A 119,976-nucleotide genomic window follows, 5' to 3' on the forward strand; every position below is an offset into this window, starting at 1 on the left:
GTTCTACTTCTTTCATTACCTCAAACGTCCAACAACCCACTCTGAAGATAGTGTTTAGTGCTTTCGTTTCCTGACTCAGCTCTCTAGCTCTCTTACTTCTCGAGTTTGGTTTGCCCGCTTGGGTATTGTATGGGTTTGGGCGTAAATTTGAAACTTTTTGGCATGGATTTGGGCGGGACGTAATCCATTTTTTAAAGATGTATTATTTGGGTTTTTAGTATACACCAAATTTAAAACATCATTACAGTTGTATATTGGTTCCCTTTTAGGTATTACAAAAATGTTCCAGTTCATGGATTTTTCTACGATTTGGATAACTATAATGAAATATGATTTTTTCTACATTTCAACAGTTTCAAACAAAAATTTGATATCAATCATATAACAACTTCACACTCAGGCTTCTAATTCAGAATTTAATTTTTCTATCTTCTCAATTTCTTCCTATTCATTTGCTCCAATATACCATCATCATCTCTAAGTCTCTGTTACCTACAAAATCCTCCTCTATAAGGATTGATGGAAGAAGAAGAGAAATTATTAGTTTTGAAATTGCAAATAACAAAGAACATAAAGCAAATAACAAAAATGAAGAAAAATAGCTTATCAAATTTGGTTGGTGATTATGTAGGAACACACACAGTATAGTCTAATGATCTTGTAGGAACACTCATTAGTCCGAATCCGATGAAACACTAATCATATTTTAATACACAATCATCAAATTTTCACTTATTAATTATATAACCAAAACTATATAATTAATAACAGTCTCCATCAATTCCAAACTCTCTTTAATTAAATATAGATACACATATATATTCAATTAATTCAACGGGTTACACCAAATAAATTCGTTAATTTTCAATTCCAATTAATCTAACACCCATAATAATTTAATAATAAATTATTCAAGATAATTAAATTAGAAAATTTACCATAAATTTGTGGGTGTTACATAAAACCAATGGTAAACTAGAGAAAATTGAAAATCATTAAAAATATTGAACTTGATTTTGGGTTGGTTGTTGCAAAAAGTTGAACGTAGAAGAAAATGAAAAATTGTGGGAGGGAGAGTAGACAACTATCAGATGATAATTATAGGGTTATTAGACAACAACCATAAACTTATCGATTTTTAATTTTGCTAGTCTTGCAATTTAGAAAATATAGTAACATCAACCTTCTCATCATAATTTTTTTTTTCCATATTTGCTATATTTAAAAAAGGATGAAATGGTATAATTTAAATTAGGTATATGATGCAATTTCGGTTGATCAAATAAAGGGGAGAAAAGGAAAAGTTAAAAAGTTTCTGAATGTCCCTTTTAACCCCCCCTTGGTATAATTATATCCTCTATAGCTTTATATCCATATTTTTGGTTGTTTTGGTTACCTCTTTTTCTACTTTTGACTCATCAAACCATTAAACTGTGTTGAAACTTATTTCACATTTGACAACATCTTTATGACTATTAACTTTGGATTCCAAAAATCACTAATTATTTTAAATTTATTTCCCTTTTGTTCTCATTAGTATCGCCATCTACCATCAATTGTTGTGAATAGTCGAATACCATGTGGAGTGAAAGTTTCTGTGTTTTTTCCTTCAATCCATCTGAATGCTAAAGAAAAAGAAAAACTTCTCGAGTTTTAAACCCAATCTCCTTTCAAACTATTTTACATTACTTCCATAAATGCTATCAAATTTTCAAATGTTTCAATTTTATTCATTCAATGAAAATACACAAACTGATATGGCAATCACCGACATGTCTAAGATGGAGAGACACACTTTCATATAGAATTATATATTTAAACCAAAATGGGATGTATTGAATATTTATTGGCCGCCCTAATATTGATAAGGTACAATGATTGGCAACTTGGTATTTGGGTTGAAAGAAAGTTATAGCAAGAGGAGTTTCAATGTCCTCATAAACTCATCCATATCCATATGTTTAAATCAAATGGTATGTATTAAATTCATTCATATCCAAATCTTGAGAGAGAGAGAGTGGTAAGATCTGAGGGAATATGGCTGAGTTCTTATGGACTTTTGCTGTGCAAGAAATTTTGAAGAAGGTCCTAACTCTTGTGGCTGAGCAGATCATTCTAGCAAGGGAGGTCAAGGATGTGCTACAACAACTACAAAAAGAGCTAGTTGAGTCTCAAAAAATTGTTAGTGCTATCACTACCCAAAGACAAAATCATTATTCACCAGATAGCTTAGTGACTCAGTGGGTGAATGATCTTCAACTTATTGTTCATGAGGCTGACGACTTGCTGGATTTGTTTGTTTATGAACATCTTCAGCAAAGAGTGAACCCATCAGCTCATGGAAAAATAATAAAAAAGGTACTCTTTATTTCTTACTTCATTCATATATGTTTAGTGTGTAACGACTTATAAATTAGTATATTGAATAAAAATCAACCCATCGAGAGGTTATGGTCTGTGATCTCTTTATCTTGCCTGCTATATTCTTCAAACCCTGAGTTATTGCATATAATTGGGCCCTAGAATAATTTTGAGTTTGGCATATTTATTATTCTTTTGCCAACAGGTACCTCATTTCTTATGCGCTTCGGCAAGGACTAAAAAAATGAAGGAAATTATAGCGTTGTTAAACAAACATTGCACCAAATTACCTCACTTACTTCAACTTGAGCCTACACCCTCAAACATTGCAGAGACTGAAGTTGCGCAAATTCAAGAGACAGTCTCAAAGCCTGAAGATTATGTGGTGGGAAGGAACAGGGAAGTTGAAACCATAGTTGATCGAGTGATTGATGCCAGCAAACAGGAACTCAATTCTATTTTACCCGTTTTTGGAATGGGTGGATTAGGAAAAACCACTTTGGCAAAGTCGGTCTTCAACCATGATAGGATCAAAAATCATTTTGGTATCACTATTTGGATATATGTGTCACAACCTTTTGTCATCAACAACATTTTGCAAGCAATCTTACAAAAGGTGGAGGTTCATTCTAGTGATTGCTCCAACAATAGGGAGGCCTTACTTGAAAAGCTTACAGAAAACATGGGAGAGAAAACATATTTTCTTGTTCTTGACGATGTTTGGAATGAAAACAAAATGTTGTGGGAGAAGTTGAAGGAATGTTTGATGAGTATTACTCATATGTCAGGAAATAGTATTCTTGTCACTACAAGGAGCAGTGGAATTGCAAAAATGATGGAAGAAAATATTGGAAGTCATGAATTAAGAAAATTATCTGATGACCAATGTTGGTCAATATTTAGGAACTTTGCCAATGCCAAGGATGTACCAATGACTTCCAATTTGGAGTTTGTGCAAAAAGAGTTTGATAAAAGAATCGGTGGTCTTCCATTAATCGCTAAAGTTTTGGGAGCAGCAGTTCCATTTTCAGGAGACCATGACCAGTGGGTAGCAAATATAAAAAGCGTTCTAACAACTCCAATAAAAGAGGAAGAGTTTGTTAAATTCACATTGAAGTTAAGCGTTGATCGTCTACCAAATGCTTCAGTAAAGCAGTGTTTTGCTTATTGTTCAAATTTTTCCAAGGGTTGTGAGTTTGACAAAAAGCAAGTGATTCGAATGTGGATGGCACAAGGATTTACTCAACCAGATGAAAGAAACAATGAAACAATGGAAGATACAGGAGAAAGGTACTTTAACATCTTGTTGTCTTTCTGCTTATTTCAAGATGTTGTTAAGAATGAAAGAGGAATAATTGAGAAGGTTCGAATGCATGATCTTATACATGATATTGCTTGTCAAGTTTCAAATGATAAAAAGTTGCGAATAGATCACATCATTTCATCAAATTGGAAAGATTGGACGAAAGATGACAAAATACTTGTGAGCAAGTTACGAACAATAAATTTTTATGATCGTCATCATGTGGTGGTTCAGGATAAGATTGGGGACTTTACTGGTTTGCGTGTTTTGACAATTGAAAATTATATTGTTGAGGAGTTACCAAACTCAATATTCAAGTTGAAGCACTTGAGATATCTAGACATTTCGTATTGTTATTCAATAAAGAAGCTTCCTGAATCTATTGTTCTGCTTTATAATTTGCAAACACTGAGATTTCATCTCTTAAGCAAGGGATTTCTACCAAAAAACGTTGGACAAATGATTAGTTTGAGGCATTTGGAGTTCTCATCTATCGATAAACAAATGTCTCCCTATTTGAGTCAATTGATTCAACTTGAAACATTGCCTAAATTTGCAGTAGGTTTTGAGAAGGGTTGTAAGATTACAGAACTTGGGGTTCTAAGAAACCTGAAAGGGTTGTTGAAGCTTCAACGTTTAGAACATGTTGAAAGTAAAGAAGAAGCCGAAACTGCAAAATTAGTGGAAAAGGAGAATCTAGAAGAAGTACATTTTGTGTGGACAAAGGAAAGGAAGAGAAAAGTAGAGAATAAGAATGATTTGGAAGTGTTGGAAGGACTTCAACCACCCAAAAATGTAGAATATTTGAGAATCAAATACTTTTTAGGTGGGTGTTTACCAAACCAGACGTTTGTTGAGAATTTAGTGAAAATAGAGCTAAGAGATTGTGGAAATTGTGAGAAGCTTCCAAGGCTTGGGCAATTAGGAAATCTAGAGATACTTGATATTTCATGGTTTGAAAGAGTAAAGAGTATAGGGAATGAATTCTATGGAAACAGCTCCAACAACCAAAGGAGTTTATTCCCCAGGTTGAAGGAATTGTATGTTGATGAGATGAGGAGGATAGGAGAATGGGAAGAAGTGGGAAGTAATGTTAAAGCTTTCCCACGTCTTGAACGTTTGTATATTGGTTGTTGTAGAGATTTAGTGAAAATTCCAGATGTTTTTGGGTATTGTGATGAGTATGGTGAGAAGCATCTGGAAGTTGTGGAAATTATTGAACATTTGTGGTTAGACCGACCTTCAAATTTGTGGTCTTTTGTTACAACGCAAGGAGGAGCATTGGCCAATTTGCTATCCAGAAGAACTCGCTCTTTCTTCTATTACCGAAAAGAAAGAAGACAAATGAAAGAAAAAATAAAAGAAAAATTGCGGTTTGCTCTTTATGTGCAGTCTGCTGCGACCCAATTCATCGTCAAAGTCCCAACACCAACACCAACACCAAAGCCTAAAATTCGTTCTTTTTCTCCTTGCTTCTTCTAATGATGTCTTCCGCTACCAACTAATACTATTTTTTCTCCCTAATCATAATTCCTCATCAACTCACATACAAATCACTCAAACTCATTAAAAGAGCCTTTGGGGTAAAGAATGCCTACCAATAATATGGAGTTATGTGTGTTTGAAGCCAACAGTATTATAGTATCCATTATTATTATAGACTCTATTATTATAATTATATGGGTTTTTCACTATTCTTTTTTGTCATTCATATCTATGGTACATGAAATATACATTTTTCTTAAATTAAATTTATTAAATTTTATTAATTAGGATACCTATTTAAATAATTTAGCTTTAATCCTCATATAAATTAATTTCATCATCTGTTTTGGGTGATTGTGTTTGAAATTATGTTACACATACATTCTCCAAATCGACTACTGAGTTATTTAGGTAATAAAACAAGACAAAAAAATGTTATTGTTGAATACGTTCTTAGCCAAATTTAAATAAATTAAGTTAGATAAGCTCCGTAAATAAGTGGGTAGAATACAATGGTAGATACAAAAGTACATAAATTCAAAATAAAGCGAAATCAAAACACAACCACCTATTCAAAAAAGAAAGAAAAAAACTAACTTGTTAAATATTGTTATTTTCTGACTGAACGGTGCAATACTCCAATTTTAGCTTCATGGGTATCGACATCAATTCCTCTATGACAGAAATTCCTCTATGTCATCCTCACTATGGAACATGATTCGCATAAGCTTTACCCTCTCTCAGCTACTTAGTTCAGGGATATCTTGTAGTTGTTTCATGACTTTCCCATGTAGTTCAACCTATATTTCGTGCTTTTCTTTTGGTCAATTTGCAATTGTCTTCAATTGGTCATTTGCAAATTTCATTGCATTCCTAATGACATTTATCATTTCAGATAGTTGGCCACCTCGGTTCCTCTTGCTTCTGCTCAAAGAATTTCTTCCTTCACTTGGTCGACCTACCCGTGTTCACAACATCTTATCCAGTGACATATCCACCTCCTTGACTATATATCATCGAGATCTAGGGTTCATGTGAATCACCAAGGGGAACACCATCAAATTGTTTCGCACATTAAACCCTCAAAGGTCTTTAAACATGCTCTCGTAGCCCGATCTTTGCTGAACACATAAGACAGATCATCATGATATGGAAATGATTGTTTAGGAGGCTTTTGGCAGCACGATGAGTCTGTGCAAACATTTCAATAGATTAGTCGATGATTAGGGTTATAAACATAGAACGTTGTACATAAAATATACATATCTTCACCCAACTGTTGAGCAACTCTTGTTCTGCGATGATACACTGATATTCTTTATTCCATCCAAAGCTACTACACGATGGCCCTCTCATTTCTATGATTTCTTGGTAGGTTTTTTCAGTGATTTCACTTTACAATCTATAATCGGTGATCATTGGATATTAGTGCCCGACAACTTCTTTGTCATCATCCATTATAGTTGTGCTAAGGCACCCAAGTCGAAAGGTCTCATTATCTGATTTCCACCCACTAGATGAAACCAATTCCACCAAGCACTCTACTAGTTTCACTTTTTCCTCTCTAGTTCAAATGTGTTTGTATTCTCTTGAAGAACTTTGCATTCCAGCATATATACATATACAACATAATAAAATGAAACAAGAGGTGTCTAATATCTAATTGTACATAGTCAAATTTAGCATATAGTGAACATAATAACATGATCATACAAGAATTATATTGCATTACTGTTGCAGACATTTCACAAAACATTAACAATTCAAAACAAATGAGAAACTACCTTTATGTGTTTACAATAGTTAAATAAACATAAGGGCACTACTAATTACGAAACTCCCACTCGCTGAACATCTAATGAGTCAATTCATCCCTATATTAACTCCACTTGTTTGAGGTTTCAATGTAATTAATCTTGTCACCTTCGGTTGTAGCGTAGGTTGAATCACCCTCATCCAAATTGTCAAAGATATATTTCAATGCTAATCATCTCTCTATTTATAAGATTGTGTAGAGGACAACAAGCCATTATAGTTCGACATTAGATTCGTACTGGGTAGTATGACTTTCTTCTTAGGATTTTCCATCGATCCTTCAACAACCTAAACATTCTTTCGATGACATTCAGTGCAGAAGAATTTTTCATGTTGAAGAACTCTCGTGATGTTGTTGGTGTATTACATCCTCCACGTCACTTTGAAAGATGATATCATTTTCCTCTATATGGAACCAGGAAACCCTCAACTTTTAGGTACCTAACATCACGTATAAGTAGTAATTATACCCTATTCAAAACTCGACTATTTCAAATCTCATCCTACAAATATAAACAGTATGTAGAGAAAATATTGTTTTACCTCCAAGATTACATCTTGTTCCTTAAATCCCATTGAACAATTGCTTTAAGGTCCAACTTAAAATCAAATCCCTTGCGGGCCAATGAGAGGGTGAGACCCCTTTCAACACCTGAATTCAGTCCTTAAGGAAACAACTCATCTACTAACCTTATAATGGGCATGAGTGAATTTCATCTTACATTATATGTCCCTAGCTATCCATTTGGTCTTACCCTTTAAGTGAAAAACTTATTGGGCCAGCGCTATTGAATTACTCTCACTTATGTAGATCAAAGGATAATACCATGTGAACCAAACAGTACAAGAAATTGGAAGTTTCTCGACACAGGAAAAATCGTATAGAAACATGACGTCGGTAGAAGCCGATGTTTCCCTATGCATCTAGGTGCACGTCGGGGGAAGGTATTTAGATTTTAGGTTTTAGGTTTTAGATTTCAAATTAGTTTTAGTATTTAAATTTTGAATTAGTTGTAGATTTTAGTATTGTATTTGAATTTGAAGTGTTATTAAGATTTTTGAATAGTTTGTAGGTTTTAGGAATTTGAGATTGAAGTGTTGAAGTTGAGATTGAAGTGTTGAATTTGAGATTGAAGTGTTGAAGTTGAGATTGAAGTGGTGAATTTGAGATTGAAGTGTTGAACTTGAGATGGAAGGTATTTCTTTTTTTTTAAAAAAATAGAGGAACTTCTGACGCTATATTGACAGCATCTTCGATGTTCATACAACGTCGGAAGATGTTTAGGAATTCTCAATGCACAACAAGTTGTGCGTCGGGAGTTCCTCTCCCGACACATTTGCCCCGACGCATGTACCGACGCATAAATATGCGTCGAAAAATCCTTTATATATCTTCCAACAATTTTGTTCGTCGAAAAAGTCTTCTTTTCTTGTAGTGAGAGTTCATAGTTAGTTCATGATTAAGATTAAGTTACCTAGACCATCAATAATCGAAATAGTTAGTTTTATAATATCCACAATATTATAATGCAAAAGTGACTATTACATAGGATACCCCCACTTTTATGTCTCCACACGAACGATGCAATATCACATCATTTGTACAAACTAAAAAGTAGACCGCATTCATAGTGTCTCCAGAATAAGGCATCCATAGTGTCCGCATCATTTGATTACTTCTTCTTTTGGATTCTTCCCCACTAACTACTATTTAATAGCAAACTTTTTGTTTTTAGTTATTAAGTTGATGGACACATATACTATATGCTTGATCCCACCTTTTGTTTTTTCTTTTCAAATCCTTCCATATCTCTAAAATCAAACTACCAACAATATTGTTGAATATAAAAAATTGTCATACATTATTGATGTGGAAAGGAGAGAGAACTTGTAGGTATATATAGAGTGAGAACAAATGTAGTTAAGGAAGAAATAAATGATAGTGAATCTAAATGGTCTATAAATAAATGATGTGGGAACTAAATAGTCTAAAAAAATGTTTTTCTTCAACCTAAAACTATTCCACATTAGCCAAATAATGAAATCCTTTTATTTCCTTCTTAACATAAAATTTCACTATTTTCCAGAAAAAAAAACTCTTACAACTTCTCAATGGCAAAAAAAAAAAAAAAAAAAGAAAAGACAATGACATATTGCAACATTTAATATTAGAATTAATTTTTTTCTCCTAAATGTAAAACTCCTCCATTTTCTTAAAAAGAAAAGCTCATTAAAATTCTCCCCTTCACAAGAAATAAACCAAAATTTTCTTTAAAGAAAAAACTTCTCAAGATCACAAGAAATAAATCAAACCTACTAATTATTTAAAAATTGAAATTAATTGAAATAGGCAAAAAGATTTAAAAAAAAAAACATCAATTTTTAATACTCAATTATTTAAATATAAAAACCACAATTAATTGAATACAAATTTACAAATAAAACTAAAAAGGAGAATTGAAAAACAATACTAAATGCGAGAGCATAAGAGAAAAAAGTGTTTCTCTACTGCTAGATTTTTATATATAGTATAGATAAACAGAAGACATTAACATTATTGCACATGACAAAAGTTGGTATACAATGAATGGTTGAAGAGAAAGAAATAATAGACAAGCATTAATAACAATTAATAATAACTCTCTCTCCCTTCATGTCTCTCTTCCTGTGGCTATAAAAAGACTTATGTGATTGAGAGTTTGGCTTTGAGTTCCTTTCTCAAGATCTTTCCAGAAGGTGATTTTGGAATTGTTTTCACAAAATATACTTTGTGCAATCTCTTGTAGAACACAACCTGTTGGTTTTGCATTTAGAAAAAAAAAAAAGACAACCAATGTGAGATAGATATCAATTCAATGCTTCAATTCCCTTTGTACAAACTACTGTTTGAGCTTTTATTGTGATTTAACAATACTTCCATTCACAAAAATCTAAAAGCTGTAGGTCTATTTGATTATGAGATAGACTAAGATTTTATTTTTGGTTTCTAATTTCTAAAATTTAAGAATGTCCCCACCTCTATATTTATATTTTTGTTATCTTTTTCTACTGATATTTTCAAAAATAAGCTTAATTTTAAAATTTAAAAAAAAAAGTTTTAAAAAACTATATAGAATTTGACTAAAAATTCAATTTTTATAAGAAAAAAAATACAAATCCTTATAAAACAACGAGAGAAAATAATCTTAGTGTTTAAAAAACAAAAATAAAATTCTTACAAAATGAGACCTTCATTAAAAAAGAAAAAAAAAACTAGTTTGTGTTTTTAAAATTTAACTAACAATTCATTTGCTTTTCAAGAAATTTTAAAACTGTAATATAAAATTTGAGATCAAAGAAACGTAAATTAAAAAAAAAAAAGTAAAAGTAAAATTGATGCCAAATAGTGTTAAAAACAAAAGTAATTGTGAAACTAAAAAGTAGTTTCTATATATTTAAACAAATAAGCTTAACTTCACTCTAAAGCAAAAAAAAAATTGAATATTTGTGATATAAGTTTTTATTGAGTAATATGTTAGAAAATTAATAAATAGTTCTAACATTTTATCTCTTTCTCAAATTATTATAAACATTTTATCTCTGAATTTTAAACTTGAACTATAATTCTAATTTGGTTATAAGGGAAATTAAATTGATAATACACAAACCTGCTTTGCTATGAATTCTTTTACTGATTCCTCAGAAAGTTCATTATGAGTTGATGGAACTATGAAAGCTACGGGAACTTCACCAGCAACATCGTCGTTTTGCCTAGAATTAAAAATATTTTCAACAATTTTATCGTTTAAAACAATTATTCAAGAACAAAAAAAAAAAAGTTAAGAAAGTTGGAAATTGTGCACTTACGGTACAACAGCAGCATCAACAATAGATGTATGGGTTACGAGAAGGGCCTCTAACTCTGCTGGTGCCACCTAAACAATATCATAATTTTATAAATTTTACGTATAGAACTTCTTTTTTTACAACAACGAAGCAGTATCAACTTTTATAATACTTTGTATTATTCTAACTATTTCCTCCTATCCTTTAATATTAATGTCTATTAGCTAACATGCAAGTCATCAAATAATTTAAATGATTATATTTCACTAATTTTTCCACAGTATCAAAATTAAAATGAAAATTAAACTCATCAATAGTTATTTAAAGTACTTAATTAGAAGTTAACAACAAATACACATGAAAATTTTCAAAATATTCAAATAAATTAAGCTAACATTTTTAAAATATAGAAAGTAAATAAACTTTTTTTTTTTTTTTTGTATGGAGTTAAAAATATAACATTTAGAAAATAATAGAATCAATTGTATTAAGAAACAAAATTTACCCATTCGACTGGACTCATTTGATGAAATTAAGTAAATAAGAACAAAAAATAAGAGTAAAAAATAAAGATTAGAATTAGTAAGGGAATAGAATAGTTTGTACCTGGAAACCTTTAAATTTAATAATCTCTTTGACTCTATCAACTATAAAAATTTCTTCTTCGTCGTCAACGAATCCAATATCACCCGTATGAAGCCAACCCTCCACGTCGACAGTCAATGATGTGGACACCGGGTCATTCAAATAACCTATCATGTATCAGTATCATCACATTCATCTCAGTTTAAGTACTTTGTTCCATTTTCACTATTTTAATGGTTAATACACAAAGTTGTTGTAGACCAATGTAATTCACTCCTACTTTTACTGTAACTTATTCCTAACCCCTAATTACTTCCTAACATGAAACTCATTTAAAAGAATGTAGAGTTTCTTCATTATCATATTTTTATATTTGTAGAATGATTCTTAACCATTATGACATGCGTCCTAACAAATTGTGATGCTACTCTAATAAAGAAACTAAAAACAATTCTCAAAAACCAAAAACTTTGATTCATCCCATAGATAAGTTTGAGGGAGCTGAAGTGGTTTTTTACTTTTATTGGTGCTTATTAATAACAGTGGAACTACTAGCACCAACCTAAAAGAAAACCCAACACAATGTTACTGATGATGGTGAAGGAAAATTTAATTATTTCAAAAGAGACTCAACAACAAACGAAAATTAATATTTATGACCTTCTGAAACCTACTTGCTAAAGTAGTAGATTGACCAAAAAAATTAAGATACTAAATGGAGGTGAATTTAACTATATTATTCAACCAAAGAAAATAAGTTTCAAATTATATTAATAAAATGGGTAGGAAGGATTAGCAAGAATTTGATCGAACAGGATAATTAATTTAGTGAGAAGAAAAGAAAAAAAAAGAACCTTTCATAACTTGGGGACCTCGAACACAAATCTCTCCGGGTTGATTATAAGTAAGTGAGGCACCAGTTATTGGATCAACAACTTTAAGCTCCGAGTTTCTAACAACGCGGCCGCAGGAGCCAGATTTTGTTGGCATCGGTGGCTCCTTTGCAAAAGCCGAGCACATGCTCAGCACTGGACCCGCTTCCGTCATACCATAGCCCTATTTGTTATGCCACGTTCCATTTACATATTAATAACCTCTAAATATCAATTACACACTAAAACCAACTTTAAATTGATGTTAATTGAACATATCACTTTCACTAAAAAAAGGTTTGAGTTTTCAACATCTATCTCTGTCTACCAAAAGTATGATCTATTCTTAATAGATTCAACATCTTCAAACTTTCGTATGATTAAAAATTGCCAGTAATTAATTAGGATGATATTCAGTAATCATATTATATAAGTTAGTTAGTGTTGGAACGAGATAGTATTTAAAAATAAATGAATATAGGATTGGTCAATTCGGTAAAGCGATTCTTTTCTTTTCTTTTCTTACAATTGATTTGTTGCTGACTGTCTAATAGCATTTATATTTATATATGAAATTTGATGGGTTTATTGAATCTCACTAGACATTTCTAAAAGAGAGAGTATGTAAGGTACGTGACAAAGCATTTATTATAAAATTAGATTCGTTGGTAGATAATTTTACCGTTTTTCTTTTATTGCAAGAGATTGCAAAATAGAAGTCTTTTCTTTTTAATTACTCTCACATGCTACATCTATATAACACTCAATAGCCTTTAATTATCCCATACTTTATACTTTATAGTTTATTTCATTACTATATACCTGACCAAAAATGGCTTGAGGAAGCCTTTCCATGAGAGCCTCCTCCAGCTCCTTTCGCAAGGGTGCGGCTCCGGAAAGCACTAATCGAATCGAGCTCAAGTCAAAATCTGCAACCTTCGGGTTCTTTACTAGCGACACCACGAGAGGTGGCACCACCGTTGCCACCGTCACCTTGTGTCTCTCTACTAGTCGTAGCAATGACTCGATCTCGAATTTCTCGATCAAAAGCAACGCTGCCCCTGATCTCATCGATATCAAAACTATGCTACTCAATGAGAATATATGAAACATTGGTAACACGCATAAAACTACGTCGTTTCTTTTTAAATATAGGTTCGGATTTTCTCCATCAACCTGCAGATTTACAACATGAATAAATGATTAAATGTTTTTCAAATATACTATAGTTACCCATTTTCTTTTCATTGTATCATACTGTTTGTGACAACCGATGGTAGATAGTGGATTTTAAAGTATTTATGTTATAATGAAATAGTTTTATTCAATTAGTATAAAAAATGTTAAATTAAATATGGACATTTTCAAATAAATATTATATACAAAGTTTTCACTAAGAACCTGTTGAGCCACACTCGACACCATGTTCTTATGAGTCAAAATCACACCCTTGGGGAGGCCGGTCGTCCCGGAGGAGAACGGCAGAGCAACGGCATCGTTCGTATCAATCTCGACAGACGGAACATCGTTCTCATCGGCGTCGTAAACCATCGAGAAGCTCAGACAATTCTCCGGCGGGGCATCGATGGTGACAATAGTGAGAACATCACCACATGATTCTCGTAACTTATCAACGCATCGGGAGTAAGTAACAACGAACTTAGCACCGGAGGCCTTCAGCTGCCTAGAAATCTCCGCCCCCGTGTAGTAAGGATTGGCGGTGGTAGCGACGGCGCCGAGCATGGAGGAACCCATAAAAGAGAAAATAAATTCAGGAGAATTATGGAGGAGAATCATAATAACATCCCCTCTCTTAACACCAAGTTTGGAGAAAGTGGCGGCGGCTTTGCGGGAAAGGAGGTGGGTTTCGGAGTAGGAATAGGATTTTCCGGTGGAGCCGACGATCAAACATGGGCGGTCGGAAACTTGGGAGAGTTTCTGGAAGGAGTAAGTGTGAAGAGGGAGATGGTCGGGGATAGGAATGTCGGGTAATTTGGATCGGAAAACATGGGTGGGAGGAGTGGAGGGAGGGGGAGAGGAGGAGACATTATTGGGTTGCTGGGGGTCGCAGAGAGGGGCTAGGGATATCATTGTGGTGGAGGAGTGGGCAATGAAAACGTAATGGGGGAGTTTGGTTGTGGAGAGAGAGAAGAAGGAAGGAAGTGAATGATAAATAAGAGGAAAAGAAGGGTAAGGAAAGAAAAAAGGAAAAGGGTAGGTAGAAGAAACGGTGGAGGGAAATCCAAATATTGGTTTTGAAAGGGGTAGCTTTAAAATGAGGTAGGGATCAAATAACATTTGAATTTTTGTTATATATTTTTCTCACTTTCAATTAACTATCTTCCTAATAAATCATAAATATCTTCATTTTCTACTCTTTTTTTTTCTTTTCTTCAACTTAACCTCAAAATTAAAATATTTACTGTTCCTCTAACCTCATCAAACTTAAATTTTTTTAAAAATTTCTACGTTTCTCATTCATTTTCATATTCTTTATTCAACCATTTTTCTTTTTTTTTTTTCCATAGTTTTTTTATATGTAATTTTTTTTTTATTTTTCTCAAATTTGTGATGGGTTGTTTTTCTTTTCTTCCCCTCCTCTTTTTTCTCGAATATTAAACTATACAATCATCTTCCAAATCTAAACAACAATTTTTCAAATATAAATAATTGTGTAACAAATTTAAACAATTTTATATCAATTTTTTTTTAAAAAAAATGATTGAAATTTGACTCCCCAAATTTAAATGATCAAATCTAAACGATCTTGTTTCAAATATAAACGGTAGTGTGCCAAAATCTAAACGATCGTTTTTTAAAATATATTAATAGAGATATTTTTGGTATTTTCCATTATAAGTGTTTGCATTTTCAAAATTGTTTTATCAATTTTATAGTGTGTAAATATTTTGCATTGTTATATTTTATTAAAGAATCCTATATCATATTATGTATATATTTTATAAATAAAAATTAATTTCAAAATTGGTGAGTTCAATTCAAACTTACATGTATCGAAATTGAAAGATTTCGTTGAAATTGTTCGTTTGGAAATTTCCCGAAAAGCTAATCATAGGTTCTTCTCTCCATCGGAACAATAGGGCCGTTATGCTCATTACTAAACTTGTTGAAGAGATGAAATATAACCAAGGTATATCTTTTTGATCAGAGGTTGAATCGATCATCAGAAGAAGAATTAGGCCAAAAATTAGGATACATTCTGGGAAAATAAAACTTCCATAGAAGAGAGATGAGATTTTAGGTTCAAATTATTTGTACTAAAAATATTGATTTTGAACAGTTGAGTTCAAAGTTTTAGAAAATAAAATGAAAATAAAATTCAAAATATAGGAATGAAAATGGTTTTGTTTATAAATAGTTTATTGAAATTAGAGGCCTAATTGTGCCAATAGTAGAAAAAGTAAAAGGTAAAAAAAAGCATAATAGAAAAATAAGCTTTCCTCCTTATAAATTTAATTAAAACATAAAATTTATTGAAAAGTTATATTAAATGATAAAAAATTTCAAAAAAACAAAATATTAATATAATAAAATATCACAATATGTCGTGTTATGACGACAAATTAAAATAAACTACTATACATCTAGATTATGATAAATATAGTTATAGATAGTTGATGATCATGTTAAATGATATTTTAGTTCATTATTCTTCTCCCATTTCGGGTGAGGATCCTTAAAATCATATGCTTCCAAAGCAAAAACTTATAAAATCAATTGAATAGGTATGACAAATCTTTCACTAATGGAATATATAGTACAAGATGCTTTCAATTTAAGATGCAGTTGTTTCACACATTTCTTCTCTCCATTTTTTCTATTTTAAAAGCTAGTTATTACTAATAATTGCAATTAGTGCATCCCTCATAGTTATTATAAGTTGTTATCATCGGTAGTTGTGGTTAGTTGTCAAGTAACTTTCTATTAGCCTGAACTATGAGTGCTTTTGCCTGATTTTCTAAAATTGTGAAAATTGTCGTTAACATTACTATCAACTCTAGTAATTAATAGATGCTACATGTTGTTGTTACTATACATGCTATTGATAGCTTCTAATTTGACAAGTGTGCTATTAATTACTATCATTAACTGCAGCTATCAATGAGAAATTGAAAAACCAACTTCACATTTTTTTATAAAAAAGATTAGCTAGTTGACATTTACTAGTTTTACAAATATTTTATCAGTACGTTATAGGTTTAATTTAGGAAAATTGCATCAGATAACAATTTTTTTATAAAAAAAAACAGCTATACTACCTACTTTTTTACATATTGCAAATATGACAAATAATTAAATATGTCACAGAGCTATCAAACAATTATCATAAGGTTATCAAAAAACTATCCGAAGACTATCACCTTTTAAAATTTGCTACTTTTACAATTTAGAAAATGTAGTGACATGGATCTTGTTGTCACAATTTTTTTTGCTATTTTTCTAAAAAAGTCTTTTAATTTATTTTGGAAAGGGTACTTTTTACTATATGTTAATAATAAATAGTAAAAGAAGTTATTAATATTTTAATTTGAAAATAATACAAACATTTAATTGGAAAGAGTGAGTGTATTAGAGGTTTAAAATTTTCCTTAAAAACCCAATAGGAAGTGATCATGTAAAACTCTTACAACTTCGAGTTGTCCATTCAAAGAGAAAAAGTAGAATATACAAAACCTAACCTTATACTTCAAGCTATCACTTGGTGTGTGTACTTATTTTCAAGAGTTCCTTTAGTTTTTATTTTGTTCCCTAACGAGTTTGTTCTTTTATTTATTACTATCATCTTTTTTTTAAAAAAAAAAATATCAGGTTTGTTTCTTCCAAATTAACTATTACAATGTTCAACACATTGATTATGAAAGATCTCTACAAAAAGAACTTCCAACCACATTCTTAGTCTCACAAAAGACACCAAACACCTAGCTGAGAGCACAAAATAATGATATCCACAAGTCTAACTCTACTAAAAAACGGTGGCACAATATATACCCTGCACCTAGAGTGCAAGGAAGATAATCAAACCCAGACAGCCACAACTTGCAATGCTTCAATAGGTCACACACTATCAAAACACTATATAGAAAGAAGATAATAAAGGATAGAAACTTAGGAGTATAATATAATGTTACAGCTTATAAATTTTGTAAAAAGGAAAAAAGATAAATACCATTTATTGAACATAAGTAAATTTTCATAAATTTGTTTTGGTGTCTAAAATTTGACCAGAAAGTTAGTGTTTTTTTTCCTGATAAAAATGACAATGAAAAAGTGGGAAAGAAGAGAAAAGAAAAGAAGCCCAACTTGAAAGAAGTAAAAAAGAAAAGTTTGTGAATGAATTTAATCAAATAAAATTTAGTGGTACGTAGTTGCACAAAAATGGTTGGTGGTAGTTGAATAGAGAATACATTAATGAAATAACCATTTATTGTTGTTTTGTGCACCAACAACAGTTGGACCCCCTCATTGATAAACACTGCTCCAACTAAAATAAAAGGATACCCCTCTCCCAGGTCGTGGCTCTACAAAAACGTCTGCTATGCCTGGCAACACAAATTTACCCAATCACACACAAAACAAACCAAAATCTAATCATTTTATTAAATAAGGTGTAAAACAGACAATCTAGAATCAGAACTTAACAAACCAGCAAAACGACTTAGAAAATCAAACTAATTCTGTCCTAACGCAGAGTGTTCACCAAGTTCTTTAACCAAAAAAAAAAAGAAAAGAAAAGAAAACATCTGGTAGTCAAATTAGGGAAGCCATAGAAATAGTAGAAGCAAAAAAGTTAGTTCTCATGTGGTAGGTTACAGGTTTTTCCTTGTCGCTAGCTAACTTGCTTTTTTCTTTACCTTTGCTTGAAAAGTTAAATACAGAAAAATAGTGAGTATAAAAATACCCTACAAAGATGCACTACTAGTCTCGCTATGTGAATCGTTGGCTTTATATTAGGAGGTACCCTAGGTCATTTCAGAAGGTATAGTTAGCAGTCAATCAATCATCAATATCAGTTAAATTAATAATTTTACCAAAAAAATTATTGAGTTGGTAAAATTATTAATTTAATTAACAATAGGTTTTCTAACTTACCCAAAGGGATTGAACTAAATTCCAAACTTGACGGAAAGTAAAAAATTGAATCCAAAGGACTCCAATTGCATCTTCGAAGATTGAAGTAACTCATAAATTAATTCAACAAACTAGATCTTAAAATGGCTACTAAATGGGTAACAAAAAATTCATAAAACTACATCTGACTCACCCTTTGATCGAAACAAGATAGGTGAGCAACGTCACGAATGAAGTCACGTTAGACAGGGGGACGCGCAGGTACTAGGCAACGAGGAGGCCAACGTGTATGACTCATACAAAGAGGGTAGCTCGGCTAGGGCTCCTTGCTCGTGTCTAGGGGATGGGGACTTGGCTTCACCCTCATGCACGATGTCAGACGAATGGAGAAGGAGAGACCTATCTCGACTCTGACGAGGAGAATTAAGGCAGACAGCTCGAGCACAACTCAAACGACAGAGGAACGAAGGCTCATGCGGCTTGGCTCGACCTTCACACTCTTGGAGAAGTTGAGAGTCCCACATTGAAAAAACCAAAGGGACTCATGCATACTCCATATAAGATTGATGGGGTATTGCGAGATTGATGGGCACAATTCTTCATGAAAAACATGGACTTACAGAAAATGAAAAACGAAGTAGATTCAAATTATAAAATTACAAATAACCTACTAAGGTAGAATCCCAAACAATATAATTGTGCATGTCGAGTCGACAAGCTCGTGGGTGATTGAGAGGGGATCGACAACCCCTACACAAAAGGGTTCCATGAACACAGACTTATACTTACTACATCTACAACAAAAGTGGTTCTAAATGAGTCTAATTCAAAATAAATGACATGATGATAGTTTTAAAATTGGTATACTTACGACATCTACAATAGTACTCTTTGACAAAATTATGTCACGCATTAACCACATGACATAATAGTCGTATTCTACTACTCCTGGTTGCTTGGGACACTGTGGATGCACTGTCGCCACGTGCCCAAGACGACGTGGAGTGGCTGACGTCCTAAAAAAGAGTTAGTTTTAAAAGAAAATAGGAGTCACCACCAATCTTTTCTACGGTGTGATTGGATACCAAAATAAAGTAAACAATTTTTGAAAAAATGGTCTACGAAAAATAGAGTTGAGTTCGCGAGTCATTTGTGTGTAGGGAATGTATTAGCACCCCACAACACCCATTTAAAAAAATGGTGGCCAAATTTCAAATCTTGAATTGAAAATATTTTTTAATTTATTTTAAAACTAATGTTTTATTTTAGCTCTCATTACTCCAACATTTGAAGCAATAATCTCATAAAATAAGTAAAATAATATTTCATTAATTAGACTATATATTGAAGGAAAATTTATCACTTTAAGAAAATGAGAAATTATTACCATTTCTCAAAATCTATCGTAAGCTATTCTTGGAATAAAGATTTTTTTTTAAAAAAAAAACATCGATTAAATTTATTTTTTCTATGATCACATCTTGGACTTCCAAAGATGTGATCCCTCACCTTAAAAATTCTAGAAAATTGGACTCCCAAATTTCCTAAATTCCACCCTATGATTTTTTGTAGTGAAATAGAAGTGTGTTACTTAAAAAGTTGATTAGGAAAACTTATGAAATATAGATTTATATTTTAATTTTTTTAAAAAAAAGAATTAAAAATGATAGTTTTAAAGTAAAAACTTCTAAAAGGCTAAAAAAAGAAATTTAAGAAAGATTTCAAAATTAGGTTAATAGGAAATAATGGAAATCAAATATATTACCCAACTAATTAAGCAACTAAGATAAGATTTTATTTTTTAGAAAAAAATATTGTGAATCGATCTTGGACTCTCAAAGAATCGATTCCCTCTCCTCAAGAATTTAGAAATAACGGACTTTCAGATATTTCTAATTCCATCGTCGGATTTTTTTTAGAATGATAAAATGTAAAGATAAATACGATGTAAAAAGAAAAAAAAATAAATAATTGATATAAAATCCCATTAAAATATTGGAAAGTGTAAAAAAATATTCATAAATTTAATATTACATGATAATAATTATTATGCACGCAACCAAAAACAAGTGAAAATAAATATATATAAAAAAAAGAAAATAGAAATGATAAACGAAAATAAATAAATAAATAAAAAAAAGGAAAGAAGAAAGAAATAAAAGAAAAAGAAAAAGATTTTATTTCTAAAAAATAGAGGTGTGGCCATACTAATACTAATACTAATAATAATAATAACAACAACAATAATGAGAACAACAACCCTAACCATAACAATAACAATAACAAGAAGAATAACAACAATAATAAGACTAATAATAATAATAATAATAAATATAAAGTAATAGTAATAATAATAAAATAACTAAAAGAGAACAAATAGTAATATGGAAAGAATATCAATGATAAGAAGTATACTAATAGTAAAAAGTGAACAATAATAATATATATATATAATGACATATTGTTCATTCTTTTCGTCTATATTTTTAAGAGAATAAAATAAAGATTAAGATTTTTTTTTAAAATCTTATTAATTAGAATAAAATGGAATTAACTTTTGAACATAAACTAATTCGAAATATTCATTTTAATTTACATATTTTATTTTTTTAATGGTTTGGTAACGAGAGAAAATCGAAAATTTTAAATATAAAAAATCCGAATTGATCAATGGGATTGATCAAGATTTTTGTAAATTAATGAATTAAATCATTAAATTAAATTAATTGAGAAATATAAAATTAGGAAAATTTGGGATTTTTTTTTATAAAAGTAAAATGGTCAACTTTTTTAGGTTTGTACTCAAAACCTAATTTAGTTTAAATAGTTATAACTAAAGAAGGCCTTATAGAATTGAATTTTAAACCCGATAGATTCAAAACTCACTCCAAAATCTCGATGTAACTTTGTAATTTATTTAATCAAAAGTGATTACGTAAACACTTGATAAGGAACTTACTCCGAATAGTCCTGACAAATGATGATTCAGACGAGATTCGGCATTTTTAAACCAGGAAACGCTCGGTTTCCATTTCGGTTGTAGATGTAACCAACCCGCTATTAAAGATATCGCAGAAAGAAATAATAGAAAAAGAGCTCCAGTTGTGCTTTCTCTTATTATACTTTGCTAGAGGGACTTTGCCAAATTGATGATATTTCCAAGAACACATGTTAATTAATGAGAGAAGTTTTGTACATTATTGCCATTGCGCCAAATCCTAAATCCTAATGAGAGTTTGTGAAAGAAAAAACATGAAGCTCCATTTTCTTTCAAGTACAAATCAATTCAAATATATCACCAATTATTAGTAGAATGTGTGTTTGACCATTGTAAGTGGTGTCCCTTATCATCAAACCTATCTGCCTGAGTTCATAAACATAACTTAGAGGGTGTGATCATTTGTTGTTTGTTTAATCATCAACCTACTGTTCTTCTCTGTCTCTATTGAGAAAATTTAGTGGATATTAGTGTCCATGCAATGGAGGATTATAGTCTATCCAATGTTTGGTTCTTCTCATCTTATAATTGCCAGAGAGAGTTTTAAATTATTATAACATATACTTAGTTACAGCTCAAACTATTTGAAAATTTTCAATTTTACGATGTTTATTATTTTTTAATTATTTTAGTAATTAAATTGAATAATTATAATGAGTAACAATTTTAGGAATAATAATCAAAGCATATCACAACATTTTAAAAAATTATAAAAAAAAATAATTTCTATTAGTGATAACGTAACTTTTATTGTCGACAGACTCTTATGGTCGTCTATTAGGGATAGATAACTATTTGTAACATGATCTATCAACGATAGATTTTTATCATTCATAGATTTTAACTAATTTTGCTATATTATTTTTTAAAATGTAGATATATTAACATTGTTACCATTTTGGAGATTCGTCTAATTAGGGAGTTGGAAACTCAGCTACACAAGAATGAATTCACTCTCTTAAAGGCTAATAATTCACTCTCTTAAAGACTGATTCCTGGGGTTGAACAACGTGGCACCACACCCTCTCTTGGCCAGATTGGAGTTCAGTTATAGTTGCACTACAACTTACTTGTTCAATAGAGTGATTAGTGGTACTTAAGGAGTTAGTTGTAATACAGGGATAAAACAGTAATTTTGGCTTAGATGTAATTACGAGCAATTTGTGTAGTGTCATTGAACTGTCAATTGGTTATATTTAATGGACAAAGAAATATATTTACAGCAAGAAAACGACGCATGTTGTTAGTATTTAGTAGAACGACTAATAGTTAATGAATAAAATAAAATTAATTAAGGAGTTTAATCAATTAATCTTGTAACATTGGAGCTTTAATCTATCACTCTATAAGGTCCCTTTGTTAACTAAATAAGGATTTGAATTGTTCAAATTGATTAAAGGAAACAAATTGTGTTTATGATACAATGTATTTGATATATTGTAATATAAAGTTTTTAAGAGAGAAATAAGTATTTGAATATGATTCATAAATAAACTATAAGTAAAAATTAATAAGAATTTGATTTATAAACTATAAGTTAAAATTAATAAGAATTTGATTCATATTCTCACCTTGAGAATAACAAGGAAAACTCCGACAGTGGTGTTTTTTATATTGGGAGGAGATTTAATCTTATTTTGTTTTCTCTGTATTTTGTGATTTTTTCAAATTGAATTCCATTTGTATGACATCCACGTGTTTTCGTTACAGGAATTCTTTTCCTTCATAAAGTCGGTAGACCAACCATTGAGTTGGTATATTATATCAACTCAACTTATCCCATGTTTATAGATTACAAGTTTGCTCCATTAAAGAGCTGATTAATCTCCCTTGTTTTCTTGTCCCCTGTTTATGTTTGGTTATGGTAACTAACACTTGGGATGTAGAGATTGCTTGTGAGCATACCTCAATTGAGAATGATACAGGTATGATTTCTAAACTTTTTTTCTTTACTTTGATCTCTATTTACTTTTTTTTTCTTCTTAATTATTAGTTTCAAAACAATTTCCATTTATTGGGTATTATGTTTTGTTGACATTCTAGTTTAAAATTAGAAAGTAGGTTAGGTTGATTGTAATTGAGGATTTGAGGGACGTGGAGAACAAAGATTTACTATAAATGCCAGTCAACAAAGAGGTGATGGTCGATTAAGTAGAAGAAATTCAATTTGGTCAATCATATGGGGTTTCTATTGTGTTTAATCAAATATGCTTTTCGTTTTGTTTTTTAAACCCAAAATGATTGAGAACTTAGGAGATGATTAGAATGTTTTAATTAATATTTAGATTAATTAGTGATTCATTAGAATTCATAAGTTATTTATACAAAACTATTAAAAATAGTTACAAAATATAGCAAAAATTACATATTCTACATTTATTATTGATAAAACATTAATTTTAAATAGGGTTTCAATGAACGCTTTTCTAACATCACCCGTTTTAATGGCTCGAATTACAGATTCATTTTTTTCTCATTTTAAATAGGACTTCAATGGAATCCTTCCAAACAAGGTTGTGTAAATTAAAGTAAGCTCTTTTTTTTTTTTTTTTTTACTCTATAAAGTAATTATTTACTTACTCAATGGGCCACTGGCTTGAGATAATTCCTCAGAAAATATTTTAGCGATAAAAAAATCAGAAAAAAGAAAAAGAAGGTTTAGTATTTCTTTATGTGACAATTTTGGTTCACTTGAAGAACACAGAACTATATATTATTTCATATCTCTTCAACAATCAGCTATTTTTCTTATACAGTTTAACGATCGACGAGCAAATGACTGTATAACAATAGCATTTGTACATATATTACAATTTACAGACCAAGATGAAAGTAGGAACAAAGAGAAAAAAATATCATTAAAATCATGGTTTACCTAGGGGAGAAAGAAGAATCTTTATGCTATGAAGTTGCAGTTTGGATGGTCCCAGAGCTATTTTCGGGTGTCGTGTTAAGTTTAGATCTGGCATCGTGTATCAGGTTTTGAAGATCTTGTTTCCATGACCATGAGGGGTGATTTAGAGCACGTACTGAGTTCAGGCAAACAAGGAGAGTGCCACCCTCGTGTAGAAGGACCTGCATTTATGAAGTCATGGAAATGACAATCAATTTGGTTAAATGGAATGACATTGCAACTGTGCAGATGGAGAACCATATGGAGAAAAGACTTCAGAAAGCATGAGATTTGTACAACGAAGTTGGAGAGTAGCCACTCCTTGTTGGCCAATATACAGTTTGTGAGATTCATGACTAAAACGTCAAATTTATGCTTATTAACTCCTTACATTATGGTATTAGGATTCACAATTCTACAGACTTAATACCTCTTCGAGGACTCAAGTTCACTAGTTCACTCCTTCCTCTGTGTTTTATGCAACTTGTTTTAGTACAAGTCCAAAGTAGGAAGATTAAACCTTCAACCTCTTGGAAACAAGGTAATGTCAATTACTAGTGAATTAAGTTTGCTTGGATTGTTTTATGGAACTATAAAGTTTATGAACTTTGCTAAGTTTCTATTAGTAACGGAAGGCAGATTACGAATATGGTTAAAAATAATGGTAACATTTAACAGGAGGGTATGGACTTTTTTTCCTTTTGTTCATTTCTACATTTTCCAAATTGTAGGGGCGTTTGAAATTGTGTTAAAAATGTATAGATATCATCAGCCTATTTCACAAACCAAAATGATCTAAATGATCATAATCACGACTAGAAAAATTTTAACAGCTAAAAAACTAAGAACTTGAGGATTTAGATCGGTCTGCCACTCATGAAATCCATGTAAAATTAAATAACTGGTCACTATTTAAGATGGTAGAATAAATCAGTAAGCTGTTAGATACCTAGACTAGTATAGGGTAAGGGCAAAAGGGTAATTAGATTTGTTGGTTATAAATAGGAAGTTGAGGAGGGAAAAAGGGCATGAAGAATTTGGTGAAGAATTAGGGCTGCAACATTCCTTGAAAGAGAGGAAGAGCAAAGGGTTAGGGTTCTTTTACTTTTCTTTTACTGCTTTTATATTGTAATTCTGTTGAAGGTATCAATAAAATAGAAACACTATATCAGTGTTCTATCATAAGCATTTAACTTCATACCGTTAGCCACAAGGGAAGAAACCCCAAAACGGATGGGAGAGACGCTAGAAGGATAGATGTCAAGGCAAGGGTCACGTTTTGCTTGATCTGAAAGGACAATTACGCCATCAAATTCAAAAAGAGAAACAGGAAGCAGAAATCAAATACTAAAACAAAAATTGTGGCAAACAAAGATACCAGTGAAGTGGTCTGACGAGATTTTGCAATGCAAAAAGGTACACCAGAAATACTGTCCTGAAGAAGTAGGACATCTGCGACAGCTGTAGCAGTGGCACTTGCGCGATGAGCAAGAACTATACCCACAGTAGCAGCAGCAAGTGCAGGTGCATCGTTTATCCCTTCGCCTACCATGATCAAGCCACCCCCTAGAATAAAATGAGAGAGAGTGATCATTATTTAACTCCTTGTAAAGGAATCGTGCTGGCCAATCAGTCAATCATTCAGCAGAATGTAAAACTTAGAACTGGAAGAGAAAGTTCGTCAAGGGAAAGCAGTAATAATATTGCTTGTCTAACACCCAAAGAATAATTCCAGCTTTAAAATATCAGACAAATATATTCAATCGAGATGACTAACAACTTAACCTGGTTTATCGTCCTGATATTCAGTGCAGATGTTAGGATGTTAAATAAAGTTAAAATTATTGATATTCAGAGCAGAAATCTCAGAATAGATCAATAATGTCGCACTGATAAACTCTGAAGATCAATAATAAAGCTCATATATTTGGCTATCGGCACATTAACATACAAAAATAGTCCATCCAGCATGCACAGCATCAGGCCTCAATAGTTTATATACTTCACTACTCACTAAGAAAAACAAAAACACTGGCCAGGAAACATAAATTCTGGCAATTTCTTGGTTGGTAAAAATGAATATTACAAAAGAAATCGGATCATATATGGGCAACATATCACTCACACAATCTAACATGAAACAAATGGGTAAACAGAAATCTCATCAAGAATCAACTTGTTTAAATTAACATGGATCATAATTCATAGAAGATTAAGTAGGGAGCATCTTTATCTCGACAGGAAACTAAGATGTGATGAGAATTTAGGAATATAGGCAATTAACATAAAGTACGGTTTACACAGAAGGCAAATAACATGAAATGATGAGTAAGAAGTCTCACCCATTTCCCTTGAAATTTCCTTCACGTGAGCAAGTTTGTCCTCTGGCTTAAGACTGTAGTAAACTTCATTTATGCCCACAGCATTTGCAACTTTCCATGCACTTGAATCATGATCACCTGTTAACATCATAACTCGAAGTTTTCCCAGATGTTGTAGTTCTGCTATTGCATCTATGACTCCAGGTCGAGGTTGATCCTCAAGGTGAATCAGTGTTACCTGCATTGATGAAGTGAAAACTCAACATACTATCCTTAACTGTATCATTGAGATGATAATAAAAGTGCAAGATACGTTCTCAGAGCACAACAAACGTACTGATTAAAAGTCCCATCAATAATATTCAAACAATAACAATAACATGGAAAAGAAGAATCACTCATTCTTGCTTTCCAGTGAGGCTAGTTGCATATCATTTATCCAAATATGAAATTTTCAAAATGTAGTGACGTCAAAATGGACTGCATAAGAAAATACACAGGCATAAAGTTAATGGACGGATTGACCTAGAGGAACAGTAACCAACTAGCCTACTGATACCTAATTATTATAAAATATTTCAATAAATTAGAGATTAACAATAATATTTGTAAAAATTATGCAAATACGACTCGTGTTTGAAAGTATCTCCCCCAAACTTTGCATCATATTTTAAAAATCATCAAAACTTCACACCTTTTGATCAACTGAAAGAGCAGCATGAACAAATTCACTTCCATATGTTGATGCTCTAACAGCGTCCTTGATCATCCTTGATTCATTTTCGGATTTGCAGAAGGAAGTGATGAAATCTACAGAACCAAGAGACGCTTTCCGCAATTTACCTCCAATTCCTGACTGTACGATAGAGTAGAGATTGAATGTAAATAGTCTTCTCCTTCTACCTAATGGCAATTATTGAACTAAAAATTATAAGATTTTAAACTCTAAATAAGTGAAAACAAAAAGTTTTAGTAGCAAAGTTTTTACTGCGATTATTGATTTGTTTAATTGGACATTTGGCAAGGTGTTGAATGATTATTGATTTGAAATATATGAAGTTTCATTGAATCTTCAACACATTTGTAATTGATCAACTTTTATACATGTAAGTGATCTCATGTGCAGAGATAAATCTAGAATTTCGGACGTTCATGTATATACGTTGTTGCTTCGTCTTGCATACAATCTAAAGCGTAAGCATTTCCAAAATATTGTGACTTTTCAAGGGTAAAGTGTGAAAGCTAACTTGAAAGAAATTGACCAGCTATTCTAAAACAAAAGACCATTTCTAATTTGACATTTAAAAGTCACGACATTTCTAGAATTTGAAGCATAGTCAACCCTTCAGAAAGACTGACATCAAGATGCTTGATGAACATTTTTATTCAGAGAAGTAGAATCAGATACCCTATGGCCTGTGACATACGAGTGAAGAAGGTTAAAATAGATGATGATAGAAAAGCTGCAGCAACAAAAGGAACTTTACTCTAGAAATATGAAAAGGAAGGAAACAAGGAAGTATACTGTTGAAAATGCCAAAGATCACTAAAACATCCAGTAACATGAAGCAAACACTACCTTAATGCCATGCAGAGTTGCTATGAGACCTCTTCCAGGGAAATATTCGGTACTTTCAACAGAAATAGAAGGAAGGTCTTTCCCCACACTATGATCTACTACAGCTCTACAACCAAAAACAGAAAACGCAAGAACTACTTAGAATTTGAAAATGAATATTCCAGTCAGACATTAGAAGCAAGTAATCCAGAAAACGGATTTCAGATACTGGCATGAGTTAATTGAAATACATTAACTGCATACTTAAAGAAGAATAAAATGGTGACAACTAATCAGCCTTCTCCCAACATACAGAAAAAATATATGAAACTGAAGCTAGTAACATATTCTATTACCAGTAGTAATTAAAAACTGAGGTTCCATTCAATAAACATTTGGGGCATGTTTGGAGCAAGGGCTATCTAAGACTATAATAACCATCTCCTTGTTAAAATGAATGTTATTTTGTAGTCTCCAATTGACTACAATCAACACTATATCAAAATCCCTATTTGCTACAATCTATACAATTTTACATTCATCATTTTCTATTCTTTGCTACAGAGTTTACTATTTTCTTCTCAAATTAAAATAGTTTATGTCTCAAACACCTACTATTATAACCCAAACTAAAATAATCTATGCAATCCAACTATAATAACTTAAGATTATGATAACCAACTTCTAGCTTCAAACGCCCCATTGGTTTTTGAAAGTTAAGCTTATAAACACTATACCCATTTATTGATTTTTTTTTCGTTATCTTCCTTTTGGAAATGTTTTCACAAACCAAACCAAGTTTTGAAAACCTTGATAAAGAAATTGTAAGAAAGCAAACATAATTTTTAAAAACCAAAAACAAAATAGTTACCAAAGATACCCTTAATAATTCAGTCCCAAGAGATAAAAATAGTTCCTGCTTATTCATACTAAAAATATAATGCTAATCAACGTTTCCCAGCATAAGTAACTGCAGACGTGAGAAAGAGTTAACTTGCTATTTGTGTCCAGGTATGTTATTCTAAATATATAAAGCCTTCTGTCCCAGTTCTCAAACAAGTTATATAATTAAATTGTTATATTCATTCATATAAACAATCTTATGCGCTGAATGAGAATACTCTCACCCAAATTTAACATTGACTATTTAAGCATGCAGTGAAAGATGAACCCTTTTGTTCTGTAGAAAAAATCATTAAGTTGATAAACATCAAATGTTGGGAAGGTAAAATCATGACATATGTGTAAAGAAGCCAAATAAATGGTGGACATGAAATAAACGGTTAAACTTTTTTGGCTGGCAAATGCCAATGCCATGATTTTTTACCAAAATAATAGATTAGTTATATCACACCTTGGCAGAAAAAAAAAAGCCATACGTATATTATACTAGCCAGACAATTCATTTTGACAACCACCTTCCAATTGGGTGAGTAGTACCCTTTTCCATGGCAGCTGCCACTGCAAGGGCTTCTTTCTCGCAGCTTGGTATGCAACAGGAAGCAAACTGTGATTTATCGCCTCCAATCTTATGCCCATAAATAGGTTCTATGGCTTTAAACACAAGTCCTCCTGTAGTCAATGTTCCGGTTTTATCAAATGCAACAGTATGACAAGAAGCCATAGCATCAAGCACGTGTCCACCTTTCAGGAGTATCCCCTGTTCCATCAAGCAAATGCCCATCTTTTCATGCGCAAATAAAAGTATCTTTGTACATGAACAAAATACTTGCCAAATTCAAGCAAAATGTGACCGAACGAAGTAAGCATCCACCGAAGACAATGTGTTCGGTTTAGAATGCAAGTTGATGAGTTCAGAGTTAATTTCTGAGATATCTCTCCCGATATGCGAATGCACCCAACTTTTTATATAAAAAAACTAGAGAAAAAAGAGAAAGCTAAATAGCTACTCAATCATTCAACATATAACAACCAATTTATAATATGGTTTCTATTTCAAATTTGTAAGTCACTTGAATATGTACATATACACACACACACATATTGGTTTAAGGAACACTCTCATATGATAACATGTAACTGGATTGACCAAGACAGCAAAAGTAATCGTATTAACCATGACAGCGAAGCTTAAGTGATAACATGTAAAAAAAAATCAACGTACTTATCATACTTAAAGGGATTCCAAGGAATACTATCTAAATGACATAAAAGGTCGTTGCACAAATATAACTTTCATAAAAAGTAGATTTCATCGTCGATTTCTGTAATAGTGTAATGAACCAATTAGTAAATGTGTTCACCATTCACCAACTTTTGATGCTCATATCAGACACTTAGTACATAACGGTATCACCGAGTAACGATAATAAATACCTTTCTTGCGCAGGAGCTTATCGCAATAGCATATGCCAATGGCGCTGCTGCCAGTGCACATGGTGATGCGGCTACCATAAGCCCGAGTGCTCTATAAACTGATCCTCTGAAACCTAAGATCATACAGGCATCAGAAGTGAAACAGACACCAGAGAGAGAGAGAATAAGACAGGGTGAGCTGAGCTCAACTTTCCAAGGCCAACAAACGTAGGGAGGCATAGAAAAACTCGCTGGTACGTTAAATCGTCAATTAATTTGAGCTGAGCTCAACTTTCAAATATTTCTTATTGGTGATGACTACAGTCTAATTTACTGTCCTCAAGAAGGAAAAAAAATAGGCTGATCTAGTTTGGAAATGCACAAAAGCCTTAATTTTGTCCTAAACTGAAATAGTTTTCTCAAAATAGAAACGTTAAAGTGAAGCACATAGCATAGATTACCTGGTGTGCATATAAATGGCCACTTGAACAATAATGGACCAATGAGGGCAACAGCTACAGATAAAACTACAACAACCTTGCTGTAATTCTCACCAAATTCATCAAGCCACCTCTGTAGCTTTGGTTTATTAAGTTGTGCTTCTTCAGTCAACTGCACAATCCTGCTAAGTGTTGACTCTTCCCATGTTTTTGTAGCCTATACCAAATTCATACTTCACAGATTCAGCAACAACTGATGATTAATCTATGCTTTTATGAGCTCATTAGCAATGGAATAGCAAAAATTAAAGGTAACTCGCGAGGATTTTAATGCCTTAAGACTTTGTTTTATTAATATTTTTTGGGCACCTTAAAACCTTTGTTAACACAGGCAAGAACTAACCATTCTGTGACAAGATTTAGCATTAATTTCCCATGTTGAACTGAGTTTTTATAATGTATAATGACTAGTATCAGATAGCACAAGCTAAAGTAACTACATCTAAGAGGAACAAGTTATCCTAGGCAGAATGTTACCAGGCATTTAAGATGGATGAACTACGCAAAAATAAATCTTGACATACCTTCACTATGATCCTACCGTCCAAGTTTCTTGCTCCACCTGGAACTCTTTCCCCAACCTTAATTTGCAATGGTCTGACTTCTCCTGTCAAGTGCTCGACAGTGATTGTGGCACAGCCTTGATAAACTTCACAATCTACAGGGACAGACTAATGTAAAAGCAGCCCTCATTATGATATACAAATGCATCATCTAGAACCAGTTCAACAGTTTAAACGCGAATAAAAAAAATAAAAATAAAAAAATAAAAAAACAAACAACAACAGCCTTTGTATATGGGAATATCATATCAACCAGAAAAACTTTTAAGACTTAAGAAAGGAGATAATTGTCTTTAATAGTTAGAATTTATTATTTATTATTTTTTTTATGAAAGCTCTTTACTGGATTTTTGTATTGAACTATATGAACTATCCCACTTGATAGTCGAAAAAAGTATTTAGAAGGATTAAAATATTTTCCTTTCAATAAATAATGTAAGTTTGATTAATGACTCCAATTCTTGAACTTAGGTTATGTGAGCTGGAAAACAATTAATGTCATACATCCAAGATGAATTACAACGTCATAATCACATTCCTGGAATAATAAACAAACAAAAAAATATGAACCCTCCAAAAGAACATATTGTCTCTTGAAGTACAAAGACATATAAAAGAAAGGAACTATGTTTCATTATAACTCAAATCAGCTGTTAACTCTCCAAAAGAACATAATCAGGTTTTCACTAAATAGATATGAAAAAATTACAAAATTCCATTGGAAATATTGTGTTGGAATGTGTAGAGTGTAACTAGATTGTACACCAGTTTTAAATAATTCATGACTAACAATTCATTATCATCAATTGTCATTATCAGTCTCAGGATCAAAGTCTGCATTGTCATCTGCCGACCATATTAACATGAGGTGGAAATTTTGTACAACATACCTCACCAGCTCCCACCAAGATATATGAGCCCACTTTAACATCACGCACTGGCACCCTTCTATGCTCCAGATCTGAAGTATCGGGAAGGTTATCATCATTCACATCAAGAACAAGAGCAAAATCTGGATGACTTTCCTTCAACTCTTTAACATCAATCATTGATTGCTTTGTGAAATACTCTTCAGCTGAACTAACAGAAAGAAAATGAGATTCTTCCCAGTAAGGATATAAATTGTCGGCAATTTTGTTTCTTCATAACTGCTTACCGATATGAGCCATATTAAACATCACAAGAAGTAGTCCTCCTTCCAAGGGGTTCCCCATAAATATTGATGCAAAGGCTGCAAGAGCCATTAGTACATGGATGTTTACTTTTCCACCACTAATATCAGTAAGAGCATCAAGAGAAGCAGAGACCTGACACAGTGACATAACAATTCGAATTACTGGCACATTACTGAGTAGTTTTAAAAATTACAATGATGAATACTCAACGGACTGCAAAACACAGTGGCGTATGATTTTAGATTCGATATATTCAAATACTAAATTAGATCACGGTGTCTTAAAATACACTTCCTAAAATAACCATAATTTTGAAGAGGCTGCAAAACAGAGATGAATCGAATAAACGCTACAACTACAAAGAAAAAGAGAATGCTAACGTGTGTTTGTCCACTAAAGAAGCCATAAACCTGATAGTGAGACACAGAAGGGTCAAATTACTCTCGCTACTTGAGATATGGATTTTTTATATTTCCAGAATCCTGAAAGAGGATGTTTCGTCCTACTTACTCAAGACAATGCAGAATAAAGCTGACAAATTAACATTTGATTGAAAATCCATCCTCAAAGTAGTAAAAGGAAAGTTCTTAAATCTCAGAGAAAATTAGATCATCGATTTTCACAAATAGCTAAACAGCAAATAGCTTTAATAAAATGACATACTTTGGAATCAATACTCTACAACTACAGTTATTTAAAACTTGGTTTCAGGAATGAAATAGAGTTTATTATGCTGAAGTATTACCAATCCTAATATTTTAAACAACTAGATTAGAAATAATTTATCCAAGTTACATGAAAATTCTCAAAGTTCACTCTCAAGTTTAGCTATGGACAATTATTATCATTACAAATCCTCAAGTGAGAATGTTATGCAAGGAGTATACAATGACTATGAGAATCCAAACTAAGACCTACACGATCCTCTGTTAGAATATAATAACTCTGGGTAAATAGTAATATGATTCTTTTATATCCAAAGGCGTGATATATTGAACAGCCACCTTGATCATTCTACTACAACTAAGAGAATCCACTGTTGATTTGCATTCAATCAAATTAATGACATTTAAGGTTGAACTATTCGTACCCCGACTAATGGGAAAGCAACAGCAATGAAAACATTCTGTAAAGGCTTCACAGCGGGTTTAGGCACTAAATAAGGAAAAGCAGCCGCAGTCACAAACAAAGCAGCAGAACCGCAACACATATGTAGATGCTCCCTCAAATAATTCGCCAAGTCCGTCCATCTAATAGCTTCGGCAAATCGAACGAACGCCTTCTGAGCCCCAGTCAGCTCCACACCATCACTGTCACCACTGCAATGGTGCTGGCAGCCATGGTGGTGGTGATGATGGCCGTGATGGTGACCGTGTCGGTGACCGGAGGCCTCGGCGGCGCAACGGAAGTGACCGAAGCGAGGATAGGAAAGCTTCTTAAAGCGAGTGGGAAAGCGATTGAGGTGAATTAGAGAAGAAAGCGGCGAGAAGCGAGAAACAGGTCCAACCCTCGATTGAGAGGCGGCGTTGGTGTTGCAGGTGAGTAAAGGGTGAGGAAGTTCGGAGAAGGTAATAGGGACAAAGAGAGTGTCCATAATGGGCAGTGAAATGCTATGAAGAGGTAAGTGGAGCCATAATCTGGGGAGGAAATGGAAGGAATGGATACTGCCGGAATTTCACGGCGGCGTGATTATGTGATCGTTTTGGGTACTGGGGCTTCGTTTGTGAGGTTGAGGATGATCATAGGTTTTGTGAAAACAGCGAAGGATTTTTGTACGGCTCACCCATGTTAGAGGATGTTTACCATTTCTAACTATCTACTAACCTTCTTTTTTTTATATATATATAATTAATACTTTACCCATAATCATCTCATTATCTTCCTCAATTATTAAGGTTAGGAGGAAGGAATGAGAGTAACTTTCATATTTATAAAAATAAATTAACTATCATTTTTTATTTTTTCAATCTATGTTATTATTAATTTTTGTTATATTTGCAATATACTAAATAGAAATGATACGAGCTTAATTTTATTAAAAGATTTTGCTGTCCAATACAAATTTTCTATTGTTTATTAATTTACCTTCTACCTTTTAATATAATAACTATTTATCATAAATAGTACACTAATTATTAATAATCAATAATAAGCAGAATTATAATGCTTCCAATCATCCCATAAAAAGTACGAACTGAAAGACGAAGAAGATAATTTGTCCAGATAATTAGATAACAAATTATATTTTGAAAGATTAATTGCATTACCCCGACTACATTAAGTTAGAAGAAAGGAAAGAGGTACCTTTGATATTTATAAATATAAATTAACATAAATTTTTATTTGTTCAATAATATTTATAATTTTTGTCATATTTGCAATACGCCAGATAGCATCTACATAAATATAAATTAATATGCATATTGCCACGTGAGTACAATGTGATTTACTCATTCGATCCTAACACTACCTACATGCCTACACATCGAGAGGACCACTCGACAACTCTATGATACAAGATCCTTCATGGTTACTAACATTTTGAATTTCCTTTGTTACATATATTAGATTTATTTTAAATTTAATATTAACAAATTTCACATGTGATCATTTTTATAATAATTAAAACTCAACCATTTAACTAGACCAAGATTTACAAATGTATGTTAATAATTAGAGAGAACAATTCTACTAAAGATAACCCAATAATTGACAATCCAAAAATTTTGAGTTAGAACATATTTCTTTGTTCAACATCTCCACCACAAAAAAAAATCTAAGTAACCATATACATATATCAGTAGGCTAATCACAGTAATTTAGATGAAGGTTGAGTGACGGATCATGCTCTCTTTAAAACATTTATGTTTCACGGCTCTCTACTCGAAATAAAAACACTTACATATTGCCACGTCAACTATATATAGGGGTGAGTTTTTGTAACGTCTTAATGGTCATAATAGCATCAACGCGTGAGATCTTTAGCGTCTCAACGGTCAAGTCAAGAACATATCACTTTAACAGTTAGTCATGTCAAAGCAACACATTCTAAAACATAGGTACCTCTCTAAAATATGGGTACCCTCCATCATTTATAGTTTATTTCATACATGTATATAATGTAGAATAATTGTATACTTTCAATTCATCATTTATAATTTATTTAATACATGTATATAATGTAGATAACAACTTTCAACCCTTTTTGGATACACAAGTAATTATACTTTATTGGATCTCACCCAAAGCTACAACAACATGCTATATAATTTGGGTTTCTAATGCATACTCCATCTTTAAAGTTTCTTTGACGACATAATTGTTCACATTTCTCCATATCGGGCGTGCTCAGTTTGGAACAAGATAGATCACAAGTTAATGGAACGAGATCTCCCAACTTCCCTTCCATACCAACGTCATATTCTAAAAACAATAGACAAACAATGGTTAATTTTTAGTTGTATTACACACTATTAGAACAAGAGAAAATACGAGTACAAAACTTTAAAATCCGTATGAAATTAAATGACTTTCTAAAAACTTTAAATATTGTGGAGAGAGAAGAGTTTACGAGCGTGAGTTAGAAGCAAAAGCATGGCCATTGTAGCAAGAAAAATCCACACAAACTTATGCATATTACTCATCTTTTCAAAAACAATATATTTTCTTATACGGTGTGATTTGATTGGATTCGTTTTTATAGAAGAATGCAATTCATGTATACTAACTTTGCATTAATTTATTTTAGTTTGTACATGAATGTTATAGAGTATATTTTAACGTACTTTTACTTTTATGTTTTGAAGATATTTAATACTCCTTTTATTGCATGTAACTGTCATCAATCTATTTGTAACTGGAAAAAGAAAACTGATGTTTATCTTTGAATTAAAGAAGTAAAAGAAAAGTAATATGATATTATATTGTTGGGAAATTATCATTTCTGATTTCTCAAATGCTGAAATTCATTGGTTCAATGTTTACATATATGTGATTTAGAGAACAAGAAAAACAAGTAATGAAAGTTAAAAATAACTCCAATGGCAGTTTGACAAAACGCTTCCGTTCTCTTCCTTTTGTATATTTGACCAATAATTAATAGAGAAAATTTATATCCGAGTTTTAATTAAGAATAGTTATGTTTTTAAATGATATATTTTTAGTTTTTAAATTTGTAAGAATGTACATGGTTGGTTTTTAAGTTTCAAAATACTTTTTGGCTATTGAGTCGTAAGAATAGGTTTAAAATGCCATCCAATTAATTTATTATTATTATGACATCTTAATTTAATTTTACAAACAATTTGTAATCTCCTTTATGCAATTTTAAATGTCATAAAATTATTTAAAATAATAAAAAAAATCATTGCAAAGACCTTCTGAACATATATGGTAGTTGAAAAGAAGATGTGATGAATGAGAGCAGTTGATAGGGTAATGTTGTGATGCTTTGCCTTAGATTGGGAATGTTACAGATTCTATCCAATAATAGTATCACAACTGCATGCTCATTTATTTTCTTCATTTCTTAAAGTGAAGGGTATAAAGTCCCTAGAATTTGAAAAAGAAAGGCTATCAAATTAGTTTCTTGGGTTATTAAAAAACAATCAAAAAGAGCTTCTTAGGCTTTTGATTTGGTTGTTTATTGTACGTTAAGCGGCATTTGGCCTAATGACTGTACTCAATAAGTTTGAGATTAATATACGTTGGTGTTTTAACTGTAAATTGAATCGTAAGATAGAGTTGAAAGTAAGATAGAAGTTGTTTAGTAAATGTGTATGAAAAAGCAAAGATAGAAAAGGAAGATTATATTGAGTTTGTTTGGAAAATGTGAAAAGGATAATTAATGAGAAGAGAGAAGATGAAGTAACTCTGAAATGAGTTGTTTGATGCATGGACTCAGGACAGAAAGAGTTATGGACTTTTGGTGTGCGTACGTATGATTCTCTTATGTGTCAATTGTTTTAGTTGTATGTAGCCTTGTTGTGGTCAATTAATAACTTCTCTTACAGTGGATGCATTTTCGGTGGGGTACAATTTCACACAGTGGAAGTGTCAACAACAATTTCTACAGTATTTTAGATGAAGTGTTGTACGTTCAATATTCACTGGGACGATGTGCTTGGCTATTTAAGTGTAGATGGTTTGACATAGACAGCAACAAAAACCATAAGACACACGTAGAAGTACTAGGCTACAAATCAATCAACACGTTCCTTTTTTGTTCTTTGAGGAATTGGTGATTTACCTCGAGGACCCAAAGAATGGTACCAATTGAAAAGTTGTTCAAGTGGTCCAAAATAAACGTATATGTGACGTGCTAGAAGTGAAAGATATTGAGAATGAGCAACTTAATGTATTGGAAATTGTTGTCTGACATCGTGTGGACAAACACAATAAGGATGACACTCCATGCAGGGATAAAGTTGATCCTATAGTGGTGGAAAGATCGGATGTGCGTCATGTCGCTGACGACTTCATAGGCAACGATGATGAACAACTATCATCACCTCAAAGCGGATCAAGCAACAATGAATAATAATATCTTCTTCATGTATACAAATTAGTTATTCTTTTATACATTTAATTAGAGATACTCACATTTGTTTAACGTATGTTGGTTTTTATGTCTATAGGAATTATGTCATTTCCTAGCGGTTTTCATGAGACATATATGTACTTGAAGTTGAACGACCCGTTTAATAACGCAGGAGGATTGCCTTCGATGGGTGACACTTTAGGCTATTCTCATTACATAAACACTTGAATCGATAATTAAGTTTTTGTTTTTTATAGTGTTCTTTTTCATAGATGCCCCTCAACCCACTCCCACTCTGAGGAGACGTTAGCACTCCCAAAACTTAAAGTTGGATAGGTATGTATAGTCAAACAAAAAGATCCCTATATCAATCGCGTGCCCCAAGAGGGGACATTCCTATCTTACTATATGTCGTTCGGTTCAGCTGCATCATCAGTGTGTTAACGTAATTTTTTTATTCTATACCAATAGTCTCGTATCCCAAGCCCAAGTCACACAATTTTTGTTTGGCTTCGTAAAATGAACTAGGGTTATTGGTACCACACATCGAAAAAACACGTTTTATTATCTCTAACATTATGTTGAAGGACTTGTTACTCCAACCGTTCAGAACCTTTACATGCATCATCTTAACCAAAAAATTCAAGGAGGAAAATTTAGAACAACCGGGGTATAGCTCACTACATGCTTCATTCAATAAATCCCGAAATATGTTTGTTGTCTCTTATTCTATATTTACTCCATTATTAAACGACACTTCATTATCCAAACTTTTCTCCATTTCTTCTACGTGTTCAATTGGAGCTTAGAGATCATGAAGCATATCCAACATTTCATTTTCTTCAGGAAAAGGGTTACTACTGCTAGTTCCTTCATCAAAAGGATTACTATTGCTAGTTCCTTCATCAAATATTCTTTGTATACACCTCTATGCAAGTTCACGGGCTTTCCATGATACATTCAGTCTGTATGGGGAGGGGGATATTCCAATGGTTAATAGATGTCACTTCACACCCTATAATGAGTCCCAATTTGAGTTCATTAACCTCTTGCATGGACACCTTGTTCGTCTATAATCATTGACATGATACTTCGCAAACTCTAAAAGTTGGGATACTCCATTTCTATACTCAACCTAAAACTTATTTCTAAGTTTTATCCAACCCTTGTCTATTGTTAAAATAGCCCTAAAACATAAATATGTTTGGTTAGTCTTATATCTCTCCTCTCAAATGCTTTAACTTACTCAATTAATACACTATATATATGTCCAATCCACCAACGTTCACTAAAGTTAAGTTTAAAATTACTTAACACTATCAACATACCTAATAGTTCTAACATATTTAATTAAAGTCTACCTAAGAACCCCCGACACTACTAACAAATTAGAAACTAATTTTGACATAAAAAGCTACACTACCATAACTGTAGGATAGCCATAAAACAAATCAACCACAAATTACTAATTTTTCTTTACAAGCTATCTAACATTTCCAAATATTTAAATTGAAATTAAAATTTCATATTCAATTTGAATTTGAATTCAAATTCAAATTCAATTTAAATTAAATATCAAATTCAATCTCAAATTCAAATTTAATAAACACTCCCCTCAATTCGATATAACCCCACAAATTTCAACACATTCAAATTATTTATCAATCGTCTCAAATTCAATAACATTCAATAATACTCAACGTGAATCTTAAGTCCTAAAATCAATTCAAATTTAATATTAAAATATAAAACTAATACAAAATATAAATCCTAAAACTATTTTAAAACTTAAATTCTAAAACAAATCATAAAAGTAATTAAATTACCTAAACCAAAACTAAAACATATTTTTTCAAGAACATACAATTTTCTAATTTCAAAACGAAAAAAAAAAAAAAAACTTTCATTGGAACAGTGGCAGCCAAATAGGAATATGAGGAAGGATTGTGGGCGGCAGACAACTCTAACGGCTACGACGACAGACTGAGAATGGCAAACGACGGATGGCGAGGGCTCTCTCTCTAACTCCCTCGACCTCTTCCTCTTTTCTTTTGTTTGTGTTCTCTGTTTTGTGAACACATATTCTAAAATGAATAAAGGACTTCTTGATGCATTTCAAAGATGTCGGGAAAGCACACTATCCCCAACGTCTTAAAGTAAAATGTGGGGATAGTTCCAACTCATGTCAATGTTTCACTAATGGCGTTGACATTGGTTCGAGCTTTCCCAACGTTTCTACATGACATCGAGGAAATTCAAACAATTTACTTAATTATTTAATTCTATCCGACGTAGTCAATATAAACGTTCACATTGGTTGGAGTTTCCCCAATGTTCGTACATGATATAGAGAAAATTTAAATAATTTAGTTAATTATTTAATTTTTCCCGTTATAGCCAATGTAGATGTCGGGAAAAGTTAAACAATTAAATTAATTATTTTCACTTTTCCTAATGAAGCTTGCCTAGACGTCCGACGAAGTTAAATCATTAAATAATCTTTTTACTTTCACCAATGTTTTTTCCCATGGCATAGGCCAAACACAAAAATCAAATTTAAAAAATCAAATTGGTGGATTAGTCCCGACGTTAAAATCAAGAAGTCGAGATTTCCCCTATACTGACGGTACTTTTCAAGCGTCGGGAATAGTAGGACATCCTCGATGTACTAATTCTCGACGTACATGTCGGCATCCAAAATCCTCCGATTTCTTGTAGTGTCGCTTGGACATATAAAAGAAGTTGCTTCCAAAGGGGAGTTTATCAGGTGTGTTGGTCCTACCTTCTTTATTTATTTTTGTTCGATTGGATTGTTTTGATTCTTCTATTATCTTGGATGTTCGATTTGGATTGGTCCTATCTTTCGGGTTGTTGGTTTTGGTCTTTCATTATGTTCAGGTTAGGCTTTCGCTTGTGTGGAGAAAGTTAGCGCAATTTGCAGAAACTGAAGGTCCTGTCATACAGATGTTGGTGAAGTTGGAAATTATAGTGAGTGTATCTCCCATGATATCAATACTCTACAACTATCGTTGAAGAGGTTTTTGTTGAGAGTAGTCATAGATGATCAAGTGGGAGCTTGGAAGTTTTCTTGCCCGGTGACTTCAAATTCAGGGGAGGTTTTCTCTCAATATAATGTTATAAATGTGGCAATTATATTATAGTGATCTTTCTCTTCTCACTTATGTATTAGTATATCAGTATATCACTATGTATAGCATGTTGAGTATTTGTGGTGATGCTAATACACTGTAGGCCATTATTTTGTAATAATGAATTATTTCACGTGGCAATATATGATTTCTTACTATGGGTCAAGGACCTCTAGATGCAGATGCTATGTCATCGAATCTTGGTTACCAATTCCTAGTGTTCTGAATATTGCTTTTACTATTTGTTACTTTAATTGTTCATTTTATTAACCAAAGTGTTATCTTAAGTTGTGAAGTTAATCTATAGTTTGTTTTTCACTTCGAATCAAATTTACAATTTAACTTTAAAAAATTATTTTCAATTTACAAATAAATGAGTTTGCTTTTCATTTTTTACTCTTACCTTAGCCGAAATCAATATATCAAAATACATACTTTTATATAATAACCTATCTATAAAATTTCAATTGAATTTCTTAATTGAGAATTTTAAGTATTATACATCAAGAAGTAAAAGTTACCTTTAAATTAATATTAGTGCAGATTTTGTATATATATGGTAAAACAAATTATCCATAAAACTTTACCTTCATGAATTTTTATAGAAAGATAATGTCATTACACATGATCATGATCATCATTAGTGTTCATTTATTTATGATTTCTCCAATTATTGAGTAGAGAAAAGGGTTATATTTCAGCCCCTTTTTTTCTATTAACATAGTTAATAAGGGTACGAAGAAAATTGTGTGGGGTTTTTATAATTCTAAGAGTTACAACAGCATAATATTTTTTTACTAGCTAAATCTTGAACGCAACTTCCACTCCCAAATTTTCTTTGAACGCAAGAACTTTGGCATTCTTTATTTTGAGAACTACTGGTATTTTGGCAAGTTGAGTTGCAAACTAATGGTAGAGAGTGTGCTACCTTCACTTCCACATCTACATGAAATAATTCAAATAAAAGTTAGTTTTCCATATTGATTGAGACATGAAACTCTTTATGAAAAAATTTATTTAATTTCCATTTCTTTTTTATTTGTACCAAAAAAAATTCTCTAAGAAATATGGAGTAATAGAGAAAAGAAGAACTTCTTACCAGAGTAAACACAAACGGAAAGCACAACCATTGTAGTGAGAAAGATCCAGAAAAACTTTTGTGCATTCATCTTTTCATAAGCCATATCGTTTTCTTGCAATATGATATTAGTTTTTGATTTAAACTCACTCTTATATAGTAGTTCTGTATTAAATTTTGGTTCATGAATATTCTTAGATTATCGATATTAAAAGCATAAATACATAACAAATTAATATTTATTTCCTTTTGTACAAATACATGCATATTTTCTTAGATAGGAAAGGCTTCCAAGCATGCATATTAGAGCAATAATTTCACACGTTAGATAAGATGCATGCATTATGGTCCAACCGTAAACCAAGTTTTCACCTACGTTGTTGGGAGGGATGGACCTCATTTTTCAAGTCCTGAAATCAACACTTTAACAAAACTACACCATACTATCATAGATTTACATATAGAAAAATAATAGCAAATGACACCATTACGTTTATGAAATAAATTTAAAAAATAGAACAAAGATAAAATATTTACAAAATAGCAAATGTTAATCTATCAACTAGTAAGATAATTTCTTAAATGTTAAATTTGACGTTTAATGACTATCGTTAATAGAATTTATTGTTGCTAATGGCTATTGAACGATAACATTGTACACTTCTCAAATTTAATTAAAGCTATCAATGATGATATGATAACTATTAGTAATTACTTCTAATTTTGAGAAACCGAAAAGAAGCCTAAGCTGGGTATTGGGTGCATTTCATTACAACACTATGAAACCCTCTTTTAATTGTTTGAAAAATGTCTAAGATGACAAAAACATTTAGAAAAAGACAGCCCATGATATCTCTTTTTTGCATATTGCGAATATGATAAATATGACATGTAATTAATGATATCAGTCAGCTATCAGAGGGCTATTGGAGGGTTATCAAAGGGCTATCATAGGGTTATCAAAGGGCTATCATAGGGTTATCAAGGGCTATTAGAGGATTATCGACTTTAAATTTTTCTACTTTTGCAATTTAGAATAGGTAGTGAAACATCCTATTATCATAATTTTTTTTGCTGTTTAATTCTTTTCAAACGCCTCTTTTTTATTTTTCCAAAAAAATCCATTTGTTTCAATTTTATGATGGTTTTCTTCTTATTCCTGGATGGTTAACTTGATATATATGTTGTTGCAAACGTAAACTTTGAATGGCAAAACAGACACAACTCTTGTATTGTTTGCGCATTATCATTTTCATGCTAATTAAAGACCCTTTTTATCCATATGTCGACAAGATTGACCAATAATGATGGTAACACTAAATTGGATACCAAGAGCAAGAGTAATAATTGTTCTAGTGTGAACGAAAATGATGTCGTAGGACATCTTCGATGTACTAATTCTCGACGTCCATGTCGGCATCGAAAATTCTCCGATTTCTTGTAGTGTTGCTTTGACATATAAAGGAAGTTGCTTCCAAGGGGGAGTTTATCAGGTGTGTGTTGGTCCTACCTTCTTGATTTATTTTTGTTGGATTGGATTGTTTTGATTCTTCTATTATCTTGGCTCTTCGATTTGTATTGGTCCTATCTTTCGGGTTGTTGGTTTTGGTCATTCATTCTGTTCAGGTTGGGCTTTCGCTTGTGTGGAGAAAGTTAATTAGCGCGATTTCGAGAAACTGAAGGTCGTGTCATAGAGACGTTTGTGAAGTTGGAGATTACAGTGAGTGTATCTCCCATGATATCAATACTCTACAACTATGGTTGAAGAGGTTTTTGTTGAGAGTAGTCATAGATGATCAAGTGGGAGCTTGGAAGTATTCTTGCCCGGTGACTTCAAATTCAGGGGAGGTTTTCTCTCAATATAATGTTACAAATTTGGCAATTATATTATAGTGATCTTTCTTCACACTTATGTATTAGTTATAAGTATATCACTATCTATAGCATGTTGAGTGTTTGTGATGATGCTAATACACTGTAGGCCATTATTTTGTAATAATGAATTATTTCACGTGGCAATATATGATTTCTTACTATGGGTCAAGGACCTCCAGATGCAGATGCTATGTCATCGAACCTTGGTTACCAATTCCTAGTGTTCTGAATATTGCTTTTACTATTTGTTACTTTAATTGTTCATTTTATTAACCAAAGTGTTATCTTAAGTTGTGAAGTTAATCTATAGTTTGTTTTTCACTTCGAATCAAATTTACAATTTAACTTTAAAAAATTATTTTCAATTTACAAATAAATGAGTTTGCTTTTCATTTTTTACTCTTACCTTAGCCGAAATCAATATATCAAAATACATACTTTTATATAATAACCTATCTATAAAATTTCAATTGAATTTCTTAATTGAGAATTTTAAGTATTATACATCAAGCAGTAAAAGTTACATTTAAATTAATATTAGTGCAGATTTTGTATATATATGGTAAAACAAATTATCCATAAAACTTTACCTTCGTGAATTTTTATAGAAAGATAATGTCATTACACATGATCATGATCATCATTAGTGTTCATTTATTTATGATTTCTCCAATTATTGAGTAGAGAAAAGGGTTATATTTCAGCCCCTTTTTTTCTATTAACATAGTTAATAAGGGTACGAAGAAAATTGTGTGGGGTTTTTATAATTCTAAGAGTTACAACAGCATAATATTTTTTTACTAGCTAAATCTTGAACGCAACTTCCACTCCCAAATTTTCTTTGAACGCAAGAACTTTGGCATTCTTTATTTTGAGAACTACTGGTATTTTGGCAAGTTGAGTTGCAAACTAATGGTAGAGAGTGTGCTACCTTCACTTCCACATCTACATGAAATAATTCAAATAAAAGTTAGTTTTCCATATTGATTGAGACATGAAACTCTTTATGAAAAAATTTATTTAATTTCCATTTCTTTTTTATTTGTACCAAAAAAAATTCTCTAAGAAATATGGAGTAATAGAGAAAAGAAGAACTTCTTACCAGAGTAAACACAAACGGAAAGCACAACCATTGTAGTGAGAAAGATCCAGAAAAACTTTTGTGCATTCATCTTTTCATAAGCCATATCGTTTTCTTGCAATATGATATTAGTTTTTGATTTAAACTCACTCTTATATAGTAGTTCTGTATTAAATTTTGGTTCATGAATATTCTTAGATTATCGATATTAAAAGCATAAATACATAACAAATTAATATTTATTTCCTTTTGTACAAATACATGCATATTTTCTTAGATAGGAAAGGCTTCCAAGCATGCATATTAGAGCAATAATTTCACACGTTAGATAAGATGCATGCATTATGGTCCAACCGTAAACCAAGTTTTCACCTACGTTGTTGGGAGGGATGGACCTCATTTTTCAAGTCCTGAAATCAACACTTTAACAAAACTACACCATACTATCATAGATTTACATATAGAAAAATAATAGCAAATGACACCATTACGTTTATGAAATAAATTTAAAAAATAGAACAAAGATAAAATATTTACAAAATAGCAAATGTTAATCTATCAACTAGTAAGATAATTTCTTAAATGTTAAATTTGACGTTTAATGACTATCGTTAATAGAATTTATTGTTGCTAATGGCTATTGAACGATAACATTGTACACTTCTCAAATTTAATTAAAGCTATCAATGATGATATGATAACTATTAGTAATTACTTCTAATTTTGAGAAACCGAAAAGAAGCCTAAGCTGGGTATTGGGTGCATTTCATTACAACACTATGAAACCCTCTTTTAATTGTTTGAAAAATGTCTAAGATGACAAAAACATTTAGAAAAAGACAGCCCATGATATCTCTTTTTTGCATATTGCGAATATGATAAATATGACATGTAATTAATGATATCAGTCAGCTATCAGAGGGCTATTGGAGGGTTATCAAAGGGCTATCATAGGGTTATCAAAGGGCTATCATAGGGTTATCAAGGGCTATTAGAGGATTATCGACTTTAAATTTTTCTACTTTTGCAATTTAGAATAGGTAGTGAAACATCCTATTATCATAATTTTTTTTGCTGTTTAATTCTTTTCAAACGCCTCTTTTTTATTTTTCCAAAAAAATCCATTTGTTTCAATTTTATGATGGTTTTCTTCTTATTCCTGGATGGTTAACTTGATATATATGTTGTTGCAAACGTAAACTTTGAATGGCAAAACAGACACAACTCTTGTATTGTTTGCGCATTATCATTTTCATGCTAATTAAAGACCCTTTTTATCCATATGTCGACAAGATTGACCAATAATGATGGTAACACTAAATTGGATACCAAGAGCAAGAGTAATAATTGTTCTAGTGTGAACGAAAATGATGTCGTAGGACATCTTCGATGTACTAATTCTCGACGTCCATGTCGGCATCGAAAATTCTCCGATTTCTTGTAGTGTTGCTTTGACATATAAAGGAAGTTGCTTCCAAGGGGGAGTTTATCAGGTGTGTGTTGGTCCTACCTTCTTGATTTATTTTTGTTGGATTGGATTGTTTTGATTCTTCTATTATCTTGGCTCTTCGATTTGTATTGGTCCTATCTTTCGGGTTGTTGGTTTTGGTCATTCATTCTGTTCAGGTTGGGCTTTCGCTTGTGTGGAGAAAGTTAATTAGCGCGATTTCGAGAAACTGAAGGTCGTGTCATAGAGACGTTTGTGAAGTTGGAGATTACAGTGAGTGTATCTCCCATGATATCAATACTCTACAACTATGGTTGAAGAGGTTTTTGTTGAGAGTAGTCATAGATGATCAAGTGGGAGCTTGGAAGTATTCTTGCCCGGTGACTTCAAATTCAGGGGAGGTTTTCTCTCAATATAATGTTACAAATTTGGCAATTATATTATAGTGATCTTTCTTCACACTTATGTATTAGTTATAAGTATATCACTATCTATAGCATGTTGAGTGTTTGTGATGATGCTAATACACTGTAGGCCATTATTTTGTAATAATGAATTATTTCACGTGGCAATATATGATTTCTTACTATGGGTCAAGGACCTCCAGATGCAGATGCTATGTCATCGAACCTTGGTTACCAATTCCTAGTGTTCTGAATATTGCTTTTACTATTTGTTACTTTAATTGTTCATTTTATTAACCAAAGTGTTATCTTAAGTTGTGAAGTTAATCTATAGTTTGTTTTTCACTTCGAATCAAATTTACAATTTAACTTTAAAAAATTATTTTCAATTTACAAATAAATGAGTTTGCTTTTCATTTTTTACTCTTACCTTAGCCGAAATCAATATATCAAAATACATACTTTTATATAATAACCTATCTATAAAATTTCAATTGAATTTCTTAATTGAGAATTTTAAGTATTATACATCAAGCAGTAAAAGTTACATTTAAATTAATATTAGTGCAGATTTTGTATATATATGGTAAAACAAATTATCCATAAAACTTTACCTTCGTGAATTTTTATAGAAAGATAATGTCATTACACATGATCATGATCATCATTAGTGTTCATTTATTTATGATTTCTCCAATTATTGAGTAGAGAAAAGGGTTATATTTCAGCCCCTTTTTTTCTATTAACATAGTTAATAAGGGTACGAAGAAAATTGTGTGGGGTTTTTATAATTCTAAGAGTTACAACAGCATAATATTTTTTTACTAGCTAAATCTTGAACGCAACTTCCACTCCCAAATTTTCTTTGAACGCAAGAACTTTGGCATTCTTTATTTTGAGAACTACTGGTATTTTGGCAAGTTGAGTTGCAAACTAATGGTAGAGAGTGTGCTACCTTCACTTCCACATCTACATGAAATAATTCAAATAAAAGTTAGTTTTCCATATTGATTGAGACATGAAACTCTTTATGAAAAAATTTATTTAATTTCCATTTCTTTTTTATTTGTACCAAAAAAAATTCTCTAAGAAATATGGAGTAATAGAGAAAAGAAGAACTTCTTACCAGAGTAAACACAAACGGAAAGCACAACCATTGTAGTGAGAAAGATCCAGAAAAACTTTTGTGCATTCATCTTTTCATAAGCCATATCGTTTTCTTGCAATATGATATTAGTTTTTGATTTAAACTCACTCTTATATAGTAGTTCTGTATTAAATTTTGGTTCATGAATATTCTTAGATTATCGATATTAAAAGCATAAATACATAACAAATTAATATTTATTTCCTTTTGTACAAATACATGCATATTTTCTTAGATAGGAAAGGCTTCCAAGCATGCATATTAGAGCAATAATTTCACACGTTAGATAAGATGCATGCATTATGGTCCAACCGTAAACCAAGTTTTCACCTACGTTGTTGGGAGGGATGGACCTCATTTTTCAAGTCCTGAAATCAACACTTTAACAAAGCTACACCATACTATCAGAGATTTACATATAGAAAAATAATAGCAAATGACACCGTTTGTGAAATAAATTAAAAATATAGAACAAAGATAAAATATTTACAAAATAGCAAATGTTAATCTATCAACTAGTAAGATAATTTCTTAAATGTTAAATTTGACGTTTAATGACTATCGTTAATGCTGCTAATGGCTATTAAATGATAACATTGTACACTTCTCAAATTTAATTAAAGCTATCAATGATGATATGATAACTATTAGTAATTACTTCTAATTTTGAGAAACCGAAAAGAAGCCTAAGCTATTCGGTGCATTTCACTACAACACTATGAAACCCTTTTTTAATTGTTTGAAAAATGTCTAAGATGACAAAAACATTTAGAAAAAGACAGCCCATGATATCTTTTTTTTGCATATTGCGAATATGATAAATATGACAAGTAATTAATGATATCAGTCAGCTATCAGAAGGTTATTGGAGGGTTATCAAAGGGCTATCAGAGGGTTATCAAGGGTTAAAGGGCTATCAGAGGGTTATCAAAGGCTATTAGAGGATTATCGACTTTTTAATTTTCTACTTTTGCAATTTAGAATATGTAGTGAAACATCCTATTATCATAATTTTTTTTGCTCTTTAATTCTTTTCAAACGCCTCTTTTTTATTTATTCAAAAAAAGCCATTTGTTTCAATTTTATGATGGTTTTCTTCTCTTTCCTGGATGATTAACTTGATATGTTGTCGCAAACGTAAACTTCGAATGGCAAACCAGACACAGCTCTTCTATTGTTTGCGCATTATCCTTTTCATGTTAATTAAAGACCATTTTTATCCATATGACGACAAGATTGACCAATAATGATGGTAACACTAAATTGGATACCAAGAGCAAGAGTAATAATTGTTCTGGTGTGAACGAGAATGATGTCGTAGGACATCTTCGATGTACTAATTCTCGATGTCCATGTCCGCATCGAAAATTCTCCGATTTCTTGTAGTGTTGCTTTGACATATAAATGAAGTTGCTTCCAAGGGGGAGTTTATCATGTGTGTGTTGGTCCTACCTTCTTGATTTATTTTTGTTGGATTGGATTGTTTTGATTCTTCTATTATCTTGGCTGTTAGATTTGTATTGGTCCAATCTTTCGGGTTGTTGGTTTTGGTTTTTCATTTTGTTCAGGTTGGGCTTTTGCTTATGTGGAGAAAGTTAGCGCAATTTAGAGAAACTGAAGGTTGTATCATAGAGACGTTGGTGAAGTTGGAGATTACAGCGAGTGTATCTCCCATGATATCAATACTCTACAACTATGGTTGAAGAGGTTTTTTTTAGAATAGTCATAGATGATCAAGTGGGAGCTTGGAAGTATTCTTGCCAGGTGATTTCAAATTCAGGGGAGGTTTTCTCTCAATATAATGTTATAAATGTGGCAATTATATTATAGTGATTTTTCTTCTCACTTATGTATCAGTATATCAGTATATCACTATGTATAGCATGTTGAGTATTTGTGATGATGCTAATACACTGTCGGCCATTATTTTGTAATAATGAATTATTTCACGTGGCAATATATGATTTCTTACTATGGGTCAAGGACCTCCAGATGCAGATGCTATGTCATCGAACTTGGGTTACCAATTCCTAGTGTTCTGAATATTTCTTTTAATTTATAGTTCGTTTTTCACTTCGAATCAAATTTACAATTTAACTTTAAAAAATTATTTTCAATTTACAAATAAATGAGTTTGCTTTTCATTTTTTACCCTTACATTAGCAGAAATCAATATATCAAAATACATATTTTTTATATAATAACCTATCTATAAAATTTCTTAATTGAGAATTTTAAATATTATACATCAACCAATAAAACTTACCTTGAAATTAATATTAGTGCAGATTTTGTATATATATGGTAAAACAAATTATCCATAAAACTTTACCATCATCAATTTTTATAGAAAGATAATGTCATTACTAATTATCATCATTAGTGTTCATTTATTTATGATTTCTCCGTTTATTGAGTAGAGAAAAGGGTTATATTTCAACTCTTTTTTCTATTAACATAGTTAATAAGGCTAAGAGGAAAAATGTGTGGGGGTTTTCATAATTCTAAGAGTTACAACAACATAATATTTTTTTACTGGCTAAATCTTGAACGCAACTTCCACTCCCAAATTTTCTTTGAACGCAAGAACTTTGGCATTCTTGATTTTGAGAATTACTGGTGTTTGAGCAAGTTGAGCTGCAAACTAATGGTAGAGAGTGTGCTACCTTCACTTCCACATCTACATGAAATAATTCAAATAAAAGTTAGTTTTCCATATTGTTTGAGACATGAAACTCTTTATGAAAAATTTTATTTAATTTCCATTTCTTTTTTATTTGTACCAAAAAAAATTCTCTAAGAAATATGGAGTAATAGAGAAAAGAAGCACTTTTTACCAGAGTAAACACAAACGGAAAGCACAACCATTGTAGTGAGAAAGATCCAGAAAAACTTTTGTGCATTCATCTTTTCAAAAGCCATATCGTTTTCTTGCAATATGATATTAGTTTTTGATTTAAACTCCCTCTTATATAGTAGTTTTGTATTAAATTTTGGTTCATGAATATTCTTAGATTATGGATATTAAAAGCATAAATACATTACAAATTAATATTTATTTCCTTTTGTACAAATACATGCATATTTTCTTAGATAGGAAAGACATCCAAGCATGCATATTACAACAATAATTTCACACGTTAGATAAGATGCATGCATTATAGTCCAACCATAAATCAAGTTTTCACCTACATTTTTGGGAGCGAGGACCTCATTTTTCAAGTCCTCAAATCAACACTTTAACAAAGCTACACCATACTTCCTAGATTTACATATAGAAAAATTATAGCAAATGACACCATTTATGAAATAAATTAAAAATATAGGACAAAGATAAAATATTTATAAAATAGCAAATGTTAATATATCAAGTAGTAAGATAATTTCTTAAATATTAAATTTGAGACTATCGTTAATAGAATTTATTACTGTTAATTGCTATTAAATGAGAACATTGTACATTTCTCAAATTTAATTAAAGCTATCAATGATGATATGATAACTACTAGTAATGACTTCTAATTTTAAGAAACCGAAAACAAGCGTAGGATGTGGATTTTTTTGTCTTTTATCATAATCTTCTTTTTTGTTATATATGCAATTATTTTATTCTTGTGCCGTACATATTTTACTTGTAATTTGCCATTTTAAGAACCTTCAATTTTTACTATTAACAAAAACTTTAAGATTTCATATTTGGTAATAAAATTTAAATATAATTATTAAATAATTAAGTAATTACTTGTGAGATTATTTTAGAGTCCAAATTCCAACGAATTTTCCTTCTAATACTATATAGTCAACACAATTGATCCATTCTTGGATCGATTATTATAAACTTCATTTGATCGTAAAAAAGTTCATGCTTTTATGACCAAATTACTCCCATGATTGATACAAAAGGAAGAAATAAATCCAACCATAATGAAATACAAACCAAGAAGAGAATCAACAAAAACTTGGACATGTCATTACCATATCTAATTATTCCCGTTATAAAATTAAATTATTGTCCCTATTGAGAAAAAAAAAAAAAAAACTAAAAGCATTTTCATTCTTAAGAAAAAGAAACAATCACTTCTCATAAAATAATACTTGCAACTTTTTTGCTCTTCTATATATTACAACCCAAGTGGAATTTATTCTAAAACATGGATGTTTTCTATCTGTTTTCTAATTAATCATCCACCACTTAAAAGAGAATATAAAGCAAAATTGACTGAAAAGGAAAACTTAAATTGGTGACAGCCCCTAATTGATTCTAATCAGACAATTGAAAGGAAATACGATCAAATTGCCATCATTATTTAGGTTAGGTTTTAAGTACTAAAAAAATTGAAGACAAATTTTAAAAAGAAAAATTGCATCAAATGATAAAAATATTTAGAAAAACAATACATGGCACTAATTATTTTTTGCATATTGTGAATATGACAAAATTAAGATATGTTATCATACAGTAATCATAGAGCAATCAGACGGTCATCATTTTTAAATTTGTTATTTTTATGAATTTAAAAATTTTTGTAGCACAAGCTCTATTATCATAATTTTTTTCTACTATTTTTGCAAAAAATATCTTTTTAAAAACTAGAAAAAATAGTTTTTATTTTTAAAGTTTTGTCGTGCAAAAAAAAATTATTGCAACACAAATTAATTCTAAGGAGAAAATTGAAACTAAATACAAAGTTGTCATAATTTGTTAAGTTGTATCAAGTAACTATGTAATTTTAAGTTATTTTTAAATATAATAAAATGAATCAAAATATTTATAAGATATAATAAAATATAATAATTTATCTACTTGATGTATTTATCATGACATAAATAGACATCGATAAAAATATTTTTTTTGACCTATTGTATAATTTTATCACACATCACACATATATATTGTGATATTTGATTATATTTGTAAATATTTTCAAAAATTTTGTTATTTAAAATAATTTATCATTGTTTTTAGGTTTTCAAAGTTAAGCCATGAAAGCATTATTGGTTCGACTTCTAAATATTTTGATTTATCTTATACATTTTAGCAATATTTTTAAAATATCGAGTTAAATTTTGAAAAACGAGAAAAAAAATAGTTTTTTTTTCCTTCAAAAGACGTTGCTAAGAGAGAATTCAACTTTTGAAGTATGTGCAAATCATCATCGTAGGAAAATATGAAAAAATAGGTTTAATTTTGACAATGAATTTTAGTATCAAATTATTCCATCATGCCTGGCTACAAAATGAGCAATGGGAACTTAAACAAGAACCTTCATTTACCATTAAGCATCCAACTAAACAAAGCACCACAAAGGTCCACTCTCCTTTTGTTGGTTGGAATTTGTGATAAAAGAAAAAGTTCTCAATTATATTATCTAAAACAGCAAATTATTCAATCGCTAAAATGCTACAAAAAGTGACTTTAATATTTTAGTCAAACACTTTCCTTAATGAAAAGTGTCCAACTTCAAGAAAGGCTTCTTCCTTTTCAACCGTCCATTTGCTATCACAAAACAAATTCACCAATAAGTTTGTATATAAAGAACAAGAAATTCAAAGTAAAGAAAGATGCCAAAACCATTATCCTTTTTGGCTCTCCATTATTATTCATTCTTTTAGCTCTTGGGAAACTATGTTCAAGCTTAGGAGCTTTGGCATAGCTCTTATCATGATTCTAATGGCAATCCCAAACTTTGCTATTTTTGCCAATAGCAGAATGCTCCGATCAGAGGCCGAGCGTGGCAGTGTTAAGGAACATGATGTAGATCAAGAAAAGCCAAAGAGACTAACACCACAGCCGAAAGATTCGAGCAGTAGTGGCGACCGAGTTTTTACATTGGCTTCGGGACCAAGCAGGAAGGGCGGCGGCCATTAGTCAGAAATTTTCTATACCATGTTGATTTTGATGGAGAATTTGTTGCTTGAATTTATTTTTTTCTTATTGGGATTGTGTACATGACTTAGAAAAATTGTTTTCCTCTTTGTTTTCATTCTATTTTGTTATTTTCATAGGTTTCTCTTTGTTTGTTAATCATGAGAGACGTGCTTAACGGTTGGCCTTAAGTGATAATCTTAATGATCGGATTATTAGGTTTTGCTCAATAATCAAAAGTTTTGAATTCTATGAGTATAATAAAATATATAAACATTGAACCAAGAATAAAATATTCAAACCCTTTCAAAACATATACATTATGTTTGTGTTTTCATTTTTATTATTATTATTTTTTTCATTTTATTTGGTTATTTCGATATATGAAGAAAAGGTTAATTTAATTGAAGTTTTCCATCATGGTCAAACAGGCACTAATTAGGCAATTTTCAATATATGTTTTTAAAGCTATTATAATATGGTTAAACTTTAGGGCTTCTACATAGCATATAGAGGAAAATGAGGTTAAAATATTGCAAAAATGACAAAACTTGACAAACTAATTGCAAAATATAAAAAAACGTGCTTCAACTCATAGAAAATGTTCAAAAAGTTCATTCAAACTACAAAATAAGGCATCTAACCTTATTCATATACTATAGATCGTTTGGACTATATACTCAAACGTGATCCATGCTTATGTCTCTACAAAAAATTCAAGTCTACACTAGATAGCCTCGAGACCTTAGTTTCTCGGATTCAAGATTATAATATTTAATTTTCACTATAAGTCATCAATAACCACTTTATTGAATAGAATATAATTTTAAATTACAAACTATGAATTTAGGACATAAATTCCAACATTAACAATATTCATGTACTCATATACTATTTCACAAGGCAATAAATGATCACTTCATATGGGTCTGAGACTCTCCAAATGTAGATGTGTCATCGAAATGGGACATTATTCCCTGTGTTTTGATTATTATTTTTGTTGTATGTTACTCATGTTGTTACTTCAATTATTAACTACCCTAATCGTTATCTTAAGTCACCAAGTTAATTGTATGCTTTTCTTTTCAATTGGTATTGGAACGTGGTTTCATGTGTTAAGCTTAAGCTATGGCCATTATTGGCGAAGGTAGCTCTACTACTAGGCCCTCTAGTTTTTTATGGATCAAATTGTGCTTTTTGGAAGCCAAGACTGATAGTCTTTCTACATTCTCTATTCACAACAAAACCTGGAAGGCAGTGGTGACTGGGTGGGAGAATTCGACTGTAACTGATGGTGACAGAAAAGTCTCGGCTAAACTAGAGTTATCTTGGACTAATGCAAAGGATGAAGCCTCTCTGGGAAATTCTCGAGCACTAAATGCAATTTTCAAGGATGTTGATTAGAATATCTTCAAATTAGTTAATACTTGTACCTCAGCCAAGGACTTGGGGAATTTTGGAAATGGCCTATGAAGGAACGCCTAAAGCAATTAAAGATGTCTCGTTTACAAATTTTAACATCCAAATTTGAATCTTTTAAAATGATCGAGGATGAAACTATAACAGATTACAATATGCGAGGTTTAGATATTATAAATGAATCTTTTGCTCTTGGAGAGAAGATTTCTTGGTTTAGAAGGTGTTGTCGTCCCTACCACAACGTTTTAACATGAAAGTTACTGTCATTGAAAAGGCTAATGATATTGCCACTTTAAAAATAGATGAACTGTTTAGTCCCTTAAGAACATTTGAATTTAACCTGAGTGACAGTGACAATAGACGAGATAAAGGAGTTGCCTTGCACGTTGTGGGTGAAGAAAATATTCAACAACATGAATAAAGCTTATATGAAGACAATTTAGCTGCTCCATAGCCCTTCTGACCAAACATGTTTCAAAGGTTTTTCATTAGTTTAATTAACGCTCAGGTAATTTTGTAGAACAATATAGTAGAGATGATAGTAGTTCAAGCTCTTCTAACTTTGGGACTTATGCGTCCAACAAACGAAGAGAAAATGACAAGAATTCTATGGTAATTCATCAAGAGTTAATTGGAACTTTAGATATCGAGAGTGTGAGGGGTTTGGGCATTATCAAGTCGAGTGCCCGAATTTTCTAAAAAAGAAGAAGAATAGTATGATAATAACTTTATCAGATGATGGGTCGACTATTGAAAGTGATGGAAAGGAAGATGACAATGCATTGTGAAAGAAGTAAATATGTGAGATATTGTGAGTCTTAGCTCTCAAGAGAGTAATATTAATAGTACTGATGATATTGTAAAGAAAGAAGTCTCTATCCTAAGTGCTAACCAGATATACATGAAATGGGAAGAAGATGAGAATGTTCTAAAACAACAAAAAGACATGATTCAGGTCTTGTTGGAAAATAATCATTGAATGTTGTCAATGATCTCTAGCCTGAAAATTGAATTGAAAGTGTTGAGTCTCAACTTCGAGGCCTTAACTAAATTTGTTAGGATACTTAGTTTTGGCACATAAGATCTGGATAGTATTGGAAAATCCAAAAAAGACAGGAATAGATAAGAATGAACTGGGATTCTCTAAACAATGGTCAATTCACAAACGTTCAAACACTGTGTTTGTTCGAGCTTCAGGAAAACAAGACAAGAATCGAGGTGATGCAATATCTTTAGAATTCAATGTCATTATGCAAAAGGTTTTTAAGAAGAATACATAGAGATGAATATGTAACTTCAATGTTAGACCAAGACACATTTGTCCATTCTATTTTCGTTTTCATGGGTACACTACTTATTCTAACAAAATCTTGAATAGAAAATATAAGAAGGCTAATTCAATATATCAAGGAACTAAATCTGTATGGAAATTAAAAAGGAATGACGTAAAATTGCAAGTTGCTTTCACAACCTTCATGATTCTAGTAAGGAAGACTGGTATTTTGATCGCGGATGACCGCGTCATATAACTGAAAATTCTGCTTCCTTTTATGATCTCAATAAGTGTTTCTCAGAATATGTCACCTTTGGAGATGGAGCTAAAAAAAAAGTGTTTGGTAAGGGTAACTTTTTCAAACCTAACCTACCAAAGCTTCAAGATGTTAGACTTTTCAAATGTCTTTTAGCTAATTTGATTAGTATTAGTCAATTGTGTGACTAGGGATTTCACGTAGCTTCTTAAAAGATAAATGTGAAATTCTAGAGGAAGGAAAAAATACTGTTATAAGTGGTACTTGACTGTTCGATCATTGCTATCATTGGAATCTTAGTTCTGTACATTCAGTTTGTAACTTGTCTCAATCTAATGATGTTGAGTTGTGGCATAAACGACTTCGCCATATAAGTACAATCTATTCGTAAAGCCCTTGGTGCTAATTAACACTGTCCTTGGAATCCCCCTTATAAAGACAGATTCTAATACTTTCTGTGGTGAGTGTTAGATGGGTAAATGAATCAAGGCTACTCACAAGTTTGTTAGTATGCATTACCAATCGTGTTGATCTCAAGCTTGTACAAATGGATCTAAAGGGTCCTATGCAGATTGATAGTCTAGGTGGTAAGAAAGTATGCATTTATATGTGTTGATGACTTCTCTCGATACACTTGGGTGAAGTTTCTTAAAAAAAATCTGACACCTTTCAAAGTTTTTTGGGCCTTGTGTCTCCAACTACAAAGAGAACAAGTTAAAGATTTAGTACAAATTCGTAGTGATCATGGTAAAGAGTGAAAATGCTGCATTCAATTAGTTCTGTTGCGCGTTGAAGGAATTATTCACGAATTCTCAGCTCCTTTACCCATCTAACAGAATGGAGTCGTGGAATGAAAGAATAGAAGTACTCTGTAGGAGATGGCTCGTGTCATGCTTCATGCTAAATCTCTTTCACTTTTTTTTTTTGGCTGAAGGGTTAAATACTGTATGTCATATCCATAATTGGATTGCTCTTCATCCAGGAAATCTCTTTACGAATCAGCAACTTTGAAAAGGTAAGAAACCAAATGTGAAATACTTTCATGTCTTTGGTAGTACGTATCGTGCTACATTCTGGCAGACAAAGAGGTTCATCAAAAATGGATTCCAAGTATGATGAAGGTATATTCTTAGGGTACTCCACTAGCAGCAGCACATTCAAGGTCTTTAATATATGACCAAGATTTATCATGGAATCAATCCATGTGGTTATAGATGACTCTTTCGAAAACACACAAGCGAGAGGATAATGACACGATATACTGTTTTCTGCTCTGGAAACATGCAATCTTAGTACTAATCTCATGTTGAAATTACTCCAGTTATAATAACTGACACATAACAAAAATCATAAAATTAACCCATCAAATCTTGCCATATATGCTAGAGAAATTATTACATGAATAACAAAACTGCATAAAATATTTAGAAAGTATAGATTTTATCAACTGGGCGTGTTTAAAATAAAGTTGAAAAGTGAATGCATGCAACTTGATTCAGTTTCTATCTTTAAAAAACTGTTTTTACGTGGTTTGGTTCGATTTAAGATGTTAAAATTGAATATAAAATCGAACCACATCGCTTTATTTAAAAAATATATATATATATATATATATATATATATATATATATATAATTAAATGTATAAGTTAATTAGGGTTTATGGAAGTTTGAAAGTTGGAACGGCAAATCACGATACGCAAACGAAAAGCAATAAAGCACGACCCAAACGCAAACACTATTTGGCAGCTGACGCAGACGCTTCCTCCGGCGCAAACGCTTTCTCAGACGCAGACACTTCCTCTTACGCAAATAAACGCAACGGCAGTTGAAGGAGATCGTTGATAATATCTTCATATTGAGTAAGTTGGTGAAACTCAGATTTTTGTTTTGTTTTGTTTTTATTTCCTCTGCATGTTTATTGTGACCTCATCTAAGGTTCTGTCTTTTGCTTTTCATTTTGTTTAAGGTGGATTAAGGATTGCCTCTTTTTTTTTTTTTTTTTTGTATGAAAAAATTGATTATATTTATGTAAAAGTTGCTTCAGTTTAATAAATGGGTAATCGATTTTTTCATTTTTCTGTTTCTGCTTTCCCAATAGGCAACAAGAAAAGCAATAATGAAAGGATTTGAACAAATTTTTGCCTTTTGTAGTAGCATATTTTTTCAAGATGAAGAAATAAATCATATCAAAATTTTGCTATTTTGCTCATGTTTGCGAAGTGATAAAAGATGGGAAAAAAAATAAAGGGATTATTTAAGAGCTGAGTTGGAAATTAGTTGAGATTTCCAATTGCAGTTTTGCTAGAAATCTTATTTGTCTTTTATGAATCCTTTCTATAGTTTGGAATATGGACAAATTGATATATTTTCAATACCAAAATCAAAAGTTGAAACCTAATGATTTGTTATGTTTTCATGTTTTAGATGGGTATTGGGTGCATTTCATTGCAACACTATGAAACCCTTTTTTAATTGTTTGAAAAATTGCCTAAGGTGATAAAAACATCTAGAAAAAGACAGTCCATTACATCTCTTTTTTGCATATTGCGAATATAATAAATATGACAAGTAATTAATGATATTTCTCCGTTATCAGAGGACTATTGGAGAATTATCAAATGGCTATTTGAGGGTTATCAAAGGGCTATCAGAGGGTTATCAAGGACTATTAGAAGATTATCGACTTTTAAATTTGCTACTTTTGCAATTTAGAAAATTTAGTGAAACATCCTATATATTATCATAATATTTTTTTTGCTGTTTAATTTTTTTTCAAACGCCTCTTTTTTATTTTTCCAAAAGAAGTCATTTGTTTCAATTTTATGATGGTTTTCTTCTCTTTCCTGGATGGTTAACTTGATATGTTGTCGCAAACGTAAACTCTGAATGGCAGAGCAGACACAACTCTTGTATTGTTTGCTCATTATCCTTTTCAAGCTAATTAAAGACCCTTTTTATCCATACGTCGATAAGATTGACCAATAATGATGGTAACACTAAATTGGATACCAGGAGCAAGAATAATAATTGTTCTAGTGTAAACGAAAATAATGTCGAAGAACATCTTCGATGTAATAATTCTCGATGTCCATGTCGGCATCGAAAATTCTTCGTTTTCTTGTAGTGTTGCTTTGACATATAAAGGAAGTTGCTTCCAAGGGGGAGTTTATCAGGTGTGTGTTGGTCCTACCTTCTTGATTTATTTTTGTTGGATTGGATTGCTTTGATTCTTCTATTATCTTGGCTCTTCGATTTGTATTGGTCCTATTCTTTCGGGTTGTTGGTTTTGGTCATTCATTCTGTTTAGGTTGGGCTTTCGCTTGTGTGGAGAAAGTTAACTAGCGCGATTTCGAGAAACTGAAGGTCGTGTCATAGAGACGTTTGTGAAGTTGGAGATTAAAGTGAGTGTATCTCCCATGATATCAATACTCTACAACTATGGTTGAAGAGGTTTTTGTTGAGAGTAGTCATAGATGATCAAGTGGGAGCATGGAAGTATTCTTGCCCGGTGACTTCAAATTCAGGGGAGGTTTTCTCTCAATATAATGTTATAAATTTGGCAATTATATTATAGTGATCTTTCTTCACACTTATGTATTAGTTATAAGTATATCACTATCTATAGCATGTTGAGTATTTGTGATGATGCTAATACACTGTAGGCCATTATTTTGTAATAATGAATTATTTCACGTGGCAATATATGATTTCTTACTATAGGTCAAGGACCTCCAGATGCAGATGCTATGTCATCGAACCTTGGTTACCAATTCCTAGTGTTCTGAATATTGCTTTTACTATTTGTTACTTTAATTGTTCATTTTATTAACCAAAGTGTTATCTTAAGTTGTGAAGTTAATTTATAGTTTGTTTTTCACTTCGAATCAAATTTACAATTTAACTTTAAAAAATTATTTTCAATTTTCAAATAAATGAGTTTGCTTTTCATTTTTTACCCTTACATTAGCGGAAATCAATATATCAAAATACATATTTTTATATAATAACCTATCTATAAAATTTCTTAATTGAGAATTTTAAATATTATACATCAACCAATAAAACTTACCTTGAAATTAATATTAGTGCAGATTTTGTATATATATGGTAAAACAAATTATCCATAAAACTTTACCATCATCAATTTTTATAGAAAGATAATGTCATTACTAATTATCATCATTAGTGTTCATTTATTTATGATTTCTCCATTTATTGAGTAGAGAAAAGGGTTATATTTCAACTCTTTCTTCTATTAACATAGTTAAGAAGGCTAAGAAGAAAAATGTGTGGGGGGTTTTCATAATTCTAAGAGTTACAACAACATAATATTTTTTTACTGGCTAAATCTTGAACGCAACTTCCACTCCCAAATTTTCTTTGAACGCAAGAACTTTGGCATTCTTGATTTTGAGAACTACTGGTGTTTGAGCAAGTTGAGCTGCAAACTAATGGTAGAGAGTGTGCTACCTTCACTTCCACATCTACATGAAATAATTCAAATAAAAGTTAGTTTTCCATATTGATTGAGACATGAAACTCTTTATGAAAAATTTTATTTAATTTCCATTTCTTTTTTATTTGTACCAAAAAATATTCTCTAAGAAATATGGAGTAATATAGAAAAGAAGCACTTTTTACCGGAGTAAACACAAACGGAAAGCACAACCATTGTAGTGAGAAAGATCCAGAAAAACTTGTGTGTATTCATCTTTTCATAAGCCATATCGTTTCCTTGCAATATGATATTAGTTTTTGATTGAAACTCACTCTTATATAGTAGTTCTGTATTAAATTTCGGTTCATGAATATTATTAGATTATATATTAAAAGCATAAATACATAACAAATTAATATTTATTTCCTTTTGTACAAATACATGCATGTTTTCTTAGATAGGAAAGGCTTCCAAGCATGCATATTACAACAATAATTTCACCCGTTAGATAAGATGCATGCATTATGGTCCAACCGTAAACCTATCAACTAGTAACGTTTAAAAATATAGAACAAAGATAAACTATTTACAAAATAGCAAATGTTAATCTATCAACTAGTAAGATAATTTCTTAAATGTCAAATTTGACGTTTAATGACTATTGTTAATACATTTATTGCTGCTAATGACTATTAAATGATAACATTGTACACCTCTCAAATTTAATTAAAGCTATCAATGATGATATGATAACTATTAGTAATTACTTCTAATTTTGAGAAACCGAAAAGAATCCTAAGCTGGGTATTGTGCATTCATTTCATTACAACACTATGAAACCCTTTTTTAATTGTTTGAAAAATGCCTAAGATGACAAAAACATTTAGAAAAAGGCAGCCCATGATATCTTTTTTTTGCATAGTGCGAATATGATAAATATGACATGTAATTAATGATATCAGTCAGTTATCAAAGGGCTATCAGAGGGTTATCAAGGGCTATTAGATGATTATCGACTTTTTAATTTTCTACTTTTGCAATTTAGAATATGTAGTGAAACATCCTATTATCATAATTTTTGTTCTTGTTTAATTTTTTTCAAACGCCTATTTTTTATTTTAAAAAAAAAAAGCCATTTGTTTCAATTAATAGAAAAATGGTTTACGACGACAGTTATTTACTGTCGCGAACAAAATCCATGACAGTTATTTTCAGTAATAGAAGCGGGAGTCATGGAAAGTCCTTCCATGACAGTTTTCAAAAACTGTCGCAATAACTTATTTCATGACATAAAATAAATGTCGTTAGTTAGCATTCTACGACATCAAATAACTGTCATATTTTATTTTATGACAATAAATAACTATCATCATTTTTGTATTAACGACAATTAAATAAATGTCGCGAATTCGTTTATTGTGACATGTTTTAAATGTCATGGATTTGTCAATCGCGACAATTTTTTTTAAAGAAATGTGATTATTTTGCTATTGACGACATTTTTTTTCTGTCAAAGATAGGACAATCGTGACAATTAATTTTGTAAAAAAAACTGTCATTGTTTTGGTATTCACAACAATTAATAATTCATATATTACGACATGTTTTTCCTGTTGCAAATTACTCGATTACTACAATTTTTTTCTGTTCTCTTTGCCACTCCGCCATTACACGAACCATTTGAATGACAATAATGTAGCCGACAATGACAATTTTGAATTTATAATATTGATAGAAAAAAATAGTCGACACTTTAATGTATATACGCTATAATACAATTTATAATATTCGTACATTTCCAATCAATTTCCAACAATTTACAAGTACGGAATCCTAGCCCTTAATCAAAAAATATTTTAAATTGCATCAGAATACATATAACAAGATTTTCTGCTAAAACATAAACGACCAACCGAGAATGTTCGTCTCTGAAAGTGTTCTTTGAAAGTAAACTCATGAAGTTGTCGATTCCAGTTGAACCTACAAAGACAACATGAATATAAGCATCCATTATAGGACAAGAGAGTAAAACTCGCTTCATTTTTTTTTTTAAATATGACTTAGGATTCAAATGTGTTTTCAAGGAAGGTGAAAAGTTCACCAAAAAGTTGTCATAAAAGAAGAACAAAAGGTATAGATATAGAAATATAGTCACGAGAAGACACAAGAGTATATATGGAAAGAGGAAAGAAAACATAGAAGAGTAAACATGGGACGATGATGAAAGAAAACATAAAAGAGTAATCACGGGAAGAGGAAAGAAAACATAGAAGCTACCCGAGGTTTTCAGAATTGAAAAGAATCATGGGGGAAGGGGAGAAAAAGGTTGCTTATGCATACAAAAATTGCATAAGAACTGTCCTAACAATCACCTAGTCATTCCACAAAGAATTATCTCACAAAACTTCCTACCAAACAATCCACAAGTGAAGAATGGTGAAAAACTACAATAATGAATGGTAGCAAACAAACATATCAACTAAACTAACGATATGCCAAGAGAACTCTAAATGAAAGAAATGAAGATTTCACAATTAACTTTAACTTAGCTGAATGTCAAGCCAAGAAGATTGTAGCCAAGATTCTTAATTAGTAAGGATTTACATCAAATCATCATTACATAATTCCATGAACAAATGGAGGAATGAGTTAAAAGCATTGATAAAATTTGTTGAGTGAAGAAAGAGTTTTTAAGCACCAATATGCATCCTAGCCCAACAAATAGTGGTATTTGCTAATAACAATCTAATGAATTCCTCCCCCTGCATCCCAGCCCAGCCATAGAAATTTTATCTCAGCAAATTTAATCCAAATAAATACCTGGTTGAATATTATTGGTAGAATTGGAAGGTAGAATTCAGTAACAAATTAAACAAGTTAATGAGCGAAAAACAAAAATCCGAGAATTATTTGAGAAAATCGTACCTGATACGACCATCTGCATCGAAAAAAAAATATCAAAATCCTACATGAAAAATTTAACAGAAAAGATATACCTCCAACTAAAATGTTGTATGATTCTCTATTGAACTAAAAAGTCTCAGCTGAAGCATATCCAACCTATAAATTCAGGAAAAACAACATAACAATTAAATCATAAAACCCAAAGAACACATAAATTACTGCAAAAAAAAAAAATCAGCATAAGCAAAAATATTGATGACAGAAGGAATGACTACAAACAATGAACTATGCATGCTTTACTCTCACATGTGCAAGAAAGAATAATTGATGCCACACATAAAGTCAAAGAATTACAAGTTAATTAAATTTCTAAAACGACATGTCGTGGAGGAGATACAAGTGGTTGTTTTGACATGACATAGAGAAATCAACAACACTGGTGTGGTTAAGAATCACGAGTCAATTCATCTGAATCTGAATCACTAGCATTATAGTCTATCGCAATCAATGTTAGCTTATGAAATTAGCAAGATATGTTGAAAGAGGATGGATAAGATAAGGAAAAGACATTAACAAATAAGAGATTTATATTGTAACAATCAACCTGGATGTTTATCACTAACTTTCCAGACCAACGATCGACTTCTTGATGCTTTTGTCATCTGAATTCTTCTCCAAAATCAAAATACACTTGACACCTTTAAAATTAGCTTGCTGTAAAATAGAGTAATACAAAAGAAACAGGAAAAAAAAAGAAAGCAATGTCACAACCACATATTACTATACAAGTACAAACAATAGAAATAATGAAACTTTGGTTAAATACGTTCATATTGTGGGTAAAATCAAAGCATTTGAAGAGAAAGGAGAAGAAAATGGCAGTGGAAAGGAGGGGGCAGATTATCTGAGAAGTAGAATGGGGAAAAATCTGAAAACACACTTATACCATAATATAAGGCATTGTATATTCATATTTGAAAACACCAAAAAGTCCAGTCCTATAACAGTTCTCAAATGTACACTTCACAGTTCCACATTTGTTTCTATATTTTTTTTTATAGAATATGAAAGCTAACCTAAACAGTAAAATGTAAAGAGCAGGATAGAAAATGTGGAAGCTTTAAGAGCCCATTCAATAACATTTGCCTTTTTATTCTTCTGTTCTAAAAGACTCCTCCAGTTGACACTGATTTTTCTCTACTTTCGAATTAATTTCAATGATAAGATTTTTTAATAATATCTCATATAAGCAAGCACAAAGCAAACACAAACAGTATTTATCAACTAAATTTCTAAAAAAAAAATAAAACAAACAAAATTGAGGAACATGACTAAGAAGTAAAGTAGAGGAAAAGTAGAATACGTTGGAGGTTACCGCGCAAGATTGGAATAACGGTGCTTCCATTACCACAACCCAACCTTCAAAACTTTACAATACTTCTTACAAGAAACCAGTTCACGGGGAATTCCTTCAACAAATACTGCCTTTCCTGAACCCCAAATATAAAATACTCAAATCACAACCAAACTAAGAGAAACAACAAAGTTAGGTTGCTACGAATACAAAAATGTTCAAATACTAAGGAATACATACCTATAATTATCAATAATCACTTCCCTCTATCCTTCAATCAAAGCAACTCAATAGCAACCATAAACAAAATATCAATAGAAAAATCAAAAGTACTAAAATTCACTTGGAAAATGCATAGACAAACAAAAAGACCCTACACACCATCAAAGTTTAAGATCTCACATTTCATTTTTCATTCTTTTTTTCTCAAAGCTTCAGCCCATAGCCATGACATCTCCTTTGGCCTTGATTTCCTAATTCGAACGAACAAAAATCAATCAAAAATCAACCAAATGCTTCATTGAGGCATTTCATCAAACACATTGTAAGCTACCAAAATGTTTCATCACAGACCTACACAAATTCTTGAAAACAAAGAAAATAATTTTAAAGATTGCAAAGAAATCGGCACTAGCCATGACATCTCTTTTGGAAATGAGGATAAGATCTTACCGGCGAAACAATCCAATGAAATTGATGGATAAACTGAAACTCACGAAACAATCCAATGGAGACAACGAAGAACTTCATAGAGAGAGAGAGAGAGAAAGAGATAAGGAAGAGAAGCTTACCGGCGGAGGGGAGGGGTGACGACCGACGCCCACGATTTGAAGCTTCGGGTTGATTGGAGAGGTTTGGAGAAGACGGGGGTGGTGGCGACGGGTTGGTGGAGAAGGTTTCGACGGACGGGCAGGATGGGGGTGGTGGTGGCGACGGGACTTCAGACGGTCAGAATTGGGAGAAAGCCGACGGGACTTCACGCGGATGGGAGGAAGAAATTGGGGGAAAGTTAGGGCTCGCGGATGGGAGGAAGAATTTGGGGAAAATTTTGGGGAATTTAGGTTTTTTTAAAAATATAAATATGTAAATTTATTATTTTATATTTTAATTTTTTAAATATAAAATAATAAATTTTTTAACCCTAACATTCTATGACATTAAATAACTGTCGCGAAAAGTGTTTTCCGAAAAATTCCGTCTTTTCCCGCCAAAAACGCGAAATTTTCTATTTTGTGACAGTTTTTTTTTTCCCATTCATTTTTTGAGATATATAACTGTCATAGTAGACAGGTTTTCTTCTAGTGTGTTAATACATTTATTGCTGCTAATGACTATTAAATGATAACATTGTACACCTCTCAAATTTAATTAAAGCTATCAATGATGATATGATAACTATTAGTAATTACTTCTAATTTTGAGAAACCGAAAAGAATCCTAAGCTGGGTATTGGGTGCATTTCATTACAACACTATGAAACCCTTTTTTAATTGTTTGAAAAATGCCTAAGATGACAAAAACATTTAGAAAAAGGCAGCCCATGATATCTTTTTTTTGCATAGTGCGAATATGATAAATATGACATGTAATTAATGATATCAGTCAGTTATCAAAGGGCTATCAGAGGGTTATCCATGGTTAAAGGGCTATCAGAGGGTTATCAAGGGCTATTAGAGGATTATCGACTTTTTAATTTTCTACTTTTGCAATTTAGAATATGTAGTGAAACATCCTATTATCATAATTTTTGTTCTTGTTTAATTTTTTTCAAACGCCTATTTTTTATTTTTTAAAAAAAGCCATTTGTTTCAATTTTATGATGGTTTTCTTCTCTTTCCTTGATGGTTAACTTGATATGTTGTCGCAAACCTAAACTCCAAATGGCAAAGCAGACACAACTCTTGTATTGTTTGCTCATTATCCTTTTCATGCTAATTAAAGGCCCTTTTTATCTATATGTCGACAAGATTGACCAATAATGATGGTAACACTAAATTAGATACTAGGAGCAAGAGTAATAATTGTTCTAGTGTGAACGAAAATGATGTCGTTGTTGAGGTTATCATGCCACCACCAGAATTCCAATCATCTCGAAAGAAGAGGAAAAATATACGTTATGGGATCATTTTACTAAAAGCTTTTTATATAGTGACGATGATCCACATGCTAAATGTAATTATTGGGATGTGGTGTATGTATGTCATCCAAGAAGGAATGTAAATTCAACTATGAGAATGCATCTTGAACATTACTGTAAATTTTAAAAACATTATCAATTTAAAGGCAAGAAAGTAAATTTGGCTTAAACCAAGTTAGTATTTCATAATAAAGACAATGATGGAAAAAGTAAAAAAGTTAATTATAAAATATTTAGCATTGAGAATGCTCGAAGACTAATAGCCGAGATGATCATAATTGACGAGTTGTCCTTTAGATTTGTGGAGAATGAGGCATTAGGAGGTTTATGGAAGGGACTTTGATGTCAGTAGAACCAAGATTTGTTATTTCTTCTTGAACTACAATTGCTAGAGATATTTTAGGAATATATACTAGCTTGGGAGAACATTTGAGAGATATTTTGTGAATATGAAGTATATAGAGTCTCACTTACGACTGATACTTGGACATCGATTCAAAAATGTTAATTATACGGTTTTGACTGCACACTTTTATTGATAGAACTTGGAAGCTTCATAAGAGAATAATTAATTTCTCTCAGATTAAAAATCATAAAGGAAAAACTATAGGAAAAGAGGTGGGAAAATGTTTGAAACATTGGGTATTGATAGGGTTTTGACCTTAACCATTGATAATGCCTCATCAAATGATACAACTATTGCTTATATAAAGAAACATTTAAAACATGTGTTTGTGTTGGATGGAGATTTTGTGCATATTAGGTATTGTGCACATATATTAAATTTAATTGTGTGTGATGGTCTGAAAGATGTGAATGATACATATTAATTCAAATTCAAAATGTCGTTAGGTTTGTTAGATCTTCTCCTTTAGACTTGTTAAATTTAAGAAGTGCATTGAGGAGGAGAACATATCTTGCAAGAGTATGTTGTGCCTTGATGTTCAAACTAGATGGATGTCCACATACTTCTTGCTTGATGTAGCTGAAAAGTTTGAAAAAACATTTGAGAGGTTAGAGAAGACTGTGATACAGTCTACATGAATGACAAGTGTAAACCAACTTCTAGAGATTAGGAAATTGTAAGAATTTTTACCAATTTTTTTTGTCTATTTTCTATGAAGTAACCACTAGGCTTTTAGGGTCTCTTTATATTACTTCCAACACTATCTTCCATGAGATTAGTATTGTTCATAATTGCATAAAAAACATACAAGTGCAGGTGGTCTTGACTTTGCAAGTTATTGGATGACATGACTTTGAAAATGCAAGATAAGTACGATAAGTATATATTGGGGGAAGACTGCAAAAACAAATTTCTTTTTGTATGTTGCTTTTGTTTTGGATCCACGTTACAAGATGAAATCTCTCATGTATTCTTTGACTCAATTATTTGACATGGATACAACAAAAGAAGTGGAGAACAAGGTGTAGTGTCTTTTGAGAAGATTGTTTAGTGAATATTCTTTAAACTAACATAGCCATGAATCATCTTCAAGCTCGATTACATCATCTCAACTTTAAGTGTTTAAGGATTGTACAGGCATGAGTCAACCTTCAGTTTTGTAGTAGTAGTATTAGCAATAGTAGTAGCAGCTCTTCCACTACATCTAGAACTAGTCCTGCCACTACATCTAGAACTTCTTCCACTCTAGACATTTTTCGTATCCATTTTGAAGATATGGAGGAAGAGGATGTCCTAAGTGTGGATACAAAAGTTGATATTTACTTATTAGAGAATATCATATTGCACGTGAGGAGAACTTCGATATCTTATAGTGGTGGAAAGGAAACGTTTCAAGATATAAGGTTCTTAATCAAATCGCAAGAGATATTTTAGCAATTCCAGTATCGACAGTTACTTCTAAATCTGCATTTAGTACTAGTGGTAGAATGATTGATCTATTTCATTCCACGTTAGCTCCAACCATAATTGAGAAACTCATATGTGCACAAAATTGACTACATTCAAAAGAAATTAATATTAAATCTGTTGATCTTTACTTGGAGGACATTGCAACAGTTTGAAGAAAGTTTGTATCTGTAGAGCATTCTTTCTAATTAGTTTCTATACTTCAAAATTCAAATATATTGATTATGTCATTACTATGCTAATAATAAGATTTTTTTTAGACTTCAAAGTGGGTGTAGAGGCAAAAATAAAAAAGAGGAACGAAAATAATAAGAACGTAAAGTAAAAGTTGTCTTAAGGAAGTTTGCATGACTGTAGGACTTTCATTTATATGCTAGGTGGAGTTTAAAACTTTAATGTTTGAAACTTGTATGTCTCTAACTTTAAATCTTCTATATATGTTTGTAACTTTGTAGGAATTAATTTATTTTATGTTTGAAACTTTGTAGAATCTTTGTTTATGTACAATGCTCATAAACGATTTCAATTATAATATTTATGCATAAGTGGTTCAGTTTCCATTTTGTTTGACACAAATGAGTGGTTCGGTTCGATTTCAAATGAGATATTTGCTTCATTTTACTGTGTGATGCGATTTTAGCTTCAAACTGAATTGCGAATATCGCTAGTATCAATTATAGATACTGATATACACTAATAGACTTTTATCAAGTTCTATCAAATTTCATCTATAAACAATGATAGATCATAAAAGTTTATCAATGTCTATATATTATTGATAAAATATAAAATTTTATTTTATTTTTCTGTATTGAAAATGCACTAATTATGCAATTATTTGAAAAAACAAGATGTTTCAAATATTAACCTTGAATTTGGTACCCATTATAAATTTTCAATTAGTAAATATAATGTATACATGTTTACATTCTTATTTGACAGTCCAAACTTAATTCCATCGTCATTATCACAAAGTATGTATGATACACAAATCAGCAATTAAATTGAAAGATTCAAACCAACATGAGAAAGCAAGTACATACCAACATAATATTCAATTACATTGTCTTCTAATTAAAAATATGCCTAGCAACTCCATCTTAGTCCAAACACATGATTTTATAAGAAATGTACACCCGATGTGTGCAGCCTATAGGAGCTGATGACAAATATCAACTCCAATACCTCGTCCAAAACTCTTTAGAGCTACCTGTTAAAATTAGAAAAAAGAATACCCTAACTAAACTTCAATGAGTGGTGAGTAACTGACATAAGAACTTCATTTTTAAAAAATATTATCATATGAAATATGTAGCTAAAACTTTTTTTCATGTTGATGTAGAATAATATATCTCAATACAATACATGCCTTAGAACAATCAAATAGTATACATAGAGGAGTTTTCAATTACATTGCAAAACATTATCTGTCATGTCATGTTCCCAATCATATATTCCTAATGAACAATTCATGATACAAGCAAAAAAATTATCAGTATATCGTATATACAGAATGTTTTCATTTCAACCAACAAACTACATTATTATAAAATAGTTTTGGACATGTTTAGTTTTGAGGGTTTTGTACCTTCAAAGGACAGAAAATCATCTGCTTAAATCAGAATCTGAACAATCTTCTTCTTCGTTTGGGTGAAGCTAAGAAATTTAAAGGAAGAAGCAATAAATGAATAGTTTAAAATTCATAATAATTTTAAACTTCGTAAACATATTAAAATTTAGAGATAATCTTCTTATATTATTTTAAATTTATTACGTGTTCTAAGTTTGTTTTTGAGATAAATAGAAATACCGACTTCATTCTATAACCATTTGGTTTTTTACTTTTCTGTTTTTGGAAACTAAGCCATTTCTTTGAAATTCTCACTGTGAGTTTTATTAAACTTGAATTTTAAATTTCAAAAATCAAAATATACTTTTAATTTTTAAAATGTAATCCATTTTTATAGACTTTCACATTATGTATTATGTTATATTTTTAAGTAGTTTGATTCAATTTGTTATATTTAGAAAACAACTAAAAAAAATAGTTAATTAGAATTGAACATACATACCACTCGCCTCGGAAAATTTTGTATGGTTTCATTTATCCCACATGCTGGTGATGATACTCCAAATTCTTTATCGTTCATCCACAAGGTTTGTAATCTTGGCGCGATTATTACTCCATACGAAAATGTCTTCATTTCAGGACATCTTTTTATAACCAAACTCTCCAAACAGGGAAACTCAAGCATGCATTTGCCAGAGTAAAAGCTATCCAATCGTGGTAAATAATCTAATTCCAACGTACTCAATTTCTTGAAAGTAATAATTTCATCATTTTCTGCTTGATCTACTTCAACCATGCATCTCATTCCTTTACAATAAGATACTTTAATGGAGCTGAGATTCACTAGCTTTTTTGTCACTGTAGAGCTGAACAAATTGATCATTCCATTACATTTCTTGATGTGAAGCTCCTTCAGGTTTAAGAATGCAATTGATGATGGCAGTAAATACTTCAAATTCTTGCATTTTTCTACTTCAATCCTCTCCAAGCTATCAAAGCTTCTGGTTACTTTATTGTTGTCCTTCCATACGTGTGTTAGCTTAGTACAGCCATGGATTTTTACTCTCTTTAGAGATGGAAATGTCAAAATTTTGATGATGTCTTTTCTCCACACTTGTTTGAGATTTGGTAGATTGAGTAAATGCAACTCATTCAATGACCACAAAACTGTTGTGTCATTAAAACTTTGGTTTTCAATTTCAAATATCCTTTTTAATGACGCGCAAGAAATGATTTGTATTGTATGTAACGAAGCAAGTGATGTCAACATGTTTGAAGGAAACATGCATCTTAATTGAGTGCATTGTTCAATTCTTATTGATTGGAGTTTGCAAAAGGAACCTGTAGTTGGGTTATTGTTTTTATGCCATAACGTCTCCAAATTGTTACCTCCAACAATTGATAAATCATTCAACTCAGGAAATGAAACCTGCCATTTCAAAAATAAAATCTTAAAATAATCTAAATATATTTCTTCTCAATTTGTCAGAGTGGTTTAAGAAGAATTTCATTTTTATTTTTGAAAATTCTGTTTATTTCTTCTCAATTTCTTTACGGTGGTTTTCACCTTTTTAAATTCTTTTCTAGTTTTAAAAAATTTAGTTCCTTTAAAAAATATCAAGTTGAAATCAAAATAAACAATACAACAAACAAATAAACTAGATGGATTAACATTTGCAATTTTTAAATTTTCAAAAACTAAAAATTAAAACGTGTTTTATAAGGTTAATATTTAGAATTTTATTTTTAAAATTGATGTTCGTTTCTTTCAAATCAATTATGATTTTTGCCTTTAAGATTAAAGAAAGACTTGAAGTCTTAATGGACATAGACTAATTTTTCAACAACTATTTTGAAACTTTCTAGTTTAAAAATGTAACTTTTGTTTTCTAAAACGCATTATAAAAAACAAAAAATTAGGTAACAAAAACATATAAATTTTAAAGCGGTAAAAGTAGTACAAATATAAACCAAATATTCAAAAAAACAAAAAGCAAATAACTTTTAAATAAAAGTGAAATGATTATCATAAGAAAGTTTTAATTTTTTCTTTTTCAAAATCTCACCAAATTAAAATTGTTTTGTAAATAAATGCATAGTTCTGTTTGTTAAATTATTTTGTTTGAAGTGAATTATATATAAACAAACAAAGTGGACTAAAAAAGAGTAAAACAACTTAATTTTGATAGTACATACCTGACCATCAAAAAAGGGAATGATACTTTGTGAACTTTCTTGGATTAAGTCTTTGGTGCAAAAACTTGTAAGTTTATCCACATTTTCAAGTTGTAAAGAAGTTAAAGGACAAGAGCAAATGTTGAGTTGATCTCCAATTTCCATGAATATAATCCCTTCCATCTTACCACAATTAATCACCTCAATCTCTTGAAGATCTAAAAGGTCTTTAAAAATAGAGAATGAGAAAAGATTCCTTATCTGCCCACAAAATTGAATTGCAATAGTTTTAACCTTCTTGAAAGGGCTTAGTGAAATATGCCTAGGAACAATGTTCTCCAATCTCTTCATCCCAAAAATAATCAAATACTTTAGAGAAGTAAAGTCACTTCCAATTAAATGTGCCATTTCTGAATTACCATTTTCATCAATCATCCATAGATACTTCAAACAGGGATAGCCATTTCCATTTGGCTTGAACATTGCATTTATAAAATTACCCTTTGAATCACTTACAATCAATCTCTCACTTCTTTGCAATAGTATTTCAAGTCCTTCATCAATTGAACCAACTTGGGATTCAATGTTAAGCATCAAGGTTGTTGCATATTCATTAGAAACCTTGGGTTGAATAAAATCATCTGATTCATTACTACAAATCCAAAATTCTTTTAACTTCTTACAAGTTTGTGAACTTATTTCAGATAGAATCTTAACATTCCAACTTTCTAAACTTAAATTAGATAGACATGGCAGACAATTCAATTCTGAAACTGTGACATTCTTGACCAATCGATCCTTGTACCATACTTCTTCTCCCCATCTACAAAAGCTGTCTTGTAATTTCAATTCTTCGAGTTTTGTCATACTTGAAAAAATGTTTGCAGGAACCACCTCCAATTTAGGGCAATTTAAAACTTCTAGTACCTTAAGGTGTGTCAATTGACTCATAGTTGGAGGTAAATGATCTAGCATGTTACACTTAACGATTCTCAAAACTTCCAGTTTCTTTAGCTCTCCGATTGTATCAATGTCGTTAAATTCGCAACGCAACATACACAATGCTTGAAGGTTGTTTAATGATGGTGTTGTCCACAATGGTCTGAGGCAACACATTCCTGTCAAGTCCAAAACCTTGAGCTTTACCATTCCATCAAAAAATGCATATGGAATTTGAAGATTATCTTCCACCAACCAATAAGAAACTCTTAATATCAACAACTCAAGTTGTGGAAAATTCATCTTTAGGGGAAGATTGTTTAAGTTATCACAGTTTGCAAAAATGGCACGATGAGAACCACTTCTGCATTCATCTTCCCATTCATTAACTTTATTATATCCAATGTTCAATGTAGACATGTTACCTTCCTTGGATGCAATGTGTATCGCAACATCACGAACCACATCGTGCATTTTAACATACTTGTCTTTTGAATCGCTCTCAGCCTCGAGAAGTAAAGAAGACGATATTAGATCATTAACCAACTTCATGACCCTATTTTTTGAATCCTCCCAAGTTTTTACTTTATTCAATAATCTCATACACATGGCATACATTTGCAAATTTTTTATAGAAATCTTATAATCATCTGGAAATACGCTGCAAAGAAGAAATATTAATTTTGTTTCTTCTCCATCTAGATGATCATAACTCAATCTAAGTGAAGCATAAACTTTGTCACTCACCCCTTTAATATCCATTCCAATAGAATTTCTCAATTTGGTTAAAGCATCCTCCCAATGGTGCATATCTTTCCCCTTCAATGCTTTTGCAATGGTATCAAGTGCAAGCGGTAACCCTCCACATTCTTTTGCAACATTCTTTGCAATGTTTTTCTTATAAATTGTATCAAACTTATCACCAATGATTGCCATAAAAAACTTCCAAGACTCTTCTTCAGATAACGAACTCACCTGAAAACACTCCTGTGTATTCATATTATTGGTTAATATATCTTGTGATCGACTTGTAATGAGTACCTTACATCCATCTTTACTTAATGGAATCCCAATCTCTTTTAAAAGATCATATTCCTTCCACAAATCATCTAATAAAATGAGGATATTACCCTCCATTTTCGCCAAATTATTCCGTAGAAAAGACGCTCTTCCCTCTTTACTTTTTGGCAATTCTACGTTCAATTGATCACCAATTTGTTCTTGTATGTCTGTTACATCATTAAATCGACCTACACGCACATCAATAACTCGATCAAACAATCTGTCTTCCCCTTTCAACACCAATTTCTTAACTTCGTTAAGAAAATAAGTTTTTCCAACACCTGCCATACCATAAACACCAATCTTATTGACCTCAGGTTTCGAAAGCGCATTCTTGATATCTTTAGCCAATAATGTTTTTGATTCCAAAACTTGGTAATCTCCGGGAACAACAGTATTCTCAGTATCCGGAAGAGGTGCACGATATCCAACTTCGACAAAGCTGTTTCTTTTGTTCATGAGTTGAAGAATATAATTCACTTGCTTCTCCCTTTTTCTACTTAGCTGGTATCGTTGAGCCAAGTTAAAGCAAGATGGGTTGGAGTTGGATAGCTCATCATGGGTTATTGCATTATCCACATCGGCCAACCACTTTGAAACTTCCTCAGAGATTGTATACGATTTGCCTTTTGCCTCTTCAACCCTTTGATTCACATCCTTTTTAGTAGTCTCAAGATTTTCAAGTTGTTCTCTAAGCTCCTTCTTGTTTCTGTTATAGCAAACAAGGTAACCTAATTGATGTCCAATAGGTTTAATTGTTGCTGCAATGACTGAAACTAAAATGTCCATATTCTTGGTTGTAGATGTTTTTCTCAATGCTCCCTTTGGTATCTGCTTTCAAACAACAAATTTATTTTAATTAACTTTAATATTGACAAAATAATTTAGTTATGTTTTGAAATACCAGAAATTAAATAGAGGTTCTGCAAAAGTATTTACAGGTATACAACAATTTAAAAAAATAAAAAGTCCACAAGTCTATTGTGTGAAGTACCAAAAATATCCTAGTCAACACGTGATTAATCAATCAGGCGCGTATGAGTAACATTCTTCTAAACAATCGTGTACTACAATATAAACAAATGACTTATGATTGTTTAGATCATAATACACAATCATGTAATTTTTTGACGATGGAAAAATACTTCAAATTTGAAAAATCGTGTTGACCATGGAAACAATCGTATTGATTATAGAACATAATCATATTGATTATGGTAAGTGATAGTGTGGTCCAATGTAAATAATCGTTAAAAACTTCAAAAAATACAACGATTGTGTGAATCATGTTGATTATGGTAAACGATTGTGTTGATTATGGTAAACGATCGTTTAGATCATGATACGCAATTGTGTATTTCATTTTTAAACGCTTGAAAAAAGACTTCAAATTTAAACAATTGTATTGACTACGGTAAACGATAGTGTTGATCATTTAAATGATCTTAATATTCTTGAATACGAGGAAAATGAAGAAGAATATTCAAACAAAAATAATGAAGATGAAATAAAAGATATAAACAGAAGAATAAATTGTTTAAAAATAAAAGAAAGAAAACCTAAAAGAGAAGATAAAGAAACTGCAAAGAAAATTAATAAATCGCAAGACAGAAGAAAAAGAGTGATGAATCGTCTACATATTAGACAAATATAAAATTTATGAAAATTCAATGGTGGCTTGATGAGCTTTTATTTTTTATTAAACATGCCTAAGTATTTTTGGATTTTATTACATTTATCACAAATTATCCAATTAAATACACCTATTCTTCAAATTTTCAAATTTAAAAGTAGTTTTTCTTCAAATTATTTAAGTCAAATATTTCTTCAAATTAATTAAGTCAAATAAAAGGTAAAAATGTAAATCTTGAAATGGGGATGATAAAAATTTATAGCTAAAAAATAAAAAATATAATATTTTAAAAATGAGTAACGAAATGTAAAATTAAAAAAAAAAATAGGCGTAAAAGTAGAATATTTTTTGAAAAATTGCATTAAATGACAAAAACATTTTTTTAAAAAATAGCTCATGACACTTATTTTTTTGTATATTGCAAATATAAAAAAATTAGTTGTGCCGGATGGCTACCAAATAGTAATTATAAGGCGATTGGAGGGCTATAAGACGGTAATTACAAAGTTAAACTTTTAAATTTGTTACTTTTGAAATTTAGAAAATGTAGTGATGCACTCTATTATCATTAATTTTTCTTGCTATTTTTGCGAGGACCAATATTTTCTATATGCTAAATAAAAGTTCAATTCAAAACCAAAATATCAAGGATGCAATTTTTCCTAAACAAATGGTTGAAAAAGTGCAAAAAAAAAAAAATCTTGTAAATTAAGAATAATGGATTAAACTTGAAACAATTAGAAACATTTTTAAATGTAGAAACCCGAATCACAATATTTATAAAATGTAGCAAATTTTGAGATCTTTTGTTCATAGACATTTATAGACTAACAAAATATTTTTGTTACTATAAAGGAAAATTGTAAAAAGATGGTAAATTTGACAAAATATTTACAAAAATAGCAAAACTTCAGATTCTATCACTAATAACACCGATATGCTTCTATCAGTAACATTAATTGACAATGATAGAAGTTTATAAGTTTATATTATCAATAGAATCCAAAATTTTGTTATAGTTTATAAATATTTTATTTGAAAATGTCCCTATTAAAATGATAAAACTGTTAAAAATATAGCAAAAATTTAAAATCTATCGAATATTAAGACATTTGGAAGATTTTTTTATCAATATCTCACACTAATAGACATCTATCGGTGTCTAGTTTTCGAAAGACTAAACCTAAAACACACGTTTTCCACATCTTAATTAATTCTAATTGCTCCCTTATCTACTTTAAAAGTTTTTAACATGTCAAAGTTTTGAAAAAGTAAAAAAAAGAAGAAAATAAGAGAAGAAGAAAAATGAAAAATACAGTCAATTGGAAAACATTTTATTTTTAAAAATTGTGTTTATGTTTTCCATGATTTTCATTTGCCCTAAATAGAAAAGTTAAATTTTTAGCCAATTCTTTACAAACAAAAACAATTTTTAAAATTTCAAAACTTAAACTTTTTTTTTAATATTGGTAAAAAAAAAAAGATAATAAAGGAAGGACACCTAGAGGCAAAAACATAAGCACAAACACAAAATTTAAGAAGTACAAAAGTAATTTAAAAAACTAGATTTCTTTTTAATATTGAAATTTAGCTTTAGAATTGAAATGTGTTTTTAAACTTAAAATTCATGCAAAAGTTGAAAGAAATCATATTATCCAACAATAGAAAATAGGAAACAAAATTATAAAACAAAATCTAAATTTATTTTTGGGCCTTTTCAAAAATATAACAAATGACAAAATATTTACTCGCTATAAAATAATTTTGAAAATAAAAAAAAGTTACAGTCCTACAACGAATAATACAAAAAAATGACGTGTGATTAATTGGCACCCAACACGCGTAATATATTTGGTAAACGATCGTTTAGATTTGACTATTATTTGCTTCGCTCGTTTAGTTTTTATCATTTAGATTTTTTGGTACATAATTGTTTAGATTTGACTATTTTTTTGGTATATGATCGTTTAGATTTAATCGTATGAATCTTTTCAAGATTTTTTGGTACATAATTGGTTTAGATTTGACTATTTTTTTTTGTACATAGTCGTTTAGATTTAATCGTATGAATTTTTTCAAGATTTTTTGGTACACAATTATTTAGATTTGACTATTTTTTTATACATGATCATTTAGATTTAATCATATGAATTTTTTCAAGATTTTTTTTGGTACAGAATCGTTTCGATATGATCGTTTAAATTTGGATAGAAAAATCTAAACAACTTTTTCCAAAAAAATTTAGTACACGATAATTTATATTTGTTACACAATCGTTTATATTTGGATAACCAAATCTAAACAATTTTTTTAAAAGATTTTTTCATACACGATCAACGTTCGTTTAAATTTGGCTACCCAAATCTAAACAATTTTTTGGTACACGATCGTTTAGCTTTTGCTATTTTTGGTACACAATCGTTTAGATTTGACTATCCAATATCCCAATAAGGCACATGGTCTTAAACAACTAAATAACAGTTTGAAAAAAAGATTAAAAGAAAATGACGATGGAAAAGAAAAGAAAAATTGTAGAAGAAAGAGGATGAAAAGGAAGGACAAACTAAAATATTTTTTTAAAAAAGTTGTAGAAGAAGAGAAAAAGACGATGAAAAAAAAAAATACATAAGATGAGAGAAGAAAAATAATGAAAAGGAGGGCAAACCTAGATTGAATATTTTAAAAAATGGTCACCTCCATGAGCTTTTAATTTCATTTTGTTATACTCGTCATAAATATTTGACAGTTTGTTATATTTATGAAAATTAACATTTATTTTTGGAGTTTTTAAAAAATATAACAAACTCGCAAAATGCTTTCACTATATAGAACAATTTTGAAAAGGAAAAGACCCACAGACTTACAATGAAAAATACAAAAAAATGTCCTAGTCAACATGCAATAATCGGCTACAAGCGCGCTTGTAATTCTTCTTCTAAACGATTATGATATACAATTGTGTAGGAAATGATACATGATTGTGTAGGTAGTATCAACATCGGCCATACACGCTCGTGTAATATTCTCCTTCTAAATGATCATGATATGTGATCGTGTCGGAAATGATACACGATCATGTATCTGATCGTGTAGTTTTTTTTCATGATGGAAAAAATGCTTTGTATAATTCTTTTTCTAAATAATCATGATACGCGATCGTATAGAATGATACATGATCGTGTAGTTCTTTTTAAAAATGGAAAAAAATTCTTCGTGTAATTCTTTTTCTAAACAATCATGATATGCGATTGTGTTTGAAAATAATACACGATTGTGTAGTTCTTTTTAAAGATTAAAAAATGCTTAAAATCTAAACGATCATTTAGATCATATCAAAGTGATATTTAAACAATTTTGATATTCTTGAATGTTAGGAGTTGTAAGAAATAAAGAGAAGATGAAGAAAGAAAGAAAGAAAAAGAAGAACAAAAATAGATGAAAGAAAACCTGAAAGGGGAGGTGAAGAAATCTGGAAGAGAAGATGAATAAATCACAAAGAAGAAAAAATAGATGTGACTTATTGTTCGAATTTCAAGGACAAAAATTTAAAATTTATGGGGTTTTTTTTTTGTTACATGGACGGTAAATATATTTAGGTTTATTTTTTAGGGAAAAAACTAAATTATTTAGGAAAGACAATCAATAGTCAATTTATGAAGAGAATTCAAGAGATGATTATGAGTGATTTTAAAATAGTTAACTACCGCTTCTATATATCATATTTACATATATACAACTTCCGAAACACATGCACATTTAGCGTAATGAAATTAACTTTGAACTATTAAAAACATATCATCACAATCATTTTACACGTTATAAAATTGATTCTAATTCTTTCAAAACCATTCCTAAACGTGTTATTAAGTATCACTAACAATGACATCATTAAAAAAAAAAAAAAAAAGCTAAAGAACCAAATATCAAGCTCCAAATTTAATTTAATCATACTTTATGAATTAGAAGTAGATGATTAACATATAGGATTGAAGATTCAATCAATGTATGAAAAGAAAATGACATAAGTAAATACAGAAAGATCACTCACCTGACAGATGGCTGAGATGTTGATTTACGTGAAATACAAAAAGGGTTAATTTGTTTAAAGAGAATGGGGGAAATGTGTGATTTATATGCCTAATTATAATTATTAACGTTGGGGAAATGGATAATATATAATCTTGATTAATTAACTAAGAATAGTGTGGGTTGAAAATTAGTTGGACATAAATGAAGCTTAGAATATGCCTTTTCCATCTTCATTTTTTCTTTGTTTTTTGAGTGTTTCTTTAGCAACCCCTACCCTTTCAATTTTTCTCTCCAGTGGATTGTTGAAATTTTCGTTGATTTTCTTTTAATTCTTTTAACTTTTTTCAATACTCATTCATCACAAATCAATACTTAATCGTCTTTTTATGAAAAATTGGAGTATTGACCAACCTAACTTAATTAATATATAGAAATCAACAATATAGAGATAGGGGATTAACAGAAAACTTAGTAACCTATAGCCAAAGACAAGGTGCTCAATGTCCGAAAAACTTGACTAAGAGAATTTATTGATAATAATGATGTATTTATAAAGAAAGTTTTTCTTTTTAAATGACTCGCACACAATTTACTCTTTGATTTTAATAGCATACCTAAGTTTGAACCCTACTCATACTTTCACAATAAAGTTTCGTACAAAATCACTTCATTACAATGTACGTGATCTTTCTAATTAGGGTCGTTACTACGATAAATGCAAATTCAAAACAAGAACCAACCCATCATCTTATGCAACATAATTAATAATTTTCTAAATACATATGAATAACTAAAATAATAAGTTTTGATTTAAGATCCCTAAAAATGTTGATAAATCAAATAAACAACACCCTAAAATTCAAAACTATTAAAGTTAATTTTCTCTTTTAAACATCCATAACTTCTAAAACTATGATACTAAGCCAAAACGTTGACACTAATGGTTTTGAATGATATTTCCCTTTTAACCTCTTGGTTTGGTTGTTTTAAATGATATTTTGTTATCTTTTTCATGTTCACAACGGGAACACGAAAAATTGAAAAAAAATATAATATTAAAATACATAAATAAATAAAATAAATAATAACATAAAAAGTAAGAAATTATAAAATTCTCAACAAAAATTCACTTTCTACCATTTCTTTTAGCTGTGCATTTGAATGTTGTGAACCAATTTTTCAAATTGCATACGTAATGATTTTGTAAATAAATCTGTCACATTATCCTTTAAATAAATTTGTTGTATTATGATGTTGTCATTTTCTTCCATATCCATAAGTGTAGAAAAGTTGAAGTGAAATATGCTTTGTTCAGTTGCCTTCAATGTAACATCCTTTGATTTGAGGCACACATGTTGTGTTGTTTTCTTCTAATATCATTGAAAGAATTTTACTAGAAGGCAAATCACATGTTTCGTGAATGTGTTGAATCTTCGATCTTTTCCATACACATTTCCAACTTGCCTTGTGCATTACAAGTAGAGATGTCCATTTAACCTGCGGAGTTAAGTTCCCTTGGGGACCTGCCCCAAACGAGATGGAGAATCTTCGAATATACAAGAAATGAGGGAGGGAGCAAGAATTAAATTTTCCCTAATGACAATTCGGGGTCGAGGATGGGGAATACATTGTCCAACCCCGACCCACCCTGCCCGAAATTTAAAAAAAAATGTGTGTGTACATGTGTGTGTATATATATATATATTAATAATAAAAAAAAAAGCGAGAAATATTTTCTCATGAGAAATACCCGCCCGGTTCCCCACGGGGAAATTTGTAGGGATGGAAAATAGGATAGATCGAGGGGTAGGGACAGGAACGAGGAGTGATATTAGAAGATATCCAGGAGTCCAAAATCAAAGCCAAGGAAACATAGATACTCATTAGAATCGATCTCATCCATGCAACAAAAATAATAAGAGTAAACAATTGAGATAAGAAGTTTGAAGGAACAACTTGACATGCAGAAGGCAGAGATTCAAGAAGAGACACTAGAAGAAAACTACCCTACAATGACAGTTATATATCTCAAAAAATGAATGGAAGAAAAAAAAACTGTCACGAAATATAAAATTTCGCGTTTTTGGCGGGAAAAGACGGAATTTTTCGGAAAACACTTTTCGTGACAGCTATTAACTGTCATATAATGTTAGGGTTAAAAAAATTTTCTTTTTTCCTTTTCTTTTCTTTTTCCTTTTTCTTTCTTTTCCCTATTTCCTTCTTCCTCCCCGTGCGTCCTTCCCCTTCTCCCCAGCCGCAACCGCCGCGCCTCTTCTCCTTCCTCCCGTACGCCGCGACGACTCCACCGTCTCCTTCTCCTTTCCTTCTCTTTTCTCTTTTCCTTCCGCCGTTCCCTTCCGTCTTTCTTTCCGCCGCAGCCCAGCCGCCCCATCCTTCCCCTTCTCTCCGTTCGCGAAGCAAAACCACCACCGACCGACCTCCATTCCTCTTCTCCTTCCCGTTCGCAGCCCCGCCGCAAACCGTCGCCTCCATTCCTCATATGAAGAAACGCCGACGCGCGTCCTACATCGTCGGGAGTTCGTGTGCATTTTAAAATTAGGGTTATATCTCCCGGTTTTGCATCCTTTGAAACGCCGTCGGATTGCCCGGGAACGCTGACACTTGTTTTGGTGCGTCGGCGTTTCACTTCTCCAAATACAGATCTGGAAGAGAAGAGAGCGAACAGAGAAACGAAGTGACGAGAAGAAAGGAGAAGCGAGTGAGACGCGGCCAGCCAGTGTCCCCTCCGCCTTGGTCTCCCCTGCCGTCTTCCGGTAACTCAAGAAAAATACAGATTTGGTTGTTTGTTGAATGGTGTACATATTTCGTTGTTTCTTTTAGTGTTGCTTACATTCCAACAAGATTTAGAAGCCAAAAAAATATATTTGGATTGATTTTACTATAAGTTTCTTTTGGTTGGATGGTAATATAGCTCAATGAATTTGAATCTCTAATTTTTGTGTTACAAGTTTTTTTTTGTGTTACACGTTTAGTCAATTAATTGATATCAAAGGAGTAAAAGTAAATTTTAAAATCCTTTGAAGATCTCTATTTCATAGGTCCGCCTCTATCTATCTCTTCTAATTTATTTAAGTTGGATTTAAATTCTGCTTTAAAATCTTAATTTGTTCTATTAAATCCTTTGTGTTCTGTTGAACAAGTTTGGTATTTGTTATGTAGAGATTAGCAAGTATATATTTGTTATGTGGAAATTTGAATAAATTGATTTTGTTAATTACATGGAAATTTGCTAGTATATATATAGTTCAATAATTAAGACGTCGATTATAGTTGATGAAGTTTAATACGTACACATATTTGTTGAACGACCCAAAACAAATAACTTAAGATTAAGAGAAAAAAACAAAGATAGTAATATAGCTTAAACTTGATTGATGTATAAAAAGTATAAATATCGTTATCTTTCAAACGTTAAAATAGAACATTCAAAGTTGCATTGAGCCAAACTAATTTTGAAGTAGTTTCAAAACTTTGCTTGCATAAATTTGTGTATAGAAAGTGTTCTTTTTTTCCAACTATGTATAGACACTTAGAAATATTGCTCTAATCCTTCTGTAATTTGTTCGATATAATGATTTCTTAATGAAAAAAATTAAATACTGTGTGGTCTATCTGTAAATCTTTACACGGTCTCTAGCTTTATATGGACACTTAGAATTTTTTTTTGAGTGAAGAAATAGAGAGATTGGAGTGTTTAGATTAGATGTTAGATATGCAAGTTCATGCTTAGATAGAGACTACAAATTTTCCCTTTCTTTTTTTCTTTTTAATTTTGATTATTGAGAGTACTTCAAGTTTTTCATCAATAAGAGTACATATAGACTTGTATCGATCACCCCTCCCCTCCGCTCCGCCGATAAGCTTCTCTTCCTTATCTCTTTCTCTCTCTCTCTCTCTATGAAGTTCTTCGTTGTCTCCATTGGATTGTTTCTTGATTTCAGTTTATCCCAATTTCATTGGATTGTTTCGCCGGTAAGATCTTATCCTCATTTCCAAAAGAGATGTCATGGCTAGTGCCGATTTCTTTGCAATCTTTAAAATTATTTTCTTTGTTTTCAAGAATTTGTGTAGGTTGGTGATGAAACATTTTGGTAGCTTACAATGTGTTTGATGAAATGCCTCAATGAAGCATTTGGTTGATTTTTGATTGATTTTTGTTCGTTCGAATTAGGAAATCAAGGCCAAAGGAGATGTCATGGCTATGGGCTGAAGCTTTGAGAAAAAAAGAATGAAAAATGAAATGTGAGATCTTAAACTTTGTACTTTGCCTTAAGTTGTGTCAAACTAGTCAATAAAGTAACTTAACTACCAATTTGCCTTAAGTGCCGGGTTGTTGGGATTTGTTTGCTGTAATTTGTCTAGGGTTATGTGTGTTTGTGATGTGTTGTTAGTGAGTATGTTGAATTTTGTGTTCGAGCTTCCAGATGTGAAGTATATAAAATGTTATTTGTAATTGTTTTAAACTTGAAACGCCTTTGATATTTGTTATTCTCTTGTGTCATACGATTATGTTTCAGGACTTCTACTGATTAAAATCATGAGACCTCATGCATACGTGTATACGCATAGTTATTATATTTAAAAGTTATGATTTTGGTAATCATCATCATGGGTAAAGTTTCAGTAGTGGTTTACATGACACCAAGAGTTAAGATTAAAGAGAAAACGAGTGAGTTGTACACTTATAGAATGGTATTACTTTGGTTTAAGGACTTGTGAATGATCTATATGTTTTCTTTGTAAAGTTTTAAGATTTAATTTTTTTTATTGCGTATTTTAATGATTTTGGTATCCCATATAAAGATTTATTTCTATTGAGTCTTTGAGTGTTTTCTGTATGTGTGAAGTAACAATCCTGTTTAGAACGTGTCTTTGAAGTTAGGTTGCTTCACTCCTCTCTTCATCCTTTACAGATTCCTTTAATCTATGTTTCTTAATTTAAGTGTAGTATTTCTGAAGGTGATATTCTCAAATGGCAAAGAAGAGCAAGCATAGTGAGTCTTTGCCGACGGAATCAGTTAAGAAGGACGATGATGCTCCGGAGAGACCTAAGCGGACACTCATGGGCTGGAAAGACAAAAAAGTGACAAAAGAGATTGAAGTTGGTTCTGATCATGCTGTTTTTTGAAATAAAGAAAAGGTTCTCATCACGTGTTCCCGTCGAATCAATTTTAGGTATGTAATATAGTTGAAACAAGTTGTTGTAGCTTTTTGTAAAATATATTGTTATGTCTATACATGGTTAGGTAGTTTGCAGTATAACTTATCACTCAGTAACAAAATGTAAAATATATTGTTATGTCTATATATTGGAGGGTTATCAAAGGGCTATCATAGGGTTATCAAAGGGCTATCATAGGGTTATCAAAGGGCTATCATAGGGTTATCAAGGGCTATTAGAGGATTATCGACTTTAAATTTTTCTACTTTTGCAATTTAGAATAGGTAGTGAAACATCCTATTATCATAATTTTTTTTGCTGTTTAATTCTTTTCAAACGCCTCTTTTTTATTTTTCCAAAAAAATCCATTTGTTTCAATTTTATGATGGTTTTCTTCTTATTCCTGGATGGTTAACTTGATATATATGTTGTTGCAAACGTAAACTTTGAATGGCAAAACAGACACAACTCTTGTATTGTTTGCGCATTATCATTTTCATGCTAATTAAAGACCCTTTTTATCCATATGTCGACAAGATTGACCAATAATGATGGTAACACTAAATTGGATACCAAGAGCAAGAGTAATAATTGTTCTAGTGTGAACGAAAATGATGTCGTAGGACATCTTCGATGTACTAATTCTCGACGTCCATGTCGGCATCGAAAATTCTCCGATTTCTTGTAGTGTTGCTTTGACATATAAAGGAAGTTGCTTCCAAGGGGGAGTTTATCAGGTGTGTGTTGGTCCTACCTTCTTGATTTATTTTTGTTGGATTGGATTGTTTTGATTCTTCTATTATCTTGGCTCTTCGATTTGTATTGGTCCTATCTTTCGGGTTGTTGGTTTTGGTCATTCATTCTGTTCAGGTTGGGCTTTCGCTTGTGTGGAGAAAGTTAATTAGCGCGATTTCGAGAAACTGAAGGTCGTGTCATAGAGACGTTTGTGAAGTTGGAGATTACAGTGAGTGTATCTCCCATGATATCAATACTCTACAACTATGGTTGAAGAGGTTTTTGTTGAGAGTAGTCATAGATGATCAAGTGGGAGCTTGGAAGTATTCTTGCCCGGTGACTTCAAATTCAGGGGAGGTTTTCTCTCAATATAATGTTACAAATTTGGCAATTATATTATAGTGATCTTTCTTCACACTTATGTATTAGTTATAAGTATATCACTATCTATAGCATGTTGAGTGTTTGTGATGATGCTAATACACTGTAGGCCATTATTTTGTAATAATGAATTATTTCACGTGGCAATATATGATTTCTTACTATGGGTCAAGGACCTCCAGATGCAGATGCTATGTCATCGAACCTTGGTTACCAATTCCTAGTGTTCTGAATATTGCTTTTACTATTTGTTACTTTAATTGTTCATTTTATTAACCAAAGTGTTATCTTAAGTTGTGAAGTTAATTTATAGTTTGTTTTTCACTTCGAATCAAATTTACAATTTAACTTTAAAAAATTATTTTCAATTTACAAATAAATGAGTTTGCTTTTCATTTTTTACTCTTACCTTAGCCGAAATCAATATATCAAAATACATACTTTTATATAATAACCTATCTATAAAATTTCAATTGAATTTCTTAATTGAGAATTTTAAGTATTATACATCAAGCAGTAAAAGTTACATTTAAATTAATATTAGTGCAGATTTTGTATATATATGGTAAAACAAATTATCCATAAAACTTTACCTTCGTGAATTTTTATAGAAAGATAATGTCATTACACATGATCATGATCATCATTAGTGTTCATTTATTTATGATTTCTCCAATTATTGAGTAGAGAAAAGGGTTATATTTCAGCCCCTTTTTTTCTATTAACATAGTTAATAAGGGTACGAAGAAAATTGTGTGGGGTTTTTATAATTCTAAGAGTTACAACAGCATAATATTTTTTTACTAGCTAAATCTTGAACGCAACTTCCACTCCCAAATTTTCTTTGAACGCAAGAACTTTGGCATTCTTTATTTTGAGAACTACTGGTATTTTGGCAAGTTGAGTTGCAAACTAATGGTAGAGAGTGTGCTACCTTCACTTCCACATCTACATGAAATAATTCAAATAAAAGTTAGTTTTCCATATTGATTGAGACATGAAACTCTTTATGAAAAAATTTATTTAATTTCCATTTCTTTTTTATTTGTACCAAAAAAAATTCTCTAAGAAATATGGAGTAATAGAGAAAAGAAGAACTTCTTACCAGAGTAAACACAAACGGAAAGCACAACCATTGTAGTGAGAAAGATCCAGAAAAACTTTTGTGCATTCATCTTTTCATAAGCCATATCGTTTTCTTGCAATATGATATTAGTTTTTGATTTAAACTCACTCTTATATAGTAGTTCTGTATTAAATTTTGGTTCATGAATATTCTTAGATTATCGATATTAAAAGCATAAATACATAACAAATTAATATTTATTTCCTTTTGTACAAATACATGCATATTTTCTTAGATAGGAAAGGCTTCCAAGCATGCATATTAGAGCAATAATTTCACACGTTAGATAAGATGCATGCATTATGGTCCAACCGTAAACCAAGTTTTCACCTACGTTGTTGGGAGGGATGGACCTCATTTTTCAAGTCCTGAAATCAACACTTTAACAAAACTACACCATACTATCATAGATTTACATATAGAAAAATAATAGCAAATGACACCATTACGTTTATGAAATAAATTTAAAAAATAGAACAAAGATAAAATATTTACAAAATAGCAAATGTTAATCTATCAACTCGTAAGATAATTTCTTTAATGACTATCGTTAATAGAGTTTATTACTGCTAATAGCTATTAAATGATAGCATTGTACATTTCTCAAATTTAATTAAAGCTATCATCGATGATATGATAACTATTAGTAATTACTTCTAATTTTGAGAAACCGAAAAAAAGCCTAAGGTGTGGACTTTTTTGTCTTTTATTATAATGTTTTTTTGTTATATGCTATTATTTGATTCTTGTGCAGTACATATTTTACTTGTAATTTGCCATTTTAAGAACCTTCAATTTTTACTGTTAACATATAATTTAAGATTGTATATTTGGTAATAAAATTTAAATATTATTAATAAATAATTAAGTAATATATTACGTGTGAGATTATTTTAGAGTCCAAATTCCAACTAATTCTCCCTCTAATATTATAGTCCACACAATTGATGCATTATTGATCTTTAAACTTGATTTGATCGTAAAAACCCACAACACAATTAACTGGGAACTCTGTCGTCTCTCTCTCGTTTTAATTATTTGGTTTACACTAATGCTTTGACCTCGTCATCTCAAGCAAGTAAGTATTACACTTTTCTTTTCGAACTCTTTTTGATGATCCACATGATTAGATGTTAAATCTTTAGTTCATTTTACAATATTTTTCATATCATGTGATTCTTGTAGATCTGCTCATGTCTCTGAATCCTTTGTACGTGTTTTGGATGCCCAGTCTTCCTGTTATCAAAGAATATATGAATAGTGATATTTACATTTAATTGCTAATTAACTTTCATGAAATATGAAGAAGAAGCGATGGCCATGGTCAACAACGAAAACATGGAGATGGAGGTGCAGTGGTTATAGGAGGGGAGGGAAGAGAAATAAGGGGAAAAAGAAGATTTTGGTTTTGTCTGTTTTTAGTTTTTAAAAATTAATCCTATCAACACACTTTCTACTTTTATTTTTTATTTTGTTATCCACTTTCTAAATATTTTTTAAAACACTTTACCCAATGTTTTGAAGGATAGACAGAATAGTTTTGGAAAAGTACTTTTTGAAATGCTTGCAAAAATGATAAAAAAAAAAGTGATTTCTAACCTATGAAATGTAAAAAAAGTACAGATATATCTAATACATTTGCTATTTTTGATAACGTATTTATCAACCATTTCAATTCTATGGTTCCAATTACTTAAGGGGAGCGAAGAAGAGAGGAGATTAAGCAATATAATAATGGCAGAAGAGATTTTAATTTGGATTGCAGTAAAAGCTGCAGAGTATATGTTGATCCAATTATGCGTCAAGTAAGTTACATATTCTTCTACGACAAAACATTAAGGATCTAGGAGAGAAAATGAAAAAACTTCATAGTCGTATTAGAAAAAAAGCGAAGGATATAATCAGGAAAAGATTTGGCGGGCAGCATGGTGAAACCTATCCAGAATTTATAGAGTGGTTGCGCAAAGTTGATAATAAGCTTAGCAACAACATATCGCAAGAAATAGAAAATGAAGATGAAGATGGATGGGATAAGAAGGTTTTCAATGGGTCGTGCCATAACTTAGCCCAACGCCACCAACTAGGGAGACAAACAAAGAAGGAGCTAAATTTAAGTATCCAACAAGGAAAAGAGTTCATCAACCAATTTCACGCTCGTCACGAATTTGTAAGTTGTATTATATTACCATCTTTTGCAGGAAAAATGGGTTACTAAATAATTAATCCAGGTTGCACTCCTAAAACCTTATAATTGTCTCAAATAATTTTGACTACTAGAGAAAAAGTAAAAAATATAAATAGAAATAAAACAAAATAATTCTTAATATATATATATATATATGGCGGAGTTCATCACGAATGTAGAAAACCTCATAAATATGCCTGTGTTTTACTTCAGAAGCAGCAGAATTGATAAATGGCAACATCATAAATATGTTTCTACTATGTTTTCTTATTATTTTTCCACATTTGTCAATTAGGAGCTAAACGAGGTCGTGAGTAATTGAGATGTAAATTTTGGAGTTATTCTTCAAAAGGATGCATTTGAAATGATATTATTTGATTCTCTCTCTGAGGCGTTAGCGAATCGTTCCAAGTAACCATAATATTTTTAGACATTGCATATGATTTGGTTTTTGTTATTCTATAGAATTGTAAGCTGCTAGTTTTCTTGTTAAGGTTCGTTCAATTTCCCATTTTAATCATTTCACTTGAAATTGTTGACCCACTTGCATCTTGGAGTTATTTTGTTTCAAATTCTTGATTGCATATTTGCTAATGCAAGTGCTGATAAGCAAATCAAGATTTGGGACGTATCTACTGGACAATGTAATATAACTATATGCAACATCATACGGACAAGGTAAGAATCTCAATTGTATCGATACATTAATAACTTTAAAATTGGCTTATAGAATTGTACTAAAGGTCTAAATTGGTTTCTTGAATTGTTCTCTATGCCAAGGAAGACGATTGGTTTATAGAATTGGTTTCTTGAAAGGTTTAAAATTGGCTTATAGAATTGTACTAAAGGTCTAATTTGATCTAATGTTAGCTTAATATTTTTGCTTCATTTGTGTCCAAAGGTCACCATTCCAGTTTTGAATATGGTTAAAGTTTGATTGACTTTTGAATATGGTTAAGTTTGATTGATTTGTATAGAAGGTCAATTAAGTATTTTATGCTTGAAATATATATTTTGATGGTAGATACGTCATTGCAAAAGTATATTTACTATATTAATTCAATCTAAATGTTTTTTCAAGTGTGTCGTCTTGCAATAACAGTAACTTTTAATGATGTGCAGCCTTATTCATACTATCTTTTGTTAAAAAAATGAAAGAAGAGAAGGCATAGAAATGAGTTCGGTAACTTAATTACAGCATTCTTGTGGGTGGATTTGCCAAAATGGAAAATGCAGAGTAAGTAATTATTATTAAATGTGTGCATGTGTAGGTTCATAAAATTTTTATTATATATATACATATATTTTTTTTGCATATATAACGTTACAAAATATAGCCATGGGCGTGTTGCCCTCGTAGAAGTACATAATCATTGTGATGTTGTTGTGGATGGAGCAAATGTTGGCCTCTATCAACATAATTTTGTAGATTCTTGATTTAATCTTTCTCATGTTGTAAAGTATATATTTTGGTTTTACATAGCCAGCCAAACTAAGCGATTATGGAGTTTTGTTTAGCATTTTATGAGAATGGTGATACATTAAAGATTCGATTTTATTGAAATCTTTTTCCTTTTAATAAAGATGTTGCGCTTCTTTTCACATGCTATCTGTCAATGTTCATCATATATATTTTAATTTCTAACTCGCACATCCTACTACTTGTAAATTGATGCATATGTTGCTTTTTATGCTAGGATCAAATTTATTTTGTAGATATTTATGTTTCTTTTTTTTTTTTTTTTGGTATAGCTATTTGGAGTGTTATGTGAAGCACAATATCTTGAGAATGTGATGCGTTTTGGTTTTCGATTGAGATCAATCTTGGTAATTAATTTTTTTCAATCGTGTTTTATTTTATCTTTTAGTTAATTTTAGTAGTAAATGTTTTTGTTTTCTTTACTTTAGTTTGAGTATTAGTTTGTTTTGATATATTTGTAGGTTGTATCTATTTTTCCATATATTTATCTTTGATCAATACCTAGCTAGTGGAGTCTCTTCTTTTTATGGGCTTCCTTATATTCCATGTTCTTTTACTATTTGGGATTTTCACCTTCCATAGATGAAATTCATTAACTATTTTCATTTGAAAAGAAAAACGATCCAATAGGAGTTTGTAAGATTATTTATCATCTCCATTGTTTAACTTTCTCTATAAAAACAATGTTGTTATTGATGGGTAAATTTATACAATTAAGAATAAGAAGCTTGTAGACTAGCATTGCTAAATTGAACACTCAAAATTTGCTTTGAAGTCAGAATCGAGGATGGTATAATTATTATTTAGTTGTATTCCTCTTTTAGTTGTAGATCTTTGAAGAACCAAATCACGTTATTGGGTTGTTTGATAAAAGTTGATTTTCTTTTATTTTTGCAGCACTTTTGGGTTGTCATTTCAATTGCCTTCTTTTTTGCTGCTACATTATTTAGTCTACTGAAAATATTTTTGGCAATTTTTAATTTTTCACATTTAGATTGCAGTCTGTTTAGTTTGATTTTAAATAATATGTACTAATTTTGCAGATTCTAGATTTAATCTTCGTCTATATTTTGGTCTTAGATAGTCAGTCAAGCTAAGCTAAGCGATTGTGTAGATGGAAGCGATCGTTGAAAGTTGAAGATTGTGAAGGTGTTTAAAACTTCTTATTTAAGTCTTGTATTAGGTTCTAGTTTTATGTATTATTGTAGAATCTATATACCGACACAATATTAAGATTTCATTTTTTGTATACAACTGTAAAAGAAAAATATCGTAGTTTCTAAAATAATATTAATTTTATTGATTTGTTGGTGTGAGAAAAAAATATTTATTTACATATATCCAATGTCAATTTTTAAATAAAAATAAAGCTAAAAACAAGACTTTAATGTCGGTTTTAAAACGACATCAAAGACAAACCAGCATTAAAGATCAACAATAACACCATAAAAAATGTCAGTTTAAAGCCGACATCAATAGCCATTAATGTCGTTTTTAAACCAACATTAATGATGTCTTTGATGTCGTTTTTATACGGACATTAAAGGTCTTTAATAACCTAGCATAGATGTCGGTTTCGAACCGACACCAAAGGTCATTAATGTCGATTTTAAACTGACATTAAAGGACAAATTTCTTCTAGCGATTTCTTGTTTTTTCACTTATTGTTATTGCATTGGTTGATGAATAACAATTATTTTACTTATATCATATGTAACGACCCAACTTTTCGAATTAAGCTAAAATCATTACTTTTACACTAGACTCATACTTTAAACATAAGACTTTATAAAAAAAAAATTTAAAAAAAAAAAACTTAACACCATCAAAGAGTTTTTATTTGGGCCCTAATTCAAACAAAATTTTGAAAGTTTAAAAATAAAATATCGATCATAAAGAAATTTCAAGAAAATAAAAGTCGTTCAATTATGAAACTCAAAATAGTTTCCATTATTAAGGAAAAACCAAAAATATAAAGCGGGAGCAATTTGAAGGACATTTCCCCTATGTCAATCACGTCTCCTTCTTGTCCCCTGTCGGTCACCCTTTTGTTACTTTTACCTAAAAAGTTAAACATAAAAGAGTGAGTATAAACATATTTGGTCCTGTTAGGGGAAAAATAAACCTGTTAACTTCCTATTGGGGTACCCTGCACTTTAATAGTCATGTGATCCCGTAAGAACACATAATCAATCTAATGGCCTGAAGAACACACATATCAATCTAGTGCTCTGCAAGAAGCACATGTCAGTCTAGTGCTCCCGAATGATGCAGAATAGGTTGTGATCTCGTAGAACACCTGCAAGGCACACTACTCAATAGACAAAGCTAACAAATTTTCCTCAGTTCATTCTAAACATTTAATCAGTACATTCCTAACACAGTCCAACTACACCATAATATAATCATTCCCATTTAACACACTTACAATCGACTTACTCAATTCTATCACAATATCAGTTAGTAGTAAAACAACACATCAAACAATTAGGCTATATACATAACACCCTTCTCAGTTCACAAATACATTGTCCATACTTTAGTATATCATTCACTCAATCTAAACGACAATCAACATGTTCACATCCGCACACTATACAACCATACTCTACATTTATCGTCATATCTACATCCATATATATGTGTTTCAGTCAACCATAGTAAACATTCATCATCAAGTCTACTTCTATACATATCAGACAACCATTTGTTGTCGTATCTACATCCATATATATATATATATATATATATATATATATATATATATATATATATATATATATATATATGTTTCAATCAACCATATATAGTATACATTCATCATCAAGTCTACTTCTATACATATTAGACAACTGAGACAACCACACTCAGATAACCATACTGTCAACATATTTAAAATCTAATAAAGAGTCCAGTAGTAGAAATCTCTTACCTTATCTATAATTAAGCAATTCCAAAGGAGAAGAAATAAGGGAGGGGTTTTCAAGCGTGAAGGAGAAAGGAATTTTTTCTCTTTTCTTTTATAAAGAAAATTTAGAAAATGAATTTAATAATAATTATTATTAAAATTATAATAACTATTATTATTATTACTTTATATATATTAAATCCTTATTCATTTCCTTTCCCAACGATTAACACCCCTAAAATTTAAAGTTTTTAAATAATAATAATTTGATTAAAATAAAAATATCTTAAAACAACATTCATCTATCTCCATGGATTTCAATTTGGAGAAGCTTAGTATTCCATGTGAAAATGTCTCCATTTCATACGATTGACCTATGTTCAATTCATCCAACGATGGAAACTTAATCGTACATTTTCCATTGTGAAACCATGCCCGTCTTGGTAAGTCATATAAGATTATTTCTTTCAGGTTTTTTAAAACAATTTCACCATTTTCTTCTTCTCCTTCTTCTGCTGCAACTATACATCTCATTTCTCTACAATCACATATTTTAATAGACTCCAAATTTCCCAGATTTTCTGCCACCGAAGAGCTAAACAAGTTCATCATTTTATTGCATTCTCCGACCGTAAGATACTTCAAATTAAGGAATGTGACTGAGGATGCCAATATGCACTTCAAATTCTCACATCCCCATATGTAAATGTTTTCCAAACTATAAAAGCTAATTGTGGTGACTTCACTACTTTCTTTCCACACATGCATAAGCTTTGGAAGATTCCGTAATTAATGTCAAATTCTTCAACTTTGCACATCTTTGAACATCATTATTATTGCTTCTACTTAATTCTTCATTTTCAAACACTTGTACCAGCTTATGGGCATCTTCGATTATAAATTCTTCAATATTGTATAATAGTTCACTCATTTCCAATGGCAAACAAACTATGTCATCATCCTCACAACCAATCATTGTAAGACCTATGAGTTTGGAGACTGATTCTGATTTATGCCAAAAGCTTTTCTTCACCGATTTCAAGCTCAATTCCAGATGTCTCATACCCTGGAGGCTTCCAATCTGAAAAGAAATAGAGATTCAAAAACTATTAATTTTCAATTTTATTTTTCTTTGTTTCAAAATCCCAGACTTCCTAACTAACATTGTTTTTCCCTTCATTTTATTTTAAGTGCTTTTTTTTAATCTAAGATAAGGGTAGAAAAATGAGAAAGTATTTTAAGAGTTAGTAAAATGGGTTTTAAGTTAAGGGTAGGGTGGCAGTTTGGCTCTATGGCAAATTTGTAATTATTCTGATCTTCTCCACCTTAGGTCTTTTAAACATACAAACAGGGAAAGGATTTGAAGTTTGGAGAAACCTTTGATTTTGTAGCTAGACTTGAAGTCATTAGGTTGCTACTTGGCCTAGCTTGCATTCGTATAATGAGGCTTTACCAGATGGATGCCAAAAGCGCCTTGCTAAATAAATTTTTGAATGAAGACGTGTTCCTTGCTGAGCCTAAAGGGTTCATTGATCATTTGTATCCTCATCATGTATATAAGATGCACAAACCTTTATATGGGCTTAAGCAAGCTCCTAGGGCCTGGTACGAAAGCTAAGGCTTCTAACTTTCTGTCTCAACAAAGTTATTGTCGAGGGGAAGTTGATAAGACTCTATTCATTAAACGATCTGGTCAGGACTATATTGTTGCACCGCCGGTATATATGGATGACATCATCTTTGGAGGATCTCCACAATAATTAGTAGACGTATTTGTTGAATAGATGCAGTCTAAATTCGAGATGAGCATGATTTGTGAGTAACCAAAAATGCCGTTCAGCACAGCAGAACCAAGTACATCGATTCCCCAGGATACTGTGCTTGTTCGGTTATGGATGGTTTGAATTTGGCACATTGGCACCATATACTAAACTAATTGTTGTAAAACAAAATATGGTTAACATAACCAATATTGTAAAAAAAGATACAAATGAAGAAGAATAATGGATAAAATAAGCATGCATATTTAGTGTATTTTGTAATGAAATAATGCGTACCTCAAATGTGAAACGAGCATGGATAATGTCATTTATCCCTTGTGTTGGTAGTATTGGAATAGAGGAGTTCCACCCTCCAATCAAGATCTTTTCCAAAGTGGGAGTGTTTGTTAATTCCGTATGAAAAGATTTTCATGCCATAGCATTTGTCTATCCTCAACGTATCTAATATGGGGAATTCAAGTCTGCATTTTCCAGAGTAAAAACATTATAATCTTTCTAAATTATCAAATTCCATATTTGCACATCTTTGGATATAAGAGTCATTTCCAAATACTTGTACCAGCTGGAGGCATCCTCTAATTGTCAATTCTTCAATGCTGTATAATACTTCACTCATTTCCATCGGCAAGCTAATCATTTTATCATCATCATCATCATCATCTTCACAACCAACCAATTCAAGACGTTTGAGTTTGAAAAACTTAGACATAACCCAAAACCTCTCGTCTACAGCCTCCTTACAACTCATTTTCAATGTTTTCAAGCTTTGGAACAATGCAACCTGAAATACACACAAAGTCTCTAAACCATTATTATTTTAATATATATATTTGGCTCCACAAAAAAAAAAAAAAATCTTTATAGATTAACATAATAGAAGTTAATAAGTACCAAATTGAATCATATACAATTCTTGCCTACATACATACATTGATGACATGATGTATTAATTACCTCTTTTAACTTTGATGCTTCATCCTCCACTGGAAATATTGGCTCATCCTCCACTATTAATTCTTCAATTTCTTTCATGTATTTGGTGAAGGAAGGTGGAAAAATACTTCTCAACTTAGGACAACGACTAACCTCAACTTTCTTTAGATTTGGAAACGCCACAACATCGTCACCATCTTTGTCCCACACGTACTTTAAACTTGGTAGAACTTGTAAATATAAGTGTCTCAATGGCACCACTACTTTTGTATCACACGAAGTCTTCGGCTTTTCAATTTCAAATATCATTTCCAATAACCCACAACAATTGATTTCCAATGTATCTAAAGAGACAAGTGACGTCACTATATTTGAAGGAAAAACGCATCTCAACTTCTTGCAATAACTAATCTCTACTGTTTGAAGTTTGGAAAAGGAAGTTCCATTCTTATGCCATAGCATCTCCAAATTGTTTGCTCTAAAAATTGATAAATCCTCCAATTGAGGAAATGAAACCTGAAATAATTTTATTATAATTAATCTCCTCAGATTGTATATATATCAAGATAATTATCATAACAAATTATATGTTTCCATCGTAGATAATCATTAATTAAAATCTAAATTGCTCAGTTTTTTCTTTTCAAATTAAAACCTCCCTCAAATTATTTGAAAATAGTACTGTGTTTTCAAATTAATGTAAATTACCCAATAAATAGCTACAAACAAACATAAGTTATTTATTAAAGCAACAAAAAGAAGGTAAAAGAGCTGCGTTTTATGGTACACATATGACATACCCGTCGTTCATCAAAGAAAGGAACAATTGTTTGTTGAATGGATGATTTGGTACTGCAGAAACTTGCAAGTTTATTCATATGACAAATGTGTAAAGATGTCAAAGGAGAAGTGCAAATCGTGATCTGATCTTCAATTTCTATTGATACAATCTCCTCCATCATATCACATTCAGAGATCTTAATCTCTCGAAGATTTGAAAGCCCTTTAAAAATAGAGAGTGAAAAAAAATTCCTCAGCTGCTTGCACCTTGTTATTTCTACCACTTTAAGTTTGTTGAAAGGATTTGTTGGAGAATGCCTTGGAACTATACTCTCCAACATCACCATTCCTTTAAGAACCAACCACTCCAAAGATGTGAAATCATTTCCTCTCAAATGTGGTGTCTCTGAATTCTCAAGAATTTTAAGATACTTCAACAGGGGATAACGTAACCATTTCCAATTGCTTTGAAAATATTATTTGCAAAACCCTTGGAGTCATTTACAATCACCAACTCTTCAGCACCTTCTAATAATATGCTAAGTTTCGTCGGGTTGACTGAAACAATCTGCGATTTCATATCAAAGTACATATTTTTTTCATATTTATCAGAATTCCAAAATTTATGATTATATGTACCAACAGAAATAGAGAATTCTCTTAGGTTTTGCAAAATTTGTGAACTCAAAGCCTCTAAAGAGAATGGTAAGCTTCAAAACATGTACTCTTAAAATAGAAAGATGTGACAGACAATTCAGTTCTGAAAGTTGTGCATTCTGAATCCATGTGTTCTTGTGACTTACTTTTTCTCTCCATTTCGTAAAGCGGCCTTGTATATCCAACTCTTCTAATTTTGTCATGCTTGAAATAAAGTTTTTGTGAATCACCACCAAATTGGAGCAATCCAACACAACTAATACCTTAAGTTCTTTCAATTCACTCATAGACGTGGGTAATTCTGTGATGCCTTCACAATTACAAATCCTCAAAATTTCCAATTCCTTTAGGTGCCCAATTGCATCAATATCCTCACATTCACAATATGACATAAATAACGTTCGAAGGTTCTTTAACGATGTCCAAAATGGTTGAAGGAAACTCATTCCTTCAATGTCCAAAACCTTAAGATTTTCCATTCCTTCAATGTCCAAAATAGATTTGTTATGTTAATTTAACCAAGCTTAATTTAATAACCAAAATAATACATTAGGACAAACCACCTCTAAATAATAAGTTTGTTGAAATTATACACCCCTACTAATTTTTAATTTAATCAAATAGTTTGCTAATTGTTGTAATCAATTTTTGGTAGTTCGTTAAAATTTGTCATTTTGTATTGAATTGATATTTCTTAAATATTCAAGTTAATTAACAAAATACAAAGATTGAGATTGAGATAGATATCAAAATTTTAATTTCACAAATATATTGATATGAATTCTAACCTAGAGTTGATTGAAGGTAACTAAATTAAAAGTTTAATTATGTCATCACAAATTTTAATAATATAATTGTACCAAATTCATAACTTAAAAACAAATTGTACTTTTAAAATAAAAAGATAAAATTAACAAAACTTGTAAGTATAGAAATTATAAATGAGAAAAAAATGAATTAAATAGTATTTAAACTTACATTTATTTAAAAAGATCAATGACAATGGGTATGTCCAAAAGATCTGAATACGAAAAAAAAAACCTTTTGAAAAACACACCGCCTTAAGCAGAAGAAGAAAAAGGGTATATTAGTAATTTTAAAAAATAGAATTAGGGGAGCGTTCAATGGGTTGAGAAAGAGTTGAGGGGGGAGGTTAGGGGTAAAACTAAGGTTATGATAACCCTTCCCCCAAACACGGGTTGGGTTACATAACCAAACCATTCCCCAAGCGACCACTCATGCGGAAAAAAAAAAAGAAAAAGAAAAAGAAGAAGAAAGTAAAGAAAAAACAACCTAAGCATTAGCTCCCAAAACAATATTTAGAGTTAACATGTAAGACGCCTTGACGTTTTTAACCAGTTTTAAAATGTAATTGAAGCCGGTGTCAAGAAAGTGGAAGTTATTACCAATTAATAAAACGTCAAGAATAGTGAACGTTGACGTTTTATAAACGTCAAGTATGCAAATGGTCAATCGTCAAGATGAGCGTTCATGACATTGAAAGACCGTCAAATTATAAGTGTTCATGACATTTCAAAATCGTCAAGAATATAAGTGTTCATGACATTTAATAATCGTCAAGAAATGTTCTTTACTTGATATGGAAAAACTGTCAGAAATGTACTCGTTTATGACATTAAAAAATCGTCAGCACTAAGCAATCGATCAAGAAGCTAAACAATCAAGTTGAAGAACTAAACGATCATTGAGCGCTGAAGTCTATGAAGGCATTTGGCATTTCTTTGCTAAGCTCTTGTTTTAAAAATTGTATTTTGTTATGTACTGTTATAAAAAAAAATTGGTTTAAATAAATAAGAGATGTGTTGCATTACTTAAAATGTTGTTATTGTTAAGTTTGTATGATAATGATAAATGGTTTAAAGTTTTTAAACCACATTTTGTTTCACACGACAATTAGTTTAAGGATGTGTGCAGGATGGGGCGTGCCAAGACTAAGCAACAACGACATAAGAATCTAAGCATAAATGAGGGTCAAACCTTATCCCACACCTTTTAGGTGAAACGACAAAAATCTCTTGGTCAATCTTATCAACTAACTTAGAAATTGGTTTGACATTGATTGGAAAGGAAATGACATTAACATTACACATGTTTGACATCAATTGGAAAGAAAGCTTCCCATACTAAATATCAAGTCTACTCACTATGCTTGCCAAGTGGAACATCTATGTAGCCAAACTCTGCATATCAAAGAGGGTGGTCTTCTGATTCTACTTCAGCTACAAAGTAGTGTCAGCAAGGCTTTTCACTACGTCCTTCAAGGGCATGCTAGAGCTACCGTGCGCTAGTCCACCTTAATCATGTCCTTGGCCATGGCCTACCATTATTCTGGTTTTCAGCATAGTTCACCTCAGCTACAGACTCTTGAGGTTGATGTGTTCACAAGGCCCGCACAGTTATCAGGTGGCTTACGGCCCTTGCCCGCGCTTAGCATGTCTGCTGTCCATGTCTGCGCACCAGTCAATCTTTTGGACAATTTTGGATATTTTAGCAATTTTTATTTGAAGTTTGGATATTTTCTTATTATTAGGGATTAAATAAGTATAAATACCATAGTTTCAAGAAAAGGGAAATTTGGTTAACATTCCAAACCGAGAAAGAAAGCTTTTTGTGAGTGAGTAAAACCTTGTTTTAAATGTGTTTATGAAGTATGATTTCATTTTTGCACAAGCAATACCTTGTGAACCATTGCATTAAATTATTTTATTAAATGTTGATGATTTCTAAGTTGGGTTTCATGTTATGCAAGTAATATTGCATTTAAATGCTTTCATGAAACTGTGTCAGGACTAAACAAATTACTTCTGTATGTGCACATATGATTCACAAATACTAATGTGAAGGCTTTATAGAGGGTCCTAGGACGAGTACATCAGTGAAGGCCTTAATTTTTATTTGGGAAAGATTCAGTTAAATCTGGCCTATGTTATGTTATGAATGTATAGGAGGATACTAGTATGATATGGTAAAGTATTTATGAATGTTTGAGGAACTTAATTATGAAAAGTTCTAAAGTTTACTATGAATAAGATGACTTCCATGTTATGTTTAAATTGGTTTCTATGTTTAAAATATTGAGTATAACTATTTGAAAAATTATGTTTTAAAAACATCAATTTTAGCTCATTCTTTCAAATATTTTCTCACTTTCTAGATAAGAGTCATGATGCCCTTAGCTCATTCTTTCAAATATTTTCTCACTTTCTAGATAAGAGTCATGATGCCCTGAGCTAAGCTTATCACTGCCATGTTGATTAGTCTTTTAAAAGAAATTGCAAAATTGAGATGATTATGTAATATTGATGTGGGTAGAGTATTGTATAGAAGTCTAGACTTTGACAAAACTTTGCAAATAACATGTTTTATACAAAAACTGTAAATAAGGTAGGTTGCACTTAAATTTCTCTGAACTAAAAAAAAAAAAGATAAGTTTTATGCTTTGGTTGAATTTTAAATTAAGTAAAAGATAAAGAGATTAGGGCCAGTAGATATCGTCAAGGTAAAAACGGTATCGGTTGACTTCATGTCATCTCTCTAATCTAGAGTATGTGCTCTGGAAGGAGGTGTGACACTTCCAACACTCATGCAATGTCTCGTCATTCACTTGCGTGATACCAAAAATCTCTTTTATGATTTTGGTATGACAAGAGATAGGAAAAAACTTTTCCAAGAGATAGGAAAAAACTTTTCCATAAAAAACTTATTCATTTGGGCTCAGGTGGTCACCAAATGTACGAAGAATATATAGTAAATCCTTAGCATCATCCTTCAAGGTGAAAGAGGCTCTGAGGTTCAGCTACTCGTCAATCACTCTAAGTGGCCTCATGCCACAGCATACTTACATGGAACTTCGTGAAGAATTTATGTGGGTCCTCACCTGCAAGGTCATGCACGAAAAAGAGGCAATAAGTGAATTAACCTTGTTTGAAGATCAAAATTATATGTTGTCTCGAGATAGGTAATATAGAGGGGCTGCTGCATAAAGTCAGAGGCAGCAAAGGTCCCTCAAAGTACGTACGCTCTGGCATAGAATCTACCATGCTTTCTACTTTCTGCTCTGGAAGTTCCTCCTCAAACATGCCTTCAGCACAAATGTCCCATTGAAAAGCTCTTTGTTCTCCAACTTCTTTTCTTCTTTGCCTTTCTTCCCAACCTAGATTTGCATAATATAACAACAATTTCTGACCCTGGGAGGATCGAGAAATCTAGGTGCTCCCAACAATGATGTCAATTTGATAGATGCATTTCGTCGCTCAAAACCATATCAAATAATTTATCGAAATTTACACACAAGAATTAGTTCTAGTGCCAAGTGTCACACCCCATCCTGAGCACCCCCTTTCTAGGCCCGAGACGACGGCATGAAGTCGACCAACATTGTTCTCCTTCTAGTGATACCTGTCAACACTATTTAACCTGAATTTAAAACTAACTCTTATAAAGACATTGTGGAATATACTTAAACTTTAAAACATAAAATTTGGAATAACTCAAACATCCAACCAATGGACAACCTATTTTGCAAAAGAGTCTTATATAGACATACATAATAATCACACAATGGGTTCTTACGGGTTCTCATTAGTCTATTACAAAATCTTAAGTCAAGCTCAAAAGTGAATCAATTATCGATCATCAAATTTTTCAAGGTAACAGTAATTAAAAAAAAAAATTAAACATTTGGTGGCCTCTAGATTTTGAATTTAGTTTCTATTTAGTTCATAAATTTCAAAATGTTATACATTTAGTTTAAGTTTCGAATTTGGTTTCAATTTGACCCCTAAGCCTCACAATATTACAAATTTACCCTTAAGATTTAAGTTTTATTTCAATTTGGTCCTTAGATTTCATGATTTTACATTTTAATCTCAACTTTTCATAAAATATTCACAAACAACATCAACGTTTATTAATTAATTTAAAGTAATGATGAAGTACAATTTTAAATTTAATTTTAAAAGTGATAAAAATGGTAAAACTTAACTAATTACCATTCATATAATTATTTTAAATGTATGGACATTGAACACAGAAGATAAGTATTTATTGAAAATTAAAATATAGAGATCAAAATTGAAACAAAATTAGAATGTCATCAGTTGAATTCAAAACCAAAACTAAAAAACTAAATGAGTAACATACTAAATAAAAACTAAATCAACCGAAGGTAATTTTCACATAAAAAAATGGTTTAGAAAATGTGTAAAATTCAAGATGAAGCCAGGGCCAAATTTTCATATGGCGTATAAAAATGATTTATAATGTCAATATATGAAGTTGACAAGTTGGACATCAACATAGATTATTACTCAAAATTAAGTACTAATATACAAAAATACGAACATCAATATTACTAAGTAAATAACCCCAACAGCTTGTTGAAGGTCGAATGCAACAATTACAAATGGTAGACCAATAGAATGTCTCTAAAAGTTGAAAAGTACTTTTAACAAATTATCAAATTAAAAGTTCCTTCATCAAACGTTCTCTAATTAACCAACCATATAAAAATATACAAACATTTTGGCACCTAAGTATTTAATTCAAAGTTCAAAAAGAACCATCTGGGTTACATCGTTATCGATAACACAAATGAATGTGAACAAATCCTTTCAGTTACGAAAGCAAACTTTAAGGCCAATACAGACTCCTAACTAAAAGTAAAAAAGAAACAAACTTAGCACTTCATTACTACTTCAACATATTTCTTTACAGATTCATTTCATTTGAAAGCACATTTCAACACAAAACCCCTAAAGTACAAAAGCAGGAAACAGCAACAAACTTGTATTGCATAAGCTCCCTCATGGACAATGAACACTCTCATTCCCAATCTTCAACTTCTTCATTATCTTCCATATTATACTTGCTGAAGTGTTCAACCCTGAATTTCCACTCCCCTTTCACTGGATCGTACGATACGAACTCAGCACCTTGAGCCTCTGTCTTCTTCCTTAGCAACTCCTTGTACTTCTCAACTTTAGGCCCTTCGGTATATTGATGCCCAGTTTGCTTGTCTACACATTTGATGTTGAGTATTGTTACTTCAGCAGGCTTATTCAGACCTTGCCCACAAGGAGGTTTTTTACTCTCGTCGAGATAAACAATCACCTCACGATTGTTAAACTGAACAATGGACTCTAGATCGAGCCTTCGCACATCTGTTTCACCAAAGAATTTGATGCTTCCATAACCATGGCGACCCACCACAAAATCTTTAACATGGCGGCAAAACCCAGGTTCAGCCCTTTCTTTGGCAGCTAATTCTTGAATCTTTGGCTCGGTATAATAGTCCGAATGCCGAAGCTTTGGCATTAATGCCTCAATATCTGCCCCATGTTCATAAACAATGGCAGCCTCACCAGCTCTGTGCCCTGCAAATGTCCTATACAAGTCCTCCTTTGGAGCAGAGTGATCCTCATGGACCCCATTCGGTTTTTGGTTAACTTTGTTGAGATGGATGTTCTCTTTGCTAGTACCATTCTCAACAACATTTCCTGGAATAAAGAAAACAACAGAAATTTTATTTAAAATAAAACGTATGCAGCTTCTGCTATAATGCACACTGCATTCACTAAGTAAGGCATGATGATATCAATTCATATTGCCTCGTTCGCCACTTCGTTCAAAATATATTACAGGCAAAATTCAATTGTTCACATCACAAAGCTATCCACATATAATGTAACTAATTTTCCTTTATGTACAGAAAGACGTTAAAGACTCCACCTCCAATTTTATAAATAGATTCCACAACAAACTATTTCACAAGCACAATAATGTAGAGAAATTGCAATCAAAAGTCAAAAGAAGGATCAAGACCATGTTAGGCGAAGTGGAATGGAGAAACTGAAAATATACCAATATACCAAATTTTGAAGGGAAAAAACTAACCATTGGTATCCTTCAAATTGTTGACGGCCGAGGAAGTACGTTCAGCAACCTTCCCTGGTGATAGTTAAGATTTCCTAGTCAGCAACATTATACTAATCATAAAATCAAATTGCACATCACAGGGCCAAAGGCCTCTTAGAAACAGAATTTATAAATACTACCATGCTCAGTAACAAATACACCATCATGATGAAGAGAAGTAAATGGGTTAACAAAATCAAGTACCTCGTGGACAAAATATTTAGGAATATAAATGTAGATACTAAAGTTAATATAAAGCATGGACAAAACATAATTAAAAAATTTCAATTAACATCATTAACTTACAAAAAAGATAGCCCAAAATAATAGAAAATACCCCATCTTTTAACTTTGTTCCAAAAATACCCCAAGCTTTTAAAAGTTCATTAAGACCTTTAAAATTTCGGGAAAAAAATGTTAAAGACACCCTTCTCATTAATTTTTCGACAAAAACCATGAGCATGTCGTTTCAAATAGAAAACAATCCAAAACTATCAAAAGTTCGATTAATACCCTTGAAAAATGTTGGCACGTCATTTTCAAACTTCCACTAAATTTTTCAAAAATGCTTCCCTTAAGCTTTCAAAGACAAAAAAAAAGGTTTAAACAATTACCTTACCATTAGTATTATGAATGAAAACCGTTTAAGTGGGATTCCATCTCAATATTTTCAAATTCTAAACCAATAAGTCAACCTTAAAAGGCAATGAGAACATACAACTCTATGTTACATTAAACTCTCATTACTAGGATTAGGATCGCCACCCAAGCGAACCTTTTTCAAATGTTATCAGCTATGAAACATAAATTGGAACGCACAGAACAAAAAAGTCGCACCATTTTCACGCACTGAGGTGTCCTTCGATGGCAAACTTTTATCTAAATTGCCTTTTGAAGGCCACTGATCCGTGGGACGAATAACCAATGCTCTAGGATTCTCTCTGGGAATAAAAAGGGCATCGGCCTTTGGAGTGCTTGGTGTTTCTTCATCATCACTGAAAAATGGAACCTATAAATGACAAGGAGCTATAAGCAGTCTGTAGTTAAAAAAATTAAAGTGAGGCACCATTTATGTAACCACCCATCACAATAGAAATGTGAGGGATGGGAGAAGGAAAAGATGGTATAATAGAAGAAATAGCCATACCCTTGGACTGCCATCATTCTTAGGGTTATATTTTCTCACAGGCAATCTCATCCGTCTGTGAGATAGGTGGCGAGGCGTCAAGAAAGATGATATTCTGACTGGAGCCGCTTTATCAACAACCTATATTAGCAGTATCAATTAATGGAGAGATAAAAAAAAGAGCATCTCGGAGATGTTAATCATTAATGGCAGAAACCATTGATCTCCGTCTCCCACTCAAACTTCAGTAAATAAAGTCAAGTTCAATCTACCGGCATGCTGGAAATTCCATATTGAATAGAAGGTGCTGCTCCTGGTCTACTAATTGACATCTGTGGCATTGCAGGGAGCGTCCCAAATGGATTGGTAGCAGGTGCTGGTTGTACTGCGGGGGTCTGGGTGATAGGCCTACAAAGTACATAGATGCAAATATTACCAATACATGTCAATCAATCTCGGCACAAAAGATTTTAATGTTTGATAACTAGATGGCCCTAAGTTAGCTTAATACATGCCAATTAGTCAATGTCGGACAAATAAAATCACCATGCAAATCAATGCCAAGAACCAGAAAAAGAAAATGACAAGCCAAAGAAAAATAAATTTCCATCCAACCAAATTAGAAAATAAATCCATAAATTAACTTAAAGAGTGTTTTCTAAAAGCTGAACGCTCAATAGTCTTCTAGGACTTAAGCACAAGGTGCAAGATTTTCTCTTTTTTCAGTGAAGCACAATTAATATAAAAGTACTTCATAAAGAAGAAAAAGCGTAGTTGACATGGGAATATGGAAGGGAAAAAACCAAAAAAGGAAGGAACTTTTTATTTAGGATTAATAAATTTTTTTTTTAGTTAATAACAAAGGAAAACCTCTACTTCTTAATATTTTTAAAACATAAGAATGAAAAAAAAAAACTGAAATTTCAAGGGCTTTGGACCTTGGGCTTCACAAATGGTGTGCACCTCACCTCTGCACCCTAGGCGCACAGCATGAGAGGGGTTTTTAAAACATGGGACTTAACAACTTAAGAAGCACCTGGCATTAGATATTTTCCTATGAAAAATGTTCAGTGAAATGAATTGTTGATGTGCTTAACAATTGGAGGGCTCTCTACTTGTTTAGTTATGCGGGAGGGAATTCCCTCAACATCTTGCCCTTAAGCTGTTATTTTGGCTTTTTTGATGAACATACTACCTTTGTTTCTTTTTTGTCGTTTTTGTTCCTTTTTCATAAAGTTTGAGCGTCATTTGGCCAAAATGATTATTAATAACTTTTCACCATGTTGTGTACAGATCTGGATACAAACCAAACAACAGTTTGTAATGAAAAGAAAAGCAAATACTTGTCCCAGCATATCTTATACAAGTTATTTTGCTGATTCTCCATTGCTCTGTTACCTGTTCTGAGAAACATTTCTTTTTACTCTATTTAACGAGAAATCATACTTCACACAGATGAATAATACAAAATTATACAGACAACATCCAAAACAAAAGTAACCTACATACAGAAACTAACTCCAAAAATAAAAGGTTAAAAATCTTGAACAACAGAAACCTAGCAGCCAAACTTCCCAAATAACTTCACAAGCCCCTTAAGACTCCTATCCTTATCAAGCCAAATGATGTATTAGACAATAAAGAAACGTAATCAGCACACTAAGACAAGCCCTCTTGCCTTAGCTTCTGCAATGCCTATGATTTCTAATCTGATATACATGAATGGGATAGGTTGTTGGTACTACCATCATTCAAGTCATAGGGTTTTCAACAACCCTTTGATGAGTATTGGTTATTTTACCTTTAACGTAATAGAAAACTTTTAGGTTAAAAATCACATTTAGTCCCCATACTTTCACTAAAGAAAATTTATGTTAAACTTGCTATTAAGATCTAATAAAAGTGTGAGATGATTTCCATCTAGGATCCACGTGTACAATTTTTTGCAGGACAGGTTCAAACCAAGGAAATATGGACACCTTAAAATCTGAGATCCAGGGCTAGTTTTTGTCATAAAACATTGAATCCTGATTGAAGGAGAAGAGGTGAGTCTCAAAGTTCCATCCAAAATGCCAAGGAAACCATCTTCCAATCAAATACGTCATTTTATTCTTTTGGTGTGATCGTTGTAAAGAGGGAAAGGGAGAAATTGCCAGCCCTTTCTAATTGGCTGGGAGATATTTTTTATCATCTTTCAGCATCTTTTCTCATACATAGTAAGGAAATACCTTACACAGTATGTATTAGCAAAATTAATAAATGTCATCTTTATTTAATGCAAAAATAATAGAGAAATTGTTTTAAATGGCATAACTACTGAACATATTTACAAATACAGTAAAATTTCAGTCCATTAATAATAGACAATGATGGTCAGCATCTACCAATGACAGATGATAATAGTCAACTAGTCTATCAGTGCCTGCCAACATCTATCAGTGACATTTTTCTACATTTGTAAATATTTTTGTTCATTTTGCTATATTTGAAAACAACTCAAAATAATAATAATAGCAATTTAAAAAATCAAATAGAAATAAAATTTAATAATATGTAAATAACGGCAAATAACAAAGAAATGTGTGACACAACAAGGACCAAAACTCAACAATACGCAAATAACATAGCCAATAACAAGAGGGAATGTGGAACTCTTACGATTGTCCAAAATTACTCTGCCCGAAAATGCTTGAAGTTCCTGCAAAACCACTTGAACCAACTAATGGGAAAAAATAATCAAGTTACTACATTAATAGAAAATGTTTGAATGCTCAACAAGATCTCAATCAATTCTTATGAATCAGCTTACTTGGTTGAGCCTGACCCATGTTGCTAAAAAAGGAAGTGGGTGCCTGTGCTTGTGCTGGTTGAAAAGGCATGGAGAAAGGGGCCTACAGTATGAACAAGATAACAAGCCTGTTAGTATAAGGTATTTCCTTACTATAACATTCAAGTTACTAGTTTTTTTTTTTTTGGACAAAATCAACAAATTTTCATTGAGAAAAAATAAAAGAATTCAAGAGCATACAAAAAAACAATTCGAGTTAGTAGTGTCCAATGGAATTAAAGTACCAAAGCCTGTTAGCATAGAGAATTCCACATTCAATCTAAGAATTCTATTCCAAATCTAAATCATTCCAACATTTACCTTGAATTAAATTTAGACATATACCAAACTTCACCTCAAATATTTTTTGAAATGTAAAATTCAAATTCAAGTCATATAGAGTAGATCTCAGACTAAAAAAATTTGTTGCAATCATATTCAATCTGATATGAAGTTAGAGTGAAATTGAAAATAAAGATGCAACAAAAATAATGGAAAACAAATTTGTTACTTCATTCAAATAGCTCTAGTTGTATAGAATACATTAGAAATAGTAAAACTTCAAAGCTCTAGGCTATTTAACTCCAATACAAACTTTCTAAACACAAAAGACAACAATGCACCCCAAAAACAGAGATTACAACTCCACAAACTAATTCACTCCCTAGACTAAACAACTATTAACTACAGACTTAATTACTCAACTATCTGTCCAAAATGCCCTCATGAAAAAAATATTAAAAACCAATTTCAAATCAGAGCCAACTCATGGAGTGCATAAAAGAAAGTATATCCAACTTCACCTAACCCAAAGTAAAATTGGTTGAATTACAAAATATACAGTTCCATTATCATAGACTAATATTTACTCTCTGAAACTTTCTTTCCCTCCCTCCACAGACATGGAAGAATTGGTTAAATATGATGGTACTATATATAAAAGTAATGCGGTCTATTCATCAATACACAATCGTCTTACACATGAAGAGTACTAAGTAATATGGTAAAATCAAAAGGCTACTTACAGATGTTTGACCAAAAGCCATTGGATTGCTTGAAGTTAAGAGTGATGGTGTGCTAGAGAAAAGATTCCCACCAACCCCAGACGAAGGTTGACTAAACAAGCTGGATTGTGAAAAGGGAGCGCCAAAGGCTGAACCTGTCTGCCCTATTGCAGGTGTTGTGGATTGGAAGAGGGAAGATGATTGAGTGTTACCAAAATTTAAGCTGGAAGGAAATGTAAGATTTGTTCCTGGAGATGTAGTTGAACTAAAAGCAGATTGTGAGGCAAGGGGTTGAGTGTTAGATGAACTGAATAAAGATGAGCTGCCAAACTGAGAGGTTGTTGATGACAAAAAAGCTGATGTTGATGCTGCTGTTGTCGATGCAAAGGGGTTTGACGGAGTGGAAGGAGCAAATGCCGAAGAATTAAATGAAAACGTTGTTGAAGGTCCAAAAGTACCAAAACCCGAAGGTTTAGGGGCAAATGGATTCGTTGGTGTAGATGTAGAAAAAGGATTTGGACTTGATTGACTAAATGTGGAAGAAGCTACAGGGTTAGGCTGTCCACCAGGAACACCAAAGCCAACACCACTAGCAGACTGACCAGCCGGAAGAGGTCCACCTGCAGAACAAGCACAAGAATCCAAAGTTATCCATGGGAAATAAACTTCGCACAACTTTGAAAGAAAAAAATGTAAAAGGTACCTTTGTCCCCCAATTGATAATCCTCCCATCTCAACTCTTCGTGACTTTTATCTTTGTAGACAGGCATGGCTGATATAGACTCCAACTTTCCAGCTGCTTGTGTACTGCCACTTCCAGGATCTGGCTCAGGTGTCGGTGCATAAGGAGTGACTCTACTGCCACCTCGCTGACCACCAAAACCAGCTTGCCCAAAACCGCTGGTTCCAAATGAAGATGTAGATTGTGCTCCTGTATCAAATTCAAAAGAACACATACTAATGTCCAAAGAAGCAAAAAAACTGTACAACTTCAAAATAAATTTGAACTGCAATAACTATTAAGATATTTCAGAATGGCTCACCAAAAGGAGAACTTTGGGCACCAAAAGGAGATGTATTGGTACCAAAAGTACTACTACCAAATCCAGAAGTAGACTGCCCAAAAGCTGGAGTGGACCCAAAGCTAAAGGATGGAGTGCTAGAAGCTCCAAAAGCAGGAGCACTTGAAGCTCCAAAAGCAGGAGCACTTGAAGCCCCAAAAGCAGGAGTACTTGAAGCCCCAAAAGCAGGAGTACTAGAAGCACCAAATCCACCTCCCGATCCAAAAACAGGGGTGCTTAGCGAACCAAATGCATTCCCAGTACTACCAAAGGCAGGTGTGCTTGTTGAACCGAAGGCAGGACTGCTTGTAGCACCAAAGGCGGGGGTGCTTGCTGCACCAAAGGCTGGGGTGCTTGCTGCGCCAAATGCTGGGGTGCTCGTGGCACCAAATGCTGGTGTGCTTGTGGCACCAAATGCTGGTGTGCTCGCGGCACCAAATGCAGGGGTGCTTGTGGCACCAAAGGCAGGGGTGCTCGTGGAACCAAAGGCAGGAGTGCTAGTCGCTCCAAATGCAGACTGGCTAGGGGCACCAAAAGGTGATGAAGAACCGAAGACATTGCTTCCGAATGCTGGCTGAGATTGCTGGTTTGTACTTCCAAACGGATTTGTTTGGGCAGGAGTAGATCCAAAGCCTCCGAACAGTGGTTTCTGCCCAAAAATGGAAGAACCTGCCAGAAAGGAGAGCGTCAAATTTAAATATACATAATAAATAAAATACAAGTGATAAAAATATTTTTCAAATTTTCCTAGTTAATATGTGTTCTGAATTGAATGGCAATCAGTAAACGTAACGATAGTGAGGAAACATACAGTGGCTTCATCAAAAGGAATATGCAAACAAAAAATATTTAAAAATTCTTATATAAAAGAGATGCAGCATTTTCAAACAAAACAACACATGGAAAAATCAATCTTAATCCTTCGCCAAAGAAAAATAACAAAAATATTCATATAAGCAGAACAAAAGGCAACCTCTCCAATAACAATAATTCATAATCCCATGAGAAAATTTTTGACAATCCATTTTTATTAATACTCATGTTACTTTACTTCGATGTTATTTCTTTTTTTTTTATTATTCTAAAATATCTAACCCATTCATTTGGTCCTTTATGAATGAATTAAGCATACACATTGACAGAAATATATCATAGAAACCAGAATCACATAAACTCTCTAACGTTCACTGAAGAAATGGTCAACTACAAATAAAATAGAAATTTGAGAATTGCGCTTGAAGGTAAATGATGGTTAAGAACACGGTGAAAATCTCTCGTAGCTGAAGAACCAAAAAAATGAATGCACAAATCTAGCATGTAAAGGACACTAGTATTGCTGAAACTCTTAGGATATGTGACGAACTGATTATCAGAAGACAAAAGAAAATAACTTAACAAGACACACCTCCAAATGATGAAGATGATGAACTACCAAATGCAGGAGTTGATGACGATCCAAAAGTGGACGGAGTAGCTCCAAAAGCTGGTGATGATGAACCGCCAAATGTTGTGGTGGAAGGAAAGGGAGAAGAAGATTGGGCTGCCCCAAATACTCCTGTTGATGTACCACCAAATACTGTATTTCCTGTCTGTGGGCCAAATGGGGATGTACTGCCGAAGGGCTTAGGTGCAAAAGGATTATTACTTGCGTTGGCAGTTTGCCCAAAAACTGGTTGAGATGCAAAAGGGCTAGTAGATGGTTGCCCAAAAGCTGTTCAAGAAATCAAGCTCAATAATTGACACCAAAAAAAAACCTACTCAGTATAAGAACTTAGAATTTCAATCAGTAAAAAAGTTCAAAGATAAAAGAAGTCGAAGGCAAGACGTGCAAAAAAATTATAGTAGACATTTACAAAGTGAAGAAGTTCACAATTTAAGTCATGATTCGTGATTCCACATACAAAAGTAAATTTAAAACACTGGAAGCAAGAAAACATAGAGGAAGCCTATGATACTTAAGATGTACACATACAAACCACAGGCACAAAGAACAAAACTAAGAAACAACAAGTCCAGATAACAAAATCCATTCGCATAACACGACAATCTATATGTCATTCTTCCAGGAGAGGTGACATATCATTATAAAACAAAATATAGAAGTCCATCACTTTCAGAATTTAAAGGAAATAAACCACGTATTTAGCCTAGTACTACCAAAAAATTCTCGCTCGATTACCGCCCTACATTATCTTACAAACTTGAAGATGAAACATAAAACATAGAGAAGGATCAACAGCTCAGCAAACAAACTGCAATTAGGATAACAAAATTATGAAAAGAAAAACTTACGGTTGGGAGAACCAAACATCGTTCTCTATCTATTCCCAGCTGCAACTGAGTAAAGTTAGCAACTAATCTCGAACTGCAAAGAAAGAAAGAAAAACAAATCAATCGTTCATCCAGCACACAACATAAAGCATTGAATCATCAAAAACATATCGTCAGCACGAAAGAAGGAAGAAAGAAAACCAGTTTTCAATGCAGCAAACCAAACAATTAGTAGAACAAAAATCAATATCAAAGCAGGTAAAATAAAAACACATCCAGAATCGGAAAAAAAACCCACGTGAGAGCATAAAAAATGGAACAAACAAACACAATGAAAGCAGTTAAACAAGCATTTGCAGATTTTTCCCATTCCCAAAGTGAAATTAACAACAACATCGATTAACACGCATAAAAAATCAAGATTAAAAACCAAAATGACAGAATCAAATCCAGTGTTCTCAAATGAAAAAGCCCTAGCATCAAACCATTGAACCAAAAACCCAGCTGGTTCCAATAAGGAAATGACAAATTCAAGCATCGACGGAAAGAATAGAGAAAAAAATGCGGGAAGATAGGAATTTAGATGAGGAACAGTGGGCATAGATCTGTAAAGGGGAAAGAGAAGCGTACCGTAATCGGTTGTGTGAGCATAAGAAGTGAGGTCGAAGAGGGAAAAAAGAGAAAGCCCAGAGGGTGATGAAGAAGAACGAAAAGAACAACGGAGAAGGAATGAAACGACGTTATTTATGTGAAGGGAAGGAACCGTGTAGCGTCGAAAATAAGTCCGTACTCATATTAATTAGCGTTTAAACAAAGTCCCCCTAATGCAAACTTTATACGATGTCGTTTAATAGACCTAATCTTGGTTTACTGGTCAATTAAGAGTTGTTTTTGTGAATCTAGTAAGCATTTTAGACTGCTATCTTTGTTAAGTGACATTGTCCGTTTGTTAACATTTCCATTTTTCGTTTTCTGTTTCTTTTAGAACATGAAACCTGAACGTGTTTGACGATTGTTTCTTGTTTCTTTTCTTTTCAAGAAATAAGAAACATAAAATGTATTTGATTCTGTTTCTTGTTTCCTGTTTTTCTTATTTCTTGTTTAATAGTTTGTTCTATTGCTCTCCTTCAAGATTTATTTTTTTATTTTATTTATTTTATTTTATTCACGTGTAATTTAATTAAACATCAAATAAAAATATATGTCTTGTATTAAACATTAAAAAATTATCAAAAGTTTGTTTCATTTAATACAAAGAAGTTTTAGTGCAAAATAAAACAAATAACATAAACATAAAACTTTATCTATCCTTCAAATGTTGTCCAAATTTGATTGACAATATCATCTCTCACTCGGGTCATTTCTCGTAGATGATGTCTACTCACATCTAATTCAATTATATCGCTCTGCAAATTACCCGACAGGTTATGTGAATCTTCAACAATCATTGATTCGTTGTTAGTCATTGAATAGATCATCTTGACAATCATTCAATCTAATATAGTTGTGAATTGTGTAACATGCTATCGGTATATATTTTTGTGTCTCGATCGGGTATGGAGGCATTTGCTTAATAATAAGAAATTGAACCTTCAGCACAATAAAACAATGTTCAATGACATTTTGCAGTGAAGAATGTCGATAGTTAAACACTTCTTCTTTACGTCGAGGACTCAGATATGATATATTTAATTAAAAAACCAATTAGATTAATTTATTGTTTGATTTAATTAAATTATTTTATTTCATTTTAATTAACAATCAATTTAATTGAATTAAAATAGTTTAAATTTAATTAAATAAAAATAATGTGAGTCACTTCACTAAAGAAACCAAATTGCCTGTTTGCACTATAGGATATTTCTACGCCAATTGATTTAACCATTACTTAAAACTCAATCCTTCACGGGTTATTTATAATTACAGTTGGATCAAATTACCGTTTTATTCATATAATTAACTCTTATTTATTGAGTGCCAATGATTTCTCTAATGAACACTTTGTTTGTGGTTCTACTCTAAACTAAGTCATTCTCAAGCCAGTGAGAGAGTGAGTACCATTTATGAGACTCTGATATAGAGAAAAAATGTTATTTCGTATAAGTGTAGGTATGAGACATCCTAGATGAGACATCCTGCGAGAAAAGATACGAAAAGAGAATAGGCGATGCCAAGAGAAATGTGTAAGTCGAGATTCTATGGTGTGAAGACAAGTGACACAATGAGAATAGTTGGTGAGGAAAATGCTTGCATTGGATGCCTAGTGTTAGGTGTTGGCGCAGTAAGACATAGAAAAGTATTTACACCAAAGTGTGAGACCCATTTCTAATTTGGGTAAGGAAGTAAAATTCAACTAAGTTTTAAGAAGTTGATGTTTGAATAAATCTGTAGAAAGGATTAAGCGATAAAATCTTTTAAGGTTAAAGTATACGTTTTTTCGATTAAGTGGGTTGTTCACGAAAGAAGTTGTGATAAGAAGAGAAAAAGTATTCGCATAAGTTAAGAAGTAAAAGTTGATTAGTTCACGTGGAAGATTTCTAATAGTAAAATATAATCATGCGATAAGGTTATTCGCAAGAAATCATTAAGTGGTTGAAGTTATTCGCGGTTTGGGTTAGGCGGAAAGCAGTCTGGCGATGAAAATGTCAAATCTGATTTGACACAGATTAACGTGTAAGATTAAGAATTTAAGCATGGCTAGGTTGAATATTAAATTTACACGTGTGAAGTTTTAAGCAAGAGCTGACGAACTGAGAAAAGCTTATGCATGATTAAGTTAGTTTAAGGACTCCATAAATAAGAGAGTTTGGGTAACTAGGAGGGGATGATAAGAGTTTTGTTGAAATGTTGAAGTGCTACTGGTTTAGCCACACGAGAAGAAGAATAAGGCATTCTTTAGTAAAGTTGGTAAGTGACTTTCTTAAATGTTTTTATGTTAAAATATTTCTTCTGATTTTCCTTTACTATTTTGAAAGATGATTTCAAATGAGAAATTGTTTCAGAAAGAGATTTATACGGAAAGTTTATATGTGTTCAAGCATGATTTATAATGTTAAAGCTTGAGTTTATGATTATAATTTCAATGCTATAAAATGGTTTTCAAATCATTAGTTGATTCCTTGAGATAAAATGTCAAGACCACCATGGGGTGTATGGACTGCATGCTGATAAGAAGTTGACTTATGCGTAAGGTATGCCCTCAATTGTAGAAACCTAAGTCATTAAAATGGCTCATTTATTATGAAGCTCGACCTTAATTTGGTGTCAGGTATGCCCTCAAGTCTACCAATGATGAATCTAATAGCTTTTTTGAAGTATGAACATGTGGGTAAGGAGAAACATCGTTTGAAGGTTGGTTCTATACCAATTTCACTTGTTTGAATGCCCTTGCTACCGGTCTATCTTTAACTTAAGTGAGGGACTTTAAAACCATTGCCACTTGTCCTTTTAACATTTTAACACCTTCGTTCTGATTACTTGCACTTGGTTGGAAAACTCTTCCGTGACCTCGACCAATAATGAATGAGGGGTGGAAATCTTTTCAACTATTTATAAAAACTTTGACTCTTTTGATCTTTCTAAAGAGAGAAAATGGTTAAATATTTGAAGTTATTTACTAGCGTGGGGTTTATGCATGTAAAATTTCATCAACAATGCAACAATCATCATTCTAAAGTGAATAAAATTTACTAAGATGTTTAAGAAAAAGTTAAATGCAATGACTAATTAATGAGATTTTTAAATAAAATACTAGCCAACAGTTTTTAACATACATATAAGTACGTGTTTATAAACATATGATTATAATGCATGATAATGAAATGACTCTTAGTGCTGGATCATGCAAGTAAAAAAAATAATAATGAAATAATAGCATAATATAACACTCTCTATGATTTTTTTTTTCTTAAAGAAACTTTTCTTTTTGGCAGATATTTAGGAAAATAATAGTATGTTGTAAAAGACTCATAAACTCATAAACAAGTAAAATGTCAAATGTTTTTTTAAAAAAAATAAAAAAAATTAAGCTTTTAATTATTTTCTTTAACTATTTTTTTTACTTTGAAAATTTTGCCTTTTTTTAAATTAAATTTCAAAATAATCAAGCTTTAATAAGAAAATAATATGCATGTTGTTTTCCAAACATAAATGGAAGAAACAAAATATGAAGGTTCTTTTCTTTGTTAAATTTTTCTTAGTATTTCAAAAAATTGTCTTTAGCATTTCAAATGATGATTCTCAAATTTTAATTTTTAATGTTAATGTTATTTAATCCTGACATAATTTTTTTACTTAGATTTAAAAAGTTGAATATATTAAAATATTATTAAATGATACTAAATATTACTTAATATATATTTTTTTTAGAAAAAAAAGTTGGATAAATATGTTTTTCAAAAAAAACTATTTAAAAAATAGTGCTCAATCTTTGAAATACATAAAGAAAAGTTGTTGAATTTTCTTAGTTTTTTTTTAAATATGAAAAAAAAAAACTCTATAAAACTTCAATAAACTACTAAGATGTCAATTGATTAAAAAAATTAAAATTGGCAAATGAAATATTGTTAACCTTTATTAAAATTTTCATGCAATTGTGTAATTGAATCAACATAAGTAAAAAAATCAATGAATGAAATTAAAAAGAAATACATGTGTAAATGCATTAAGTGAGGTTAATTCCAAAATTCCTAAATGATAAAGGTTCCCAGTTTGGTCAAAGTCATACATGACAGAATTTACAAAGTTGAGTGAGAATTTTTCGTGTTCTGCACGGAAGTATAAGTTTCTTGAAGGTCAACACTACTTCATCCTAAATTCCAATCTTATGAAGTAAAACTTGAGTAGAAGACTTGTGATAGTGGGTGAAGCAAAATAATAGTTTACAAATAAAGTCAAAATAAAAGACTCCAAACAAAGTGAGTTTTGCTCTAAAACCCTATACAAAAAGGTCCTCAAATTAGTCAAAGTCATACATGACAATGACTAACTTGAGTGAGGATTGTTTCGTGTGCCTACATAGGAGCATAAGCTCCTCGAACGTCAACACTATTTTGTCCTCAATTCTAATCTTACAACGTAAAGCCCGAGCAGGAGGCTCGTGATTGTGTGTAATAATAAAATGCACAATAACTATACATAATAAATTTAGAATAAAATTCAAGATAAAGAAGAAAATGACCAAACTCTTGAGGTAGAGCCTCATGTCCTCAGTGGAGTCGTCAAGCTGTTGCCACGTGCCTGAGACGACGTAGAGTGGGCGACATCCTCAAAAGAGTTAGTTTTAAAAGAAAAT

At 31.6% G+C, this 119,976-nt stretch overlaps 6 protein-coding genes and 2 long non-coding RNA genes across 12 annotated transcripts; 2 read left to right on the plus strand and 6 right to left on the minus strand.

Moving 5' to 3' along the window:
* The first annotated feature begins 1,871 nt into the window (after positions 1–1,871).
* Positions 1,872–6,436, plus strand: LOC101221580 (putative disease resistance protein RGA3). Its single transcript, XM_011651759.2, has 2 exons — positions 1,872–2,358; positions 2,567–6,436. The coding sequence occupies exons 1-2, from the start codon at positions 2,038–2,040 to the stop codon at positions 5,144–5,146; spliced, it is 2,901 nt and encodes a 966-aa protein (XP_011650061.1). The 5' UTR covers positions 1,872–2,037; the 3' UTR covers positions 5,147–6,436.
* Positions 6,437–9,449: 3,013 nt separating this feature from the next.
* On the minus strand, positions 9,450–14,465 carry LOC101221344 (4-coumarate--CoA ligase 2). Its single transcript, XM_004151860.3, has 7 exons — positions 13,648–14,465; positions 13,069–13,422; positions 12,229–12,430; positions 11,396–11,541; positions 10,811–10,878; positions 10,612–10,714; positions 9,450–9,758 (listed from the first exon to the last, which is right to left on the minus strand). Exons 1-7 carry the CDS (start codon positions 14,335–14,337, stop codon positions 9,648–9,650), a joined length of 1,674 nt encoding a protein of 557 aa, XP_004151908.1. The 5' UTR covers positions 14,338–14,465; the 3' UTR covers positions 9,450–9,647.
* Positions 14,466–23,991: 9,526 nt separating this feature from the next.
* On the minus strand, positions 23,992–34,468 carry LOC101221102 (probable cadmium/zinc-transporting ATPase HMA1, chloroplastic). The gene is made up of 13 exons (XM_004151859.3): positions 33,751–34,468; positions 32,642–32,792; positions 32,376–32,560; positions 31,447–31,593; positions 30,884–31,079; positions 30,444–30,556; positions 29,525–29,766; positions 28,128–28,233; positions 27,243–27,404; positions 26,570–26,786; positions 25,606–25,793; positions 25,429–25,515; positions 23,992–24,409 (listed from the first exon to the last, which is right to left on the minus strand). The coding sequence occupies exons 1-13, from the start codon at positions 34,252–34,254 to the stop codon at positions 24,236–24,238; spliced, it is 2,472 nt and encodes an 823-aa protein (XP_004151907.1). The 5' UTR covers positions 34,255–34,468; the 3' UTR covers positions 23,992–24,235.
* Positions 34,469–35,782: 1,314 nt separating this feature from the next.
* LOC116401969 lies at positions 35,783–36,326 on the minus strand. Its single transcript, XR_004214296.1, has 2 exons — positions 36,232–36,326; positions 35,783–36,083 (listed from the first exon to the last, which is right to left on the minus strand). It is a non-coding gene; the product is annotated as an uncharacterized LOC116401969 (long non-coding RNA).
* A 27,042-nt stretch (positions 36,327–63,368) lies between these two features.
* Positions 63,369–66,925, minus strand: LOC116401995. Of its 5 annotated transcripts, none has more exons than XR_004214344.1 (6): positions 66,684–66,925; positions 66,133–66,365; positions 65,902–66,028; positions 65,143–65,252; positions 64,560–64,694; positions 63,383–63,614 (listed from the first exon to the last, which is right to left on the minus strand). It is a non-coding gene; the product is annotated as an uncharacterized LOC116401995 (long non-coding RNA). The 5 variants fall into 5 exon arrangements; XR_004214342.1 differs by having other exon boundaries at positions 64,631–64,694; positions 66,684–66,923; XR_004214343.1 differs by lacking the exon at positions 65,143–65,252 and having other exon boundaries at positions 63,369–63,614; positions 64,631–64,694; positions 65,958–66,028; positions 66,684–66,921.
* A 3,838-nt stretch (positions 66,926–70,763) lies between these two features.
* Positions 70,764–81,415, minus strand: LOC101205759 (probable disease resistance protein At5g63020). The gene is made up of 5 exons (XM_011651760.2): positions 81,330–81,415; positions 73,669–76,479; positions 71,975–72,901; positions 71,491–71,558; positions 70,764–71,112 (listed from the first exon to the last, which is right to left on the minus strand). The coding sequence occupies exons 2-4, from the start codon at positions 76,435–76,437 to the stop codon at positions 71,508–71,510; spliced, it is 3,747 nt and encodes a 1,248-aa protein (XP_011650062.1). The 5' UTR covers positions 76,438–76,479; positions 81,330–81,415; the 3' UTR covers positions 70,764–71,112; positions 71,491–71,507.
* A 2,041-nt stretch (positions 81,416–83,456) lies between these two features.
* On the plus strand, positions 83,457–85,819 carry LOC116402144 (proline-rich receptor-like protein kinase PERK14). The gene is made up of 3 exons (XM_031881212.1): positions 83,457–83,841; positions 84,056–84,084; positions 85,503–85,819. The coding sequence occupies exons 1-3, from the start codon at positions 83,457–83,459 to the stop codon at positions 85,539–85,541; spliced, it is 453 nt and encodes a 150-aa protein (XP_031737072.1). The 3' UTR covers positions 85,542–85,819.
* Positions 85,820–104,938: 19,119 nt separating this feature from the next.
* LOC101222187 (nuclear pore complex protein NUP98A) lies at positions 104,939–115,458 on the minus strand. The gene is made up of 13 exons (XM_011651761.2): positions 115,314–115,458; positions 114,705–114,777; positions 113,818–114,123; positions 112,395–113,081; positions 112,055–112,282; positions 111,373–111,971; positions 110,330–110,411; positions 110,179–110,239; positions 107,793–107,928; positions 107,542–107,661; positions 107,232–107,403; positions 106,374–106,427; positions 104,939–105,976 (listed from the first exon to the last, which is right to left on the minus strand). Exons 2-13 carry the CDS (start codon positions 114,721–114,723, stop codon positions 105,303–105,305), a joined length of 3,138 nt encoding a protein of 1,045 aa, XP_011650063.2. The 5' UTR covers positions 114,724–114,777; positions 115,314–115,458; the 3' UTR covers positions 104,939–105,302.
* Between the last annotated feature and the right edge of the window lie 4,518 nt (positions 115,459–119,976).

This window comes from Cucumis sativus, chromosome 2 (genome assembly GCF_000004075.3).
Source record: "Cucumis sativus cultivar 9930 chromosome 2, Cucumber_9930_V3, whole genome shotgun sequence".
NCBI classification, from domain to species: Eukaryota; Viridiplantae; Streptophyta; class Magnoliopsida; order Cucurbitales; family Cucurbitaceae; genus Cucumis; species Cucumis sativus.

Excerpts from the sequence above, each read along its gene's own strand:
- LOC116402144 (XM_031881212.1), top strand. The coding sequence starts at position 83,457 with ATGTTAGGGTTAAAAAAATTTTCTTTTTTCCTTTTCTTTTCTTTTTCC. Across the intron at positions 83,842-84,055 it reads CCGACGCGCGTCCTACATCG|TCCGCCTTGGTCTCCCCTGC; the intron begins TCGGGAGTTCGT and ends GCCAGTGTCCCC. Across the intron at positions 84,085-85,502 it reads GTCTCCCCTGCCGTCTTCCG|GAAATCAAGGCCAAAGGAGA; the intron begins GTAACTCAAGAA and ends CGTTCGAATTAG.
- LOC101221344 (XM_004151860.3), bottom strand. The coding sequence starts at position 14,337 with ATGATATCCCTAGCCCCTCTCTGCGACCCCCAGCAACCCAATAATGTC. Across the intron at positions 10,715-10,810 it reads GTTGATGCTGCTGTTGTACC|GCAAAACGACGATGTTGCTG; the intron begins GTAAGTGCACAA and ends TTTTAATTCTAG. Across the intron at positions 9,759-10,611 it reads AAGAATTCATAGCAAAGCAG|GTTGTGTTCTACAAGAGATT; the intron begins GTTTGTGTATTA and ends CAAAACCAACAG.
- LOC101221580 (XM_011651759.2), top strand. The coding sequence starts at position 2,038 with ATGGCTGAGTTCTTATGGACTTTTGCTGTGCAAGAAATTTTGAAGAAG. Across the intron at positions 2,359-2,566 it reads ATGGAAAAATAATAAAAAAG|GTACCTCATTTCTTATGCGC; the intron begins GTACTCTTTATT and ends TTTTGCCAACAG.
- LOC101205759 (XM_011651760.2), bottom strand. The coding sequence starts at position 76,437 with ATGGACATTTTAGTTTCAGTCATTGCAGCAACAATTAAACCTATTGGA. Across the intron at positions 72,902-73,668 it reads TTCCCTTTTTTGATGGTCAG|GTTTCATTTCCTGAGTTGAA; the intron begins GTATGTACTATC and ends TTGAAATGGCAG. Across the intron at positions 71,559-71,974 it reads AAAATTTTCCGAGGCGAGTG|CTTCACCCAAACGAAGAAGA; the intron begins GTATGTATGTTC and ends TAAATTTCTTAG.
- LOC101222187 (XM_011651761.2), bottom strand. Across the intron at positions 110,412-111,372 it reads TGGCTTTTGGTCAAACATCT|GCCCCTTTCTCCATGCCTTT; the intron begins GTAAGTAGCCTT and ends TTCATACTGTAG. Across the intron at positions 110,240-110,329 it reads CATGGGTCAGGCTCAACCAA|TTGGTTCAAGTGGTTTTGCA; the intron begins GTAAGCTGATTC and ends TTTTCCCATTAG.
- LOC101221102 (XM_004151859.3), bottom strand. The coding sequence starts at position 34,254 with ATGGACACTCTCTTTGTCCCTATTACCTTCTCCGAACTTCCTCACCCT. Across the intron at positions 32,793-33,750 it reads TTGCTTTCCCATTAGTCGGG|GTCTCTGCTTCTCTTGATGC; the intron begins GTACGAATAGTT and ends TCACTGTGTCAG. Across the intron at positions 28,234-29,524 it reads ACTACTCACCCAATTGGAAG|AGCTGTAGTAGATCATAGTG; the intron begins GTGGTTGTCAAA and ends TTTTGGTTGTAG.